This window comes from Hyla sarda, chromosome 4 (assembly GCF_029499605.1).
Source record: "Hyla sarda isolate aHylSar1 chromosome 4, aHylSar1.hap1, whole genome shotgun sequence".
Classification (NCBI taxonomy): domain Eukaryota; kingdom Metazoa; phylum Chordata; class Amphibia; order Anura; family Hylidae; genus Hyla; species Hyla sarda.
The window spans coordinates 184,489,423-184,633,601 of record NC_079192.1 but is presented as its reverse complement, the minus strand read 5'-3'; the positions used below and the strand labels follow the sequence as shown (position 1 = coordinate 184,633,601).

At 44.2% G+C, this 144,179-nt stretch overlaps 1 protein-coding gene across 7 annotated transcripts; it reads left to right on the top strand.

The window, feature by feature from the left end:
* Nucleotides 1-53,977: 53,977 nt before the first annotated feature.
* IMPDH1 (inosine monophosphate dehydrogenase 1) lies at nucleotides 53,978-140,681 on the top strand. 7 transcript variants are annotated; one of them, XM_056573081.1, is made up of 17 exons: nucleotides 54,505-54,523; nucleotides 57,882-57,980; nucleotides 74,399-74,519; nucleotides 82,510-82,558; nucleotides 86,728-86,829; nucleotides 88,716-88,790; nucleotides 92,303-92,509; nucleotides 99,676-99,763; nucleotides 101,667-101,866; nucleotides 103,713-103,803; nucleotides 103,958-104,053; nucleotides 104,240-104,383; nucleotides 116,023-116,167; nucleotides 116,425-116,568; nucleotides 117,295-117,378; nucleotides 119,609-119,625; nucleotides 133,741-140,681. In XM_056573081.1, exons 3-17 carry the CDS (start codon nucleotides 74,452-74,454, stop codon nucleotides 133,830-133,832), a joined length of 1,602 nt encoding a protein of 533 aa, XP_056429056.1. In that variant the 5' UTR covers nucleotides 54,505-54,523; nucleotides 57,882-57,980; nucleotides 74,399-74,451; the 3' UTR covers nucleotides 133,833-140,681. The 7 variants fall into 7 exon arrangements, with proteins under 7 accessions (XP_056429052.1, XP_056429054.1, XP_056429056.1 ...); XM_056573080.1 differs by lacking the exon at nucleotides 54,505-54,523 and adding an exon at nucleotides 54,665-54,703; XM_056573077.1 differs by lacking the exons at nucleotides 54,505-54,523; nucleotides 74,399-74,519 and adding an exon at nucleotides 53,978-53,996.
* The last annotated feature ends 3,498 nt before the right edge of the window (nucleotides 140,682-144,179 follow it).

Genomic DNA, 144,179 nt, shown 5'->3' with positions numbered 1-144,179 from the left:
AGAGCACTATCTTCATTGGAGGATGGAGGAGGAGAAAATACTGGCAGGGATATAACTTGATTTATATTTTGGAATGATGGAACCTTAGGTATAAAGGATGGCATGAATCTGAGTAACACTCGATCCGGCAAAAATTTAGTATATGGTTCAAGTGCCGAGAGCGCTTGAAGTTCCCCAATCCTTTTGGCTGAAGTGATTGCCAGTAAAAAAGTTATTTTAATGGTAACAAACTTCATGTCCACCTCCTCCAAGGGCTCAAAGGGGGGAGATGCTAACCCCTTGAGCACCATCGATAAGTCCCATGCTGGGACAGGTTGTATAATTGTAGGTTTTAACCTTGAGGATCCCCTCAAGAATATTTTGACTAGTGGGTCTTGAGACAATGGTTTATTGAGAAAGGCAGAGATGGCTGATACCTGAACTCTGAGTGTGGAAGGAGATAGATTCTTGTCTAATCCCTCCTGGAGAAAGTTGAGGATTGTGGCAACAGCTGGATTCTGTCCAGGTAGTTGTTTCTTGGAGCACCAAGACTGAAAAGTTGTCCAAATTCTTTTATAGGCTCTGTTAGTGGACTCCGCTCTGGAATGCGAGAGGGTATTCAAGACCGCACTAGAAAGCCCTTCTAGATGTGGAAGGGACTGGTCAACCTCCAGGCTGTCAGGTTGAACATTTGAAGATTTGAGCAGCTGTGAGTGTCCCCCGACACTAGTGCTTGCTCTGGGGGAAGCCTCCAGAATTGTCCCCGACTCATTTGCAAGAGTTGGGTAAACCAAGCTCTCTTGGGCCAAAATGGAATTATGGCTATGACAGAGGCTTGGTCCTGCCTGATTTTCATCAATACCCTTGGGATCAAGGAAATTGGAGGGAAGATGTAGGCCAGCCTGAACCTCCATGGGATTGAGAGAGCATCGATTGCTACTGGGTTGTCTTCCCTGTACAGGGAACAAAATCTCACCACTTTGGTGTTGAACCTTGTTGCCATAAGATCTATTTCTGGCATACCCCACCTGAGTATTATTTGTTTGAACATCTCTGGATGGAGAGACCATTCTCCAGTTGAAGGTCCTCTGCTCAGGCGGTCGGCGATCACATTGAGAGATCCCCGAATGTGAACTGCCGACAGGTGGGTTAGGTTCCTCTCTGCCCAATCCAAGATCAGACCCACCTCTCTGAGGAGGCTTTGTGATCGAGTGCCTCCCTGCTTGTTGATGTACAATACAGCCGTCATGCTGTCTGATTGGATCTTTACTGCTTTCCCTTGAAGAAGAGAAGCAAAGTGGAGGAGTGCTAATCTGATGGCTCGAATCTCGAGGAGATTGGAGGTTAACCCTCTCTCCTGAGGAGACCAAGATCCCCGCACTAACAGATCCAAGAGATGCGCTCCCCAACCTACAAGGGACGCGTCGGTAGTAAGTATGATCCAAGGGGGTTGGATCATTGACTTGCCGTCCTCGAGGTGAGACCACCATCTAAAGGGGACCTGACTCGATAAGACAGGGAGTGGCACTTGTTTAGGCCCGAGGGCCTGAGATTCCAAGTGGCGAGCACCTCTGATTGAAGAGGGCGTAGATGCCAAAGAGCCCAAGGAACCGCCTCCACGGTAGCGGACATAAGTCCCAACATTCGCATGAGAGTGCGAATGGAAACTCTCCGGGGTACAGAGAGAAAAAGGGCCAATTCCTGCACCCGAGATTTCCTCTCGGGAGAGAGGTAGAGTGTCATGGAGATTTAGTCGACTATGAAGCCGAGAAACCTCACTGAGGTAGTTGGGAGGAAATTGGATTCGGCCCAATTGACTATCCACCCTAACTGGTGAAGGAAGGATACTGCTAGTTGCAGATGTTGGGACAGGATCGCAGAAGAAGGAGCTCTGAGGAGCCAATCGTCTAGGTAGGGAACGATGCTGAGCCCCTGGAGCCTTAGAGCAGCGACTACCGCTACCACCACTTTGGTAAATGTGTGTGGGGCCGAAGAAATTCCAAACGGGAGGGCTACAAACTGGAGGTGTTTTAGAACTCCCCCTACCTGAACTGCGATCCTTAGATACTTTCTGGATACCGGATGAATAGGAATATGAAGGTAAGCATCCTTTAGATCCAGAGTAGCCAGGTAATCCCCTGGCGAGATGAGGTTGACCACAGATTGAATAGTTTCCATATGAAAGCGTTTGTGCTTCACATACTGATAGAGATATCTCAGATCTATAATCATCCGCCAGTCTCCTGTTACCTTGGGAACTAGGAAGACTGGAGAATAAATTCCTGACCCCCGCTCTGAAAGAGGAACTTCCTCTAAGGCATTCTTCTGGATGTATTCCAGAATGTAGGTTTCTAGCGCCCCCTGTTTGATTGGTGAAAAAACTCTTGTCTCCACATAATTGGATGGGGGAATTGATTCGAGGTCTATCGAATAACCATCCGAGATTAATCTCATTACCCAAGGATCCTGAATGTGGAGGGACCAGGCGCTTGAAAAGTGGTGAAGACGACCACCAACTGGAATCTGGGGGGCAGGATGGGAAACTGGAAAGGTCACCTCGGCAAGGAACCCAGAGCTTCGTAGAAGCCCGCAGTCAGAGCTTTCTGTTGTCTTTGGAGCCACGGGAGCGTTTTCCGCCCCGGCGTTGATTACCCCATTCTCTCTGAGGCTTAGGCTGGAGGGCTGATCCGCCCCCAGAACGCCGGCCTCGACCACGAAAGGAGGAATAAGGAAGGGACTTGCCTTTCTTGTCAGAAAGTCCCTCCATAATGCGGTCCAGCTCAGCTCCGAAAAGAATGCCGGGTTCGTAAGGCATAGCACATAAGGTGTTCTTGGAAGAGTTGTCAACCTTCCAAGGTTTTAACCATAGAGGACGTCGTCCAGCGGAAGCCAGGGCCATAGACTTGGAGGCCAATTTAAGATGCTGGGTGGAAGCATCGCACAAAAAATCAACGGCCAGATTGGACGTCTTGAAGGATGAAAGAATTTCATCTCTAGGAACCCCCTGGTCCAAATCCGACTGGATGTTAGAAAGACTGTCTTAAAAAAGTTTGCTACCTCAGAGCAAGCTATCGCCACTGATGCAGACGCAGAAGCAGTGGAGTAGGAGCGCCTCATGGCACAGTCAGCCTTCCGATCCATTGGATCCTGCAAGGAAGACCCATCCTCAGCAGGGACCACTGTCCTCTTGGACAGTTTGGCAACTGCCATGTCAACCTTAGGGACAGGGCCCCAGGAAGAAAGCTGAGATTCCTGTGTAGGAAACATGGTCTTAAATCTTTAAGTTAAGACCGGACCCTTTTCTGTTTTTTTCCATTCCGTTCTAAGCACGGACAGAAGGGTATCATCCGCTTTAAAGACCCTAGGTCCCTTAGAGGCGGAGGTAGAGGCTTCCCCGGGATCAACATCCTGGTCCCCCGACCGGATGGATCTCAGAAGACGCTGGGTCTTTTCCAGTGGAAAAAAAATAAGATGCAGTGACCTCCTCATCCGAAGAGGAGGACTTGGAATCTTCTCTCTCCTGATCCACAGACATCTCCATTCTGGGAGGTGAAGAAGGTCTGGCGCGTTTCTGAGAGACAACGTGTTTCAGCTCCTCAATAGAGGCTTGCATAGCCGACATGTTAGAGGAGACCCACACATACATATCCTGGACTGTAGGTTCAGTCTGATGGGAAGGTAGAGACTTAGCCCTACAAGGAGGGCACCTGGAAAATTCATAATTATCCTCCAGGGGAGTATTGCAGTCATGGCAAGAGAGGTGCTTGCGCTTGGCGGATCTTTTTGCCAAGCCTTCACGATCCCCTGAGCCCTCGGTCGACATATCTAGGTAAATATGAGAGGAGTGATTAGATAATGTAGCGGCAAGAAAAAATTGCGGCTAGCTAAAATATAATAAAAATACCCAAAGTTCTCAGCAAGAGACCAGGTAAGAGAGATAGGGAAACAGTAGTATCCGCAAGGATGCACTACTAAGACTCAAAAAGACAGGACTGTGGAAGTACCAACAGCTCTGCGCTCTAGGAGGCTGAATGGCAGCCTAGGGGGAGTTTAAATATCCTCCTGGCTGGTGCCAAAACAAGACTCCGCCCACAAGGCGGAGTTGCAGAAAGAGAAATCCTGTCTTACAAAAAACAGGAGGAAAAGGAACCCTATTAGTTAGAGGGTTATAGAAGAGGCTCCTCGCTCGGTTTCGCCGCATTATTGGCAAAAACGGCGCAAAAAAACGAGCCGGGAGCGAAAGAGAGAAACAGGAAGTGACGTCAGACGCCGCTGACGCACTTCCGGCCGGGGCCGCGATTGGAGTCGCGGCTCCGAGGATAGGAGCAGATGGGCGCAAACTAAGCCCAGAACTGCAAGTAAGAAACCCCCCCCCCCCCCTCCAACAGGAGTAAGGGGGTCACCATCTGTCCCACTGTCCGGGAGGACAGAAAAAAACACAATGAGGCAGAGGATGACCCTCTTACTTATACAGGGGGTTGTGGGTGTGTCTTACTGATTGTTTAATTAGGTTCAATAAAACTTCCATCTGTCCTACCAGTTCGCGGGGGGTGGAATACCCCATCTGTGCTACTGGTTAGGACGTAAGGGAAACAAAACGTAAAAATGTAATTGTCTGAGTCCTTTAGGGGTTAAAGAGTAGGAGAAAATCCCCATAGAAAACATATATGCTGCTCTGGACAGTTCCTAAAATGGACAGAGATGTCAACAGAGAGCACGAGCACAGTGCTCTCTGTTGACATCTCTGTACATTTTAGGAACTGTCCAGAGCAGCATATGTTTTCTATGGGGATTTTCTCCTACTCCTGACAGTTCTTAAAATGGACAGAGATGTCAGCAGAGAGCACTGTGTTCCAAACAGAAACGGATTTCCTCTGTAGTATTCAGCAGCTAATAAGTACTGGAATGATTATGATTTTTTAATAGAAGTAATTTACAAATCTATTTAACTTTCTGGCACCAGTTGATTAATAAAAAAAGTTTTCCACCAGAGCACCCCTTTAAAGAGAACCTATTATCAACTAAACTTTCCCTATTCCCCCTCCCCATCTGTCCCTGTCTCTAACTCTATCTATCCTAGCGTTTATTTTAATTATAAACCACATAAAAATACCTTTTTATGTTCATCTTTGCTAGCTCAGATAGGAGCGTCTGAGAAGGGAGGAAGTGGGCGGGGCCCGGCAGGTGACATCATCTGAAGCCCTGCCGGGCCACTTCTGCCCTTCTTCCTTTATGCCAGATCCAGAGTCAAATACAATGAAAATATCTTCTCTCTTGAAGAGGTGCGCTCAACTGACTCTGGGCCAGCACGAGCTGGCCCTCCTTGTCAGCGGGAGGAGCCTGAGATGCCGCTGGCCGGCAGAGTCAGGAGCATGCCTGGCAGGGATGCACGCACAGCACTCGCTCCCGCCTGTCTGATTGACAGGTGGGAGCTGTGCTGAGTATCAGATTTCGCAAAGTATTCGCAAAGTATCAGAAATCACAAAAAAAGGGACTCCTAGGGAGACCCCTAGTGGCCAAAAGTTTAAACACCAAAAACACATAGAAGAATATATTTTTTTTTTATAGAACCCTATTAGAAAAGTGTTCTATATATTATAAACTATAAAATATAAAAAAATACATTTTGATGAGAGGTACTCTTTAAACAAAAACCCTGACCCTCACAAGCGAGGGTAGGTTAGGGTTAAATTAACTATCCTATATTTTTATTGAACATATAAGTAGCATGTGACTAAGTAATATCGAACTATCTCCAGGTGTTTGGAAGTTAAGCAGTAACCTATATTTCCCATAGACTTGTATGGGACTTTAAATAAAACCCTGACTCTCGCAAATGGGATTGGTAAGGGTTAAATTACCTATTCTATGTTTGTTGTTGACATATTAGTAACATGTGTACCAAGTGTCATGTTAATATCTTTAGTGATTTGGAAGTGATGCTGGAATATACACACATACACACATTAACCCTCATTTACTAAGACTGGAGTGTTTATCTTGGAGAGATTTCAGGTTTACTCCGTGTATTTTTCACTCTGATTTACTAATCTGTCCCATGTCAATTTCATTTTGTGTTGCACGGGTTGAAAGTTGTGTCGCACTCTAAATTGTATGAAAGGGAATGGCCATGTTTGATCAGAATTCTTTTTTTTATTTTTTTTAATGGTTGGGGCTGCCTTGATAAACTTATTTTTTGTTGTAATATACCCTGAAACCTGTTGAATTGTAATTGAAAAAACTTTTAGAAAATTTTAGATTACAATAAATATAATCCTGATCGTGATGTATCATGTACAAATTTTAATTATAAACTAAAAGGTTAATAAGTAATAAAAATAGGTTATATATATATATATATATATATATATATATATATATATATGTATAAAACTCAATGGCCCTCATTTACTATTGGAAACCCGACATGTTTTGTCGGGTTGTGCGCCAGATTCTGTTGCACTGCGCCAGAAATTCTGTCTGCGCCAGATTTTGCGCCAGAATTTGTGCCAGAATTTTAAAAACCGACTAACTCTCCATTTTGCTAAGAATACCCGAAAAAGGGGCGTGGTCACCGGGAAAGGGGGCGTGTTCCCGACATTTTCACAAAATGAGGAAAACCAGACAGATCAGAGCACGTGTAAAAAAAAAAAGCAGTGTAGGGAAAGTTGAAAATGTAGGGCAACCTTAGTAAATACCGTGGAAAATAGATTGTAGGGAATTAAAACCCACAAAGAAACCTACACAACACTCTTAGTAAATGAGGGCCAATGTATGTGTGTATGTGTGTGTGTGTGTGTGTGTGTGTGTGTATGTTCCAGCATCACATCTGTCACGATGCCGGCTGGCAGGTAGTGGATCCTCTGTGCCAGAGAGGGATTGGCGTGGACCGTGCTAGTGGATCGGTTCTAAGCCACTACTGGTTTTCACCAGAGCCCGCCGCAAAGCGGGATGGTCTTGCTGCGGCGGTAGTGACCAGGTCGTATCCACTAGCAACGGCTCAACCTCTCTGGCTGCTGAAGATAGGCGCGGTACAAGGGAGTAGACAGAAGCAAGGTCGGACGTAGCAGAAGGTCGGGGCAGGCAGCAAGGATCGTAGTCAGGGGCAACGGCAGGAGGTCTGGAACACAGGCTAGGAACATACAAGGAAACGCTTTCACTGGCACGATGGCAACAAGATCCGGCAAGGAAGTGCATGGGAGGAGGTTAGATATAGTCAGGGACCAGGTGGAAGCCAATTAAGCTAATTGGGCCAGGCACCAATCATTGGTGCACTGGCCCTTTAAGTCTCAGGGAGCTGGCGCGCGCGCGCCCTAGAGAGCGGAGCCGCGCGCGCCAGCACATGACAGCAGGGGACGGGAACGGGTAAGTGACCTGGGATGCGATTCGCGAGCGGGCGCGTCCCGCTGTGCGAATCGCATCCCCAACGGCCATGACAGAGCAGCGCTCCCGGTCAGCGGGACTGACCGGGGAGCTGCAGGGAGAAAGACGCCGTGAGCGCTCCGGGGAGGAGCGGGGGCCCGGAGCGCTAGGCGTAACAGTACCCCCCCCCTTAGGTCTCCCCTTCTCTTTGTCCGGTAACTGCCTCCCCTGGGATGAGGACACCGGGAAAGGATGGAGGGATTCCTCAACGGCAGGCAGAACAGCAGGAGTAGGAATGGGGAGAGAGGGCAGAGGGCGAGACCTGGCACGGGGCAGTGTGACACCAGGACGAGGGCCATGAGGGGACACAGAGGCTTGCCTGATGGGACTGGGAGGGGGGGAGAGGCATTTCCTGTGGCAGGCAGAGTCCTTAATGACCTTAAGGGGACCGGATACAAGAGGAACCACAGGATCACGGCAGGGAGTACTGGGAACCGGTTGAAGGCAGTCCTTGGAACAAGAGGGACCCCAACTCTTGATCTCCCCAGTGGACCAATCCAGGGTTGGGGAATGGTGTTGAAGCCAGGGTAGTCCAAGGAGAACTTCAGAAGTGCAATTAGGAAGGACAAAAAATACAATTTCCTCGTGATGAGGTCCGATGCACATTAGGAGGGGTTCCGTGCGGTAACGCACGGTGCAATCCAACCTGGCTCCGTTGACCGCGGAAATGTGGAGTGGCTTGGCAAGACGGGTCACCGGAATGCGGAATTTATTCACTAAGGACTCCCGAATAAAATTCCCAGAAGCTCCAGAGTCCAGGCAGGCCACGGCTGAGAGGGGAGAGCTGGCTGAAGTAGAAATCCGAACAGGCACCGTGAGACGTGGAGAAGCCGACTTAGCATCAAGAGACGCCACACCCACGAGAGCTGGGTGCGAGCGTGCGTTTCCCAGACGTGGAGGACGGATTGGGCAATCCACCAAAAAATGTTCAGTACTGGCACAGTACAGACAAAGATTCTCTTCCTTACGGCGATTCCTCTCTTCCAGGGTCAGGCGAGACCGATCCACTTGCATGGCCTCCTCGGCGGGAGGCCTAGGCGCAGATTGCAGTGGAGACTGTGGGAGAGGTGTCCAGAGATCTAAGTCTTTTTCCTGGCGGAGTTCTTGATGTCTCTCAGAAAAACGCATGTCAATGCGAGTGGCTAGATGAATGAGTTCATGCAGGTTAGCAGGAGTCTCTCGTGCGGCCAGAACATCTTTAATGTTGCTGGATAGGCCTTTTTTAAAGGTCGCGCAGAGAGCCTCATTATTCCAGGATAGTTCAGAAGCAAGAGTACGGAATTGTATGGCGTACTCGCCAACGGAAGAATTACCCTGGACCAGGTTCAGCAGGGCAGTCTCAGCAGAAGAGGCTCGGGCAGGTTCCTCAAAGACACTTCGAATTTCCGAGAAGAAGGAGTGTACAGAGGCAGTGACGGGGTCATTGCGGTCCCAGAGCGGTGTGGCCCATGACAGAGCTTTTCCAGACAGAAGGCTGACTACGAAAGCCACCTTAGACCTTTCAGTAGGAAACTGGTCCGACATCATCTCCAAGTGCAGAGAACATTGCGAAAGGAAGCCACGGCAAAACTTAGAGTCCCCATTAAATTTGTCCGGCAAGGACAGGCGGAGGCTAGGAGTGGCCACTCGCTGCGGAAGGGGTGCAGGAGCTGGCGGAGGAGATGATTGCTGCTGAAGTTGCTGCACAATGGTGAATACTTCCGACAGCTGGTGGGTTAGATGGGCGATCTGTCGGGATTGCTGGGCGACCACCGTGGTGATATCAGAGATGTAAGGCAGAGGGACGTCAGCGGGATCCATGGCCGGATCTACTGTCACGATGCCGGCTGGCAGGTAGTGGATCCTCTGTGCCAGAGAGGGATTGGCGTGGACCGTGCTAGTGGATCGGTTCTAAGCCACTACTGGTTTTCACCAGAGCCCGCCGCAAAGCGGGATGGTCTTGCTGCGGCGGTAGTGACCAGGTCGTATCCACTAGCAACGGCTCAACCTCTCTGGCTGCTGAAGATAGGCGCGGTACAAGGGAGTAGACAGAAGCAAGGTCGGACGTAGCAGAAGGTCGGGGCAGGCAGCAAGGATCGTAGTCAGGGGCAACGGCAGGAGGTCTGGAACACAGGCTAGGAACATACAAGGAAACGCTTTCACTGGCACGATGGCAACAAGATCCGGCAAGGAAGTGCATGGGAGGAGGTTAGATATAGTCAGGGACCAGGTGGAAGCCAATTAAGCTAATTGGGCCAGGCACCAATCATTGGTGCACTGGCCCTTTAAGTCTCAGGGAGCTGGCGCGCGCGCGCCCTAGAGAGCGGAGCCGCGCGCGCCTGCACATGACAGCAGGGGACGGGAACGGGTAAGTGACCTGGGATGCGATTCGCGAGCGGGCGCGTCCCGCTGTGCGAATCGCATCCCCAACGGCCATGACAGAGCAGCGCTCCCGGTCAGCGGGACTGACCGGGGAGCTGCAGGGAGAAAGACGCCGTGAGCGCTCCTTGGAGGAGCGGGGGCCCGGAGCGCTAGGCGTAACAACATCCAAACGAATAAAAATATTGACATGAAACTTGGCACACATGTTACTTATATGTCAACAACAAACATAGGAAAGGTGATTTAACCCTTAATCACCCCCATTTGCCAGGGTTGGGGTTTTTGTTTAAAGTCCCATACAAGTCTATCGGAAATATATGTTACTGCATAACTTCCAAACGTCTGGAGATATTTCGATAATACTTGGTCACATGTTACTTATATGTCCACTTAAAATATAGGATGGTTAATTCAACCCTTAACTACCCCCATTTGTGAGGGTCAGGGTTTTTGTTTAATCCCTTAAGGACCAAGGGCGTACAGGTACGCCCTTGGTCCTGCTTTCCTGATATAACGCGGGGTAACACAGTAACCCCGCGTCATATCTCGGCGGGCCCGGTGTCATAGTGAAGCCGGGACCCGCCTCTAATAGCGCGCAGCACGCTATTAACCCTTTAGCCGCGCGCTCAGAGCTGAGCCGCGCGGCTAAAAGCGAAACCGAAAGTGGCCGGCTAACTCAGTCAGGCTGTTCTGGATAGCCGCGGCTAATCGCGGCATCCTGAACAGCTGACAGGACAGCGGGAGGGCCCCTACCTGCCTCCTTGCTGTCCGATCGCCGAATGACTGCTCAGTGCCTGAGATCCAGGCATGAGCAGTCATGCGGCAGAATCGTTGATCACTGGTTTCTTATGAGAAACCAGTGATCAATGATGAAGATCAGTGTGTGCAGTGTTATAGGTCCCTATGGGACCTATAACACTGCAAAAAAAAAGTGAAAAAAAAAAGTGAATAAAGATCATTTAACTCCTCCCCTATTAAAAGTTTGAATCACCCCCCTTTTCCAATAAAAAAAAAACACAGTGTAAATAAAAATAAAAATAAACATATATGGTATCACCGTGTGCGGAAATGTCCGAGTTATAAAAATATATCATTAATTAAACCGCTCGGTCAATGGCGTGCGCGCAAAAAAATTCCAAAGTCCAAAATAGTGCATTTTTGGTCACTTTTTATATCATTTAGAATGATCAATAAGTCCTATCAATGCAAAAATGGTACCGTTAAAAACTTCAGATCACAGCACAAAAAATGAGCCCTCATACCGCCCCATACACGGAAAAATAAAAAAGTTATAGGGGTCAGAAAATGACAATTTTAAACGTATTAATTTTCCTGCATATAGTTATGATTTTTTCCAGAAGTCCGACAAAATCAAACCTATATAAGTAGGGTATCATTTTAACCGTATGGACCTACAGAATAAAGATAAGGTGTCATTTTTACCGAAAAATATACTACGTAGAAACGGAAGCCCCAAAAAGATACAAAACTGCGTTTTTTTTTTCATTTTTGTCGCACAATGATTTTTTTTTCCGTTTCACTAGAGATTTTTGGGCAAAATGACTGATGTCATTACAAAGTAGAATTGGTGGCGCAAAAAATAAGCCATGATATGGATTTTTAGGTGCAAAATTGAAAGAGTTATGATTTTTTAAAGGCAAGGAGCAAAAAACGAAAATGCAAAAACGGAAAAAACCCCGGTCCTTAAGGGGTTAAAGTCCCATGCAAATCAATGGGAAATATATGTTCCCACATAACTTCCGTATGGCTGGAGATATTTTAATACCTGGTACACATATTATGGGTCGGGATATGAGGTCAGGATAGGTGGTCGAGATAGGTGGTCGAGATAATAGGACGGGATATGAGGACGGGATATGAGGACGGGATAGGAGGATGGGATAGGAGGACGGGATAGGAGAACGGGATAGGAGGACGGGATAGGAGGTCGGGATAGGAGGTCGGGATAGGAGGTCGGGATAGGAGGTCGGGATAGGAGGTCGGGATAGGAGGACGGGAAATGGGGTTGGGATATGACAACAATATATGAGGACGGTATATAAAGTCAAAAGCTTCCTCCTCTGTTGATTTTCCTCCACAACAAGTACTAGGAAGGAAAAACCGGACAACGCTGGGTACTCAGCTAGTTAACAGATATAATTAAATACATTTCCAATAAATGGATTTAAATAATATACAAAAGCCTATAAAAAAGGTTTTCAAAATAAAGACCCCATTTTAATGACTTCACCGACTGCTCAAAGGTGTAGGGTTTTGGTTTCAACAAAGTCACACGTTTTGATGTGTATTTTCTCACACACTCTGAGTGATTTTTTAGTTTTGTTGGGAACACGCCCGTTTTTTCATAAACCACACCCCTTTTGTCGGGTTTTAAAACCACTCGGAGAGATGCTGGTTGATGTCGGAAAAATGTGTCACATAAAGTGTCACACAAGCTGTGCGACACAATTTTAGTCGTGCAACCCACAAAAGTGACGGGATTACCTTAGTAAATGAGTGCTATTAAGTTATTAAGTTTTATATATATATATATATATATATATATATATATATATATAATATATATATATAGAGAGAGAGAGAGATATATTATACATATCAGAAAAGAACATGGTGGGGACTCTGGAGTTTTGAAGTTTTCAGGTATCGAAGTACTGAATACTCCAAAAAAATGGTGGAGAGAGAGGAAAAACACTTTTGCAGAGGGATGCAGTTTCGATCCTGAAAACTGATAGGATGGGTCTAATAGGTCTTAATGCTAAAGTAGATATGAACATTTATATATATATATATATATATATATATATATATATATAATTTTTATTGACATTTTTCATATACCCATATAGATCGGGGACAGTACCCCAGACATCATATACGTGATCATACAGACAAAGCATAAATACATCTACTGAAAATCATGAGGTATAATGAGACCAGAAGTCTCAAAAACATTTACAAATGATAACCCAAAAACCGTGGTCACTCATCTGAGAAAGACTGTCGCACTAAACAGATGCATATTCTCCCCCAGGAACAACTACCAGCATACCAGGATCCCCATAGATCACAAAAACGACAGGATGGAAAACCGTGCACAGTAAAACAACAAACAAATTAGACAACAGGCTAAGTACCTCCATAGTTTTTTTTTCTTTTTATAGTACTACAGGTTGTTGTGGAGATATGATCCCTTACCCGCCCCCCCTAACAAAGTTCCCATACCTAAGTCCACCCACCCACCATCCCCCTGACCCCCCAGCTAGAAAACTCAACCCCAGGCTAAGAAAAAAGAGGTTACACTACTAACCCCCCCCCCCCCCTCCCTTGAAACATTCCCCAAACTGTCAAACCTCCGAACACGAACTGTGCAGTAAAGTCCCATAGAGAATTCAAGTCCTGTCAATATTGCTGAAGATCATCTTCAGGGCCCGAGATACAAATGGGCCAGGCACCAACAGCGGGATCCTGGCATCCGGAGACGAGCACGAAGAACCGTACAACAGGATAGCGTCCATGAAGACCATCAGTCATCCGGTGGCAAGATCGAGCGTTGCCGCTGTTCCTTCGGATATGCCTTTATCCAGGTAGACAGGTACATATATCCAAGTCCCAGAGTAGAAGAATGAGGCTGAGTAGCGGTCCGCACAGGGGAATGAGTCCCCTCTTCAGGAACCATGCGGGGAGAACGAAGCGCAGCGGGATAGTATTGCACCAACTTCTCATTCGCCTCCTTCGGCAATGTGAACGTGGACATACAGCCATCAGGATGGTAGACCCTAAGGACAGCGGGGTACACCAGGATGAAACATATCTGCCTCCTGTGTAAGGTGGGGCAAATCGGGGAAAACAGCTTGCGGCGGCAAGACACTTCGGCCGGAAAGTCTCCAAAAATAAGTAAGCGCCCTCCCACAAACATAAGACCCATCTCTCTTCTAGTGGAAGGCCCGTAATAGGGTAACTTTGTCTGTAAAGTCCAGATATTTCACAATCACTTGCCTTGGTCTGGTGCGAGTCATCAGAGCAGGTAATGTTCCAGGTTCTGGTGCAGGGCAGAGGTCTGGAACCAGGCGATGGGCTCCGTCAATTCAGCAGCGGTGGGGGAGGCCCAGTAGTTGAGGTAGAATTAGCTTGCACAGCCTTTGGAGGTCTCGTGTCTGTATCGATTCAGGGATCCCAACGACCCGTAAGTTGTTTCTGTGGGAACTATTCTCAAGATCCTCCGCTTTATCCCAGAGGCGTTTGTCAGCCTCAAAAGCCGCCATGCAGGGGTTAACTGCACCTGAGGCCTCCTCCAGGGACTGTATTCTGCCGCCATGATCCGCCACCATCTGGCCCTGTTTCACCACCTGCAACTGTTGTAGCATGGACTACAAAGTAGCGGTGAGAGCAGCCTGTACACTTGGGGCGATCTTGCTACCCACAGCAGTCTATCATAGTCCAGAGAAAATAAGTCCCGATCATCGCTCCCATCCATTCAGTCACAGTCAGAGAAGGTAGGGGAAGGAACACGGCTTGAGGCCCATGGGGGTCTGTCCAGAGCCCTGAGAGTTCTTGCAATGGCCCTCTCTGAGCAAATATCTCTCCATGAGAAACCCCCCCTCACACTTGGGGGGGGGGAATACCTTCCAAGAAGGGAAATTGTGGGTAGCAGGGTATATTAACAGGGTAGCTGTGGCGGAGCTGGTGTTCTGTGCGTCCTCACTAGTGTTGAGCGCAAATATTCAAAATGCTAATTTTTCTGCGAATATTGGCACTTCATGATTTCGAGAATATTTAGAATATAGTGATATATATTCGTAATCACGAATATTTTGTGGTGTCTGGGTTGTTGCAACGGTGTAGCAGGGTCTGGTTGTATTAACCCTGTGGGGTACGGTGTTATTAACCCCTGATTTGTGGTGATGCCAGGATGTGGTTTTTGTTACGCCGAGCGCTCCGGGTCCCCGCTCCTCCCTGGAGCACTCGCAGCATTCTCCTGTTTGCACCGCCCCGGTCAGACCCGCTGACCGGGTGCGCTGCGATAATGTCCCTAGTCGGGATGCAATTCGCGATGCGGGACGCGCCCGCTCGCGGTGCGCACCCCGACCCGCTTACCAGACTCGCTCCCCGTCTGTGCTGTCCCGGCGCGTGCGTCCACGCTCCGTAGGGCACGCGCGCGCCGGTTCTTTGCGATTTAAAGTGCCGGTGCGCCACTGATTGGCGCATGGGTTTTAATTAGTGTGTTCACCTGTGCACTTCCCTATATTACCTCACTTCCCCTGCACTTCCTTGCCGGATCTTGTTGCCATTGTGCCAGTGAAAGCGTTCCTTGTGTATCCCTAGCCAGTGTTCCAGACCTCTTGCCGTTGCCCCTGACTACGATCCTTGCTGCCTGCCCTGACCTTCTGCTACGTCCGACCTTGCTCTTGTCTAATCCCTTGTACCGCGCCTATCTCAGCAGTCAGAGAGGTTGAGCCGTTGCCTGGTTGAACCTGGTTGCTACCGCCGCTGCAAGACCATCCCGCTTTGCGGCGGGCTCTGGTGAATACCAGTAGCAACTTAGAACCGGTCCACCGACACGGTCCACGCCAATCCCTCTCTGACACAGCGGATCTACCTCCTGCCTGACGATCTTGACAGTAGATCCGGCCATGGATCCCGCTGACGTCCCGCTGCCAGTTTTTGCTGACCTTACCACGGTGGTCGCCCAGCAGTCGCAACAGATAGCGCAACAAGGCCACCAGCTGTCTCAACTGACCGTGATGCTACAGCAGCTGCTACCACAGCTTCAGCAACCATCTCCTCCGCCAGCTCCTGCACCTCCTCCGCAGCAAGTGGCCGCATCCAGCCTCCGTTTATCTTTGCCGGACAAGTTTGATGGGGACTCTAAACTTTGCTGTGGTTTTCTCTCGCAATGTTCCCTGCATTTGGAGATGATGTCGGACCAATTTCCAACTGAAAGGTCAAAGGTGGCTTTCGTGGTCAGTCTTCTGTCTGGGAAAGCCCTGTCATGGGCTACACCGCTCTGGGACCGCAATGATCCTGTCACTGCCTCTGTACACTCTTTCTTCGCGGAGATTCGAAGTGTCTTCGTGGAACCAGCCCGAGCCTCTTCTGCCGAGACTGCCCTGCTGAACCTGGTCCAGGGTAATTCTTCTGTAGGCGAGTACGCCATCCAATTCCGTACTCTCACCTCCGAATTGTCCTGGAATAACGAGGCCCTCTGCGCGACCTTCAAAAAAGGCCTATCCAGTAACATCAAAGATGTGCTGGCTGCACGAGAAATCCCTGCTAACCTGCATGAACTTATTCATCTGGCCACCTGCATTGACATGCGTTTTTCCGAAAGACGTCAGGAGCTCCGCCAGGATATGGACTTTGTTCGCACGAGGCGGTTTCTCTCCCTGGCTCCTCTCTTCTCTGGTCCGCTGCAATCAAAAACACTTGGAGAGTTTAATTTAACCTACAAAATGAGCGTGGTTTACTCAAAAATGGGCGTTAACCCGACAAAATGGAAAAATCACTCGGAGTAATTGTGAAATCACTCTGAAAAAAGTGTGATTTCTCAACTCTGAAAAACCGGCAGCCCAGGGGTCGAGTAAAAATGGAAAAATTTAGTGTTTTTGAGGAAGGGCAGCTGACCATTGTGATTCATGATTAAATTACTTGTTTTATACTTTAAAAGCATTTTTAACCCCTCAACACTTTTATGATTAAATTATGTAATAGATTTTTTTATATATTTATATATATATATATATATATATATATATATATATATACATATATATATATAGCAACAGGATTCTTTGTCTATATATATATATATATATATATATATATATATATTATTTTTTTTTTTTTTTAAATATATATATTTTAAAAAAACTTTTGGGTTGTTAACCCATTAACAATCATGAATGTAAAGTTGCATCCTTGTGCAGAGTAACTTTACTTTATTTGGTTTAATTTTTATTTTTCCAGTGCAACACTTTTTATTCCCGTGCAACAGAATTTAATATTGTGCGACACAAAAAAAAACGACACATACGACAGATTAGTAAATTACAAGGAAAAAAAAGACGAGTACACTGAAAAAAAAAACCTAACCGACACTCCAGTCTTTGTAAATGAGGGCCATGGAGTCTCTGTGCATTTAAATAATGTCCATACATGCTTTGGAACTTATTCACGAACAGGATGAACAGGATGGGATAAGTAAATTTTTTCCTTTTTAGAACTTACTAGAGTATATTAGCAATACACAACACGATTGTCAGGTTATTGGTGTTATTGCTATTGTCATACCTTTGGTACCTCCATTTAATTTTATTTTATTAGATTATGCATCTCCAATGACTATGCATGACATATACTTAATTATACACTAGCTATAACATTCGTCTATAGCTGAAGACGTTATTGACATATGACATTTGATATTTTATTTACATGTAGATATTTGACTATGAAATCTCTGACTGACACTTGATATGAAGTATGTATAATGACTTTAATGCTTCTACATACTGAAATGAATGTCACTGTTACCTTTTTATTGATATACATTTGATAAAATACCACATATTATTTCCATTAGTTATACACTGGTTGCTGATTGGGTTGCCTGAGGCTTTCTGCCCAATGCCTTAGCTGCTAGGGTCTATCGGTACTACACACTTACCCCTAGGACTCTTGATCTAGATAACAATTAAGCATACTGTTACCTTACTGGATATGTGTATTTTTTTTTAGTTAGCTACAGGAATACCTTCTGGCCAGCAAAAGCATCCTGAACACGTAAAGACAAAAGAACATTTTAGTGCATGACATTTGTGCATAACAGTGGTATGGACTGATAAAAAATGTTACAGTCCCTAAGACTCATTTTTTTTTAGTTTTGTTTGTGAGATATATTCATATTATATGTTATAAGTTATGTGTACTGGACTTTGAATGTACACTACTGAAGTTTATGTACTGGATTATGTGTACACTGAGTTTTATGAATGTGAGAAGTCAGTCTTGGTATCTGATGGGTATTTGTCTGATTAGGTGCTAGTGAAGGGTGGCGTTTATTGTTACTCCCAGAGAAGCTGGGAGAACACCTTTAAGAAAACACTATAACACCTATAAGAAATATATTTTTTTTTTCTTTATTTCCGTATAGGAATTACGTACGTTGACACAGGGACTTTTTTTATACTTTTTATACTTCGGTACAGTAAAACCATTTACATTTTTGACATTTTATGTAACCATACATTTTATTTGCTTGGAATACAAAGGTTACATGCTAGCAGCACAACACTTGAGATATTCAGGTTACATTTACCTGCTGTTTGAGTGCAAACTTTTGTGCACAAAAATATATTACCATTAGAACATTTACATCAACAATCATGTAAGGTTCTACAGTCCACCTACATTATGGAGTCCTGAATGAAAACACGTCTATGCCGGGTACAAACTTACTAGGATCTCCTCAGGCAAGGAGTCTCTCGGCCAGGGGCCAGGCACAAACTTATGAAGGTGGTTACGTTGCAAACAGGAGAACTTCTTGGCTTAGTCCTGCCATGCACTTTATCTGGAACTTGTTGCAGAACTGTAGAAAACCTGTAACAACAAGAGGGTACTAGAATACTACACAATTAGTGATGGAAAAAACAAATTTCAGAAGTTGGATCTTCTTTCTTCCCTCATGGGGTTTACAATAGTGTCCCAAGAAACATTTGTGAGCCGGGACTGCGCCACTGATGGGTTCACATTGGTTGGTGCCCGCTGATTAGACCTCACCTCCTCTGGGGGATTAGGCCTTGGCATTTTCTCTGTTAAAGATGATGCTGAACTGGACCCTGACATGTACTTGGGATCCATGATGGGCATCTTGTAAACTTCCTCTTCACAGGCTGTCTCTGGCAACCTCATCAGCTGAATCCCGTGTGGATCTGCGTCCCAGTCATCCAATGGGAAGTATGTCAATGGTATCTGTGTTGGATTCTTGGGCCTGGTTATGGCTGCAGCCCATTCACCTTGCAGACCCTTCCAGCTTTTTAGTGTCCCTCTGTTGCTCTGCCTGGACTTCATAAGGGAGGCATTTCGTCCCATATCTCTCTCTATGCTGGGCCCTTAACTTTTCAATGATGCCAGCAATTTCAGCCTCCCTGCGGGCCCTTTCTGCCTCATCTGTGGGGACCTGTGGATGGGACTTCCCTGGCTGGGGAAGGACATGGTCCGGCATATACTGTAGGAGCGCAGGCTTGTCGCTGAACACCCACAGTGGAAGGGGGGGTGACCGCGGGTGTGCGCTAGCAGGTGCAGACTTCTGTGCTAGAGGTTTCCTGTCAGGGCTGGAGGAGAATGAAGGAGTAGAAAAAGCGGCTTCAGCAGGCGTACTTACATCCGTCTCCTCAGTTGCGATCTCCGCCCAGGATCCCTTAGGATCTGTGGTGAGGGGACAGTCTCACCGGCGATGCAGGTCCCGAAGTCTGCGGTGATTCCCCTCTCGGGGTGGCTGGCCACTCGTTGTCCTCTGGGAGTGGGGGCAGGTTGCAGGCCTCCTTGGCCCCAGGGGACAACTGCTGCAAGCGATCAGCAAGTTCTTGTAAAAGTTGCGCTGCGGCCCCGGCAACTTTCTGCTGCTCCGGCTCCATCTTGCTGCTTTCCTCACATGTTGTGGAGGACTCCGCCATCTCCGTACACCTCGCTGCCATCTCCGGACTGTAGAGGTTTGGCCACGTGGCTTCTTTTATATGAGGCTTCTACAAAATGTCCGCCAGCCAGAAGGACGTCATCGGTGCAGCTCTGACTTCTTGTCCCCCGGCAAACACAAGCAGAAGATAACAGTTGCACTTCGGCATAGGAACAGCTACACGATGTCCATACCCAGGGGCAGGACGCAGACCAGCGCTGGACATTTTTATGCGCTTCTTGGGTTCTGCCTTAACCCTTTCAGGTACATTCTGCAGCGGAGCACGTAGCATGGCTTCGTTCCTGATTTTACACATGGCTACAATACAGTATTCTTCACCTCCCCCTTACTTTTTCTTGCACCCCAGCCAAGCACAATTTCAGCAACAATGTCCTGTACATTTTTGGGCGTGATTTCAATCACTACTTGCGAAAATCCTGGACAGTATTCTATACACATTACTGCATAGGGGGAGGACTACGTCACCTGCAGTAACGGTGTACACCCATTTTTCGTTGCGGGTGGTCAGGGTAGCTGAGTTATTAAAGGCACACACCCATATCCTGTTCATAGGACTGCCAAAAGCTATGTGGTGTCTGGGGGTGTTGCAACGGTATAGCAGGGTCTGATGGTATTAACCCTGTGGGGTAAGGTGTTATTAAACCCTGATTTGTCGTAACGCCAGGATGTAGTTGTTTTCTGTAGAAGGCCCTGCCGACAACCAACCCAAAAACGGCAGGAAATAATGGAATGTCCACAGCAGGAATTATGAGATAACTGGAACTTTTACTTAAACTTCTTGTCAAACAGTCTTTACAATTATGCAGTTTCTCTAGAGGCAACCGGAATGCAGGATACTTCACAGGCGTGCTGGGACTTGTAGTATTGAGATTTATGCAGGCCACTGTGCAACTAATTATATGCTTGAGTTGAATAGTAGTAACTAGAATTGTAGATAGAGCTTGGTAACTCACGTTTTTAGTGGCTGCATATTCCTTAGGCTTTGGCCTAGTTGAGATTAATTTAGTATATGCTGAGATTGTGCTTGCATTAGTGTCCAGCAGGAAGAGAGTGAATTTAGAGACTACAGCCTGTCACGATGCCGGCTGGCAGGTAGTGGACCCTCTGTGCCAGAGAGGGATTGGCGTGGATCGTGCTAGTGGACCGGTTCTAAGCCACTACTGGTTTTCACCAGAGCCCGCCGCAAAGCGGGATGGTCTTGCTGCGGCGGTAGTGACCAGGTCGTATCCACTAGCAACGGCTCACCTCTCTGGCTGCTGAAGATAGGCGCGGTACAAGGGAGTAGGCAGAAGCAAGGTCGGACGTAGCAGAAGGTCGGGGCAGGCAGCAAGGATCGTAGTCAGGGGCAACGGCAGAAGGTCTGGAAACACAGGCAAGGAACACACAAGGAACGCTTTCACTGGCACTAAGGCAACAAGATCCGGCAAGGGAGTGCAAGGGAAGTGAGGTAATATAGGGAAGTGCACAGGTGAAAACCCTAATTGGAACCACTGCGCCAATCAGCGGCGCAGTGGCCCTTTAAATCGCAGAGACCCGGCGCGCGCGCGCCCTAGGGAGCGGGGCCGCGCGCGCCGGGACAGAACAGACGGGGAGCGAGTCAGGTAGGGGAGCCGGGGTGCGCATCGCGAGCGGGCGCTACCCGCATCGCGAATCGCATCCCGGCTGGCAGCAGGATCGCAGCGCCCCGGGTCAGAGGACGTGACCGGAGCGCTGCAGCGGAGGGAGTGAAGCGAGCGCTCCGGGGAGGAGCGGGGACCCGGAGCGCTCGGCGTAACAGTACCCCCCCCCCTTGGGTCTCCCCCTCTTCTTGGAGCCTGAGAACCTGAGGAGCAGACTTTTGTCAAGGATGTTGTCCTCAGGTTCCCAGGATCTCTCTTCAGGACCACAACCCTCCCAGTCTACTAAAAAAAAATTTTTCCCTCTGACCTTTTTGGCAGCCAAAATTTCCTTGACCGAGAAGACGTCCGAGGAGCCGGAAACAGGAGTGGGAGGAACAGATTTGGGAGAAAAACGGTTGAGGATGAGTGGTTTGAGAAGAGAGACGTGAAAGGCATTAGGGATACGAAGAGAAGGAGGAAGAAGAAGTTTATAAGAGACAGGATTAATTTGACACAAAATTTTGAAAGGACCAAGATAGCGTGGTCCCAACTTGTAGCTAGGGACACGGAAGCGGACATATTTAGCGGAGAGCCATACCTTGTCTCCAGGGGAAAAAACGGGGGGAGCTCTTCTTTTCTTATCCGCGAACCTCTTCATGCGTGAAGAAGCCTGTAAGAGAGAATTTTGGGTCTCTCTCCATATAATGGAAAGGTCACGAGAAATTTCATCCACAGCGGGCAGACCAGAGGGCAAGGGGGTAGGGAGGGGGGGAAGAGGGTGACGGCCGTACACCACGAAAAATGGGGATTTGGAGGAAGATTCAGAGACCCTGAAGTTATACGAAAATTCGGCCCATGGAAGGAGATCTGCCCAGTCATCCTGGCGGGAGGAAACAAAATGTCGCAAATAATCACCCAGGATCTGGTTAATTCTTTCTACTTGTCCATTGGACTGGGGATGATATGCAGAGGAAAAATTTAATTTAATCTTGAGTTGTTTACAGAGAGCCCTCCAGAATTTAGACACGAATTGGACCCCTCTATCCGAGACAATCTGCGTAGGCAACCCGTGAAGACGAAAAATGTGTACAAAAAATTGTTTAGCCAACTGAGGCGCAGAAGGAAGACCAGGAAGAGGGATGAAATGTGCCATTTTGGAGAATCGATCAACGACCACCCAAATAACGGTGTTGCCACGGGAAGGGGGTAAATCAGTAATAAAATCCATACCAATCAGAGACCAAGGCTGTTCGGGGACAGGCAGAGGATGAAGAAAACCAGCGGGCTTCTGGCGAGGAGTCTTATCCCGGGCACAGATAGTGCAGGCTCGCACAAAGTCCCCAACATCCGTCTCCAAAGTCGGCCACCAATAGAAGCGGGAGATGAGTTGCACAGATTTCTTGATGCCCGCATGACCTGCGAGATGGGAGGAGTGACCCCATTTGAGGATTCCGAGGCGTTGGCGTGGAGAAACAAAGGTCTTTCCTGGAGGAGTCTGCCTGATGGAGGCAGGAGAAGTGGAGATCAGGCAGTCAGGTGGAATGATGTGTTGCGGAGGGAGATCAACTTCTGAGGCATCCGAGGAACGAGAGAGAGCATCGGCCCTAATGTTCTTATCGGCAGGACGAAAGTGAATCTCAAAATTAAATCGGGCAAAGAACAGAGACCACCGGGCCTGGCGAGGATTCAGCCGTTGGGCCGACTGGAGGTAGGAGAGGTTCTTGTGGTCGGTGTAGATAATAACAGGAAATCTTGATCCCTCCAGCAGATGCCTCCATTCCTCAAGTGCTAATTTAATGGCTAGAAGCTCTCGATCCCCGATGGAGTAGTTCCTCTCCGCTGGAGAGAAGGTCCTAGAGAAAAAACCACAAGTGACAGCATGCCCGGAAGGATTTTTTTGTAGAAGAACAGCTCCAGCTCCTACTGAGGAGGCATCAACCTCCAATAGGAAGGGTTTGGAAGGGTCAGGTCTGGAGAGCACGGGAGCCGAAGAAAAGGCAGACTTGAGTCGTTTAAAGGAGTCTTCTGCTTGAGGAGGCCAGGACTTGGGATCAGCATTTTTCTTGGTTAAAGCCACGATAGGAGCCACAATGGTAGAAAAATGTGGAATAAATTGCCTGTAATAATTGGCGAACCCCAAAAAGCGTTGGATAGCACGGAGTCCGGAGGGGCGTGGCCAATTTAAGACGGCAGAGAGTTTGTCTGGATCCATCTGTAGTCCCTGGCCAGAGACCAAATATCCTAGAAAAGGAAGAGATTGGCATTCAAACAGACATTTCTCAATTTTGGCATAGAGTTGGTTGTCACGAAGTCTCTGAAGAACCATACGGACATGCTGGCGGTGTTCTTCTAGATTGGCAGAAAAAATTAGGATATCGTCCAGATATACCACAACACAAGAGTATAACAGATCACGAAAAATTTCATTGACAAAGTCTTGGAAGACGGCAGGGGCATTGCACAGTCCAAAGGGCATGACCAGATACTCAAAGTGTCCATCTCTGGTGTTAAATGCCGTTTTCCACTCGTCCCCCTCTCTGATGCGGATGAGGTTATAGGCGCCTCTTAAGTCCAATTTAGTGAAGATGTGGGCACCTTGGAGGCGATCAAAGAGTTCAGAGATGAGGGGTAAGGGGTAGCGGTTCTTAACCGTGATTTTATTAAGACCGCGGTAGTCAATGCAAGGACGTAGGGAGCCATCTTTTTTGGACACAAAGAAAAATCCGGCTCCGGCAGGAGAGGAGGATTTACGGATAAAGCCCTTTTTTAGATTCTCCTGGACGTATTCGGACATGGCAAGAGTCTCTGGGGCAGAGAGAGGATAAATTCTGCCCCGGGGTGGAGTAGTACCCGGGAGGAGGACGATAGGGCAATCATAAGGCCTGTGAGGAGGTAGAGTCTCAGCTTGTTTTTTGCAGAAAACATCCGCGAAGTCCATATAGGCCTTAGGGAGACCGGTTACTGGAGGAACCACAGAGTTACGGGAAGGGTTACTGGGAACCGGTTTTAGACAGTTCTTGGAACAAGAGGACCCCCAACTCTTGATCTCCCCAGTGGACCAATCCAGGGTTGGGGAATGAAGTTGAAGCCAGGGAAGTCCAAGGAGAATCTCCGAGGTGCAATTGGGGAGGACCAAAAGTTCAATCCTCTCATGATGAGACCCGATGCTCATAAGAAGGGGCTCCGTGCGGAAACGTATGGTACAGTCCAATCTTTCATTATTTACACAATTGATGTAGAGGGGTCTGGCGAGACTGGTCACTGGGATGTTGAACCTGTTGACGAGAGAGGCCAAAATAAAATTTCCTGCAGATCCAGAGTCCAAGAAGGCCACTGTAGAGAAGGAGAAGGCAGAGGCAGACATCCGCACAGGCACAGTAAGACGTGGAGAAGCAGAGTAGACATCAAGGACTGTCTCACCTTTGTGCGGAGTCAGCGTACGTCTTTCCAGGCGGGGAGGACGGATAGGACAATCCCTCAGGAAGTGTTCGGTACTAGCACAGTACAGGCAGAGGTTCTCCATACGGCGTCGTGTCCTCTCTTGAGGTGTCAGGCGAGACCGGTCGACCTGCATAGCCTCCACGGCGGGAGGCACAGGAACAGATTGCAGGGGACCAGAGGAGAGAGGAGCCGAGGAGACGAAACGCCTCGTGCGAACAGAGTCCATATCTTGGCGGAGTTCCTGACGCCTTTCAGAAAAACGCATGTCAATGCGAGTGGCTAGGTGAATAAGTTCATGTAGATTAGCAGGAATTTCTCGTGCGGCCAGAACATCTTTAATGTTGCTGGATAGGCCTTTTTTGAAGGTCGCGCAGAGGGCCTCATTATTCCAGGACAATTCTGAAGCAAGTGTACGGAATTGTACGGCATACTCGCCAACGGAAGAATTACCCTGGACCAGGTTCAACAGGGCAGTCTCAGCAGAAGAGGCTCGGGCAGGTTCCTCAAAGACACTTCGGATTTCCGAGAAGAAGGAGTGTACAGAGGCAGTGACGGGGTCATTGCGGTCCCAGAGCGGTGTGGCCCATGACAGGGCTTTTCCGGACAGAAGACTGACTACGAAAGCCACCTTAGACCTTTCAGTGGGAAACAGGTCCGACATCATCTCCAGATGCAGGGAACATTGGGAAAGAAAGCCACGGCAAAACTTAGAGTCCCCATCAAATTTATCCGGCAAGGATAAGCGTAACCCAGGAGCGGCCACTCGCTGCGGAGGAGGTGCAGGAGCTGGCGGAGGAGATGACTGCTGAAGCTGTGGTAGCAACTGTTGTAGCATAACGGTCAGTTGAGACAGCTGTTGGCCTTGTTGCGCTATCTGTTGTGACTGCTGGGCGACCACCGTGGTGAGGTCAGCGACAACTGGCAGAGGAACTTCAGCGGGATCCATGGCCGGATCTACTGTCACGATGCCGGCTGGCAGGTAGTGGACCCTCTGTGCCAGAGAGGGATTGGCGTGGATCGTGCTAGTGGACCGGTTCTAAGCCACTACTGGTTTTCACCAGAGCCCGCCGCAAAGCGGGATGGTCTTGCTGCGGCGGTAGTGACCAGGTCGTATCCACTAGCAACGGCTCACCTCTCTGGCTGCTGAAGATAGGCGCGGTACAAGGGAGTAGGCAGAAGCAAGGTCGGACGTAGCAGAAGGTCGGGGCAGGCAGCAAGGATCGTAGTCAGGGGCAACGGCAGAAGGTCTGGAAACACAGGCAAGGAACACACAAGGAACGCTTTCACTGGCACTAAGGCAACAAGATCCGGCAAGGGAGTGCAAGGGAAGTGAGGTAATATAGGGAAGTGCACAGGTGAAAACCCTAATTGGAACCACTGCGCCAATCAGCGGCGCAGTGGCCCTTTAAATCGCAGAGACCCGGCGCGCGCGCGCCCTAGGGAGCGGGGCCGCGCGCGCCGGGACAGAACAGACGGGGAGCGAGTCAGGTAGGGGAGCCGGGGTGCGCATCGCGAGCGGGCGCTACCCGCATCGCGAATCGCATCCCGGCTGGCAGCAGGATCGCAGCGCCCCGGGTCAGAGGACGTGACCGGAGCGCTGCAGCGGAGGGAGTGAAGCGAGCGCTCCGGGGAGGAGCGGGGACCCGGAGCGCTCGGCGTAACACAGCCCCTTATATACTATGGAGGCTGGACTACAGCCCATTGGTTGCCAATCCTGTAGGTCCTGAACCCAGGGAACTCTGGGTACATCACATGACCCAGGAAGGTCCTATACATTTGTACAACATTATAAATAATAGACAATATGTACAATACATTTACAATGCATTTATATAAGGTGTAACTGATAAGAAAGGGGGGGAAGTCCTGCAGGAGAGCCCTATGGACTGCAGGGACTCTTAGGACAGGAACAGGACAAGGTCCTGCGAATTCGAATATGGCCCCAGCCACTCATCACTAGTCCTCACAGCATGGCGCTGGAACCGGAAGTCCTGTTTTTTTTTTTTTTTTGTTTTTTTTTTTAATGTATTGTAGTGTTTTTTATTTACTTTATTACACATATAGTCGTTTTTCAAGATAGTTTGACCTGTATGTAGCTGACAGTAAGCTTATGGTTTATCATTTATATGTCTGATGCACTGCTGATTATATGAATGGTTTCCCTTTGTTTTAATTTATTAACTCAGCAACAACATCTTATCTTAAACAACTTGTTTCAAGTTTTTGCTAAAATGTTGAGGTGGTTTTGCAGTGGACTATTTAAACAAAAAACAATGCCAGGATCTTCTGTAATGCGAATGATGACACTAGGTAACAGCAGGTGGCACTGAGTAGAGCAGCTAGCACAACAGCCTGTAACACTAACTCCGTTCTACAAGTGCTGAGCTGACTGTTACCAGCATCACCAAGGGACATGGCAGTAATTAGGACTGTTGTCTTTACAGCTTGTTAAAGCCATGATGGCTCTGTAGGTTTCTCTGCATGTGAAGTTTAATTCACAATTTATAAGCATAAGCAAATAAGTGTCATAATATACTGTAGCTCCCTGCAGTTCTGGATTTTAAATACTCCAGTGCATGAAGTAGCTAAACAGATGTAAATACTATTCATTTTATCGAGTCTAATATAAAGTCATTTGTGTAACAAGTCCTGCTAAGAAACTTACAGTACACAGACATAATATATGTAATTGAGAACACTTTATTATGCATATCACAGGGGTATTCTGGGATTTTTATTTTATTTGACCATGCTGCAGGGGCTCTAATGTTTGTGTACATCATAATATAGTGTCTGTACCTCTGTTTGATGGCTGGTCTCGCAATTGTTATGTGATCTTTTCCCCAATGTAAATTTTTAGCAGCATGCAAAATGAGTGTTGCCTCAGCTTTTCCCATGTTGCCGTAAGGCCCGAGACATTAGGTGACTAGTTAGATGTTGAAAAGGATCCTGCCTTTGCTTCAGTGGATGTAACGACTACTGGGTGGGGGGGGGGGGGGGGGAGATCATTCTCCACAGGTCTGCAGGGAATTGTAGCTTAGCTATACTGCAATGGGTTGGGTGGCTGATATGTGGGAGGGAGCAAAATTACCTCACACTTATATAGTAACATAGTTCATAAGGTTTAAAAAAGACCAGAGTCCATCAAGTTCAACTTATATCCCTAATGAATCCCTGCTGTGTTGATCCAGAGGAAGGCAAAACATAAACTGTAATGTTATTACTCTCCAGAAACGCATCCAGGCCCCTTTTGAACTCTTTTACTGAGTTCACCATGACCACCTCCTACGGAAGGGATCCTGGGATTTGTAGGTGGGAAGGAACTCCAAAAGGAAATAGCAAATTCACCAAAAGAAAGCAGCAGTATTATGGTGGACTCACAACACAGCCATTTAGCCCCAACAAAGCACAGATCCTTCTATTACAATCTGGCAGGTGAGTACTAAAGTCACCATATGGTGGATAACCCCTTTAAAGCCTTATTCATATTGTCATTCCTGCAACCTTATTATACAGTGGGGCTTATTTATCCACATATTTATTTATGTCAGTGGACATACATGTAAAAATATGGCTGTTGCCCCTGTGAATATAATTCTGAAGCCCCTTGAGCCACTTCTGTCACATTTGTAAATTAGATGGCAAATGGGCGGTTATGGTCCAGTCAAGTAATAGATATACAATGCCTGCCCATAAGCCTTATTAAGGCATATGGATGTCATTAAAGGGTGACACATTAGAAATATGGTAAAATCTGTATCCCCACCATCCTCGGGGGGGGGAAATTTTTGCCCCAGGGATGGTGAAGATATAAAGTTTTCAAGTTCCCCCTCCCCCCGGCCGCCTCGGTAGTAGTCCCCTAATCGGGGACTTATACTTACCAGCACCCGTCACTCCGGCCGTGGCCCCGCCCCATTGGCTTGATTGACGGCTCGCGTCATCGCTCTGCTCCCTAAGCAGACAGAGCAGAGTGGTGATGCAAGCCGTCAATAAAGCTGAGGCGGCGTCACCACGGCCGGAGCGACGGGTGCTGGTAAATATAAGTCCCTGTCCAGGGGACTACTTTTGGGGTGGCTTGGGGGGGGGGCCTTACTTTACAGCTTCATACCTTCAGCATCCCTGGGACAAAAACATCCCCCGAGGATTGTGAGGCTACAGATTTTACCATACAAAACACGTTGCCAAGCATTATAAAATAAATGATTGGTTCTCTTGGGCCACCCATGTATTACACTCCTCAACATTAAAATTGCAACACCAAGAAGGATATGCACATAAAGGAAGTAGCAGGTGTCACTAAGACCGGTAAATGATCAAACTTTCAAGCACATAGCTCCAATCTGTGGCATGTGGGATGGGTTTCAATTGTTTTAAATCCAGTTTGAAAGTTTTCAGCTATCCTATGAGTTTTTAGATATCCTATCAAGTCAGTATGGTATGATTGTGCAATGCCTGCCGTTTGTCAACGTGCCAGTTATCGTCACTTTTCCCAAACTGAAAGGGACAGAATTCTTGAACTGAGGTTTTGGATTATAATCCCAAGCCGTTCGAATTGAGTAGGTTTTCCTAATGCAGTGATCATTCAGAGTAAAATGTCTGTGTTCTGTGCATCACGGGACCAGTAACGTCACTGACTCCTTCCTTCTGATGATGTCCCAGCTCTGGCCTCAGTTATCTTGAGTCTTACATCACTGATGTATAAGGTATATCAATGATTGGATCAGTGATATTGAGAAATGGTACAAATTTTTGTCTTCACAAAGTTATCTTTTTCAATATTTATGGCGGCAATTTGCATTAACTCCTGATTGGTATGAACAGTTATCAGATACATTTCCATAAATCATTCTTTGCCATGAACATTAACAGAAGGGAAATCTGTCAGCTTCAATTCCTATGTTCCAAAATGCTGACACTGTTAGATTATAGTTTGGGCAAGGACAAACATAGTACATTTTCTTATTTTTGTCTGTGCTTTCATAACATAGAAAGACTGCTTTTATTCTCTGGTGCCAAGTGTCATAAAGATGTTTCCAAGTCCCTGAAGTGCTGCAGACTGGAATATCTCCTTGCTCCCCCTCCAATCCCTGTTCCTGCTTGATTGAAAGTCAGGGCTCAGCCTCCAATTCTTGTTCCTGCGATGTGCATTAAGTACTCAAAGTATAATAAGTCGACAAAAGGAAATTGTACAATATTTCTTACACTCCATTCTAAGAGACTTATTAGGAGAAAATGGCCCAAAGAATTCTGTTACCAGGACAGTGAGGGCTTCGCCTTCTTGTACATTAAAGGAGTACTCTGGTGCAGAGTACTCCTGCTCCGTTCTGCCCGGGCTGCAAAAAAAAAATTAAAATAAACCAACACTCACCTCCCTGGGTTCCCGCGGAGCGCCACTACAGATGATCGGTCCTCTGGTCCATCTTCTTCATACTTCCGTGTGAACGAAGCGCCATGTGACGCTTCGTTCACACGGAAGTATGAAGAAGATTGACCGGAGGACCGATCAGCTGTAGTGGTGCTCTGCGGGAACCCAGGAAGGTGAGTGATGGTTTATTTTCCTTTTTTTTGCAGCCCGGGCAAGACGGAGCAGGAGTACTCTGCACCAGAGTACTCCTTTAACCATCCTGAGACCCCCCCCCCCCATGTCGGCGATCGCAGAATATCGCATGTCAATTCAGACATGCGATTTTCTGCTATTCTGGGCACATCGGGTCTCTGGTGACCCGATCACCCAGAAAATAGGGATGATCAGAGCTGTCAGTGACAGCCCCGATCATCCTGAGGGATAGGAGCGAAGTCGCAGTGCTGCAATCTCCTCCTATCCCCTGCCATTAGTCAGAAATGAGTTCTGACCAATGGCAGCGCAGGACAGTGGGTTGCCATGGCAACCCCCTTTCTGCCCACCCCTGGATGTCGGGCAGAACGGGGGGAGAAGATGGAGGCCTTTACCTGAGGACAAGATGCAATGGCGCCCGGCGATCATCGGAGACATCCAGTGAAATCACGGCACAGGTAGGGAAACGACGATGGGGGGAGGGGGGAAGGAAGGGGGCAGTAAGTGATATTTACTGCTGCCCTTCCTAGTGGGTGCCAAACTGCAACTCCCAGCATGTTTGGAGACCACTGCTACAGTGGTGCCCAAACGGTAGCCCTCCAGATGTTGCCAAACTACAACTCTCAGCATGCGTAGACTGTCCAGGCATGCTGGGAGTTGTAGTTCTGTAAAATCTGTCCCTTCAGATTTTGCAATTTTTATGAATTTTTTGAAAATTGCTGCTCTACTTTGAAGCCCTCTAATTTTTTCAAAAGTAAAAATTTGGCCATTTTATGATGCCAACATAATTTGTGAATAAAAATAAAATTTATTTGGAATATCCATTTTCCTTACAAGCAGATAGCTTCAAAGTTAAAAAAAAAATGCTAAATTTTCAACATTTTCATGAAATTTTGGGATTTTTCACCAAAAAAGGTTGCAAGTAATGACGGAAATTTATCACCAAAATAAAGTAGAATATGTCACGAAAAAACAATCTCAGAATCAGAATATTCGGTAAAAGCGTTTTAGAGTTATTAATGCGTAAAGTGACAGTGGTCAGAATTGTGAAAAAGGGCTGCTTTCTTAAGGGGTTAAGGAAAGACAACAGCGGGTGTCACTCCTGACACCCGCTGTGATCCTCCTGTATCATGTATAGATGCGGGTGGCCGGCTGCTCTTCTATGGTCCCCTGCACTGCTGTATACATACTGTACACCTATTCATATTTCCTGCAGAGAGCTGTGATTGGCCAGATGGTTCCAGCCAATAACAACTCTCTAGGGAAATATGAATAGGTGTATATATACGTCAGAAGTGACACCCGGGGCAATCTGTCAATTAGTACGGGTACTACTACTCCCATCATGTAACAGTGTGCTCCATGCTGGGAGTAGTAGTACTACCTAAAAATGTAAAAAAAAATCTAGAAAAAAGTGAAAAAAGTTAAAAACACACACACACTTTATACAACACATTATTAAAATACATTACTAATAAAAAGTTTTACAGAATTAATTATAACAAATATATTATTTTTACATTTAAATGGCCCCTTTCTAAATTTTTATTATTGTCGGCTACATTTTTAGTTCCCAGCACTGCCACATAAATTGATCCCTGTTTAAAAATTAATAAAAATGTAGTTATAAAAAAAGATACATTTTGTTAAATGCAATTTTTTTACTGTATCTTTTTTATTATTATACTAGCTGAGTACCCGGCGTTGCCCGGTTTTTCCTTCCTAATCCTTGTTGGGAAGGAAAATAAACAAAGGAGGAAGCTTTTGACTTCATATCCCGTCCTCATATATTGTTGTCATATCCCAACCAACTATCCCGTCCTCTTATCCCGTCCTCCTATCCCGACCTCCTATCCCGTTCCCCTATCCAGTCCTATCCCGTCCTCCTATCTCATCCTCCTATCTCGACCTCCTATCCGGATCTCCTATCCCGTCCTCCTTTCCCGTCCTCCTATTTTGACCTCCTATCTCGACCTCCTATCTTGACCTCCTATCCCGACCTCCTATCCCGACCTCCTATCCCGACCTCCTATCCCGTCCTCCTATCCCGACCTCTTATCCCGACCTCCTATCCCGACCTCCTATCCCGACCTCCTATCCCGACCTCCTATCCCATCCTCCTATCCCGTCCTCCTATCTCGACCTCCTATCTCGACCTCCTATCCCTACCTCCTATCCCGTCCTCCTATCCTCATCTCGACCTCCTATCCCGACCTCCTATCTCGACCTCCTATCCAGACCTCCTATCCAGACCTCCTCTCCCGACCTCCAATCCCTACCTTCTATCCCGTCCTCCTATCCAATTCATCTATCCCAACCTCCTATCTCGACCTCCTATCCTGACCTCCTATCCCATCCTCATATCCCCTGCTCCTATCTCGGCCTCCTATCTCGACCTCCTATCCTGACCTCCTATCCCAATCTCCTATCCCGTCCTCCTATCCAGTCCATCTATCCCAACCTCATATCTTGATCTCCTATCCCGACCTCCTATCCCGACTTCCTATCCCGTCCTCCTATCCCGTCCTCCTATTGCGACCTCCTATCCCGACCTCCTATCCCGACCTCCTATCCCAACCTATCCCGACCTCCTATCCCGTCCTCCTATCCCGTCCTCCTATCCTGTCCTCCTATCCCGACCCGTAATATGTGTACCAGGTATTGAAATATCTCCAGCTGTACGGAAGTTATGTGGGAACATACATTTCCCATTGATTTGCATGGGACTTTAAACAAAAGCCCTGACTCTCACAAATGGGGGTAGTTAAGGGTTAAATTAACTATCCTATATTTTAAGTGGACATATAAGTAGCATGTGACCAAGTATTATGGAAATATCTCCAGCCATTTGGAAGTTATGCAGTAACATATATTTCCCATTGACTTGTATGGGACTTTAAACATAAACCCCGCCCCTGGCAAATCGGGGTGGGTAAGGGTTAAATCACCTATCCTATGTTTGTTGTTGACATATAAGTAACGTGTGCCAAGTTTCATGTTAATATCTTTAGCCGTTTGGACGTGATGCTGGAACATACACACATACATACACACATATACACACACACACGTTGAGTTTTATATATATAGATTGTAATGGTACCCTACGAAATGTTAATAAAAAAGGTATTTCCATCACTTTTTGATCGCTTAAGCCCAAAAAAGAATAAAAACAGCCTGCAAAAACGCCAAAGTTAAAACCCACATGTCGTTTTTCTTGGAATTTTTTTACTCTCATAGACTTCTATGGGAGAAAAACGCAAAAAAGGATTAAAAAGACGTCAAACTGAAAAACGCTACGTGGGAAAAGAATTTTGCGATTCCCCATTGATTTACTGCTAACATCAATGAAAAACGCCATGGGAGCCGTTTTGGTGTTTTTCTTTTTTTGTGGGGGGGGGGGGGGGGGTGAAAAACGCACACAAAAAAAACAAGTGGAAACTTAGCCTTACAGTGCCATTTTTGTTCATGCCCTAAGAAATTTCTGCAGCATTTAGACAATTAGCATTTCAAAGTGAATATTAAATAACAAACCCCAACTGTGATTAATCAACATTTTATTTTCTTAGTTTGTGCTACATTTTATATTCAGGCCATCCAAGTTAGTATTGCATACGTACAACCACTATACAAGAATGTATATACACTAAAAGGAAAAACCGGAGCTACTCAAGGAAGTATAACAAATATCAATGTCCTTATTGAAATTTCAATATACCGTATGTACTCGAGTATTAGCCGTTCCGAATATAAGCCGAGGCCCCTAATTTCACCCCAAAAACCTAGGAAAAGTAATTGACTCGACTGTAAGCCTAGGGTGGGAAATACATCATCCCTCCATGTAATCATCCCCCTGTCATCATCCAGACCCCCGTCATTAACACCCCCGTCATTAACACCCCCGTCATTATCACCCCCGTCATTATCACCCCCGTCATAATCACCCCGTCATTATCACCCCGTCATCATCGCCCTGTCATTATCACCCTCGTCATCACCCCCTCATCACCATCCTCATCATTACCGCCTGTTAATCCCTTCGTCATCATCCAGACTCCCTTTTTGTTTTCTACTCACCCCCCCCCCCCCCCAGTTGCTTTCTCAGTGGGAAGGAAGGGTGAGCTGGTCCGGGCCATCCATCTTCGGCAGTCTATGCTGCAGGGAAAGTCCGGTGGGGAGGGTTAGTCATTCTGGGCTGTCCATCTTCACCGGGAGGCCCTCTTCTCCACTCCGTGCTGGCCACGGACTAGTGACATTGCATTGACGATGATGCGCAGGGACGTCCGTGCGCAGCAGACGTCCGTGACGTCCCTGCGCATGAACGTCCCTGCGCGGTGGCGTCAATGCAGCGTCACTAGTTCGGGGCCGGCCCGGAGCGGAGAAGAGGGCCTCCCAGTGAAGATGGACAGCCAGGAATGACTAACCCTCCCCACCGGACGGTCCCTGCAGCATAGATGGCCGAAGATGGACGGCCCGGACCACCCCTCCACTGGTATTATTTTATTTTTTTTGTTCACTCCAGTATAAGCCAAGGGGGCGTTTTCAGCACGAAAAATTGTGCTTAAAAACTCGGCTTATACCCGAGTATATACGGGACATATAACATTTATTAAAAAGGAGGAAATGGACATCAGAAAAAGGGCAGCATACTCGGGACTATGATGTAATGCTGGGCAACAAAATGGCAATGTGTAATAATACTATGTGGGTCTGAAAACAATATCTGAAATAATAAGTAGTATGCAGAGTCACTGGTAGATACACTGACCAGTGTAAGGTAGAATAAAGTGCATGTGCAGTAATCAAGTCCAAGCTTATGTGTGACAACAAGACATATGCAGAGTAACTGATCGTTTGACTGGCCAGTATAAGGAAAGTAAATTGCAAACGCTAAAAAACTAAATCTACAGATAATGCATAATACATAAAATTAATACATGAAAGTATAGCAGCAATACAGACCACAGCAGCAGTAATAAGAAGTTAGGAGTCCCGGGATGTTGCCGCCATCTACTTGCTTCTCAGCATAATTTAAAAAACGAACAGGTTGTTAGTATACATTTTGATCAAAAAGTACAAGCCCGCTTGCCACGTCAAGGCCACCTAGTCAGAGTGGGTCCCTAACCGAACACTGGCATGGCGCCAGGCGGCGACCACTGCCTCTGAGACACCATGCCCACAGGGCAAACAACCCAGTGGCCAGGCAGCCCCACTGCTGCCCGACCAAGCCCCTGGCTCTGGGCTGCACCACAGACAAAGCATCACAGAAAAATTGGTGGCCTTGACGTGGCGAGTGGGCTTGTACTTTTTTTTATAAAATGTATACTAACAACCTGTTAGTGTTTGAATTTATGCTGAGAAGCAAGTAGATCAAAATACAAATTGTGGATGTGCGGCTGTGTTTCTTTTTCTCTATTTTTGTTTTACAATTGTAGTCTCTCCCCCTCTTTCATAGCCAGCACTCTGCTCCACCCAATAGGCCCAGTTGTTTTTAATTAGTAGGAGACTGCATAAGGGTTTCCTCCTGGCATTCTCCTAGCCCTCTGGCAGTGAGCACGGCAGTCAGTGTACTACGGCGGTCATTGTTTCTGTGATGCTTTGTCTGTGGGGTGGTGTGACCCGGAGCCGTGGGCTTGGTTGTTCAGCAGTGGGGCTGCCTGGCCACTGGGTTGCTCCCCCACTATTAGAGTAGGGTCCCATATACACAGCATACTTCAAACTGTGCAAAATCCACTGCAGATTCTTCTAAGAATATACATACAGCCCTGTGTGTGCAGTGAGGTTTGGAGGCAGGGCCAGCGCGCCAATGTGACTTTGATGCTTCGCATCTCCAAACCTCACTTCGAACACAAGGCTGCTGCCGGGTAGCCCTTCGAACACAAGGCTGCTGCCGGGTAGTGTCTGTTCTTAGAAGAATACACTACAAAGCATATTTTCTGCTGTGCAGCAAATTTTGCACAGCTTGATATACGCTATGTGGGACCATACCCTTATGGTATATTTACACATTGGTAACTAGCAGAGGGTTTCCGGCTGCAGAGAATCTGCTGCAATATACGCAACCATTCATTTGAACAGGTCCGCAATCTGCAAATTTGAACAGTTCCACAGTCTGTAAATTTGCCACTATTGCGGACTGTCCGCGAACCCATACAAGTGAATGGTGACGTAACTCGCAGCGGGTTTCCCCACTGCTAGTTGCCAGCGTGTGAACGTACCCTTACTCATTCTCATTTTACTAATCCCTAAACTTTTGACCTTTTTTTTTTATTCCGGTCAAAATGTCTAAAAAACATTGGTGGAGCATGATGTGTAATCCACATCAAATCCACATTGTATGAACACGATCATGGGTCTGAAAGATAAATGCATTTTATCACATATTACAGATTGCCATAATTTTCTATAGAGATATAACTTGATAGCTATTTCTCGGCTGCTTTTAAAGGCCATTTAATACATTACAAACAATTTCCAGTATTTGTATTTACAATTGCTAGGTGTATATGCCCAAAATAATCAATGCAGTAAATGATAGAAATACCGTATTGATAAATGAACTGTTCAATTAAAAAAAGATCTTTATTTAATTGCAATTGATATTATTTATTACCAGGCTCCCCAGAGTGTGAGTAAAAGAATGATAAAGCGCTTACCTTGTGACCACTTGCTGAAAAATCATGTGGTCTCCTTGTGAAATCTTCTTAGCACAACTAATGTAACTCACAAGTTGGTCACTTATCTCTGACCTTATAAGCTTCATTTGAACATTATGTGGGTCATGCGGCCTATAGAATAATTGAATTATTGCCAACAGGTCAGGCTTTGTTTTACTCTTTATTTCACATCCTGAAACAAATATTGGTTATAACCGACATTTGGGTCTCTTGACTTTTTATCAAGGGTCAGGTCAGGCTTCTGTTGAACAACCTGCCAGTCCACGGTGGTGGAGAAATTCTAAAAAGTATTATTCTGTCAATTGTACAAACATTTAGTTTCCCACACTGAGCTCAATATTACAGAATCGAGACCTTGCATGAATTTCAAGGGCAGCTAAACCTTTTTAGTGTGTCTGATGTCTAAATAATTAGCCCTATATCTTGAGATATCGTACAAGGGCAGGGAGTATAGAAGATAATGGAAGACTGATCATAAACACAGTGTTATGGATATGAATGTTATGAGAGTTCCACAAGTCACTTAAACCATAGCAACAGATATGTCTTTCAGCCACAACAACTGCCCAAAATGGCTCATACAGTTCCTAACAACAACAAAAAACCTAAAAAGACAAAACAACTTCCTCCATTTGTTTCTTTTTCTCTTTTTGTTCTGTGACCAAAAGATGCTTAGATGTGATTATGTGTGCCACTAGTTTTATTGTTCATATTGCACACAATTCTTAAAGGGAACCGCCTGAACCGCGAGTCATCTGGGGGGACCCCAGCAGCTTCTCAATGCCCCACCAGCCTTGATCTCTGCTTGTTTGTGTACAGGGAAACAGCTATCCTCAAAGCTGGTGGGACAGGCAGAAGCCATCGGGGACTGCCCCAATGACTCTTGGTTCAGGCACCATGAAAGTGATGACACGTTCCCTTTAAAATGCATCTGCTTCATTTGTAATGATAAAGGTTGTTCTGTAACAGACAAAAAAAACGTTGCATCTTGCCCTGCAAAAAATATTTTTTCTGTCATACTTTGTTTTTCCTTTATGTATAGTCAGTGGGACTGTATATAAAAATACACATGCACTAGGTAAGGTCACTTTCACATGGCAGTATATTGGTCAGTATTTAACATCAGTATAAGCCAAAACCATAAGAGAAGAACTAACCTAAAGATTTTAGCTAACAAAACATAGATACAAAAAATTATCAAAAAAATGGTTGTGCGGAACCGTCTAATAACTACTATTTTTCATCAGTAATGGAATGGTGGAACAATTGCTCATGGCAACCAATCAAATTTTTAACCAACCAACCCCCAACCACGTCTTTCCACATTGACTTAATATTTTACAGACATTGAGATCGTACTCAGTTAATAAGGTACTCTGGTGGAAAACGATTTTTTAAAAGTTAAACATATTTGTGAATTACTTCTGTTTAAAAATATTAATCCTTCCAGTACTTATCAGCTGCTGTATGCTCCTCAAGAAGTTCTTTTCTTTTTTTATTTTATTTTTAGTCTGACCACAGTGCTCTCTGCTGACACCTTTGTCCATGTCAGGAACTGTCCAGAGTAGAAGCAAATCCGCACAGCAAACCTATCATGCTCTAGACAGTTCCTGACATGGACATATTAGTATACAACAGCTAATAAGTACTGGAGGGATTAAGATGTTTAAATAGAAGTAATATACAAATCTGTTTTAACTTTCTGGCACCAGCTGATTTTAAATATTTTTTTCCACCAGAGTACCCCTTTAAGGCTGTATTGACATCTACATTCTATTGATTGTTCTGCTCCATCATAAGAGCAGAACAGGAAAAAAATAATCAGGTTTCCTTATTTACCAGATACAATCAGCACCCACCAGATCCCATTGACTGCAAAGGGGTTTGTCATGTTTCTACTGGTATTTTACCAGAGTAAATAGCAAGCACTGCACTATTTTGAACTGGGTTTTTGACAGGATTTGTGTTGAGGGCTCCTAACGGAACACAGATGTGAATGAAGCCTTACTTTAAATTTTATTACATTACAACTAACCCAGTATAACCATTTTTGTGAAGTCTTAAAGGGGTACTCCCGTGGAAAACTTTATTTATTTATTTTTTTTAATCAACTGGTGCCAGAAAGTTAAACAGATTTGTAAATTACTTTATAAAAAAATCTTAATCCTTCCAGTACTATTTAGGGGCTGTATACTACAGAGGAAATGTTTTTCTTTTTGGATTTTTCTTATGTCGCGACTACAGTGCTCTCTGCTGACCTCTGTTGTCTATTTTAGGAACTGTCCAGAGCAGCATATGTTTGCTATGGGGATTTTCTCCTGCTCTGGACAGTTCCTAAAATGGACAGCAGAGGTCAGCAGAGAGCACAGTGGTCGTGACATAAGAGAAATCCAAAAATAAAAACATTTCCTCTGTATTATAGAGCCCCTAAAATGTACTGGAAGAATTAAGATTTTTTAATAGAAGTAATTTACAAATCTGTTTAACTTTCTGGCACCAGTTTATCTAAAAAAAAAAAAAAGTTTTCCACGGGAGTACCCCTTTACCCCTTAACCCTTTAAGGACTCAGCCCATTTTGGCCTTAAGGACTCAGACAATTTAATTTTTACGTTTTCATTTTTTCCTCCTCGCCTTCTAAAAATCATAACTCTTTTATATTTTCATCCACAGACTAGTATGAGGGCTTGTTTTTTGCGCGACCAGTTGTCCTTTGTAATGACATAACTCATTATATCATAAAATGTATGGCGCAACCAAAAAACACTATTTTTGTGGGGAAATTAAAACAAAAAACACAATTTTGCTAATTTTGGAAGGTTTCGTTTTCACGCCGTACAATTTATGGTAAAAATGACGTGTGTTCTTTATTCTGAGGGTCAATACGATTAAAATGATACCCATTATTATATACTTTTCTATTATTGTTGCGCTTAAAAAAAATCACAAACTTTTTAACCAAATTAGTACGTTTATAATCCCTTTATTTTGATGACCTCTAACTTTTTTATTTTTCCGTATAAGCGGCGGTATGGGGGCTCATTTTTTGCGCCATGATCTGTACTTTTTTTTGATACCACATTTGCATATAAAAAACTTTAAATACATTTTTTATAATTTTTTTTTTATAAAATGTATTAAAAAGTAGGAATTTTGGACTTTTTTTATTCGTTCACGCCGTTCACCGTACGGGATCATTAACATTTTATTTTAATAGTTCGGACATTTACGCACGCGGCGATACCAAATATGTCTATAAAAAAAAAATTTACGCTTTTTGGGGGTAAAATAGGAAAAAACTGACGTTTTACTTTTTTATTGGGGGAGGGGATTTTTCACTTTTTTTTTACTTTTACATTTTTTGAAATTTTTTTTTACACTTGAATAGTCCCCATAGGGGACTAATCATAGCAATACCATGATTGCTAATACTGATCTGTTCTATGTATAGGACATAGAACAGATCAGTATTATCGGTCATCTCCTGCTCTGGTCTGCTCGATCACAGACCAGAGCAGGAGACGCCGGGAGCCAGACGGAGGAAGGAGAGGGGACCTCCGTGCGGCGCTCTGAATGATCGGATCCCCGCAGCAGCGCTGCGGGCGATCCGATCATTCATTCAAATCGCGCACTGCCGCAGATGCCGGGATATGTATTGATCCCGGCACCTTAGGGGTTAATGGCGAACGCCCGCGAGATCGATGCTTTTACCGAATATTCTGATTCTGAGATTGTTTATTCGTGACATATTCTACTTTATTTTGGTGGTAAATTTTTGTCGCTACTTGCATCCTTTTTTGGTGAAAAATGCCCAAATTTCATGGAAATTTTTAAATGTTTGCATTTTTCTAACTTTGAAGCTCTCTGCTTGTAAGGAAAATGGATATTACAAATACATTTTATTTTTATTCACAAATACAATATGTCCACTTTATGTTGGCATCATAAAATGGACATATTTTTACTTTTTGAAAAGATTAGAGGGCTTCAAAGTAGAGCAGCAATTTTCAAAAATTTCATGAAAATTGCTAAATCTGAAGGGACAGATGTTACAAAACTACAACTCCCAGCATGCCTGTGCAGTTTAGGCATGCTGAGAGTTGTAGTTTGGCAACATCTGGAGGGCTACCGTTTGGGCACCACTGCAACAGTGGTCTGGTTTGGCTGTTTGGGCATGATGGGAGTTGCAGTTTGGCACACACTAGGAAGGGCAGCAGTAAATATCACTTACTGCCCCCTTCCTTATGCAACCCACTGTCCTGTGCTGCCATTGGTCTCAGGACCCCCCTCAGCGATGTGCCAGGATGCCTGCTGAATGATTCCAGCAGGCATCCCGGTCCGGTCCCCAACCGGCTAGCGGTGGGGACCGGAATTCCCACGGGCGTATGCATATGCTCCACGTCCTTAAGGACTCGGGATGCAGGGCGTATGCATACGCCCTACGTCCTGAAGAGGTTAAAAACTGATTTTGACTGTAGACTGTAGGAATCCACAAACAAAACATTGGTTAGTGCTGTGTCTGTGAATGCATTCAACTATCAAGCTGAAAGGATTTTACTAGCTTTTAAGAATCAGCCATTTAAAAGGCATTTGCTAATAAGTAAAGCCTTCAGCGTTTTTTTTTTATTGAATTTGTTCAGTGTAAATACCCTTTTAAACCGTGCTAGTCTCTTTCTGAGGAAAGTTCACTTATTTTTCAATTTACTGACGACTGAGATGTCTTCAGAGTCTGATCTTGCCATTTTTGTGCAGTGAGAGGGTAAAAAGAAGAAACAAATTGTGAAGCTAGAACATCAAAAGAAATACGCTGTTCTAAAAAATAAAGGGAACACTTAACACAATGTAACTCCAAGTCAATCACACTTTGTGAAACCACACTGTGCACTCAGGAAGCAACACTGATTGACAATCAATTTCACATGCTGTTGTGCAAATGGAACAGACAACAGGTGGAAATTATAGGCAATTAACAAGACACCCCAAATAAAGGAGTGGTTCTGCAGGTGGTGACCACAGACCACTTCTCAGTTCCTATGCTTCATGGCTGATGTTTTGGTCACTTTTCAATGCTGGTGGTGCTTTCACAGGGATAGCATGAGACAGAGTCTACAACCCACACAAGTGGCATAGGTAGTGCAGCTGATCCAGGATGGCACATCAATGTGAGCTGTGGCAAGAAGGATTGCTGTGTCTGGCAGCGTAGTGTCCAGAGCATGGAGGCGCTACCAGGAGACAGGCTAGTACATCAGGAGATGTGGAGGGGGCCGCAGGAGGGCAACAACCCAGCAGCAGGACCGCTACCTCTGCCTTTGTGTAAGAAGGAGCAGGAGGAGCCCTGCAAGAGCCCTGCAAAATTACCTCCAGCAGGCCACAAATGTGCATGTGTCCACTCTTACAGTCAGAAACAGACTCCCGAGAGTGGGCCCGACTTCCACAGGTGGGGGTTGTGCTTACAGCCCAACACTGTGCAGGACGTTTGGCATTTGTCAAATTCACCACTGGCGCCCTGTGCTCTTCACAGATAAAAGCAGGTTCACACTGAGCACATTTGACAGACGTGACAGAGCCTGGAGATGCCATGGAGAATGTTCTGATGCCTGCAACATCCTCCAGCATGACCAGTTATGCGGTGGGTCAGTAATGGTGTGGGGTGGCATTTCTTTGGGGGGTCGCACAGTCCTCCATGTGCTTGTCAGAGGTAGCCTGGCTGCCATTAGGTACAGAGATGAGATCCTCAGACCCATATGCTGGTGCGGTTGGCCCTGGTTCCTCCTAATGCAAGACAATGCTAGACCTTATGTAGCTGGAGTGTGTTAGCAGTTCCAGCAAGAGGAAGGCATTGAAGCTATGGACTGGCCTGCCTGTTCCCCAGACCTGAATCCGATTGAGCACATCTGGGACATCATGTCTCGCTTCATCCACCAACGCCATGTTGCACCACAGACTGTCCAGGAGTTGGCGGATGCTTTAGTCCAGGTCTGGGAGGACATCCCTCAGGAGACCATCTGCCATCTCATCAGGAGCATGCCCCGGCATTGTAGGGAGGTCATACGGGCACGTGGAGGCCACACACACTACTGAGCCTCATTTTGACTTGTTTTAAGGACATTACATCAAAGTTGGATCAGCCTGTAGTGTGATTTTCCACTTTGATTTTGAGTGTGACTCCATATCCAGACCTCCATGGGTTGATAAATTTGATTTCCATTGATAATTTTTGTGTGATTTTGTGGTCAGCACATTCTACTATGTAAAGACGAAAGTATGTCATACGATTAGTTCATTCATTCAGATCTAGGATGTGTTATCTTATTGTTCCCTTTATTTTTTTGAGCAGTGTATATGGAAATATTTAACACATGCAGTCCTAAAAAATATATTTATTAGTCTCATCAAGGTCATACAGATATGAGTTTATGTGAATGTAAACTTGACTTTTTTGCTGTCCTTGACTACAAAAAAGGTATGTTATTTCTCAGTGAATTTTATATCAAACAATTTTTATGTAGCTTGAATTTTGCAGTAGTCATAATATAAATAATAATAATAATAATCATAAAAAATGTACCTGGCCTCCGTATAATTCCAACTACAGTAACCCCCCGACATGCGATGGCCCCGACATATGATAAAATCGACATACGATGGCCTCTCAGAGGCCATCGCATGTCGATGTCAGCATCGACTTACGATGCTTTTATATGTCGGGGCCATCGCATTAACTGCTATCCGACAGCGCAAAATGCTTAAGCTGCTGTCGGATAGCAGTTTAAGCATCCCTGGCAGGTTCGCTCACCTATTCCCGCTGCTCCGGGTCCACTTCGTGATCCTCCGGTGTCTTGCGCACCTTCTCCAGGGTCCAGGCCTCGCTTTCCGGCGTCGTTATTACGTCACTACGCACGCCGCGCCGGCGCAGCAGCGTAATAACGTCACCAGAAAGAGAGGCCCGGACCCTGCAGAAGTTGCGGAAGAAGCCAGAGGATCGTGAAGAAGACACCGGAGCAGCGGGACAGCATGGGGAGCCCATGGGACAGCATCGGGAGCGGTGAGGACCTGGTCCGGAGCGACGGGGACAGGTGAGTACAGCTTCCTATACTTTACATTGCACGGATCCCTCAACATACGATGGATTCGACAAACGATGGGTCGTTTGGAACGAATTACCATCGTATGTTGAGGGACCACTGTACCGGTATACCAAATTTGTGTTATACTATATAGCTCCAACCGGCTATGCCGACCATTGCCCCCATTAATATACATAGTGCTACGGCAATGTTATTGGACTCATATTGTGTACCTAGTGAAACCACTTGATATAAACAACTATTGTATACAATCACGAAACCAAGTTGGTATTAAGTCTTAAAAAGATATATATGTTTTTAAATGGAATATGAATAAAAATATTGTGCATTTGGATGTTCACAGAATTACAGACATAAAATCTGCCAGAACCAGCATCACATTCCAAATATCTCATAATACAAATAACCAACTGCAAATAGTATAAGTTTTAAAATATACCATGGGTCACATCCATCAGTTCTGCATCAGGACTATATACAATGTTGGACACAGTAAGGCACTATAGTATTTCCTAGTGGGGGTTACCAACACTACTTGCCCACAAACTGTACTAGATCATCCCTCTGTGCAAAATGGCATGTAGGTATTGCTGCAATATTTCTTACCCATGTGCGTTGCTGATGCTGTGCCTAGACTCCAAGCACGCTTTCGCTCCTTCCTCAGGGGGCTACTGTCACTGTGTGTGTGTGTGTGTCTACTATATATAGGGGATTTGTGATTTGTTTTGTTTTGCTATAAAAAAAAAAATTTAAATTATAAAAAAAAACTGTACATTGCTGTACTATATATATATATATATATATATATATATATATATATATATATATATACATATATATTTTCACCTACAGAGCTGTGTCTTGATCTTTAGATTTCATTTCTATGTGTAAATGTCACTTTTTACTTTTAAAGATATTTAAACCTAGTGAGACACACCATTATAAGGTTAGATTTCACCGTAACGGGTCACGGCAGGTGGTGGATCCTCTGGGCCTGTGTGGATGATGACATGAGCCGTGCCAAGGAGCAGAGTCTAAGGTACCGCTGGTCTTCACCAGAGCCCGCCACAAAGCGGGATGGTCGTGCTTCGGCAGGCGGCACCCAGGTGGCTACCCCTGGCACGACTCGTCCACACAGGTAGCTGGGAGGTGGAGTAGCACAGAAGGAGACTGGGGACGTGGCAAGATGGCAGTAGGTCAGAGCAGGTGGCACAGGTGCAGGGTTAGGCAAGGTAGCAAGGAACAGGTACACAGTAACAGAGACACAGGACATCCACTATGGCAATAGACAACCAAGGATCCGACGGGGAACCAAGGGAGGAGCTGATATTTAAATGATCTTGATTAAATGAGCACTGGCCCTTTAAGAGTGAGAGCTCCGGCCCACGCACGCCCTAGGAGGCGGGGACACGTGCGCCGGGGCTGTGAGAACACGGAAACTGTATAGTATACAGAGGTGCATAGCTTTCAATAAAATGAATAAGGAAGGGTTGTGGGGAGTGTTTTTTTCATAATAAAAAATTATTTTTAATGTGTCATGTTCTTTATTTTTTTATTACATTTTTAAGGCTTAGTAGTGGAAGCTATGTCATTATCAGAGTCCATTACTAAGCCAGGGCACAGCGTTATCCCACAAACAGCTGGTGCTAACCCCGAATTATTACTCTGGTACCCACCGCCACTGAGATACTGGGAAGAGCCGATACCAACAGGCCTGAGCGTTAAAAACATGAAATATGAATATAAATTAAAATATATATTTTCATTCTCAGCCAGATACCAACCAAGCACCAACAGCCTGATGTTACCAGGGTAGGCAAAGACCATAGTTATTGGCCCTCCTCAGCAAATATAACGTCATCCTGTTAACGCTTGGGCTAGGAGCGCCATTTTTTTAAGCTCCAGGCCTGTTAGTATATGCTCTTACCGGTATCCTATGGTGGTGGGTACCGGGGTAATAATCGGGGCTTAGTGCTAGCTGTTTTGGGGCTAATGCTTATAAAAAATGCATAATGAGAACAGACCCATACTCACCACCCTGGCTCTGGCCTGTAGCTCTGCCTCTAATGACATAATCAGCGGACCAGGAGGGAGCTGAAGCCTGGGTGGTAAGTGATCGCTGTATATACTGAAAACAGTAGCAAGACAATCTATAGATGGCTGTATATACTGTATACCCCACAAAGGGTTAACCGGTGCTGCTCAGCAGCATGAGTTAACTCTTTACTTGGTGAGCTGGTGCATAGTGCTCAGCTCACTAAGGGCTTACAATAAACTAGTGATCTATATAGATCACTATTTTTACAGTAAATTCTTGCTGGACAGGAGATGTATGACATATATCTACTGCTCAGAATAATTTGGTTGGGGGCTGTAAAGCCACAGGCACAGCTCATCCCTGCTGATAGCAGACATAGTTTCCAGCGCACCGCTATACTACTTTGGATACTGTACAACAGCGGAGGGAAGTAGTAATACTATGCATAACTACTTTACTCCAAGGATGCTGAATCTATGGCATTTGTGCCTAAAAAACTCCAGTGTCTCAGCATGCTGTCATTTGCAAATAGCAGCAAAATGCCGTGGTCAGGGAAAATAATGCCAAACCCACTTAGTTGTGTTTCCCTATTGACTCCCTGCTAACATCTGGCCACTGTGTTTTTCCTTGGAGGCAATTTTGGTGTTTTTGTGGAGCGTTTTTGCATGGCAGTTTACTTTGTTTGAAAGTGGTACACTTATATCAAATTGGCACCATATACACAGAAATGCTAAATATTTCACTAGTCCTTGTCACGTAGCTGGATGCGGATGTCACGGAGCAGGTAATGGATCCTCTACTTGTGTGGCAGATGACTCGGACCTTATCGAGGAGCGGAGTCTAAGGTGCCACTGGTCTTCACCAGAGCCTGCTGCAAGGCAGGATGGATTTGCTGTGGCAGGCGGCACCCAGGTCGCTACCACCGATACGGCTTGACCACACAGGTACTGGGCAAGGCGAGGTACAGGAGGATGAGACAGAGGCGTAGTCAACATAGCAGAAGGTCAAGGCAGGCGTCAAATGTTCGTAGTCAAAAAACATAGCAAGGAAGTCTGGTAACACGGGTAGGCAAAACAGGCAATGGGAATGCTTTCTCTTTAGGCAATGAGCACTGAAGATCCGGCAGGGATGTCTGGGAGGTGCAGGGATTTATAATGTAGTGTTCAGGTGCACTTACTAATTATGGGCGCACTGGCCCTTTAAATTTCAAAGCTCTGCCGCACGCGCACCCTAAGGGACGGGGACGCGCTGAGACGCAGCAGGAGTGGACGTGGGTAAGTGACAGGCCAGGATTCGCATGCGAATGCGAATCCTGGCCCCGCCGGTGTCCGGGGACACGGGGCTACTGCGCTCACGGCTGGTGCCAATTGCCGGAGCGCAGTATGTAACAGTTCTGAATAATGGCATAACTGGCTGGCTCTAACACATTTATATTTATTATTTTAAAGCCCAATTTATTCCAGGACACTAAACATATAAATTACATAGCATGACAAAGTACAGGGTGGGCCATTTATATGGATGCACCTTAATAAAATGGGAATGGTTGATGATATTAACTTCCTGTTTGTGGCACATTAGTATATGTGAGGGGGGAAACTTTTCAAGATGGGTGGTGACCATTGTGGCCACTTTCAAGTCGGCCATTTTGAATCCAACTTTTGTTTTTTCAATAGGAAGAGGGTGATGTGACACATCAAACTTATTGGGAATTTTACAAGAAAAACAATGATGTGCTTGGTTTTAACATAACTTTATTCTTTCATGAGTTATTTACAAGTTTCTGACCACTTATAAAATGTGTTCAATGTGCTGCCCATTGTGTTGGATTGTCAATGAAACCCTCTTCACCCACTCTTCACACACTGGTAGAAACACAGCAGGAGAAATGCTAGCACAGGCTTCCAGTATCCATAGTTTCAGGTGCTGCACATCTCGTATCTTCACAGCATAGACAATTGCCTTCAGATGACCCCAAATATAAAAGTCTAAGGGGGTCAGAACCAGAGACATTGGGGGCCATTCAACTGGCCCACGAGGACCAAACCACTTTCCAGGAAACTGTTCATCTAGGAATGCTCGGACCTGACACCCATAATGTGGTGGTGCACCATCTTGCTGAAAAAAAATCAGGGAACGTGCCAGCTTCAGTGCATAAAGAGGGAAACACATCATAATGTAACAATTTCGCATATCCAGTGGCCTTGAGGTTTCCATTGATGAAGAATGGCCCCACTATCTTTGTACCCCATATACCACATCATACCATCAATTTTTGTGTTCCAACTGTCTTGGAGGGATCTATCCAATGTGGGTTAGTGTCAGACCAATATCGGTGGTTTTGTTTGTTAACTTCACCATTCACATAAAAGTTTGCCTCATCACTGAACAAAATCTGCGTAAACTGAGGGTCCTGTTCCAATTTTTGTTTTGCCCATTCTGCAGCACCTGAAACTACAGACACTGGAAGCCTGTGCTAGCATTTCTCCTGCAATGTTGCTATCAGTGTGTGAAGAGTGGGAGAAGAGGGTTGCATTGACAATCCAACACAATGGGCAGCACATTGAACACATTTTATAACTTGTAAATAACTCATGAAAGAATAAAGTTACATTAAAACCAAGCACATCATTGTTTTTCTTGTGAAATTCCCAATAAGTTGTCACATGACCCTCTTCCTATTGAAAAAACAAAAGTTGGATTCAAAATGGCCAACTTCAAAATGGCCGCCATGGTCACCACCCATCTTGAAAAGTTTTCCCCCTCACATATACTAATGTGCCACAAACAGGAAGTTAATATCACCAACCATTCCCATTTTATTAAGGTGTATCCATATAAATGGCCCACCCAGTACTTTGTCATGCTATGTAAGTTATATGTTTAGTGCCCTGGAATAAATTGGGCTTTAAAATAATAAATATAAATGTGTTAGAGCCAGCCAGTTATGCCATTATTCAGAACTGTTACATACTCCATTCCATAACCATTCCCATTTTATTAAGGTGCATCCATATAAATGGCCCACCCTGTACAATAAACATGTGGGAGAAAGGACATTACCCACAAGTGTGCGTGCACCATGTTTTCAACTCTATTTTAGCAAAATATCTGTTTTTCAGTTTTTTATAAATCTCCATTTTCCTGGCAGACCTTCTGCTGTGTGAACATACCCTTAAAGATGCAAGTCCAACCACAGGCCTGCACTGAAAGCTTCATAGGAGTCTATGATAGTTTCAGTTCAGGACATTATACCTGTAGTCGTGCTTGGTCTTAAAGAGGCACTCTGCCCCCAGACATCTTATCCCCTATCCAAAGGATGGGGACCCCAGCGATCTCGGCTGCAGCACCCCAGACATCCGGGGCATGGAGCAAATTTCGATCCATGCCGGATGAGTGGTGATGCGGAGTCTCATGACGTCACGGTCACACCCTGCTCATGACATCACGGCCGCGATCCCCTCAATGCAAATCTATGGGAGGGGGCGTGGCGGCCATCATGCCCCCTGCCATAGACTTGCATTGAGGGGGCGTTGCTGTGATGTCACGAGCCTCTTCCCCACATTGCCAGTCATCTGGAATGGAGTGAAGTTCGCTCTGTGCACCAGATGTCTGGGGTGCTGCAGCTGAGATCTCTGGGTGCAGCAGGGGGATCTTGGAGGGTCCCTAGCGGCAGGGGGTGGAGTACCCCTATAAAATGTCCATAATACGCTTGCCCTTAACTGGCCTATGTATGTGACAGGACAGGAGGTAAGTGAGTTACATTTACATTGTGCTCCTGAATATGGACTAAACTGATAAAACATGGCCTCTCTGCTTTTCTGTAATACAGTGGATGTGGAGTATGAGTTCATAAGGTTTACTATACAGGATGTGAAATGCTGTGGATAATCATTGCATCGTGGCTGGAGGCAGCAGGCAAGGCAAGCGCTTTGCTCATTGCTAATTACATTGTGACAGAAATCACCAGAGAGGCTGCCTTTGGGGAGTCATGTATATGTCCTTGCTGATCCTCACATGCCAGCAATTCTCTGCATGCTTCATTTTAGATGGGCTGTGTCTGATCAGCTCAGTCATCTGACTTCAATATGCCAACAACAGCGAGTGAAATAAGTATTGAACACATTACCATTTTTCTCACTAAATATATTTCCAAAGGTGCTACGGACATGAAGTTTTCACCAGATGTTGGTGAACAACCCAAGTAATTTATACAAAGAAACCAAAAACAAATAAGCTTAGAAATTAACTTATGTGTAATAAAGTGAAATGACACAGGGAAAAGTATTAAACACACATACATTTATTTAATACTTTGTACAAAAACCTTTGTTGGTAATGACAGCTTCAAGATGCCTCCTGTATAGAGACACTAGTCGCATGCATTGCTCCGGTGTGATTTTGGCCCATTCTCGCACACAAACAGTCTTTAAATCGTTAAACCTCTCATGTCTATGGGAGGGGGTGTGGTGGCTGTGGTCATCACGTCCCTCCAATAGATATGACTGGAGGGGGCTTGATGTCACAACAATGGCCGCTCCAGAAACCGCCGTTCTGAACATAAATGTTCAAAACACTGGGGTGCCGGGCTGGAGGGGGCCCAGCGGCCAGACATCTTATCCCCTATCCTTTGGATAGGGGATAACATGTCTAGGTGCGGGGTACCCCTTAAGGACGCAAGGCATATAGGTACGTCCTGCGCCCGCTCCCCTTCTATGACATCCAATCGGGAGCTGAGCACACATCATAGCGGGATGTTTCCAGTGGCAAACTTCAAACAAACTTCAGCATGCATTTTATTCAGGAATGGAGTCATAGGTGGCGAGCATTTATACAGGCCATGGTGGTGGAGTGAATTACTTACTGTTTTTTTTTAACTATTTTTTTTAAACGACAGTACCTGCTAATTCCAGGTCTTTTAGAAGCTCTCCACAAGAGGTCCATGGCTTTTGGACAACTCTTCTGAATAGTCTTCTCACTCTGATTGAGGCTAATTTATGGTGCAATGATTGTCTTTCCACTTCCATATTATGGCCCCAACAGTACTCACTGGAACATTCCGGAGCTTAGAAACACACCTGTAACCAGCGTCATAGTTTTGCTGTGCAACAATTAGGTTGTGAAGGTTTTGAGACAGTTCTTTGCTTTTACCCATCCTGAGAAGCGACTTTTATGACAAGTTAGCAATGAGACCATTTTGTAGGCCATTAGCTGTGGTTGAACCAGCTGATCTTGATCTGCACTGACAAGGGGCAAGGAAGAAACAAAATGATGCCCACCATTTTAGAGTGAAACGTGGAAGTGCTGTATATTTAGACATACTTCAGTGCCGGCTCTTTTTCTATTTTTGCTGTATATTTAGACATGCTGCCTCATTTGTACCCCAAGTCTAGTGGCAGAGTAGCCACACATTTTTCCCTCAACTGGGGTAAAGATGCAGTTGACAGCAATAGCCAAGAATTTACTTATCATGCCCAAGACAGACAGATTGCTTAGTATCCCTCTGCTGCCTGGCATCTTGTTTATAGCCTTACCCCGTTTTTGGGGGGTGACAAGGCCACTTTAAAGTTGACAGTGGAAAAAGGTAGCAGACTGAGCAACTCTGGTATGTAATATCCAGCAAAGAAGTTTATTAATAAAAACCTGGTACAACAACATTATTGATATACAGTCCAAATGGTCCCAGTTTTGTGGATAAAATAGGTCTGCAATTATATCAATTGCCAGCTCTTTCCTTGCTCTTAGGCTGGGTTCACACTACGTTTTCTCCCATACGGGAGCGCATACGGCAGGGGGGAGCTAAAAGCTTGCGCTCCCGTATGTCACCGTATGCGCTCCCGTATGTCATTCATTTCAATGAGCCGACCGGAGTGAAACGTTCGGTCCGGTCGGCTCATTTTTGCGCCGTATGCGCTTTTACAACCGGACCTAAAACTGTGGTCAAACACGGTTTTAGGTCCGGTTGTAAAAGCGCATACGGCGCAAAAATGAGCTGACCGGACCGAACGTTTCACTCCGGTCGGCTCATTGAAATGAATGGCATACGGGAGCGCATACGGTGACATACGGGAGCGCAAGCTTTTAGCTCCCCCCTGCCGTATGCGCTCCCGTATGGGAGAAAACGTAGTGTGAACCCAGCCGTACACAGTAATAGTACTCTTTACTGTCTCTACACAGTAATATACAAACAAGGAGAGCGCTCCTAGTGTGATACCGTAATGCAAAGAGAAGATGATCAAACAAGAAAACTTGCTCACCAAGTATAGTTGTACTGCGACCAAGTACAACTATGGTGAAGGCGTGAAGTAACCCTGCAACGGGCGAAGAACGGCAGCTGCTCCTGGACCCACAGGTGATGCACTTAGACGGATCCCTCCAAGGAACAGCCCAGGATAAAGGCAGCGCACAAGACTTCAAAGGTAAAATGGTTTATTTACCCGGCATTCAACGCGTTTCGCTGGATAACCAGCTTTATCAGGCAAGTGCCTGATGAAGCTGGTTATCCAGCGAAATGCGTTGCAGTCACGCCGGCACACGGCCCTGCCTCCAAAACTCACTGCACACATAGGGCTGCCGCCGGAAAGCCCTGTGTGTATAGTGAGCAAGGCATACGCAGCTTATTTACTGCTGCTGTCGTAAATTTTGCGCAGTGTGAAATACGCTGTGTATACGCCGTGTGGGAATGCACCCTAAGAAGCCCAGCACTACTGGTGTCTCCACCTCGGTGAAGATTTTTAGGATTCCACTACACGTGAAAGCCATGCCCCTCTCATAATCATCATTATTATTATTATTAACCACTTAACGACCACAGACGTATATTTACGTCTGTGGCCGGCTCCCGTAACGTATCTGCTGGGTCCTAGTTGCTATCAACAACCAGGACCCGCAGCTAATACCAGACATCGCCGATTGGGCTGATGTTTGGTATTAAACCTTTAGACGCTGTAATCAAAGTTGATTGCGGCAACTAAAACAGGGGAAATCAATGCCGGTTAGCTCCGCGGAGCTGTTCGGGACTGCAAGAGCACAGCGGGAGGCACCTCACCACACTGTCCATTCGTCGTTTGATTGCTCCCAGCCTGAGATTCAGGCTGGAGCACTCAAGGGGAGATTACATTGATCAATGCTATGCTATGGCATAGTATTGTTCAGTGTATGCAATCAAAGGACTGCATGTAATAGTCCCCCATTGGGACAAAAATAAATAAATAAAGGAATAAATGTGATTTAACCCCTTCCAAAATAAAAGTTTGAATCACCCCCCCCCCCATTTTCCCATAAAAAAATGTACACAAAAAGAAACGTGGTATTGCCGCATGTCCGAACTATAAAAATATAATGTTAACTAAACCACATGGTCAATGGCGTACACATAAAAAAAATTCCAAAGTCCAAAATTGTGTATTTTTTGTCACTTTGTATAGCTTAAAAAAATGTATAAAAAGTGATTAAAAGTCTGATCAAAACAATAATTGTACCGATAGAAACTTCAGATCACAGCGCAACAAATGAGCCCTCCTACCACGCCGTATATGGAAAAATAAAAAAAGTTCTAGGGGCCAGAACAGGACAATTTTAAACTTAAATTTTGGTGCATGTAGTTATCTTTTTTTAAGTAGTAAAATAAAGAAAAACCTATATAAACTGGGTATCATTGTAACCGTATGGACCTACAGAATAAATATATGGTATCAATTTTACTAAAAAGTGTACTGTGTAGAATCGGAAGCCCCCAAAATTTGCTAAATTGCGGGATTTTTTAAACCAATTTTGCCCCACAATTTTTTTCTCTGGGTTCGCTGTAAATTTAATGGTGAAATGATTGATGTCATTACAAAGTACAATTGGTGCCACAAAAAATTAGCCCTCATATGGGTCTGTAGGTGCAAAATTTTAAGCGTTGATTTTTAGAAGGTGATGAGGAAAAAAACGAAAGCGCAAAAACGGAAAAACCCTGCGCCCTTAAGGGGTTAATGATGATATTTCTAAACATTGTAATGAGGAGTAAATGTCATGCGCCATGCTTGTACGACTCGCAGTATAGAACCTTGTGTTGCCTGTGAGGAGTGGCCTGAAACAACGTGGTACCAGCAGAGGACCGCAAAGAGCTGCTACACGGGCGGGTCTGTATATCTGCTCATGTATACTTATGGAAACAATCCTGCAGTGTGTTCCGTAGCCAGAGGCTACTGGCGGCGCTGTACTGCGGGGAGCCGGTGTGTGTAGTGGCAGCTGTCAGGGAATCGGAATACACACACTTATACTGTTGTCTGTATTCTAGCTGGCACAAGGCATTGCGGCTTCTTCTGAGGCGGTTCCGCACAGTGTACAACAATAAATGGCTATGTGTGTGTATAGGCGCCCCTGTAGTATGGTTGTATACCCAGTGGCCAGCGATGCCAGTTGTGCTCCTCAGTGGGCACCAGCCTGAATCATAGCCCTCTACGTTTTCTTCTCACATGTGGCAGCTGTTTGCTTCCGCTTCCCAAAACCCCCTTGCGCTGCGCATGCGCCGTCGCCCCGGTTCGGAGAGCTCCTAAGGTGACGGAGATTTTGGGACTAATACACAGCCGCTTGCTGTTTCCCATCCCCTCTCCGGGAGGACACAGTGGAAGCAACCGTACGACGGAGCTCGTATTTGGGGAGAAAGGTAATAAAAGGGCGGGAGGGGTGGGAAACTAAAGAGGGAGGGGCCTATCGGTGTGCAGGCCCCGCCCCCTGACAGACGGCTTATGTTCGTGCACCGTCTGGCTCTGTGGCCGTTTCCCTGAGGACTGTGCAGCGGGATTGCGGGAGATTCGTCCTCCCCGGGGGACGCGTGTGTGGATACGTATGTAGGGGTATTGCCTGTGTGGGGGAGGGAAGGTGGGCGCAGGCCGGGGGCGACTCTGCTGCTCATCCCCGGTGTTATCCAGTGCTACAACAAAGGCCATGGCTGCCCAGCTCCTATGAGGTGTGCGGGCAGGAGTGGGCACATGGCCGGGTGACTGAGCCTCCCTATGGTCTACAGCAGTGTCATTCGAGGATGCTTGTGTATCCAGCTGCTGCATGACTACAATACCCATCATAATGAAATGATGAGGTGGAGGATTAGAGCCAGAGGTTGGGGAATAGAATGCTGATGTGGAGGGCTTCCTCTTTCCTTGAGCTGTTGCATAACTACAACTCCCAGCATGCGCAGACAGCCAAAGGTTCTACATGGGCTTCAGACATATGGGAGATCTTTGGATCAGCAGAATACAAGCTGTGGGTTATGGGAGGTCTGTGGAGCAGCAGAATCTGGGTTAATGTTTATTGGGGACCTGTATTCTGCCTGTGGGGGGTTATATGGAAGGGAATGGTTGTCTTTTGGCACAAGGCCTTACTTGGCTAACTGACTACTTATTCAATGTCTTCTCAATGAGCCTGGTTTAGCATCTTTATCAGGAAGCTAATTGTTTATGAAGAGAGATCGAACCACTAGAAAAGCAAGGTTTTATGTTTACCACCTCCGCAGTGTCTGTGGTGTTGGAGCAGAACGTCCCTGGCTGGGGGGGTCACACTGCATTTTGTGTTTCAATTTTAACGTAAATATTTTTTAACTCTTTAAATGGATAGTAATCTAAACATGAACATTGATTTGTATGGTGGGATGTTTTTGTTTATTGGTGTTTTCACTGGCATCCGTTTAAATGCATAATGTACATAATATGATGTTATACATAATTATACATAATATGTTCGGTATAGTTTAGATTTCTAGTCTCCGCTATGGTATCCAGCAAAAAAAAAAAAAATAATAAGATACATTGCTTTACATTAAAATTGCAATATTTTCTAAAGGGGAAACGGGGTCACCTTTTTTTGGCATATGGTAGAGAGCATATTTTTTGACATGTTTAACATGTTTGTCCCTTTTCAAGAGTGAAAAATGTGATTTCAATAGGACTCTGCTGCACTGTGCACACAGCGGAATTTCTGATTCCCGCATCCACTAAAAGAATAGTCATATCTATTCTTTCTGCAGAATCCACTTGGAAACGCATTGGTGTCTACGAGACGGCTAATTACAGAGTTGTCCTAGCGCTCACCAGATCATTTATATGTGCAGAATGTCTGCCCATGTTTTCCAGACTGACATTCTGCACATGTCTACTCATGTTTTCTGGGCTGTCCATTCTTAGTCCATGTGAACATGGCCTTAGAATGGACTCTAAATGCCATCTCCATTCTTTGGTATTAGTGAATCTATCAGCTGAATGCCTGTCATGGCGGGATGGTCTTGGCTGCTATGAGCGGCCAGGACCTGTGGCTAATGCGGAACATCACCGATCAGAGTGATGTTTGGCGTTCACTATCTGGACTCTCAAAGTTTAGACAATCAGTTTGTTTGCGGTGTCTAAAATGTAAAAAATTAAAGGGTACCTCTCATCAAATAAACTTTTCAAATATTTTAGATTAATGAATGTTGAATAACTTTCCAATAGGATGTTAATGAAAAATATGCTTCTTTCTATTGTATTTTTCCCGATCAGTCCTGTCAGCAAGCATTTCTGACTCATGCTGGAGTCCTAAACACTCAGAGCTGCCAGCCTGCTTTGTTCACAGCCAAACAGGCTGTGAACAAAGCAGGCTGGCCGCTCTGAGTGTTCTCCTTTGTGAACAAAGCAGACTGGCAGCTCGTAGTGTTTAGGACTCCAGCATGAGTCTGAAATGCTTGCTGCCAGGACTGGTAGGGAGACCCCTAGTGGTCATTTCTTCAAAGTGGAAAATTAAATAGAAAGAAGCATATTTTTAATAACATGCAATTGTAAAGTTATTCTGCATACATTAATCTATAATATAGCAAAAGTTTTTTGGATGAGAGGTACCTTTTAAATAAAGGAATCCATGCTCAGCAGAGCTGATTGGGACTCGCAGGATGATCCATGCGTTTTTTTTTTTTTATGGTGGGGAAAAAGTGTCGCTGCATGCATAACTATGAAAATATAACGTTAATTAAACTGCACCATTTAATGACGTATATATGTAAAGAAAAAAGTATATAATAGCTTCATTTTGGTCACTTCATATATCACTAAAAATTTTATAAGTCCCATCAAAACAAAAATTGATATTAACTGTACTTGGAAAAATTAATTATAGGGTTCATTAGAGTCTATATAAATCGTTATCACACGGACCTAAAGAATAAGATAATAGAGGAGCTTTATCAATACCTGTGTAGGGGAATAGTGGTGCAGTTGCCCATAGCAACCAATCAGATCACATTTTTTTATATTTCAGAGACCTTTTTAGAAATGAAAGTGATCTGGTTGCTATGGGCAACTGCACCACTCTTCCAAACAGGCTTCAATAAATTTCCACTAATGTGTCATTTTTATCACAATTTGCACTGCATAGAAACTGAAGTGCCCAAAAGCTACAAAAAAAGCAGATTTCTTTTTCAATTTTTCTCTGCAAAAATTTTGTTTTGGATTTACCTTAGATTTGTTGGTGAAATTAGTGATGTCATTACAAAGTAAAATTAGTGGCGCCCACGTATGGGTCTGAAGGTGGAGAATAGTAAGCGTTATGGCTATTAGAAGGCAAGGAGGGAAAAACAAAAGTGCAAAATGAAGAAATCCCTGTGTCTTTAAGGGGATAAGAGAACCTGACACCTAAAACATGCAGTGTAATCTGCAGGCATCATGTTAGAGAGCAGCTAAAGTTACGCAGTGATGAAGCTTTGTAGGAAAAATTCTATCGAAGGGTGTCAATTATTTATGGAAATAATATGGCAATGAAGCAGCTTAGCTCCATCTTCTTGACATTTGTCTGAGAAATAAAAAATCAGTTTTATAAGTTTGGAAACCACTTTTAGCTCCCGGAAAGGTCTAGGTTACTTTTATACCCTAACAGGCATCCAATGGTGTCTGCAGCTAATGGCGTTGACAGATTTCCTTTGGTGCATCTTGTAGAATGGTATTGTATGTGGGTGTAAGAGACTGTACAAAAAATGTTTTATCCTTTTTGTATTTTTCTTTCAGCATGGCAGACTACTTGATCAGCGGTGGTACTGGATATGTTCCAGAAGATGGTCTTACTGCTCAACAGCTTTTTGCAGTTTCAGATGGACTTACATACAAGTAAGCATATGGTTATCTCTTATTAGATATACAGAATAATGCAGTACTTTTTCTTGCTGTTACTGATCAACTCTAGTGTTCTTAAAGGGGTACTCCGGTAAACAATATTTTTTTTTTTTTTTTTTTATCAACTGATGCCGGAAAGTTAAAGGGGTACTTTGTCCCTAAGACATCTTATCCCCCTATCCAAAGGATAGGGGATAAGATGTCTGACCGCTGGGGACCCCCGCAACCTTGTATTCAGCACCCATCTCGGGGAGCTGCACGCTGCGCTATGCATGTCGATGGGAGAGGGCGTGACTGCACATGGGGGTACGATACTCCGGCCCCGAGGTCGTCACACGGCAGATTCTGAGCTGGCAGCGCGGCGTGTAGCTCCCCGAGGTGGGTGCTGAATGCAAGATTGCATGGGGTCCCCAGCGATCAGACATCTTATCCCCTATCCTTTGGATAGGGGAATAAGATGTCTTAGGGCCTGAGTACCCCTTTAAACAGATTTGTAAATTACTTCTGTTAAAAAAATCTTCCAGTACTTATCAGCTGCTGTTTACTACAGAGTAAATTCAGGTGTCAGCAGAGAGCACTGTGGTCGTGACTAGAGATGATCGAATTTACAGTAAATTCGATTGTCACAAACTTCTCAGCTCGGCAGTTGATGACTTATCCTGCATAAATGAGTTCAGCTTTCAGGTGCTCCGTGGGCTGGAAAAGGTGGATACAGTCCTAGGAGACTCTTTCCTAGGACTGTATCCACCTTTTCCAGCCCACCGGAGCACCTGAAAGCTGAATTAATTTATGCAGGATAAGTCATCATCTGCCGAGAAGTTCGTGACGAATCGAATTTACTGTAAATTCGCTCATCTCTAGTCGTGACAGAAAATAAATCCCCTAAGAGTCTCCTCTGTAGAACACAGCCGCTAATAAGTACTAGAAGGATTTAAGAATTAAAAAAAATAAGTAATTTACAAATCTGTTTTAACTTTCTGGCACAATTTTATTTAAAAGGGGGGGGGGGGGGGAATTTCCACCCTTGAAAGAGTACCCACTTTAAAGGAAACTGACAGGCTGTTAACCCACACTAAACCCAATATACTTGGTTAAAATGCGGGTGAACTGCATTAAAATGAGTGGTCACTTACATAATTGGTCAAATTCTTCTGTTTGTATTGCACAGCTGTGGGCAATGAAAGTGAGGAGCAGGCCCACCGTGCTCCCCTGCTCTGCCTGCCCCTGTAATGAATAACACTATTAATATTGGACCAGTAAATGTAAGTGACCACTCATATTAATGCTGGTTACCCCCACTATAGCCCAGTATATTTGGTTTAGTGCAGTTGAACAGCCTGTCAGTTTTCTTAATTTTTTTTTTATAACATATTCATATATTTTTTCTTTGTACTCTGTACATTTTCTCCATAGGTTTTATTGCCTAGTTTCTTTTCTATTGCCTTTTTGTTACCACATATACTGCTGGCTGTTCACACGGCAGAATGTCTGTGCGATATTTCGCAAAAAAACGCTCCACATAGACATTCCACTGCAGCAGATTCCTATAAATTTAAATTGACTTCTGCACTGTGCACGCGCGGAATGCCATGGAAATAATTTTCGAGCGGTCCTAGCGTCTGCCCAGTAACTTTCCTGGCAGACATTCCACTGTGTGAACATAACCTAAATGGGTCTGTTTCCAGCCCATAGCTATCTTCTCTAAAACGAAAGCTTTTTTATTTTATAATTTTTTTTATAGCCATGTCAAAGGTCAGCTTTTGATGTGCAAGAACAAAAAGAAAAATGCACTTGAAGGGATGCATAGCCTTTAGAGAAGTTTACCCATCTGAATAATTTTTTGTGCATCAACAGGATATGCCACTCATGCATATTGATTCCTCCTTATGGATCATGTCCTGTTGGAAGAACAGGAATCCTGTGTACTTGATCCGGACTCAGGCTCGTCTATGGTTGTTTATTGGAAGGCTTTATTCTCCATTGCATTAAACTCAGTGGAGCATGCGGTGACAGGGCAGCCACTTTTGGGATCAGTGTGGTCCCAGCAATTAGACTTGAGGGATCAGATCTTCATCTCTTAAAGGAGTAGTCCAGTGGTGACCCGTGGTGAACAACTTATCCCCTATCCTAAGGATAGGGGATAAGTTGCAGATTGAGGGGGGTCCGACCGCTGGGGCCCCCTGCGATCTCCTGTACGGAGCCCCGACAGCCCGCGGGAAGGGGGCGTGTCGACCTCCGCACGAAGCGGCGGCCGACACTCCCCTCAATACAACTCTATGGCAGAGCCGGAGCGTTGCCTTCGGCAATCTCCGGCTCTGCCATGCAGATGTATTGAGGGGGCATGTCGGCCGCTGCTTCGTGCGGGGGTCGACACCCGCTATCTGGCTGGAGAGCCTGGCCCCTGTACAGAGAGATCGCAGGGGGCCCCAGCGGTCGGACCCCCCACGATCTCAAACTTATCCCCTATCTTTAGGATAGGGGATACGTTTTTCACCACTGGACTACCCCTTTAAGGTGTCTATACACTTTTAATAGCTATTAGTCAATTTTTTGTTTGACCAACAGCTAGCACTCCAGTTTTCCCACATACACATTAAGATAAAGCTCAGCAAACATTCATGTGTTCTGAATGAAGAGAGGAGGAATAGAACAATAGTCAGGAAGTTGAAATCAAACATTCTCTAACCTGACTAAATCGGTGGGTTTGACAAACTTTTGACTAATGGGGCCCTTTATCCTGCAGGTAGGTTTGTAAATTTCTTCTGTGGAAAAACCATTTTGTCTAATTCTGCGTTTATGTTAAATATATTTGATAATTTACCAATGTAGTATTTGATGTGCGGTTTGAATTTTGTTTACAGCTAGCAGTAAAATGAAACAAAAGAGATTGATAGACATTCTGCTAGGATCTACCAGTGGGAGGAGCCTTCATGCATATATTGGGCCATATTCACAATTGGATTTTATTTCTGTCTGATTTGTTTTCAAGGATCAGGATAGCTTGCAAAATACTGAAGTCATGATGACAATGTGAACATTGTTGTATTGAATTCATTTGAGAGCTGTAGAAGTCCAGGGCTCCAGTGTTTTGTTGCCTGTGATGTGCCATAAAATTGTGTAATATGTGAGCAGTGTCTTTCGACACTGGAGTGGCGCTGTGATTTTAGAAGTAGTGTGGTGTGTTCCCAGCTAACACTTCACATACGCATTAAACGCTCATGTTAAAATGCTGTTGAGCACTGGCCTAAATCTGCTGGTTGTGGACTTTATTCTTATTTTACAGGATGCAGCAGTTTGTTTTTTTCCTTTTTAAATCCTTGACTTCAGTATTTAATTGCTTATAGAATACCCCAAAATTCTTTGTTTTTTATTGTATTGCTATTTTTGTTTATCACTCTCCTGCCACGGCATGGCCTCTGTTATGGTTCCTGTACCATTGACGGAATGACATGGGCTGTATTCTCCTGTCTGACAGCTCCAATGATTCTTGCTAGTTCTGCAAATGCTCCTCCTCCTTAATCAGCTCCAATTATGGTATGTGGGTCAAGGCTGGCAGCATCTCTACCTTGATGTCCCTTCAAAGTCTCCTTCTGCTTCAACATGATTTATTATGCATATAAGTCTGATGTGTGATTTTTTCCAAGGGGTTCCAAAAAAATTATCCTTGGTCAAATAAGGAGGTGGTCAGCTTATAATTGGGGCAGTTTTCATTTACTATAATGGGAGAAAAATTAGACACAGAAAAAAGTGGTCTAGTTGCAACCATTTTATTTATTTAAATCATTCTTGGAAAATAGATACCATATATACTCGAGTATAAGCCGACCAGAATATAAGCCGAGGCCCTTAATTTCACCCCAAAAACCCAGGAAACGTTATTGACTCGACTATAAGCCTAGGGTGGGAAATGCATCAACCCCCCCTCATCATCACCGCCTGTCAATCCCCTCAGTGGTCTTCAACCTGTGGACCTCCAGATGTTGCAAAACTACAACTCCCAGCATGCCCCGGGCATGCTGGTAGTTGCAGTTTTTAAACATCTGGAGGTCCACAGGTTGAAGACCACTGCGCGGGCCTTCGTCATCATCCAGACCGCCCCCCCTCCTTTAATTTTCTACTTACCTCCCCTCGGTGGGAAGGAAGGATGAGCTTGTCCGGGCCATCTATGCTGCAGGGACCGTCCGGTGGGGAGGGTTAGTCGTTCCGGGCTGTCCATCTTCACCGGGAGGCCCTATTCTCCGCTCGCTCGGGGCCGGCCCCGGAGTAGTGACGTTGCTTAGATGACAACGCACAGGGACGTTCATGCGCAGCAGATGTCCCTGGAGCATAGATGGCCCGGAACAGCTCACCCTTCCTTCCCACCGAGGGGAGGTGAGTAGAAAACTAAAGGGGGGGAGGGTCTGGATGATGACGAAGGCCCGCGCAGTGGTCTTCAACCTGCAGACCTCCAGATGTTTCAAAACCACAACTCCCAGCATGCCTGGACAGCCATCGGCTGTCCGGGCATGCTGGGAGTTGTAGTTTTGCAATATCTGGAGGTCTGCAGGTTGAAGACCACTGATGAAGGGATTAACAGGTGGAGAGTTCACTCGAGTATAAGCCGAGGGGGGCGTTCTCGGCAAGAAAAATCGTGCTGAAAAACTCTGCTTATACTCGAGTATATACGGTAACACAAAATAGATCATTTGTTCCCACTATTACATTTTAGTTATCAGTACAATTTCCCCAATAATCCACGTAGAAAAGAGGATGAAACGGACCCAGCCAAGTCCAACTAATCCATCTGTATATTAATCCAAACTTGTGAAGAGAGAAATGAAGACAATTAATAGACCAATTTCAACCAAATCCCTCACCCCCCCTCCCAAAGACTAATTATGAGAGTTTACATTCCTTCAGTCCCTCGACTTAGAGTCCGACTCTTTTCTTGAGACTCTTATGGTTCTTTCGCTCTTCTCCATGCATCCCTATCCATCCATAATACATATTTTAGGATTGTGGCTGATAGAGACAACCTCATGTCTTTTCATTTTGCATGGATCAGTGCAATTGCTTAGCCTGTTAATTATTTATCAGCCATTCTTTCATGGTCTATTTTCTTATACAATTAAAGTATCATGTACTCTATGGCATCCGGAAAGAAATTATCAGGCAGAAGAAAGGTTAGAGGAGAGGGAGACAAAGAAAAAAATATAACTTAACTTCCATATCCTCTCCACACAACCTCCCTCATACATTTTGCCTACAACTGAGGATTCTTAGCCCATTTTGGCCCCCTTTCCCTCACAACATCATCTAAGGCAAAAAGTGAGTACACTAGGGGAACAATAAGGAATTTTTCCAAGATTCCATGCTTTTATCTTTAATTACCCCAAAAAACAGCCCTGCCAAATAATTTTCTACTTAAATGGGTACTCCATCCCTAGACATAGAATAGGGGATAAGAGTCCGAAGTTTTTTATTTATTTATTTTTTTGAGCCGATCGGACCCTGAAATGGGTCTGATGCAAACTGCTACTACCGGGCCATGACTAACCCCATTCCCTTACATGGTGTCAGTCTGTGACACGGTAATTTTACAGGATTTTAGCAGAGAGAAAAAAATAGAGCTTGCACTATTTTTTTTTTTTCTCCGCTAAACTCCCGTCCCTCTGGCCGGATTGCCGATGGGACTCCGAATAGCTGAGCCTAACTGCAATGTGAACAAGGCCTTACTACTTCATTCTATTATCCTGCTTCCCCCATTTCTCGTTTCTTTCTTCCTTCCCTTCTAGTTCTCTCCCCTTGTTGTCCACTCCATCAAAACATACGTATTATTCTCAGCCAAGCACATAATCTATCGTTGTATATTTTCAGAGTGTTCTGTTTGTTTGCTACATATCAAAATACATTGATCCACATGTATAGACTTAAAGGGGTACTCCGGTGCTTAGACATCTTATCACCTATCCAAAGGATAGGGGATAAGATGCCTGATCGCTGGGGACCCCCGTGATCTTCCACGCCGCACCCCGTTAGAATCAGTCCCCGGAGCGTGTTCGCTCCAGGTCTGATTACTGGTGATCACGGGGACGGAGCATAGTGATATCACGGCTCCGCCCCCGTGTGAAGTCACGCTCCTCCCCTTCAATGCAAGCCTATGGGAGGTAGCGTGATGGCACACGGGGGCGGAGCCGTGACGTCACTATGCTCCGTCCTCGTGGTTGAGAAGGATTCAGCCTGAGGACCTCCGGGAGCCGCTAAAGGTGGGTGCTGCATGGTAGATCCCGGGGGTCCCCAGGGGCGGGACCACTGTGATCTGACATCTTATCCCCTATCCTTTGGATAGGGGATAAGGTGTCTAGGGGCGGAGTACCCCTTTAAAGGTCTGAGCATTATTTGAGAGCCATTTCCGTAATGTCACCAATCTTGCTCAACATAATTATATTGACATTTGATTTACTTGGAATTTTTGTATTTACATAAACACCCAATAAACATATATTAATGTTACTAACTTTTTTCTCAATTTTATTTATATCAATACAAAAACTGCTACCTTTTTAAAACCTTTCCACATAAACATATTTCCAGTATATATCCAGTAAATGTAGTTTCTTACAACACAACATACTAATTTAATATTAAAGCTCTTATCTCCAACCTTATCTGCCTAATTTTAGGCATCTGCGTTATGAATTTGGTTTCCCTAATAAATATTGCAATAAAATTCTATATGCCATGTTAAATAATCTATTAGAAGAAAAATATAAACTTATCAAAAAAGTTGAGAAAGCTACTTAATTTAGGGCTACACCCAGCCTTATTCCTTTAGATCATGCGCCACTGGATATCCTTTGTCTCCCAATTCGGACTACCAGTAACTTTAGATTTTTTTTTTAACCTTTTGTGGAGTCACTTTCCAATATACTATACTACAGAACCATATACTTTTATCACAGTTTCTTAAAGGGGTACTCTGTCCCTAGATTGGAATCGCCGAACAGTGTGTTGTCTTCCTAGTGCTCGAGTTCGGCAGATCGGGTTGACAGGTTGCTGGGTGGGGCTGGAGAGGACCCAGTCATGGTACATATTGGCACCAATGACAAAGTAAAAGGTAGGTGGAGTGTCCTTAATGATTTCAGGGACTTAGGCCGCAAGCTTAAGGCAAGGACCTCCAAGTTAATATTTTATGAAATATTACCTGTACCACAAGCCACACCAGAGAGGCAGTGGGAGATCCTGGGGCTCCCCAGCAGCGGCACCGCGGCTATCTGACATCTTATCCCCTATCCTTTTGGATAGGGGATAAGATGTCTAGGGGCGGAGTACCCCTTTAACAATATAAATTGGGATAATGTCCTCAAAAACAAGAATACTGACACTAAATGGGAGACTTTTTTAAAAATATCTTAAATTCTCACTGTAAGATGTATGTACCTTTTATGGGAATTAAAATGGTCAGAAATAAGAGAACCAATATGGATGAATAAATGTTAAGGGGGCAATAAATGACAAAAATAAAGCATTTAAAGTACTAAAACAGGACAGCAGCGAAGAAGCATTAAAAGGCTATAGAGAAAAATGTAAAATATGTAAAAAAATAAAAACAGATAAAAGCTGCAAAAATAGAAACAAGAAGACTCCTTGCCAAAGAGAGTAAAACCCCAAAATGTTCTTTAACTATATAAAGTTTAAAAATGAAAGTATAGGCCCTTTAAAAATGTATAAAGAATTCATAAAATCAGGGAATCAGGAAAAACTCCCCAGTACAGGTCACCTGTCTAACCCAGGAAGTACAGTGCCGCCTACAAAAAATCTAAATAGGCAAATCACCAGGTCCAGATGGTATACACCCCCGTGTTCTAAAGTAATTAAGTAATGTAATAGACAGACCCCTATTTTAAATATTCAGGGACTCTATAGGAACGGACTGTTTCCCAAGACTGGCGCATGGCAAATGTGGTGCCAATATTTAAAAAGGAATTATAGGCCTGTTAAACCTCCGTTGTATGTAAATTGTTTGAGGGTTTTCTAAGAGAAACTATTTTGTATTACCGTATATACTCGAGTATAAGCCGACCCGAGTATAAGCCGAGACCCCTAATTTCAACCCAAAATCCCAGGAAAAGTTATTGACTCGAGTATAAGCCTAGGGTGGGAAATACATCATCCCCCCCCCCCCTGTCATCAACCAGACCCGTCACTAACATCCTCATCATCATCACCGCCTGTCATCATCCAGACCCTCATCATCATCACCTATCATCCCCTTGTCATCATCCCACACATCCCCCCCCCTTCATCATCCCCTTGTCATCATCCCACACATCCCCCCCCCTTCATCATCCCCTTGTCATCATCCCACACATCCCCCCCTTCATCATCCCCTTGTCATCATCCCACACATCCCCCCTTCATCATCCCCTTGTCATCATCCCACACATCCCCCCCTTCATCATCCCCTTGTCGTCATCCCCACCCCCCCTTCATCATCCCCTTGTCGTCATCCCACACCCCCCCCCTTCATCATCCCCTTCTCATCATCCGCCCTCAGTGGTCTTCAACCTGCGGACCTCCAGAGGTTTCAAAACTACAACTCCCAGCAAGCCCGGGCAGCCATCGGCTGTCCGGGCTTGTTGGGAGTTGTAGTTTTGAAACCTCCGGCGGTCCGCAGGTTGAAGACCACTGCGGCCTTCAACATCATCCAGCCCCCTCTCACCCCCCTTTAGTTCTGTACAGTACTCACCTCCGCTCGGCGCTGGTCCGGTCCTGCAGGACTGTCCGGTGAGGAGGTGGTCCGGTGGGATAGTGGTTCCGGGCTGCTTCTCCGCGCTTCCGGCCCGGAATAGAGGCGTTGCCTTGACAATGACGCAGAAGTACGTTGGCAATGAACGTACCTCTGCGTCGTTGTCAAGGCAACGTGACTATTCTTGGGCCGGGCCCGAAGCGCTTAGAAGAGGCCTCCCCAGTGAAGATAGCAGCCCGGAACCACTATCCCACCGGACCACTTCCTCACCGGACAGTCCTGCAGGACCGGACCAGCGCCGAGCGGAGGTGAGTACTGTACAGAACTAAAGAGGGGTGAGAGGGGGCTGGATGATGTCGAAGGCCGCGGTGGTCTTCAAACCTGCGGACCTACGGAGGTTTCAAAACTACAACTCCCAGCAAGCCCGGACAGCCGATGGCTGCCCGGGCTTGCTGGGAGTTGTAGTTTTGAAACCTCTGGAGGTCCGCAGGTTGAAGACCACTGCGGGTGGGGGAGTTCACTCAAGTATAAGCCGAGGGGGGGTGTTTTCAGCACGAAAAATCGTGCTGAAAAACTCGGCTTATACTCGAGTATATACGGTATCTTGATAAAAATAAATGTATGACTCCATATCAGCATGGGTTTATGAGGCATCGGCCCTGTCAAACTAATTTGATCAGCTTTAATGAGGAGGTGAGCTCCAGACTGGACCAGGGGCAATTGATGGATGTCTTATATCTGGATTTTTCCAAAGCATTTGTTACGGTGCCACATAAAAGGTTGGTGCATAAAATGACATGGATTGGGCTGGGGGAGAATGTGTAAGTGTGTAACTGGCTTAGTGATAGGAAACAGAGGGTGGCTATTAATGTTAGTTATTCTGATTGGGTGACTGTTACTAGTGGGGTACCACAGGGGTCAGTCTTGGGTCCTGTTCAATTTAATTTCATTAACCCCTTCACGCAGAATGCTGTCTTTATACGGCGGATGACTCAATACCTTTTTTTTGCAACAGCTGAAGGCCCACTGGTGGGTAAACACGGAGTTAGTCTGTTACCTAATTCAGTGTTTTCCCACCAGTATGCCTCCAGCTGTAGCAAAACTACAACTCCCAGCATGCACAGTCTCAGTTCATGTTTAGAGTTGTAGTTTTGCAACAGCTGTAGGTTTGCGCCTGTACTGGATACATTCACACGGGCAGGGGTTCTACCGCAACTCAAACTCCCAGCGGGAATCGTACTGTAAACCCCCGCCCGTGTGAATGTACCCTAAAACTAAACTACACACAGAATTTAAGAGGCCTGGATGCATTTTTTGGAGAATAATAACATCACAAGTTATGGATTCTAGATCTATAGAGATAGAAGATTGATCCAGGGATTTATTCTGACTGCCATATTGGAGTCGGGAAGGAATTTTTACCTCTAGTATGAGTTTTTTTGCCTTCCTCTTGATCAGCTCAGTAGGGACTCATTAGGGTTATGGGTTGAACTTGATGGACTCTGGTCTTTTTTCAACCTTCGGAACTGTTACTATGTTATCACCTATCCAAAGGATATGGGATAAGATATTTGATCGCCGGGGGGTCACTGGGACCCATGCAATCTCTGGCCCAGCATCCAATCCAAGTAATCCACTTCACGGAGCGACCACAGCCATCTTGCCCCCTCCCATAAATATTAGTGGAGGGGGAGTGACGAGCACAGACAGTGTTTTTAACATTAACGTTCTGAAGTCAGAACCCTGGGGTACCGAGCCGGAGATCACAGGGGTCCTAGTGGCCAGAACCCCGCGATCAGGCATCTTATCCCCTATCCTTTTGGAGTACCCCTTTAAATGATCTAGAAAATAAGAATGAGTATCCCATTTGTATATTTCTTTGTTTAATGTAGAAAAAATAGCATGTTTAATCTGCATACATCTAAATAAAAAAATCCTTATTTCCCAAACCAAATTCCCTCTTTAAGGGTATGTTCTCACATACAGGATCTGCTGCATATTTTTGCTGCATATTTCCTGCAGAAGATTTTGCTACCAATAATTTTGCACAAAATATTCAGCAGATTCTGTATATGTGAGCATACCATAAAGCATTATATGATATGATTTTAGTAAGCCATTTACATTTTTGTGATACCCTTAAATTCACAATTTCTGTACTATGTGTTTCAGTACTTTGGTTTTAGGTTTTTAAAAATCTCAGCACAGAATGAATGGTAACCTAATTTACATCAGGAGGCTAGAAACTTGTTTGGCTTTTAAGCTTCTGAATGTAAACAAGATGTAAGCATTCACTGACAGAAACTAAACCTTGTACCATGGCTATGTTTTGGCTGCAGAAGACATGACATCCTTTAGTCTGGAGCTAAGTATACAATGACATTTGGTCAGCTGTGAGTTGCAGCAGAGACACAGCATGACTACATCTTAGCCTCATTCACACAGCCGAATTTCCTAGAGGAATCCAGCAGAAAAATTCTGCTCGGAAATTCTGTTGCTGTCCCGTTGTCTTCAGTGGGATTCTGCTGCACTGTGCACACAATTAAATTTGGTGTGGAAATTCAAATTCCATCATCTGCAGAAAGAATTAACTTGTCAATTTTTTATGTGGAATCCGCTTGAAAATGAATTGCCATCTATGGAGATGACCCAAGCAGTCCCAGCTGCCCACAGAGCAAAATTCCATCCCGAAATTCCTCAAAAACTCAGCTGTGTGAATGGGGCTTTAGGATCTAATCGCACGAGCGGGTTTATGGCGACTTTCCAGCTACGGTTTTTAGCTCCAGAGCATTTCTGCAGTGGAAAATCTGCAGAAGATTACAATTAAGTCTTTTGTGGTAAACCTAATGCAATAGAAATGATCCCGGCACTTGTCTGTCAATGAGAAAGGCTATCAAGCCGTAACGCATGCGGTTTTCAATTTTTTTGTAATATTGCATACTGAAATAAAATACAGAAGAAGCATTAACCAGACGAGTGCTGGGATCATTTCTATTGCATTTAGTTTATATATCCACCAGCACTGGAATCTTTACCGTACTGCTGACCAACTTCTATTTGTGGACTTTTGTGGTAAACATGCTGCAGCTCAAACTCGTGCTGTAAATGTACCCTAAAAGTGAACATATCTCTAGACTAATTTTTTTTGTTGGTGTCTTTATATTTTTTGCAGATTGGTGCCAAATAAGCAAAAAAATTCTTCTTTGATACTAAATGTAAAATTCAATTTTTTTAATTTTTTTTAAATAAAGTACATCATTATGGGGGAAACCACATATATGCTGCACAACAAGCCACATTGACATATCCACAATCAGGGATGTGGAATTCCTATCGCCCGATGCCCGGGATGCGCCGGGCAGGTGAATTTTTCAGGTCCTGAGCCCTGCTTCGGGCAAGCAGGGCCGGACCTGAAAGCCCTCTACAAGCACGGTGGCGCTCAAAGGGGTGTATGGAGTGGGCTCCATACTCTGCATCCCCCAGCTGATTTCAGTAGCTGGGGGCCGCCTATAGAGGTAGCCGAAGGGCTTACCTCTGCTTCCCTGTGTCTGTGAATCTGTCATTGATATCGCCTGGCTGGACTAGGCTCTATCAATGGATCGCAGAGCACACAGGTCAGTGGAGTTCTATGGACCTCCCTTGATCTAATGATTCCTTCTAATAGTCCCCTAAGGGACTAATAAAGTGTGTTTAATATGGAAGGGGTTAATATGTGTTTTTTTTTTTTATTAACGTTTAAATGACCCCCTTTTCCTTTATAAAAACATATAAACATATTTGGGATCGCTGTGTGCGTAATTGTACAAACTATAAAAATATAACATTATGTATACCGTACCAAACCACAGAATTGCAATTTTTATAATATACCTGAAAAAAGTTAGAGGTTGTGCGCTGCCCTGCCTTTCGGAGCTCCGCACGCAGCGTCCGGAAGTTCATGACTCCGAACGCCGTGTGCGGGCTTCCGTGTTCGCGGCCGCGGGGCGTGGCGTCACGCCTGGCCACTCTACCAAAGTCTATGGGAAGGGGGCGTGACAGCGGTCGCGCCCCCTTCCCATAGACTTTCGTTGAGGGGGCGGTCGTGAAGTCACACCCGGCGGCCGCGAATATGGAAGCCCGCACACAGCGTTCGGAGTAATGAACTTCCGGACGCTGCTTACAGAGCTCCGAAAGGCAGGGCAGCGCACAACCCCTTTAAAAGCGATTTAAAAAAGTCAGATCAATACCAAAATGGTACCCATACAAAATATCAGATAATGGCGCAAAAAATTAGCCCTCATGCAGCCTGATATGCGCGCAGGGGGGGGGGGGGGGGGGGGGGGGGAAAGCAACAGGGGTCAGAAAATGGCAATTAGATTTTTTCAAAAGATAAGAATTTTTTTAAAAAAATTTGTAAAACATGATGGAAACTAATCTGGTATTGCTGTAATCAGGCCGACCTAAAGTATCAAAATAATATAATAATAATATAATACAAAATAATATAATAATATAATACTTGCTTCTTGCTAAAGTCACTCAGATCCTTTTGCTTGCCTATTTTCCTGTTTTAACACATCTTAAAGGGATATTTATTTATTTATGTATTTTAAATCAGCTGGTGCCAGAAAGTTAGATTTGTAAATTACTACTTAAAAAACAAAAAACAAAAAAAAATACGTATTCCTTCCTGTACTACCTAGCCGCTAAATACTACTGAGGAAATTATTTTGTTTTTGGAAAACAGTACTCTCTGCTGACATCTCGGTCCATTTTAAGAATTGTCCAGAGTAGGAGAAAATCCTCATAGCAAACATATGCTGCTCTGGACAGTTCCTAAAATGGATAGATGTCAGCAGAGAGCACTGTGTTTCAAAATGAAAAGAAATTCCTTAGTATTCAGCAGCTAATAAGTATTGAAGGATTAAGATTTTTAACCCCTTAAGGACTCAGGGTTTTTCCGTTTTTGCACTTTCGTTTTTTCCTCCTTACCTTTTAAAAATCATAACCCTTTCAATTTTCCACCTAAAAATCCATATTATGGCTTATTTTTTGCGTCGCCAATTCTACTTTGCAGTGACATTAGTCATTTTACCCAAAAATGCACGGCGAAACGGGAAAAAAAAAATCATTGTGCGACAAAATCGAAGAAAAAACGCCATTTTGTAACTTTTGGGGGCTTCCGTTTATACACAGTGCATATTTCGGTAAAAAATTACACCTTATCTTTATTCTGTAGGTCCATATGGTTAAAATGATACCCTACTTATATAGGTTTGATTTTGTCGCACTTCTGGAAAAAATCATAACTACATGCAGGAAAATTTATACGCTTACAAATGTCATCTTCTGACCCCTATAACTTTTATTTTTCCACGTACAGGGCGGTATGAGGACTCATTTTTTGCGACGTGATCTGAAGTTTTTATCGGTATGATTTTTGTTTTGATCTGACTTTTTGATCACTTTTTATTCATTTTTTAATGGTATAAAAAGTGACCAAAAATGCGCTTTTTTTGACTGGAATTTTTTTGCGCGTACGCCATTGACCGTGCGGATTAATTAACGATATATTTTTATAGTTCCGACATTTACGCACGCGGCGATACCACATGTTTTTTTTTTTTTTTTACACTGTTTTATTTTTTTAATGGGAAAAGGGGGGTGATTCAAACTTTTATTAGGGAAGGGGTTAAATGACCTTTTATTAACACTATTTTTTTACTTTTTCTTTGCAGCGTTATAGCTCCCATAGGGACCTATAACACTGCACACACTGATCTTTTACACAGATCACAGGCGTGTATTAACACGCCTGTGATCAGTGTTATCGGCGCTTCACTGCTCCTGCCTGGATCTCAGGCACGGAGCAGTCATTCGCCGATCGGACACCGAGGAGGCAGGTAAGGGCCCTCCCGGTGTCCTGTCAGCTGTTCGGGACGCCGCGATTTCACCGCGGCGGTCCCGAACAGCCCGACTGAGCAGCCGGGTCACTTTCACTTTAGAAGCGGCGATCCCGTTTCATATCGCGGGAGCCGGCGCAGGACGTAAATATACGTCCTGCGTCGTTAAGGGGTTAAATAGAAGTAATTTACAAATTTGTTTAACTTTCTGGCACCAGTTGATTTAAATGGGCACTGTCACCAACTTTATTTTTTGATATGTTGTAGTACTTATGTACTACAACATATCTCTAATATATTGTCATAATTTTTTTTTTTTTTTTTATCAGGGTGAAATTTTCGTTTAAAAACCGGACACTAGGGGTCACCCTCCTAGTGGCCGGCTGCAGCCTGGCGTGACATCATGCCTGAAAAAGGACTGATTTTGGCCTGGCAATCAGTCCTTTTTCATTTAGGCTGTTCTCGCTCCCTGCCTGTCTATCACAGGCGGGAGCGAGCGCATTGGCTTCCCGGCCACTGACTGGGAGGCCACTCCTCCCGCCCATGTCGTCGCCGCCGCTGTCCCTGCACGCCCGCTGCCGGACTCTGCAGGTATCAGAACGGAGGGAACAGGGTATGCGGGGCAGGGGGTTTGTGATGGAGGGAACGTGGGAAGTGGGTTTGACGGGGGGAACGGGCTAGCGCCGTAGCGCCGCATGGCACTAACTTATAGTTAATCTACACAGGGTACCTCCAGCTGTTTCACTACTACAACTCCCAGCATGCCCTGATGGCCAATAGGTGGCAGGGTAAGCTGGGAGTTGTAGTGGTGAAACAGCTGTAGGCACCCTGTGTAGATAAACTAAGGGCAGAAGTGTTGTCCCCAGCAGGCATCAGTGACGTGGTGCCTGCTGGGGAAGTCTGCCTGGTAGCGAGCACACTACCAGGCAGACAAAAAGTTATTTTTGGGGCTAGGGATAGATTGGCAATAGGCAGGGACAAGAAAAAAAAATTATAGGATGGTGGGAGTTAGCCTTTAACAAAAATTCCACCGGAGGACCCCTTTAAAAAACTTTCTGCTGGCAAATATATCCCAGCCCTGTCAGGTGCCATTATCATGAGATTATCAATGCTATACGCTCCACCTCGCAGTGGTTTTCATGTTATGGCTGATTAGTGTGTATCTCTGCAGGTAAAACTTTAGCAAATTCCTATTCAGGATTCTATGAAAGCTAGGTGATGATGTTCATATGCACTATATTGCTTCTTGTTACCCAGCTTTCCTGCAAATATATGTAACTAAAGGCATAGAAAATATTTTAATTTTTTTAAACTTGAAAAATTATAATTGCTTTTTTCTCACTTTAGGAAGAAGTGCTGTTTAGACATTTTGGTTTACTGCTTAGGAAGGAATAGTCTACTTCAGAATTGTTTATTAGTGTTACAGCCTACTGAACTTGAATATTAGAGATGAGCGAACTTACAGTAAATTCGATTCGTCACGAACTTCTCGGCTCGGCAGTTGATGACTTTTCCTGCATAAATTAGTTTAGCCTTCAGGCGCTTCCGTGGGCTGGAAAAGGTGGATACAGTCATAGGAGACTCTTTCCTAGGAATGTATCCACCTTTTCCAGCCCACCAGAGCACCGGAAAGCTGAACTAATTTATGCAGGATAAGTCATCAACTGCCGAGCCGAGAAGTTCGTGACGAATCGAATTTACTGTAAGTTCGCTCATCTCTATTAAATATACGTATATACAGTATACTCGGTCAAAGAGGAAGGAAAGTCTGTAACAGTGACCCTTCTCCTCCCATATTCCAGATCAAAATAAATAAGTGTAATTCTGTCACGGTTGCCTGCATGTTTTGACGATAATGGAGCAAGACAGTAGAGCCAGCAGTGAGGTTACACCACCAGCTTTGTTACTAAAGAATCCAGAATGGCAAGTGTTTCCTTTCTATTCTTATAATCACTGTGATGTGTTGGTGCCACTGTATGACAACACTGTTTATTGGCACAGCTACGTTCTTCCATGTTCATGTGCTTGCGCCCTTGTTTTGTCTGTCTTAAAAACATGAGCCTGAAGAAGGCTTCAGATCAGTTTTCAATTAAGGAAAAATAAATAAATCCGTGAAAATGTTAAGAATTAAAAGTGGACATTTTTAATTTTCAGTTTGCCTTTCTTAACCTAACTGTTCAGCATCTTCACATCCAAAGTCGCCTTATTGATGGGCACAAGCTTTTTAGAAGGGCGTGCATGGAGACTGCTTAAATGACATTGAAGGCATTTGATGTCAGTTTGGAATATTGGCAATCAGTCTGCAGCATAAACGTACGTGCTGAGCTTTTACAATCTGCAAGACTGATCAACTTCTGTGTGTTTTCTGTAGCCTGTGAAAGAGGTTTCTTTAATGTTCTAAATGCTGATACTCAAATATCAGCATGTCTGACCCATGTGAAAGTACCCTTAAAAATGTTGTAGCATCGGGTGTACATGTGTAGCGCTGACTGATCTGCAGACAAATATAGAAGAATGGATGGACATAACCTGATTCAATTTGATGCATATGTGTTCCAATTTGTTTTACTTTTATGTAATCACATCCCTCATAACTGCATTAAAGACATAACCATTACTCTAGCAGTGGTCTCCAACCTGCGCACCTCCAGATGTTTCAAAACTACAACTCCCAGCATGCCTGGACAGCCGTTGGCTGTCCGGGCATGCTGGGAGTTGTAGTTTTGAAACATCTGGAGGTCCACAGGTTGGAGACCACTGCCCTATAGATTGACTTGCTAAATAAGATTCAGTCTAAGGCCCTGTTCACACTATGGAATCTCTGCTCGCTAGGGCTTCGGGGCACTGAGCCGTCACCATTGACGGCTATGCAGTGCTCACGGAATCCGCGCAAAGAATGAACATGTTCTTTGCGCGGAACAATTTCAGTGGCGGAATTGTCCACCGTGGAAATTCCGCAGTGTGAACGGGTCTCGCGGAGACCCATTCACACTAATGTTAAGTTCACACCGCGGAATTCCGCTCGTGGAATTCCATGAGAATTCCGTAGTGTGAATATAGCCTTAGCCTCAGTTACAGGGGAAATGAGACCCTGACAATACACTAGAGATGCTCTAGGTATAATTTGGACAGCCAGCAAACGATCATGCGGTCTGTCACTTCATACCCGGAACCCATAGAAGTGTAAAACTGTTCCTGCCTTCACTAGAATAGAGGAAGTGGTTTAAGGGTACATTCTTCTTTCTATGGAGGGGGCTGTCTGAGAGCCCAGCACAGTGATTGGGAAGTGAGGCCAGAAGACATCACAGGTTAAAACTCCTGTCAGCACAGTGGCAAAACATGGTTAAATGGGTTAAAACCTGCAGATGTGTAGCGGTAAGATCAAGCCTTCAATAGGTTAACAAGAATGTGCCATATGGCAAGTCCAGCACTGCATCCTGTCATGGGGTGCACAGTATGATTGCCTGCTGACATATTTCCTAGTTCCTCGCTGAACTAAATAATGCATGGACAAAGTCTAATTTCTGTGTAGTAATGTCGAGAAAAAAATAATCTCTACGCTCCCCCTCCTCCCCCCCCTTTTTTTTTTTTTTTTTTTTTTTTTTCTTCTTTTAAGTTACTTCTGGAAAAATACCCTGGCCTAGTGCATTTAAAAGGGTTTGTTCGGCTGTGTATGGCTATATTTTGAAATTGATTCTGCAAATAGCTTATTCACACACTGATACGAAGCCCTGGTAGATTAAAATGTCTAAATATTATAGTACACTGATTATTGTTTATGCTGGATATCTGTGTGAATGGCTCGTATAGCTTATTTGTAGCTTGTAAATTTTAAGAATTCTGTGTGAATCCAAGCAAACCCTGTAAATGAAGCTTACTTGGAGATAAGCCAAGATCTCCTTTACTGCTTTCTCTGGGATCTGACAACTATTGTCATTTGTCACTGATTATTAGATGCTCCCTCTGCTGGATGCTGCTAAAATTACGGAAAGCTGCATCAATTACATCAGATATGTTTGGTAAACAGAAACCAGCAAATCAGATGCCTGGTACAGTATATTACACAATCAAAATTTGTGACTATATCCAGCACATCATAGGAAGGGGGGGGGGGGGGGGGGGAGAAGGTAATCTGTATATCAATTATAGCTCGCAACAAAATAAAAAAAAGCAGAGGCAAAATATCATAGCAGATAATTTTGAGGTTAGGCCAGCTTCATATAGAATTGTTCAAAATGCTTGTTAAAATTCATAACTACTAAAATGCCATCTTGTTGATAGAATCCTCTTGCAGTTGTTGATTGCATTTGCATTAGGTAAGTCAGAGATTAGTCAGCAGCTAGGGCTTGGCAGTCTGCTGTTGAAGCCCATCTGCTTTCTTCCAGCTTGATGCTGATGACATATATTTTTTTTCTAATAATTGTAATCCTTAGTGTTGTACATTATGTTCAGTCACATGATGATCTGCCATCTATCAGCCTCCCTTTAAAGCGTTTTTATTAGAATACCCAAACTATTTTACCTCTGCTTTTCAGGGTGTCAGGCCTTTGTTGTATTGTGATGGTGTCTGAACTCTAGACATGTAATTACTTAAAGGGGTACTCCGGTGGAAAACTTTATTTATTAATTTTTTTAAATCAACTGGTGCCAGAAAGTTTACAGATTTGTAAATTACTTCTATTAAAAAATCTTAATCCTTCCAGTACTTGTTAGCTGCTGAATACTACAGAGGAAATTAGTTTCTTTTTGGAACACAGTGCTCTCTGCTGACATGACCACAGTGCTCTCTGCTGACATCTCTATCCATTTTAAGAAGAGTAGGAGAAAATCCCCATAGAAAACATATGCTTCTCTGGACAGTTCCTAAAATGGACAGAGGTGTCAGCAGAGAGCACTGTGGTCATGATATCAGCAGAGAGCACTGTGTTCCAAAAAGAAAATAATTTCCTCTGTAGTATTCAGCAGCTAATAAGTACTGGAAAGATTAAGATTTTTTTTAATAGAAGCAATTTACCAATCTGTTTAACTTTCTGGCACCAGTTGTTAAATTCACATGGGTTTACCAGTTCAAAGGCATGTTTAACCTACGGTTTGCAAGCATATGGCCATCACACCCCTTCCCATAGACTTGCATTGAGGGGGTGTGACAGTGATGTCACGAGGGGCATGGCTTAACCACACAGCGCAAACAAAAACAGTGTTCGGAACATTTACTTCCAAATGCTGGACAGTGGAGTACCCATTTTAAAATCAAAAGAAAGCGTATGTAATGGCCAGAATAAAAGTTATAACGTTACTAGTTTTGTGATACAGTATAGCTGTTTAGTTTAGGTAGAGTCCTCATCAGAAAAGATATAGGGTCCTTCAGGTAAGGATGGGTTTACATTTGGTTTACACTCTTGAAAAGGATAAAAACATACATTTAGCGGATGCTTAACCCCTTAAGGACGCAGGACGTACTCAAACGGCCCCTTTTCCGAGTCCTTAAGGACTCAGGACGTTTGAGTACGTCCTGTCAAATCCCGGCCCCCCGCCGCTAGCTGGAGGGGAGCCGGTGCCCGATGCCTGCTGAAATCGTTCAGCAGGCATCGGGGCATATCGCCCAGGGGGGTCATTATGCCCCCCCATGTCGGCGATGGCCGCAGATCGCTGGACAATTCAGTCCAGCGATCTGCGGCAGATTCCGGGTCAATCGGGTCTCCAGTGACCCGGAATTACAGGCTGTTCGGGGCCGTCTCCGACGGCCCCGAACAGCCGGAGCATGCAGGGGTGAGGTGGCACTGGTGCCACCTCACGATCGCCCTGATTCGTCGGCCGGATTACCGGCCGACCAATCAGGGCGCCTGCTGCGGGTGTCACTCCTGCAACCCGCTCCGCCCCTCTTCCGGAGGACGTGAGCGGGTGTGGGACGTGCACCCCAGGTGCTGGGGACCCCGATCCCCGGCGTCAATGTTGGGATCAGGGCCCCAGGAGAAGCGGCGGCGATGGCGAGGGACTGACCTCATGCGGCTGGATCGTTGGAGGTGAGTGACAGCCTCCTGCTGTTGCTTAGCAACAGCTCCCAGCATGCAAAAAGGCATGCTGGGAGCTGTAGTTATGCAACAGCAGGAGGCAGACCACCACAACTCCCAGCATGCCCTTATGGGCATGCTGGGACTTGTAGTTTTGCAACAGCTGGAGGCACATTTTTCTGTGGAAAAGTGTACCTTCAGCTGTTGTGTAACTACAACTCCCAGCTTGCACAAACAGCTAAAGTGCATTCTGGGAGTTGTAGTAGTGCATCTGCTGGTTGCATAACTATAACTCCCAGCATGCCCGTTGGCTGTCGGTGACTGCTGGGAGTTGTAGTTTTGCAACAGCTGAAGGCACACTGAGTTATGTAGCAAACCAGTGTGTCTCCAGCTGTTGCATAACTACAGTCCCCAGCATCCCCAGCCAATGTAGTATGCCTCCAGCTGTTGCATAACTACAAGACCCAGCATGCCCTTCCGCTGTCCGTACATGCTGGGGGTTGTAGCTTTTGCAACAGCTGAAGGCACACTGGTTGCAAAACACTGAGTTTGTTACCAAACTCTGTGTTTCACAACCAGTGTGCCTCCAGCTGTTGCAAAACTATAACTCCCAGCATGCACTGATAGACCGTACATGCTGGGAGTTGTAGTTTTGCAACAGCTGGATGTCCCCCCCCCCCAATGTGAACATACAGGGTACACTCACATGGGCGGAGGATTACAGCAAGTATCCGGCTGCAAGTTTGAGCTGCAGCAAATTTTCTGCCGCAGCTCAAACTGCCAGCGAGAAACTACTGTGAACCCCCCGCCCATGCGACTGTATCCTAAAAACACTACACTAACACACAATAAAAAGTAAAAAACACTACGTATACACATACCCCAATACAACCCCCCTCCCCTCCCCAATAAAAATGAAAAACGTCTGGTACGCCACTGTTTCCAAAACGGAGCCTCCAGCGGTTGCAAAACTACAACTCCCAGCATGCACTGATAGACCGTACATGCTGGGAGTTGTAGTTTTGCAACAGCTGGATGTTCCCCCCCCCCCCCCCCCCCCCCCCCCCCAATGTGAACATACAGGGTACACTCACATGGGCGTATGATTACAGTAAGTATCCGGCTGCAAGTTTGAGCTGCGGCTCAAACTGCCAGCGTGAAATTACTGTGAACCCCCGCCCGTGTGACTGTACCCTAAAAACACTACACTAACACACAATAAAATAAAAAGTAAAAAACACTACATATACACATACCCCTACACAGCCCCCCTCCCCAATAAAAATGGGCAACAGTTTAGGGCCACATATGGGGTATCGCCGTACTCGGGAGAAAATGTGTTACAAATTTTGGGGGGTATTTTCTGCTTTTACCCTTTGTAAAAATGTAAAATTTTTGGGAAAAGAGGCATTTTAGGTAAAACATTTTTTTATTTTTTTCACATATGCAAAAGTCGTGAAACACCTGTGGGGTATTAAGGTTCACTTAACCCCAAAAGTTACAACGTTTCAGCAACAACTATTGTTGCCGAAACGTTGTAACTTTTGGGGTGAATAAAGAAACCAGCTTATGAAGATCCTTGACCTATTGGTGCTGTGATTCCTGGACTTTGCATACACGAACACCAGGCTGGCTGCCTGGATGTTTCACATGCACTGAGGTTGTTCCCCTCTGCTGTCTCACGCCAACTCTTTTCTACGCCATTTACTTTGTGGTTGAGATAACATGTTGTTTTGATACTTTAGGCCAGCCCAATTACAGCAATACCAGATTTGTAGTTTCCGTCATGTTTTAAGAATAAAAAAAAAAAAATCTGAACTTTAATTTTTTTTAATTGCCATTTTCTGACCCCTGTAGCTATTTTATTTTTATTTAATTTTTTTTTCCCCCGCATACCAGGCTGTATGAGGGCTAATTTTTTGCGCCATAATCTGTTTTTTGTATTGGTACCATTTTGGTATTGATCTGACTTTTTAATCACTTTTTAACTGGGATAATATAAAAATTGCAATTCTGTGGTTTATTATTTATTTTAAATTTTTTGACATTTACGTCATTTACCGTACGGGAAACAAAGTTTTATATTTCAATTAGGGATCGACCGATTATCGGTTTGGCCGATATTATCGGCCGATAATCACGGTTTTTTGCATTATCGGTAATTACCTTGCCGATAAGCCGATAATGCCCCGATCGAAGCACCGCCCTGGCCCCATTGCCTCCCCATCCCCGGTTTTATAGTTACCTGTTCCCGGGGCCCGAGGTCCATGCTACTTCTGGCTCCTTCTGCGTCCTGCGTTACGCTGTGCGCAATGACGAGCGATGTGACGTCACAGTCATTGCGCACAGTGACTGCTCAGGAGGACGCCACCGGAGCCAGATGTAGAGTGGACCCCGGGAACAGGTAATTATAAAACCTGGGATGGGGGGGGGGGCATGGTGGGGGGGGGCCACGCGGTGCGGTAGGGGGCGCGTAGCGGTGCGGCAGTGGGGGGTGGCGGTGATAGGACTCGGGACCCCCGGACAGGCAGGGGGAGAGAAGCGGGTGGCGGCGGCGGTCTATGGCGCCGCAAAAGCCACTACAGTTCATTGATTTAAAGCGCCCACTTTAAATCAGTGATCTGCAGCGTTGTCGCGGGGGGATAAATAGCCGATAACTTATACCGGAAATATCGGTATAAGTTATCGGCTATCGGCCCTAACCTCCACCGATTATCGGTATCGGCCCTAAAAAAAACGATATCGTTCGATCCCTAATGTTTGTTTTTTATTATGTTTACATGTTTTTATATAGAAAAAAGGGGTTATTTGAACATTTAATATGGAAGGGGTTAATTTACTTAGCCCCTTAGGGGATTTTTAGGGGAATCATTAGATTCCTCATACAGATCAATAGAGTTCTATTGACCTCCATTGATCTGTGCGCTCTGCGATCCATTAATAGAGCCTAGTTCAGCCAGGCTCTATCAATGACAGAGCTACAGACACCAGGGAAGCAGAGGTAAGCCCTCCGGATACCTCTATAGTGGATCGCCCAATGCCGCCTTCCTCCTCCCCACTAGCTCACCAGGGAGCAGTCACATGTCCCTTTAGACGCTGCTGTCAGCTTTGACAGCTGCCAACTAAAGGTTTAATAGCCAGCCGTGGTAATTGCAGCATGCTGGCTATTAGCGGCGGCCCCAGATACTAAAAACAGCTGGGAGCCGCCAAGTATGGAGTGGGCACGAGTCCTCTGAGCACCGCCATGCTTGTCAGGGGCTTTCAGGTATCTGCCTGAAGCAGGGCTCAGGACTTGAAAAATTCACCTGCCCGGCGCCCGTAACTGCATGTCCCGGGCGTCGGGCAAAAGCAATTCCATATCCCGGCCCATAGCAAACCTCTCCTGCTCTGGGCAGTTCCTGACATGAACAGAGGTGTCAGCAGATAGCACTGTGGTCAGACAGAAAGAAAATAAAAACTTTCTCTGTAACATCCAGTAGCAGATATGTACTGGAAGGATTAAGATTTTTAAATTGAAGTAATTTACAAATCTGTTTAACTTTCTGGCACTTGTTGATTTAAAAAATAGTTTTCCAGCAGAGTACCCCTTTTTAAAATATGGATTTTCTGCATGCTATGCAGCAGAATCAATTTACAGTTTGACTTGCATTTTAAAAAAATGCATTTCATTATACGTTTTTGCTTGACACACTAGTATGCAATTCTAGACCAGCAAAAAACACAAACCCTTAAACTAACACCAATGACACTTGAATTGCAGAGTAAACCCAGCTAAATTTGTAATGGTGACTGGATGGTGTAGGATTTTTATCTGCTGGTATATTGTGTTGCAATTCTTGCGCACACACAACATGAAATGCAGTTTTATAATGTTTTGTTTACATGTCACATTTCTTTTTCAGTGACTTTTTGATTCTTCCTGGATTTATTGATTTCACCGCAGATGAAGTGGTGAGTGATCTTCTATGAATGACCTATATGCTTATAGTATACCTTGTGCATTCTTTTCTTCTTTTCCATTTATCCGCAGGCAATAAAAGAAATAAGGCCACTGCTGGTTTCCAGAAGTAACTAGGTCACTTTGAGATGCCTGGGTGACAGAGCCCTGCTCGTCACCCACACTTCCTGTATTTGGTCTTCTCACAGAGACACAAAATCAATAGCTGCAGGGACAAACATACACGTGTATATGTATATTACAAATATACACTTGTTTCTTCATACATTATATAAAAATGTTTTGCTAATGACAGATACACTTCAAAATCAATGGGACTGAGATGGTGCGGCAGCGGAATGTCTATGCAGAATTTTTTTGCATACATTCTGCTGTGTGAACAATGCCATAGGGTAGGAGAAGCTAAATTGGCTTTATTTGTGGTCTCCTTATCCCTTTCACAATATTATCTTCACATTAAAGGCTGTGTGACTGACATCCCAGTCATGTATCCATTTGAGCTATCCAAAAATGTTGGAGACTATCTATGTACATACTGTTCAATAATGTGCATTGATATGCACACGTGCCATTTATCTTTGTTTACTGCGCAAATCATACATTCTGCTACTACTATTAATGTAAATTTCATCAGCATTCTGAAAATGATATCTATGTAATTGCTGTGCTTGTATCATTAACAAGTAACCCAATAAAGTCAGTATTGTGCAACAAATTTTTTTTATATTTTTGATGGCTTCTACTACCATCTTGTGGTGATATAAAAAACAGCAACCGAACTCCTTCTTGAAAGAAGTTCTTATATCGCCTTATACAGGGAAGACTTAAAAGGGGTACTCCTGCCCTAGACATCTTATCCCCTATCCAAAGGATAGGGAATGATGTCTGATTGCAGGGGTCCCACCGCTGGAGACCCCCGCAGTCTCTGATGTAGCGCCCCTATCGGCCTCACAGAGCGGAGATTGCCCAGTGTCTGATGTCTCACGATCACATGGTCGGAGTATTGTGATGTCACGGCTCCACCCCCTTGTGACATCACCCAGCCCCCTCAATGCAAGCCTATGGAAGGGGGTATGACGGCTGCCATGTTCCCTCCCATAGACTTGCATTGAGGAGGCGTGATGTCACAAGGGGGTGGGGCCGTGACATCACGATACTCTGGCCACGTGATCGTGAGTCATCAGACACTGAGCGATCTTCGCTCCGTGAGGCTGATTATAGGGGGTGCTGCATGAGATATTGCTGGGGTCCCCGATGTTAGCTGTAAATCAATGAGGAATTGCAAAATTCTTTTTCCACTTGGCGTTTTTCAGTCTGGCATTTTTTTTTTTAATTCTTCTTGGTGTTTTTTCACTCTTTTCAGGCATTTTTCAGCTCCTGAAAGTTTTGCAAAATCGCAGCATGTTGAGCCACTTGTGTTTTTTTTTTTTTTTCCCCCTGAAATCGTGGCATTTTTCTCCCATTGAAGTCTATGGGAGTAAAAGAAAAAAAAAACACGCCATGTGGGTTTTAACATTGGTGTTTTTTCAGGCGGTTTTTATTATCTTTTGGACTTTAGCGATCCAAAAAAGTGGTGTTTTTTTTTTGTTAAACATTTTGATTCATTTTTAAACAGGGATCAATTTATGTGGGCAGGCAGGGCACTAAAAATGTAGCAGACAATAATAAAATAGCACACACTGTTCCATGATGGGAGTAGTAGTTAGAGATGAGCGAACTTACAGTAAATTTGATTTGTCAGGAACTTCTCGGCTCGGCAGTTGATGACTTATCCTGCATAAATTAGTTCAGCTTTCAGGTGCTCCGGTGGGCTGGAAAAGGTGGATACATTCCTAGGAAAGAGTCTCCTAGGACTGTATCTACCTTTTCCAGCCCACGGGAGCACCTGAAAGCTGAACTAATTTATGCAGAATAAGTCATCAACTGCCGAGCCGAGAAGTTCGTGACGAATCGAGTTTACTGTAAGTTCGCTCATCTCTAACTACTACTCCCATCACTCATACTATTCCAAGTTCGCTCATCTCTAGTAGTAGTACCTGTTCCGTTGCGATCCTCCTGTATAATGTATAGATGTGGCCGGCCGCTCTTGCATGGTGCCCTGCACTGCCATATATATATACACACCTATTCATATTTCCTGCAGAGAGCTGTGGTTGGCCAGATGGTTCCAGCCAATCACAACTCTCTGTGGGAAATATTAACAGGTGTATATACGTCAGTGCAGGGGACCATAGAAGAGCGGCCGGCCGCATCTATACATTATACAGGAGTGACATCCGCTGTGATCTTTCCTTAACTGCAGGTACTACAGCTCCCAACATGGATCAGAGTGTGATCAATGATGGGAATAGTAGTACCTGCAGTAAGGAAAGATCACAGCGGGTGTCACTCCTGACATCTGATGCGATCTTCCTTTCTATAGCAGAGATATGGAGCAGCTCTATATAGCGCTCGCATCTCTGCACTATACTCCGTCCAGTGATGTGAGTAGAGCATCACTCATTCATATTTCCCTCTGAGATCAGTGATTGGCTGCAACCATCCAGCCAATCACATCACTGGTCAGAGTACAGAGCAGAGATGCGAGCGCTGTATAGAGCCGCTCCGCATCTCTGCTATATTATGGACGATTGCATCGGGAGATATATCTATTAGTGCAGGTACTACTACTCCCATCATGGAACAGTGTGTTCCATGCTGGGAGTAGTACTACCTAAAAATATCAAAAAAGAGAAAATAAGTGAAATGCACACTTTATTATTTTCAGGCTTTTTTCTTGTGTTTTTTCAAATCAAAGAACACAGGACAAAAAAACAAGTAGAAACTTAGCCTAAAGCTAGTCTCAAGAAGAGGACAGCTCACAGTTAAAAAAAAAAAAAAAAAAAAAAAAAAAAAGTTAACCTAAAAACACTTAACAGAAAAATAAATCTGGTGCATAATGGTATCTTAAAGAGGAATGCAAAATCCTATCCCTAATAGATATTGCTTAGAAACTAATTGTAGTAAAACATATATAATGGCTAGATTTATTTAATAAGTTATAAAATAGTACCCAAACAGGGTCCTTCTAGTAGGACATGGATAAAACTACACTACATAATATCTACAGTCGTGTAGTAACATTATTTGTTTGCTAAAAATAAGTGATATGTCTGTGTGTGTGTATATGTGTGTATGTATGTGTATATATATATATATATATATATATACATACATACATACATACATACATACATACATACATACATAGTCCTTACTGTTCTATAGTATAACGTTTAATAAGAACAGAAACACACAACCTTGTGAAAGGAATGGATACACAGTTTTGCAATGTCCTAAAGGTTGCAATCACAAAGGTCTGGAGAGAGATGGCAATCCTCAGCTGTAATCCTGAATAGGGTTTGCTGATATAACCACACTAGTCATGCACTTCCAATAAGATTCACAAAATAGTTCTTATCCAGGAAAAAAAAAGGCAATTTGCTATGAACATGCAGCTGAGGTTCTCTCTCCATAAGTTTGTGGTTGCAACCTAAAGACATCGTGAAACTGTATCAATTACTTTCATAGGTTGTGCGTTCCTATTAGAAGTTGCAACTTTTGAATTGTAACAGAAAGTACTCACTACATTGTTTATATATGAACATCACTTTTCTCTGTAGCACATATTATGTAGTGTAGTTGTAATGGTTTTATGCATATCCTATCACAAGGGCCCTTTTGTCTGGGTATTTTTATCGTATAACTTTTTAAAAATTATTATTAAATAATCTAGCGAATATATGTTATTTTACTACAAGTAGAGCTTCTAGGTAAGATCTACTAGGGATAGGATTTTTCATCCTCTTCGGGATTTTTTTTTTTTTTTTTTATGCACCTGATTTATCTTGTGATTTTCCTAATTCTGATCCTGATTTTATCTTTTTTTTTTTTTTTCTTAATTCTAGTCTAACTAGTACTAGACAGCAGTTATGTATACTGGCCTGCTCGTTTAAAAGTTAGTGCTATTGCAGTAGACTTCTCTGTTAAAATGCTACCTCTGGGTGTTTGTGAGATGCTATAACCTGTATGATAATAGAACAAATGTTACATTAAATCTTTTCAAGACATTTTATATGTGTGGCTATCTAAATTAATTGTTGAAAATGCACTCTTTTTGCAGGACCTGACTTCTGCATTAACACGTAAGATAACTTTGAAGACCCCTTTGATCTCCTCTCCTATGGACACAGTGACTGAATCTGATATGGCTATTGCAATGGCGGTGAGTAAAAAAAAAACGCAGATTCACCAGCTGTGTAACGTATGGTTAATCAGAATTTTGAAGACCCTTTTCTCTTTAAGTTTTGTTGAAAAAGGGTTACTTACCTAGCTTCAGTCACCCACAGCTCTTTCGGCTTTGTCTGGTCTCCTAACCTCTTGTGTTCTTTCTGCTTCCGAGATGAGCGCTTGGTGCAGGGCCTGCCAGCTCATATATCTGAATGCTGTTAAATCATATTTCTGAATGCTGTTAAATACAGCTGCCCCCATAAAAATGGCAAAAGTTATCAAATAACAGATTAGAAAAAAACATAAGATTTCAGGAATCTGTAACAAAAGAAAATGTAGGTCATACATTCCCTATAAGGATAGGGTGACCCATAGCGCATCCGCAGCTTATTTTGCACTGTGGATGCACCACCTAGAGCGAGCTTCCTTCTGTGGCCCAGTAGCTCTGTATGTCTGTCCATAGCAGCGGATTTCCCACTCCAGATCTGCTATGAGCAGACACACAGGGCTACCGGGCCACAGCAGGGAGCTTACTCTAGAGACTGGCATTAAAAGCATGAAATATACTTCAGATGCCCTACTTGCCCTAGGTTTATTTCTATGTTTGCATATTACTGTATGAGAAATGGAAGCTAAGCTGCAGCTCACTGTGGGTGACCAGGAGTGCCACTGTGTATCTCTGGCTTATTCCTTTTCAGGATCATTGGGGGGGTCCCTTTTGGTCAAATATTCTAGCATTATGCCATTACCTTCTGTAATAGGAATATCCATTAAAGGAAAATGGTCACCAAGTTAACCCACACTAAACCCAATACACTGGGTTATAGTGTGGGTGAACAGGAGTCCGTGCATGGGTCCCTTTTTTATGTTTTCTTGTCGCCGAGTTGTTGTCTGCTAAAGTTCTGCTGTTTGCCCTTCACTTGCGCACTGAAGGCGGGGCTTCTGCCTGCAGCCTTGCTTTGGGTCCTGGAGGAAGGGGCCTTAGCCCGCCCCCCTTATTCGCATATTCATTTTCCCCCTGAGCACAGCGCATCGGGAGAGCGTTCTGTGCAGTGTAACTGCGCATGTGCCGTTCCCTCGCTACACCTGGAAATACCTTCTAGCTTAATCGAGAGACTTGGTGACTGTTTTCCTTTAAGTTTGAGGCTTAGTGCATCTAAATTTAACAGATGAAGGAAAACACCACAAAACTCTCCATACACTTGTACCCTAATTAATGTGACACTAGCATCCATATGCCCTGTTAGGACATGCTGAGACAACCCACTTTTTAAAGGGAATGCTTCATCAAAAAATGGCCTATTGTTTAAATAAAGTTTTTATATTAAACCTATTTATTTTTAAAATTTTTCATTTTACCACCTATTCAGTTTTCATCCTGATTACTAGGACTAATATTTAACCCCTTGCCGCAAATGGACGTTCATTAACGTCCATCTGCGGCTCCCAAGGTATGACTCGTGCTCAGCAGGTGAGCGTGCATCATATTCGGTGGGTCCTGGTTGCTATAGGCAACCAGGACCCACGTCTAATGCCGGAGTTCGCAGATTGGGCTGATGTACGGCATTAACCCTTTAGACGCGGCGATCAAACTTGATCAGTTAAACATAACATGCCAATAATCCCTGGGGTCTTGGGAACCCGTCGGCCCTATCCATTACAAACCACACTCCTACCACCACTACCTTAAATTCACCAAAGTTTACTGGGATATGAAGGGATTAAATCTGTGTACAGTGAATACATGGTGCACAAGGGCAAGTTTAAGTTTCCTGTGTTTTGTACATGCATATAAAAACAGAATTTAGCTATATTTAGTTTTTTGTTGCTGTCTTGTTCAAACATTGTTTAAACATTTTTACATAATTTGCTGTTTTCCAGCTGATGGGAGGTATAGGGATTATTCACCACAACTGCACACCAGAGTTTCAAGCCAATGAAGTCCGTAAGGTCAAGGTAAGATGTTAAACTCCTTTTTTATTTTATTTTTTATGCCAATATACAGTTAGTCTAGGTTCGCACTATTTTTTCTGTTTCACTAGTTTCCATTTTATTACATTTAATTTTGCTGTAGTACACTTAGTTATTGTATACAGCAAAAAATATGTTGCAATCCATTTCTATTTTGATATTTTAAAATAATTTAGATTTTTTTAATAGGTCAAAGAAAATTGTTCTGTTATGTGTGCTGATTTGGGCATACTGCAGCATCCTTTAACATTTTTATCCCATTCTAGTGTATAAAATGTATATATTAAACAGAAACAGTGTGAACCTAGTCAACTCTGGCTTCTGTAGGACTAAATTTTGTATTATCATATTTTAATTAAAGGGGGTATTCTGAAAAACTTGTGCCGGCTAGACCTTTAAAATAATATAGCACACTTACGCCATACTCTCAGACTGCTGTAGTGCCAGCCATCTTTCCTTTGTTTACTTCTGCACTTTGTTTGGTGGAACATCGGCAGTAAAGCCAGGCATCCAGTCATGAGGGGAAGTAAACCGAGGCACGAGGGTGTACCGGAGCTCTGGCACTGGAGCAGCCAAGGGGAGTATACTTTAGTGTAGTTTATTAGTGGTAGGTTGCCAGTATGCATAAAATACGTTAAAACCAAAAATGTCACAAAGTCTGGTCTGGACAAGGGGTTGGTCTTCTCAAATAGGTTGTGTTTTCAAGAGTTTTCACTGTACAGTGGTCCCTCAACATACAATGGTAATTCGTTCCAAAGGACCCATCGTATGTTGAGGGATTCGTGCAATGTAAAAAGTGCTGCTCCGGACCGCGTCCTCACCGCTCCCGATGCTGTCCTGCTGCTCCGGCGTCGTCTTCGGCATCCTCCGGCTTCTTCCGCATCTTCTCCGGTGTTTGGGCCTCGCTTTCTGGTGAAGTTATTACGTTTTTGCGCCGGGACGGCGTGCGCAGTGACGTAATAACGACGCCGGAAAGCGAGGCCCGGACCCCGGAGAAGATGCAGAAGACGCAGGAAGATCGCGAAGTGGACCCGTAGCAGCGGGGATAGGTAAGTGAACCTGTCCGGGATGCTTAAACTGCTATCCGACAGCAGCTTAAGCATTTTGCACTGTCGGATAGCAGTTAATGCGATGGCCCCGACCATATAAAAGCATTGTATTTCTATGCTGATATCGACATGCAATGGCCTCTGAGAGGCCATCGTATGTTGATTTGATCATACCATATATACTCTAGTATAAGCCGACCCGAATATAAGCCGAGGCCCCTAATTTCAGCCCAAAAACCCAGGAAAAGTTATTGACTCGACTATAAACCTAGGGTGGGAAATACATCATACCCCCCCCCCCCCCCATCATCATCCAGACCCCCGTCATTAACAACCTCATCATCATCACCGCCTGTCATCATCCCACCCCCCCTTCATCATCACTGCCTGTCATCATCCCCTTATCATCCCACACCCCCCCTTCATCATCCCCTTATCATCCCACACCCCCCCCTTTCATCATCCCCTTATCATCCCACACCCCCCCCTTCATCATCCCCTTATCATCCCACACACCCCCTTCATCATCCCTTTATCCTCCCACACCCCCTTCATCATCCCTTTATCCTCCCACACCCCCCTTCATCATCCCTTTATCCTCCCACACCCCCCCTTAATCATCACAGCATGTCATTATCCCACCCCCCTTCATCATCCCCTTATCATCCCACACCTCCCCTTCATCATCCCCTTATCATCCCACACCTCCCCTTCATCATCCCCTTATCATCCCACACCTCCCCTTCATCATCCCCTTATCATCCCACACCTCCCCTTCATCATCCCCTTATCATCCCACACCTCCTCTTCATCATCCCCTTATCATCCCACACCTCCTCTTCATCATCCCCTTATCATCCCACACCTCCCCTTCATCATCCCTTTATCATCCCACACCTCCCCTTCATCAACCCCTTATCATCCCACACCTCCCCTTCATCATCCCCTCGCATTCCAAACCTCCCCTTCATCATCCCTTCGCATTCCAAACCTCCCCTTCATCATCCCCTCGTCGTCATCCCACACCTCCCCTTCATCATACCCTCGTCGTCATCCCACACCCCCCCCTTCATCATCCCCTTGTCGTCATCCCACACTCCACCCTTCATCATCCCCTTGTCGTCATCGCACCCCCCTTCATCATCCCCTTGTCGTCATCGCACCCCCCTTCATCATCACCTTGTCGTCATCACACCCCCCCCTTCATCATCACCATATGTCATCAGCCCCCCCCCCCCCCATCACCGCTTGTCAATGTCTGATACAGTGGTCTTCAACCTGCGGACCTTCAGATGTTTCAAAACTACAACTCCCAGCAAGCCCGGGCAGCCATCGGCTGTCCGGGCTTGCTGGGAGTTGTAGTTTTGAAACATCTGGAGGTCCGCAGGTTGAAAACCACTGCGGCCTTCGACATCATCCAGCCCCCCATTCCCCATTTAGTTCTGTACTCGCCTCTGCTCGGCAGGACGTTGGGGTGCGCTGGTCCGGGCCATCTGTGCTGCAGGGACCATCCGGTGGGGAGGGATAGTCGTTCCGGGCTGGGCCTCTTCTCCGCACTTCGGGCCTGAAAGAGACTTTGCCTTGACTACAACGCACAGGGACATTACTCATGAACGTCCCTGTGCATCGTCGTCAAGGCAACGTGACTATTCCAGGGCCGGGACCGAAGCGTGGAGAAGAGGCCCCCCTGGTGAAGATGGACAGCCCGGAACGACTATCCCTCCCCACCGGACTGTCCCTGCAGCACAGATGGCCCGGACCAGCGCACCCGAACAGCCCGCCGAGCAGAGGGGAGTACAGAACTAAAGGGGGCTGGATGATGTCGAAGGCTGCAGTGGTCTTCAACCTGCGGACCTCCAGGTGTTTCAAAACTACAACTCCCAGCAAGCCCGGACAGCTGATGGCTGCCCGGGCTTACTGGGAGTTGTAGTTTTGAAACATCTGGAGGTCCGCAGGTTGAAGACCACTGAGGGCGGAGAGTTCACTCGAGTAGAAGCCGAGGGGGGTGTTTTCAGCACGAAAAATCGTGCTGAAAAACTCTGCTTATACTCGAGTATATACGGTATGTCTGGGCCATCACATGTCGGGGGTTACTGTATTTGTCGTCTTGAATATTGCTTAACCTGGATATATTGTACAAACCCTCCACTGTAGATAATGTGCAAGCAGGTATTCAGCCTCTTTAAATAGCATGTTCTTTGAGGCAAGGAGAGATCTTAACATTTGGATAAATGTAAAGGTATTATATATTGAGCAATCCCATCAATGTATGTTCCCACTGATGTTAGTGAGGTCAGTAATGGCTTTCTAGAATATGAATGTTGCACATTTACCGCTGTCATCTGCTTGTCCATACTCCTATGAGGTACTGTCATGTTAACTTACACTTCTCTGAACAAGTTTTATGTAACTATTTTCCTAATCTCTGCTTCCTTCTCTATCCTCCAGAAATTTGAACAAGGATTTATTACTGATCCAGTTGTTATGAGTCCCAGCCACACTGTGGGGGACGTGTTTGAAGCTAAAAACAGACATGGATTTTCAGGCATCCCAGTGACAGAAACTGGAAAAATGGGCAGCAAATTAGTGGGAATTGTGACTTCAAGAGACATTGATTTCTTGACAGAAAAGGACTACACCACATACTTGAGTGAGGTAATCGATCATCTGCTCCACATGTTAACTGTTTAGCTGTGCTTATTTAATAGCAGCAAAAAAGATTTGATGTACTTCTGGACTGTTCATGCATTGTTTTGATCTCTATTTTCTTAAAAATGGAAAAATCCCTTTAACAAAGTTATCCTCTATAGCAGTAAATGGTCCTCATTTTTGAGATCGCATGTGATTAGGTCATGACCACTGAAAAGGTATCGTATTATGAGACGGAGTGGATAGTGATGAAAACTGCATGTTTTTTTAAAGGGAATGTTTTTAAAAAATTGATCTAGAGATTGAATACTTTTTTTAAATATTTTTGTTTCTTCTTCACTTGTCAGTAAATATTCATTGTTTTCTTATTTCCCACTGTTAACCAGCAGAGACAGCTGCTTACTGATTTGAGCAGTGGTTGTGGAAAGCTGCAGCCACTTGCGTCCTCCCCTCACCCCTCCTCATAAAACTACTATATTTCAGCTACAGCATGGAGCACTTGTACCTTATTAACCCCACCCACACACATCACCAAAAATATGTCATAACGTTCCAGATTAAATCTGGTATACAAAGACCTATATTACAAATTATATCAGTATACAAGGACAAGTATTATCTCTACACACATTAACATCATACTTTATACCAATTCCAATATCATCACAACACAGAGGACAAAAAATGCCATTGCACCATAACCACAGATTACCACCACAGTCAGTATATAAAGAGCAATAATAATGGGTGTTTGTTGCTGGGGGTCTGACTCTCTTCATTATAGTCAGGGCTGGCGTTAGATTAAATAGCGCTTTGTGCAGGACTCTCTATTGTTACCCTCCCAAAATGAGAAATCAGCACTTCTTTTTATTTATTATTTTTTTTTTTCCCTTTGTGTATTTACATAACATATATATTATGTTAAAGAATTGTGTTTTTGCATATTCACAAATCTGAAATATGTTTTTTCGCTGGGTAGGGGTTAAACCACTTTCACCTTGATACTTTGGTGTAAAGTCTATAATCAGAGAGGGAGGGTGCCTTTTTTATTTATTTATTTATATATACATGCTAATGAGCGGCAAGTGCCTGCATCTTCCCTGCCCTATCCTATCCCTGCACCTCTTCCATTTGATTAACTACCTCTTTGCTGTCAATCATTACTCTACCTAGTACTGAAATCTCTTGCATACATAACTTCAGGTGCATAGATCAGGGGTGTGGGGAGAAAAAAAAAATTACCGTACTTGTCCAAGGGACTAGAACGGAACACAATCTACTTGTCCCTCATGAAAATCCACTTGTCCTGGTAGACAAAATTTTTGACAAAAATAGTACGCAAATAAGGTCTTTTAGTTTCTGCACGTTCGGTTTTTTTTTTCCTCCCTTCTCGCACGATTATAGCCATAACTCTTATTTTTCAACCTACAGACTCATGACTCTTGTTTTTTTTGCGGGACCAATTATACTTTGTAATGACACCTTTTCATTTTTCCATAACTTGTGCTCTGAAACAAAAAATATATATAAACTTATGAGGTGAAATGGAAAAAAATTAATGCAAACTTGGGGTTTTTCTCTTTTTCGCCATTCACCTTGTGGTCAAACTTACATGTTATTTTGATACTTTGGGTCAGTCTGATTGCACAATACCAAATTTGTTTAGTTTCCGTTATGTTTTACTGATTCAAATTCTTTTACCTTTTTAATTTGAGAAATTCTTGACCCCCTATAACATTTTTATTTTTCTGTATACTGGGCTGTGTGATGGCAACATTTTTTGGTCCGTAATCTGCTGTTTGCATCGGTACCATTTTGGTATTGATTGGACTTTTTGAACACTTTTTACTTTTTCTGGGATATGATGTTCAAAAAACACAATTCTGTGAGGCGGTATTTTTTTTTTTACGTTAACGCTATTGACCGTACAGGATAAAAAAATTTTGTTTTTCAATAGTTCGGACAATTACGCATGTGCCAATACCAAATATGTTTATTTTTACAATGTTTACATATTTTTTTTATATGGGAAAGGGGGGGGGTTGATATGAACTTTTTAATATGGAAGGTTTTTAAACTTTTTTTTTTTTTTTTTTTTTAAATACACTTTATTAGTAGGAATCATTAGATTCCTTATACAGATCAATCAATGCAGTTCTAATGAACGTCATTGATCTGTGCTCATTGGGTTGAGCCTGCTCAAGGCAGGCTTAAGCAAATGCAGATCTAAGGGGCAGCCATGGATGAAGAGGTAAGCCCTCCCGCTACCTCAACAGTTTTTGGGTTTTGCTGTGGAATGTGTTACATGACTCAGCACTTTCCAGTGCTCAACTAAGACAGCTCCACCGGCATTATAAAAATTTAAATAAAGGGGGAAGTCGGTCCAGCCCTGCTGGCCCGATGCTTGGCTAAGTGTATGAAAAACTCACCCGCCCGGAACTACATGTCCCGGGCATTGGACAATAGGATTTCCACATCCCTGCATATGTAGACATTCACAGAAATATACAATGCATTGTGCTGAAAAAAATATATTTTTTTTTAATTCCCTCATCATTCTGCATTCAATACTCCATAATGACAAAGCGCAGAGTAAAAAAAAATTATATACACTGCTCAAAAAAAATAAAGGTAACACTTAAAGAACACAATGTAACTCAAAGTCAATCACACTTCTGTGAAATCACACTGTCCACTCAGAAAGCAACACTGATTGACAATCAATTTCACATGCTGTTGTGCAAATTGAACAGACAACAGGTGGAAATTAAAGGCAATTAGCAAGACACCCCAATAAACGAGTGGTTCTGCAGGTGGTGACCACAGACCACTTCTCAGTTCCTATGCTCCCTGGCTGATGTTTTGATCACTATCGAATGCTGGCGGTGCTTTCACTCTAGTGGTAGCATGAGACGGAGTCTACAATCCACACAAGTGGCTCAGGTAGTGCAGCTCATCCAAGATGGCACATCAATGCGAGCTGTGGCAAGAAGGTTTGCAGTGTCTGTCAGCGTAGTGTCCAGAGCATGGAGGTGCTACCAGGAGACAGGCCAGTACATCAGGAGGAGGCCATAGGAGGGCAACAACCCAGCAGCAGGATGGCTACCTCCGTCTTTGTGCAAGGAGGAGCACTGCCAGAGTCCTGCAAAATTACCTCTAGCAGGCCACCAATGTGCATGTGTCCACTCAAACGGTCAGAAACTGACTCCATGAGGGTGGTTTATGGGCCCGACGTCCACAGGTAGTGGTTTTACTTACAGCCCAGCACCGTGCAGGTCGTTTGGCATTTGCCAAAGAACACAAAGATTTGCAAATTTTGCCACTGGCGCCCTGTGCTCTTGACAGATTAAAGCATGTTCACACTGAGCACATGTGACAGACGTGACAGTCTGGAGACTCAGTGAAGAATGTTCTGCTGCCTGCAACATCCTCCAGCATGACCTGTTTGGCAGTGGGTCAGTAATGGTGTTGGGAGGCCGCACAGCCCTCCATGTTCTTGCCAGAGGTAGCCTGACTGCCATTGGGTACCAAGATGAGATCCTCGGACCCCTTGTGAGACCATATGCTGGTGCGGTTGGCCCTGGGTTCCTCCTAATGCAAGACAATGCTAGACCTCATGTGGCTGGAGTGTGTCAGCAGTTCTTGCAAGAGAAAGGCATTCATGCTATGGACTGGCCTGCCTGTTCGTTCTCCAGACCTGAATCCGATTAAGCACATCTGGGACATCATGTCTCGCTCCATTCACCACCGCTACTTTGCACCACAGACTGTCCAGGAGACTGTCCTTATAAGAAGCATGCCCAGGCATTGTAGGAAGGTCATACGGGCACATGGAGGCCACACACACTACTGAGCCTCATTTTGACTTGTTTTAAGGACATTATATCAAAGTTGGATCAGCCTGTAGTGTGGTTTTCCACTTCGATTTTGAGTGTGACTCCATATCCAGACCTCCATGGGTTGATAAATTTGATTTCCATTGATCATTTTTGCGTGATTTTATCAGCACATTCAATTATGTAAAGATAAAAGTATTTTGTATGATTAGTTCATTCATTCATTCAGATGTAGGATGTGTTATCTTAGTGTTCCCTTTATTTTTTTGAGCAGTGTATTTTCAAATGATTTAAAAAAAAAAAAAAAAAAAAACGAAAATTTTGCATCGACATAATTATTTAGACCTTTGCTATGACACTTGAAAGCTAGCTTTGGGCTTCCCATACCCCTTGATCATCTTTGAGATGTTTCTATACCCTGATAGTAGTAACATGCTGATTCAGTAGATAGAACATGATGTGGAAAGACACAGGCCTTTCTATATAAGGTCTCACAGCTGACAATGAGCATCAGAGCAAAAAAAAACAGGGCTTGTGATAAATATTATGCTGATTTTACGTTTCTTACTTTTAGTATTCCACTTTGTATGTTGCCCCATCCCACTTTTTGACTCTAGCGACTTGAGAATAATGCTGTCTACAGTCAGTTTTGTAAGCAAAGTCAGGACTGGTGCAGATTTGTGCCTCGGCGCAGTTTAAACAAAAGATGCAACACACTGAAGTGTTGCACATCATAAATTCCTGACCACTGCATGATATTAAATGAAATCACGACACGGTATGTTCTCTTTGAAAAACCTTCTAAATGAGAAGTCGCAATGAAAAGTCTCTAACTGTGCAAAAATTTACCCCACAAAATCAGGGTAAAACAATTATAACTCCCCCATAGTATTGTATACACACATGCAGATATACCGTATTTTTTTTTGCCATATAAGACACTCCGGCATATAAAACGCACCCAATTTTAAAGGGTGAAAATCTAGAAAAAAATTATTCTGAACCTTCAACCTGCAGACCTCCAGATGTTTCAAAACTACAACTTCCAGCTTGCCAGGAGTTGTAGTCTTGCAACATCTGGAGGTCCGCAGGTTGAAGACCACTGGTATAGGAGGTAATACTCACGTGTCCCTGCCGCTCTGGACCCGTCACCGCTGCCCTGGATGTTGCCCTCCTTTGCTGTCGCCGCGTCCCTGTCGCTCTGGAGCATCTCTGCTGCCGGGTATCCTCGCTCTCAGTCGCCGCCATCACGTCGCTTCGCACGCTGCTCCTATTGGATAACGGGACGGCGTGCGCGACGACGTGATGACGATGGAGAGCGTCGGCCATGCAGGGGATCCCGGCACGGAGCAGACACCGAGGAGGCAGGTAAGGTCCTTCCCGGTGTCCTGTAAGCTGTTCGGGACGCCGCGATTTCACCGCGATGGTTCCAAACAGCCCGACTGAGCAGCCGGGTTAGTGTCACTTTTGCTTCAGACGCGGCCGTCAGCTTTGATCGCCGCGTCTGAACAGTTAATACAGGGAATCACCGCGATCAGTGATGTCCTGTATTAGCCGGGGGTCACGGCCGTTGATGGCCGCAAGGCCCGCCACGATAGGACAGGTTTTAATGTGTATTTGCCGTAGAAGATGCACAAACTCCAATGTGTGTGTGTGTGTGTGTGTATATGTACCAAAATCACGTCCAAAGGGCTAAAGATATTAACCTGAAACTTGGCACACATTACATATGTCAACAACAAACATAGGATAGGTAATTTTAACCCTTACTCTCCCCCATTTCCCAGGGTCGGGGTTTTTATTTAAAGTCCCATACAAGTTTATGGGAAATATGTTACTGCATAACTTCCAAACGGCTGGAGATATTTCTATAATACTTGGTCACATGTTACTTATATGTCCACTTAAAATATAGGATAGTTAATTTAACCCTTAACTGCCCCCATTTGTGAGGGTCAGGGTTTTTGTTTAAAGTCCCATGCAAATCAATGGGAAATGTATGTACCCACATAACGTCCGTATGGCTCGAGATATTTCAATACCTGGTACACATATCACAGGTCGGGATAGCAGATCTGGATATGACAACAATATATGAGGACTGGATATGAAGTCAAAAGCTTCCTGTTTTTCCTCCACGATAAGGATTAGGAAGGAAAAAAATAAAATTACTTCTCACGAAGCAACACAAAAATGTCTACTAATACATTCATTTTGTTATAACAGATATTAAAAAAACATCTCCTTTTAAAATATAGATAGCAGAATTGAAAATATTTAACATGTTCAGAACAAATGGGCATATAGGTGCGCCCTTGTTTCCTGTACCTGTATGTCCTGATGCCTTTATCGGGTTTGAAGCAAGCACAGGAGCTGCACTTATTTCAGAGCAGTGAGTGTCAGCTACTATCAGCAGTCTGAAAGCCACTGCTTATGAAAGGCTACTGCCTGGCATTTAAACCTTTTAGACGCCATGATCAATGCTGATCACTGCGTCTAAAGTGAAAATGAAAGTTCCTAGTAGCTCAGTGGAGCTCACTGAGCCCCCACTTTGTGATCGCGGGTCTTCTGTGACCTAATATGGTGGAGGAGGGTCTCCTTACCTGCCTCCTGACGCTGATCGCTAATACAATGATTTAGCCTTGGCTTAGCAAGGCTATATTAGTTAAAAATTGTTCAAACTATTTAAATATAATGCTTATGGTCCCGAATGGTAGACGGTGTAAATAAATAAAAAAACAAGCACCAAAAAATTAAGTTATCAAAGTCCCAAAATGGTACCGATTAAAAACTTAAAATCACTGCGCAAAAAATGAGCCCTCATACATCCCTGTATACGGAAAAATAGGGGACCATTTTATGCAAATGTGTTAGTTTTTTTTATTGTACTACTAAAAAAAAAAAAATTGGATCTTTAATCACATTGACCTACAGATTAAAAATAGTGTATAATTTTTACCATAAAAACTACATAATACAATTGGTCGTGCAGAAAACAGCCCCTCAAATAGGTCTGTAGATGGGAAAATAAGAGTTATGGATTTTAAAAGGGGAGGAGGAAAAAACAAAGGGGCTATGTCCTTCATGGGTTAAAAAATTGTAAATATGCTTAACTTAGCTGGGTTATCTTGAAAGCAGGAAAGGTATTGCCTTTTCTCTCTTCCCGGCAGTTCACATCTGTCTTGCTCTTTCATCAGCCTTCTTACCTGGCTTGAAGGGTTAGGGAGGTACTATATTGCAAGCACTGAATTTTGTCTGCAACGTTAAAAATTGCGAAATGGTTGACAGCTTAGAGAAACTTAATAAACTAATCAAGAACATGCCTATTTGTTATAGGTAATGACCAAACGTGATGAACTGGTTGTCGCTCCATCAGGAGTCACTCTGAAAGAAGCAAATGAAATCTTACAACGTAGTAAGAAAGGTATGTCCGTTGGAATGAGACAAATTATTCAATGTATAATGGCAAAAGTGTCTAGAAGAACTACATATGAAAACAATGGGGGAGATGAAAAACCATCTAATTGTTTATACTGTGTAACCGTGGACTAGACAGATGCACCACATTTTTAACAGTGCCGTAGTCTAGCTAAATTTGTGCCCTCTATTAGTTGGCTTAGTTTTACGCCAAAAAATGTGTTGGCATGTTGAGGACTTTTCTCTGAAACAGTCTGCTTTCCTGTAAAACATGCGCCCCTTGTCAATTGAGGCACAGAAGTGTCAAACACAGGTTAGGCTACTTTCACACTGCCATTAAGCCTTGCCAAACTGCCATTAAGCTTTTTTTTCCCCACCTGGACAGGGCACAGCGGGTAACAGGTCTCGCTGGATCCCATTATAGTCAATGGGGTTTGCCGTGAGCCGTTGTTTTTCAGGGGGAGAAAAAGGGGTTTGCAGTCATTTTTCTCCCGCTATTCTCCCATGATCTTCTGATGTGCACTGCAGTGTGACAGCTCAGATTTTGAGAGCAAATTGCACTAGATTCTTGGTGTCAGCAGTATTGATGATCTCTCCTATGATACTAGAGAATTAAGGACTATTTATGATATGGTTAACTAACATTGTATTTTTCATTTTATTTTTTTGTTACAAAACCAGCATGTATGACAAATTATAAAATGTTTTATTTATTTATATATATATATATATATATATATATATATATATATATATATATATTTATATTATATTATATTATATTATATATAAATTTTTATATAGTGGCCCTAGTGTCAACAATGACTAGGATTGAAGCCTTTCCATTAGATCTCACCTGTATTTGTATATATTGCAAGCTGTTGGCCTTTGCACATGCAAGTTTGGTTGTGGGCAATAAAGCCCTAACTTTTGCCTGTGGTGTTATTGCACTAGTTGGAAATACAGAAGGTGGTATTGTATAATCTTCTTTATCTTATTTTGGAACATTTCCCACCAAAAATATGCAGATCAAGTTAAGTTTTACGGTCTAAAAAATACATATATTGGCTTTATTTAGTAAAGTGCAGCTTCAGCAATGCTGCAGGGCTGGGTGTAGTGTAGCTAGTGCTGTTTTAGGATTGGAACTTTGGTAGATGAAACATTACCGAAGTTTAACTGAGGCATTCTGCTGTTCGTAAGTTTTGGCTTCAATTTTACGAGGTGAGGGTATAATTGGCTTTTTAAACTTAAGTATTGTGGTATTGTCTTACACAAATCTTTTGGAATTGCTCATTAACCAAAGGTAAAAAGAGTCCTGGAGCAGATAACTTCATCCTCGACATCAGTGCCCCCTGGCTCCTCCCTGAGAATAAAGGGGAGGGGCATATGCCAGCAAAGACTGCAGAAATTGATCATGGTGGTAAGGAATTGCTAAGCAAAAGCCAAAAGAAGTTGGTTTTAGGGAATGATTTCCCTTTTACAGGCTTCTGGCATTCTGTAAGCATTCTGATAAGCAAGGTTTGGAGAAATCTTCACTATATCCAAAAGGGGTTTATACGTGTGACTTGTTTATCTTTTGGCTTTAAGAACGATAGGTAAGTATTTGTGTGCAATTTCCTGTATGTAATCTGCTATTACTCACAGACTATTAAATAACCAGATGGTTTGGGGCAGATTGATTAGTAAACATCAAGTAACCTGCAACTGTTATCTTCAGCTGTAAAAGCAGCTATAACAGTTTTCAGATTTTTATCTTGTAATGCCTCTTATCGTGTCCTCTATGTTGACATTCCCTTGGAGTCTTTTTGCTATGCTTTACTAAGTATGCTAACCTGCTTTGCAATATACAGCCTGGTGTGATTTTTCCTGTTTATTTGCTTTGAGAAGTAACTTTTTACCTTGAACAACAGGAAAACTGCCAATAGTGAATGACAGCGATGAGCTTGTGGCAATTATTGCCAGGACTGACTTAAAGAAGAACAGAGACTACCCTCTTGCATCAAAGGACTGCAGAAAGCAGCTACTGTGTGGTGCTGCAATTGGAACCAGAGAAGATGACAAATATCGACTTGATCTTCTCATGCAAGCTGGAGTTGATGTTGTTGTCCTGGTATGTATAGAAGTTATTTTGTTCTTGTGAATAATATTTACAATTCTAGCAGCAAAAAGTGTTCTTGCATAAATTAAAGTGTGGTGAAGGAGGACACCTTAGTGGCATTCATCTGTGAATCACTGGCGTTCAGAATATCTCATAATGCATTTACATTTGGCGATAGATGGTACCGGCAAGACTCTGGGACAGCAATGGGCATGCTGGTTGCATGGCCATTTGTAAATTTATATCTGGCAGGTTTCGAAAAGAAATACATTTTTGTATGGGGGGGAAAAAACGTTCTTGAGTCTTGTTGCTTCCATCTATCGCTATATGGATGACATGTTCATCATATGGACAGGGACCGAGACCCAATTCTATCAGTTTGTTAAATATTTGAATAATAATGGGGACCTGAACATGAGATTCACTTCAGTTGTTGTGGGTGATGGCCTTGAATTCCTTGATGTTAAGGTGGAGATGGCTAACCAACAATGGGTAACTAGCGGTTTTAGGAAACCTACTTATTAACCCCTCATGTTAAGAAATCTGTCCCGTTTAGCCAATTTAATTAAAACTTGTAAATAGTACAGATGAATCCTTTGAAACTCAAGTTAAAGTACTGAGTGCATGTCTAATAGACAGTGAAGATGGCGTACATACGAGTGAAGAGCTGGAATCAGGGTTATTCCCATAATAAAAAATAAATTAAATTTGAGAAACAAAGATTTGTTTTTTCTTTCAAGCATTCTCCTATAGAGTATACAATCTCCGGTTAACGCCACTGCCATTTAATTGAAAATGATGTTGATCTAGGTGAAATAGCAAAAAACTGCCCCTTTTCTCTGACCATAAAAACAAAACATTAAGTAGCCTCCTTGGAACCAACCAGTTTTTAAATCCCTATAAAAATTTGTTAGAACATCTTAAACCGCAGTGTAATTTCAAGTATAAACAGTGCACTTATTGTTGCTTAAATCAGGAAGCAAAATGTATTAACGTGGGTGGAATCTACTGGGAAGTTAGGCACTTGTATTACATGTAAAGCCAAATTTGTTGTGTACCCCCTGACATGTCCTTGTGGTAACTTCTACATAGGGAAAACGATTCGGAATCTATGTAGGAGTTAGAGAACATATGAAATCTATTGCTACAGGGTAAGGATGTCCACAACAAGAAAAAACACTTTAGAAGAGAACTTAGGGGCGGGGGCGGGGACTCTGGAGTTTTGAAGTTTTCAGGTATTGAAGTAGTGAGTACCCCCAAAAAAATGGTGGGGACAGAGGAAAACTACTCTTGCTGAAGGGGCAGTTTGGATCCTGAAAACTGATGTGATGAGTCCATTAGGCCTTCATGATAAAGTAGATAGATATTTAAGGTTGTGTTTTTATATTACTTTTTTGCACATGTAATTGTTTCTCTGGACAGTTTGTACCTGATATTATCTGACCGGAAGATTATGGTTGGTTTCTCTTCCTGTTTTATATGTCTGATGTTTTGCTGATATACCAAATACTCCCCCAGCCATATGCGGTCCCGTATTGCCTAAAAAGTGATGTGAACCCAGCCTTAGATTGTTTTTGCTGAGCACCACCAGTAGCAGGCATTGATGAGAGCGGCTGTGTGAGACCTTTTTGGGAGAGGGGGGGGGGGGGGGGGCTGGGGGAGGAGGCTTTTATCTCCAAGTAGCAGTAGTGCCAGGTGGCTCTTCTGTGTGTATAAATTAAAGTGTGTGTGTGCATAGCATGGTTGTTTGATTACATCAAGTGCTTGCTTTATGCATCAGTTATGTTTATGCATTTGTGTACTTTTCTGAGTTCATATGGAATTACTTTTAATGGCTTTCTTTTCCCTCCACTAAAAGGATTCCTCACAGGGTAATTCTGTGTATCAGATAAATATGATCCATTACATCAAACAAAAATATCCTGATCTACAAGTGGCTGGTGGAAATGGTAGGTTGTGCATGTGTGCCCCCATGTTGCAGTGTTTTTTATTTGTTTTTGGTTTTTTTTCTCCCATACCCGGGGGTATTTTCTCCCCCCCAAAAAAAATCTTTAGTGTGTTCTGCCAACATTTTGTGTTCATTTAGATCTCTCTTTCTCATAGTGGTGACTGCAGCACAAGCAAAGAATCTCATTGATGCTGGTGTTGATGCCCTGCGTGTAGGGATGGGTTGTGGATCAATTTGTATTACCCAGGAAGGTAAGTAGAAGGCTATTCTGCGTTTCATTCTGCTAATTTGCTTTTCTCTTTAATCATTTTAGAAAGAAAATATAGCTATACCTTTATTACCACAAATTGGCCTGTTAGTACAAACAACTTGGCAGCAAGATTTTTTTTAAGGGGCCTTCTTTGGCATGTCATATGTTCTGATATTTTCACTTGCAGTTATGGCCTGTGGAAGACCCCAGGGAACCGCAGTATACAAAGTTGCGGAGTATGCACGCAGATTTGGCGTTCCAGTTATAGCAGACGGTGGAATTCAGACAGTAGGACATGTTGTAAAAGCCTTGGCTCTTGGAGCTTCTACAGGTAAATGTGACAAAATAACTTTCCATCCTACTAACATCCTGCAGAATTTTATGATTTACTTTTAGGCACACTTGAAACCCAGCAGACATTACAAACACAGTAGTACATTATTTTTGAAAGATTGTTTTTAATCCAGCTGGGGTCTTAACCCCTTAACCTGAACCTGTTGGGGACCACGGGCACATGGGTATGCCCTTGCGCCCTGGTACTTAAGTACCAAGGGCGTACCTGTACGCCCGTGGGGATTTCGATCCCCGCTGCTAGCCGGACGGAGATCGGACCGGGATGCCTGCTGAAATATTTTTCATGAATTTTTCACCAAGAAATGATGCAAGTATTGACGGAAATGTACCACTAGAATGTCATGAATTTGATTCAGAGAGTTTTTTTTTTCTTAAGTACAAGCATCCCAGAGTTATTAATGCTTAAAGTAATCACGTGCAAAAAATGCTCTGGTCCTTAGGGTCAAAATGGGCTCGGTCCCCAAGGGGTTAAGTACCACAGGTTTTTTCGTTTTTGCACTTTTGTATGTTTCACCTCACCTTCTAAAATTCAGAATGCTTTCAAGTTTGCACCTACAGACCCACCAATTGTACTTTGTAATGACAGCAATTATTTCACCACCAAAGTTGTGGCAAAACAAGAAAAAAAATATTTGTGGAGCATAATTGGGGGAGCTATTTTGTAACTTTTTGGGCTACCAATTCCACGCAGTGCACTTTTTGGTAAAAATGGCACAATATCTTTATTATGTAGGTTTATTTTATTGTACTAAGGAAAAATTATAACTACATGCACCAAAATTAGTATGTTTAAAATCATCATCTTCTGACCCCTACAACATTTCTTATTTTTCCGTATTAGGGCGCTATGAGGGCTCATATTTTGCACGGTGATCTGAAGTTTTTATCAGTACCATTTTTATTTTGATGAGCCTTTTTTTTTTTTCTTACATTTATTTATTTTTTATTTTTTTTAGGGTATACAAAGTGACCAAAATATGCTATTTTGGACTTTGGAATTGTTCTGCGTGTACCCCTTGACCGTGCGGTTTAATTAACATTTTTATAGTTTGGATACTTACGCATGTGGCGATACCACGTTTCATTTTTGTTGTGTACATATTTTTATTTATTTATGGGAAAAGGGTGGGGGGGGGGGGGGGTGATTCAAACTTTTATTAATGAAGGGGTTAAATTAACTTCCCTCCCCCATCATAGGGGACTATTATATGCAATTCTCAGATTGCATACACTGAACAATGCTATGCCATAGCATTGATCAGTGTTATCTGTGTTCGATTGCTCCAGCCTGGATCTCAGACTTGGAGCAATGGAGTGACGATCGGACGGTGGGAAGGAAGGTAAGCACCCTCCCGCTGTCCTCTCAACTGTTCAGGATGCTGCGATTTCACAGCGGCAGTTCCAAACAGCTCCGCTGAGCTAACCGGCAGTGTTTTCTCCTTTTTTAGATGTTGCTATCAACTTCTGAGCGCGCTTCACAGATCGGGAGCCGGCCACAGAACATAAATATACGTATGTGGTTGTTAAGGGGTTAAATAGATCATGTTTAGATGATTTTTTTTTTTCATTACAAGAGTTTGAATAACACACACGTGTGTGTGTGTGTGTGTGTGTGTGTGTGTGTGTGTGTGTGGTGGGGGTGGATGGATGGATGGATCGATCGATCGATCGGGGATGTGGAAATCCCCCGGGGACAAGTAGTTCCGGGCACCAGGCAAGTGAATGTTTTCATAGAAAGCACTTAATGGGAGCCGGCCACGGATGTAAATATGCCCATGGTCTTTAAGGGGTTAAATAAGTGATCCAGAGAGAACTATTCAAATCAACTGGTGGCAGAAAGTAATATACAGATTTGTAATGTACTTCCATTTAAAATAAAGTACTCCTTTTCTTATGAGCTACTGTATACCCTGGAGGAAGTAAGAACTGTCGTGCAGGAACAGATCACCATAGCAAACTTCTCATGCTCTGTACAGTACCTGACAGGGACAGAGGTAGCAACAGAGGGCACTAGGTTCGACTGAAAATTATAATGACTTATTCCAGGACGTTTGTCCGGTGGTTCTTTTTTATAGTGTTATGGTAAAAATCATTATACTTCACTCACCAGTTCTGTGCCTGGTTTCTTTTCCTTGTCTGGTGTTCTTTTGTAGTTATTTTAAAATCTTCCCGGAAGATACTGTTTGTTACTGACTTCCTGTGACGGTCGCTCACACTTTACATTCAGTGTGGTCAGCCATGTTGTGAGTGCCACGTCACTTACTCAGCTGAGACATTTTCTGCTGTCCCTCCTCCCAGCTGCGGCTCTGCCCTGCCCCTTATGAATATGGTAATCCCATTTATTTTTATTTTTTTTACTGATTTATCGGTTGTGGCAGTCATTGGCTAATGATCAGCACCTATCTTCTTACTTGTTGTCCACATGTCTGTTCCTTGCTGTGCAGCGTCCTTAGCAACTGACTTGCTTCTGAGCAGACTCCTGCAGTGCTGAGGGACTACTACTATTCCCATCATGGAACAGGCTGGTTTCCATGATGGGAGTAATAGTTCCCCGGCTTCTGGAGTCTGCCGTCGTCTGGGGAGGCTACATTAGTATTTGTACTACTACCCCCATCATGGAACAGAGTTTGTTCCATGTTGGGGGTAGTAGTACAGGGGCTGAATGATCGCACCGGATCTCACTTCTGACACCCGATGCGATCAGCAGTTATAAAGCAGGGGAGCGAGAGGCATACTGCGCTACTCTGCGATGTATATACTGTTTAAACATCATTTTTATATCGCCCGGCACCAAGGAGCCATGCAGGGCTCCCGGCAGGGTTTTTAAATTACTATTGTGTTAACCCTAAATGTATGCCCCGTGCATATTTATAATAACTTATTGGCCCCAGTGTGCATAAGTTAATTCCCCCCCCCCCCCCCCCTGTGTCCATATCCACCCCAGTGGTCTTATTCCCCAGCTGCCTGCTGCTCATCTTCTAGGAGCAGAGCAGCAGCGGGGACATGTCGGGCAGCGGCGGAGAATGAATGAATGGAGCCGACATGACGGATATATTGGCTTCATTCATTTTCCGCCGCAGCCCGACATGTCTCCGCTGCTGCTCTGCTCCTAGAAGATGAGCAGCAGGCAGCTGGGAAATAAGACCACTGGGGTGGAAATTGACATGGGGGGTATATGGACCTATTGGGGGGGCGGAAATAAACTTATGCACACTGGGGCCAATAAAATATAAAAAAATATGCACGGGGGCATAGAGCTGGGCAGTATGACCAAAAATGCATATCACGGTGTTTAGAAGTTATGGTGGTTCCACGGTATTCAACAGCATAAACACCCTCCCCCCCCCCCCCCCCCCGGCCTGCTGCGCTATAAATGGTTAGGTTGCTGGCCTCCTGCGCTTTAAATGAATGAGATGCGGAGTGCCACGGTTGCAAAGCTCACTCACACTTCACCCCTGCAAAGTGCGAAGAAGCCTGGCTGTTTAGGCACTTGGCGAGCCGGAAGCAGTCAGCTCCTCCTGCAAGTGCTAAAAGCCAGGCTTTTAGCACTTGCAGGGGAAAGTGAGAGCTTGCCGTGGCTCGCATCTCATTCATTTAAAGCACAGGCGGCCAGCAACTCAACCATTTATAGCGCAGCGGCCCGCATCTAATTTAATGCGCCAACAGCTCACAGGAGGACAGGGAGAACATATGATTATTTCCCTGATGTGGGGACAGCCGCTGCGGCTGATCATTCATTAATTTGAGGGGGAGGGGCCCGATCGGTATTGCGGTACAGGAAAAATTCACATAGTGCAGGAAAAACATACCGGTATTCGGTATGAACTGGTATACTGCCCAGCACTACGGGGGGCATACATTTAGGGTTAACACAGTAATAATTTAAAATTCCTGCTGGGAGCCCTGAATGGCTCCTTGGTGCCGGCCATTCAGTGCTCCCTGCGGGGGATTTTAAAAATGTTTAAACAGTATATACATCGCAGAGTAGCGCAGCGTAGCGCTCGCTCCCCTGCTTTAGAACTGCTAATCGCATCGGAAGTGAGACCCGGTGCGATCAATCATTCAGCCCTTGTACTACTACCCCCAATATGGAGCAGACTGTTCCATGATAGGGGTAGTAGTACAAACACTAATGTAGCCTCCCCAGCCAATGGCAGATTCCCGCAGCTCGGGAACTACTACTCCCATCATGGAAACCAGCCTGTTCCATGATGGGAATAGTAGTAGTTCCTCAGCACTACAGGAGTCTGCTCAGAAGTGAGTCAGTTGCTAAGGATGCTGCACAGCAAGGAACAGACATGCGTGCAACAAGTAAGAAGATAGGTGCTGCAGAGTCCGTTCTGAACAGCTATTGGCTGATCATTAGCCAATGACTGCCACAATCGATGAATGAGTAAAAAAAAAAGTGAATGTGATTACCATATTCATGAGGTGCAGGGCAGAGCGGCATCTGGGAGGAGGGGCAGCAGAAAACGTCACAGCTGAGTAAGTGACGTGGCACTCACAACATGGCCGAAAGCAGTGAATGAAAAATGTGAGCGACAGTCACAGGAAGCCAGTAACAAACAGTATCTTCCGGGAAGATTTTAAAATGACTACAAAAGAACACCAGACAAGGAAAAGAAACCAGGCACAGAACTGGTGAGCTAAATATAATGATTTGCACCATATAACTATTAAAAAAAAAAAAAAAAAGCCTTACAGTACTTAAAGGGGTACTCCGGTGAAAACCTTTTTTCTTTTTAAATCAACTGGTGGCAGAAAGTTAAACATATTTGTAAATTAAGGTAGAAAACAGACATGGCGCACATCTACAATCTTGTATAATGATCTGATTGCTTCTCAGCATAATATCAAAAACTAACAGGTTGTTAGTATACATTTTTGATCAAAAAGTACAAGCCCACTCGCCACGTCAAGGCCACCTATTCAGAGTGGGTCCCTAACGTCCCTAGCATAAAATGGCGTAGCACTGGGCGGCGACCACCAGTGTCCACGGGGGGGGGGGGGGGGGGGGGGGGGACGACGACCCACTGGCAGAGCGGCCCCAGTGCCACTCAAACCAGTCTATGGACCGAACCCGCCCGCAGACACAGCGCCACGGCAGCAACAGACGCCGCCCAGCACCACACCAGTGTGAACAAGGTGTAATGGCTCACTTACCATGCTCTCCCAGTCAGACTGGGAGGCTACTAGGAATGAAATGGCCCTTATGTAGCTAATTACTACCTATATAGGGTTGGGCTGAGGGGGTGGGGAAGAGTGCAGCACATGTTAAAACCAAAAAAAAAAGAATCAGTGTGAATTCAGGTAGAAAACAGACATGCGCCATGCACATCTACAATCTTGGCGAGTGGGTTTGTACTTTTTGATCAAAAATGTATACTAACAACCTGTTAGTTTTTGATATTATGCTGAGAAGCAATCAGATCATTATACAAGATTGTAGATGTGCGCCATGTCTGTTTTCTACCCGAATTCATATTTGTAAATTACTTCTATTAAAAAATCTTAATCCTTCCAGTACTTATTAGCTGCTGAATGCTACAGAGGAAATTCCTTTCTTTTTGGAACACTGATGACATCACGAACACAGTGCTCTCTGCTGACATCTCTGTCCATTTTAGCAACCATGCATAGCAGATGTATGCTAAGGGCAGCATGGTGGATCAGTGGTTAGCACTGCTGCCTTGCAGTGCTGTGGACTTGGGTTCAAATCCCACTAAGGACAACAATAAATAAAGCATTATTATTATAATAACGTCAGCAGAGAGAACTGTGCTCATGATGTCATCAGAGCATTCCAAAAAGAAAAGAATTTCCTCTGTAGTATTCAGCAGCTAATAAGTACAGGAAGGATTAAGATTTTTTAATAGAAGTAATTTCCATGTCATAACTTCCATGTCATGACTACCACTTTACGGGCACAGAACAGCAGAAAACGTATCAGCAAACGTCTATGTGTACTAGAGAGTAGGTAGTTAAGAACCCCAACAGACAAACCATGGAGTCAAGTAGAAAAGGGAATACCAAATGGTCAGCCAAAAACCCCATCACCTTCCTCCGGAAGGCAGCAATGACCGGACACTCCCACACTGCAAGTAAGAAGGTACCAACCTCCAAGGAGCACTGAAAGCATAAATCAGAGGGGGAGATTCCAATATGCTTGAGCCTTGAAGGGGTGTAATACAACCATAGGACATATCTAGATTGGATCCGCATATCCCTACTACTAACCACAGTTGCATAATAATAAGAGCCCTCAACCTCCTTCCATTGACCCTTGGAGAGACCTGGAATATCCGCTACCCATTTAGGAAAGGCCAGTGAGAAAAGCATAGGACTGAGTAAGAGGTCTGGATAGATCCGTGGTGCCCAGGAGAAGCTCCACCTCCGAGAACACTGGGGTAAATGTCCGGGAGCCAAACTGCGTCCGAACCGCATGCCGGAGCTGAAAATACCTAAACGGAGCACTTCCAGGGATGTCATAACTTTCTCTCATGTCCAAGAAGGATAGGAAAACCTGATCCTCCTGGAACAAGTGGATCACAAATTTGACACCATGCGATCCACAAAAACTGGCCTCCTGTAACCCATGCAGGTGAGGTAGGTGTACGTTCCCCCACAAGGGTGCCCTAGGAGAGATCAAGGGCTGTGGAACTTTACTCGACACCACGGACCATACCTTAGCGATGGTTAATAGAGTAGGAAAGGTAGAACCAGAGTGATACCTGTAAAGTGTATTCGTCAGAGCTTCAGAAGACCTCATAATCGCACCAGCCAGGGCCATTGCCGAGTTTGAGAGATCCAGGTCGATCCACCATGCTGCATAGCCCAGCTGGGAGGCAAGAAAATAGTTAGACATCAGGGACAGCCAAGCCGCCGTGCCGCTTAGGAGCCTGAAGAAGGGCTCGACAGTCTGGGAGGCTTCCCCTGCCAATAGAAGGATCCCAGAGCACCACAAAGCGCACCAAAATATTTCTTGAGGGGAATGACTGGGGCCAGGTTTAAAAGATACTAAAAATTAGGAAGGTAAATCATTTAAAAAATATTAATTCTGCCATCCAGGGAGAGAGGGAGTGTAGACCATGCCTTCAGTCTCTCCACAGTGGAGTGCAGTAATGGCTCCAAGTTCAGAGGAATATAATCAGACAGGGACGGAGTTAACTCCACTCCCAAGTAGCGAAATCTAGGAACCACCTGCACCCCTGCCAGAAGAGAGGACTGGAGAGGGACCCCAGAGGAGAGTGCCATAAGGGAGGATTTAGCCTAATTGACCTGCAGACCCGAAATAGCCCAAAACCTATCAAGAAGGTCCATAAGGGACATACTAGAGTGTTGTCAGCATAAAGGGGAAACCTTCTCAACTATGGACCCCCTAGGAATACCACACATACCCAGGTCACTACGAATGGCTGCAGCTAAGGGCTCTATCACTAGCGCAAATAAAATGGGAGAGAATTGGCACCCCTGCCTAGTTCCATGCCCCAAGGGAAAAGGAGTAGACACATCTAGGTTAGTACGGATACGGGCCCTTGGATTTTCATATAGCAGGCGAACCCACACGCAGAATTGGGGACCAAACCCAAACGTACCCAGCACCTCCCAAAGATAGGGCCTTTATAAATATCTAAAGTAACAACCATACCTGTAGGGAGTCCCTCCCCTACCGCTGCTATATTGAGTTGCAACCGCTTGACATTCACATCAGTGGGTCTACCTGGCATAAACCCTGTTTGGTCTGGATTTATGATGGTGCCAATAGCCCCATTCAGTTGTGTGGCCAAGACTCTAGCCAAAATCGGAATATCGACATTTAAAAGGGGGAGAGGTCTATATGAGCCAGGCAACACTGGGTCCTTTCCGGGTTTAGGAAGCACAATAATAAGTGCTTCCCGCATAGTCCGGGAGCGCATCAGCATCCGCTATAGAATGAAACAAGTTACGAAGAATAGGGGCCAATCTCTCCTCATTAATGACATAGAAGGGGCAGCATAAAGGGAAGAGTAAAAATCCCGGAAGACAGAGTTAATCATCGGATCCGCCGCCACAACCCCATCACTACCCAAAATACAGGAATAGAGGCCGGAGGACGAGTATCCCTAGCCAGATAGGCCAGCAATTTACCATTTTTGTCCCCAAGTTCAAACAGGGTTGCCTCCCTATCAGCCAGCAGCTGAACCCTGTCTTTCTGGACAAACTGAGATCTCTGAGCCTTAGCCCATGCCCTTTTGCTGTCAGGAAAGGGATTCCTAACATACTCAACCTCCTCCTGCAACAGTTTACGTTCCATAGCCGACCTAATCTTCCGCTGGCTAGCAACCCCCGCTATGATGGCACCTCTAATCGTAGCTATAAAGCATCCCACTGAACTAATGGGTCAGGATAAGAGGTATTATTTTCCCAGTAATCAGTATGAGAGTATGAGCAGCCCCCAGCGCCTCCCCCACTGCCCCAGCTTGTAGCCACCCAGGATGCATGCACCAAATGCGGGAAGGGGGACTAGGGCCATGGTGCAAAACTACTAAAACAGCAGATTGGTCTGAGATCCCCTTAGTGGTGTAGGAGATGTCTCTTACCGCCTGGAGAAGATCCTAGATGCCAGCGCCAAGTCAATACAGGAAAACTACCTGTGGGCCACAGAGTAAAAGGAGGAGGTTGCTGTAGGATACTTCCACCTCCAGAGGTCAGTCAAGTCAAATGCCAAGTGTTAAATGAAGCAGAATCGGGATCAGCAGCGGTGGTGCGATCAAGGACTGGATGAGGAACCACATTGAAGTCTCCTATGAAAAGAACAGGGTCAGAAGGAAAAAAAGCAGTTTGTTTAGTAAAGAGTTCTAGCAGCTCAACCTGAAATGGGGGGTACATAACAGAAACAAGAACAAAGGAAAAGGACCCTTTGTTTAGAATAACAAACCTCCCGAAATGATCACAGGCAGCCTGAGAGACAGCCAATGGCAGAGTTTTGGTGATCAACACTGAGACCACCCCCCCCCCCCCCCCCCCCCCAAACATATGTGGAATACAATGCATGGTAAACTCTCGCTATCTCGCAAGTTCTTCCTGACCCATAACAGGAGTCTCCTGAAGACAGATAATATGGGGAGACTGACGCTTCACAAAGTCCAGACATATGGCCTTCTTAAACTTAGAATTGAGCCCCCTAATGTTCCAACTAACCACCTTTAAACGTCCCCATCTTGACAAGTTATAGCGCATATAAGCAGGCGAGACCAACCTAGGACCAGGGGGGGCCGAGTACCGGGAACACACACCACAAAAAGACGAATACACCACAAACACACAGGACCAGACAAATAGACAAACATGGAAACAAACACAAAAACAGATAAGCCTGCATTGCAAAACAAATGCATCCCCAACAAAACCCTGTCCAACACTGAGTTTATAGTTATAGGTCTACACCAGTACAGAGGTAGCAAGTACTAGGAACCCGGTGTGCTCTCTCCACTGTAAAATAGGGTGAGAAGGTATCAGGGGGAAATATTTCTTTCAGCCATTTCTCGAGGAAGGCCACAGGATCCGCACCTTCCACTCTTTCAGGGAGGCCCACCAGGCGGATATTATTGGCCTGAGCCTATTTTCAAGATGATCAGCTCTGTCCAGCACCGTTTTAATTTGTCTCTGCATGGAGGACAGCTGCGCAGGGATCGGTTGTAGAGTATCTTCAAGAGTGGAGAACCGGCGCCCCACCTCCCCCGTACACTCCTGGAGCGCTTGCGTCTCATGCCGGAGTATCACAAAGTCTTGTAGAGCTTATCAACTTAGGAAACCATCAGGGTTTGCCAAGAGGTGAACGCTGCCAGCAATTGTGTGAACTTCTGGTCCACAGAATCCACGGGGCAGGGGGAATGATGAGGAGAATCGCAACCTGCAGAGCCAGGAGAGCCGGAGAACATAGGTGGAGAAGAAACAGGAGACATTCCAAGCTCTGCCTCTGCAGGCCGGGCAAACTGGCTGAGGGCCCTAGCAGCCTGAGCAGAGACCTTAACGGCCATCGGGGTAGGCGCTCCATTTTCACAGCTAGAGTGTACCGGATCAGGCAGAGGCCCTTCATCCAAGGAGGCCTCATCCTCAGTGGACGGTCTCACAGCTTCAGCCGCAGGCTTACTCTTCTTGTTACGCCCTTACGGACCCCCCATAGTATGACACCCCGTAAGCACCACAAAGTCCAGCAATCCAACCACGCAGCACCACCAACAGGGAGCAGACCCAGGTAGCGTCCAGGGGGAGGAAGAGGTAAAGATATAGCTGCAGTTCAGGGATAGCACAGCCGCCTCTCCCAAGGTTGCCAGCCATAGCACATCAGAACTGTTAGAAGAGCAGAGGGGAGGATATGGAAGGGGGGAGGCAGGAGCAGAGTCTCACAAAGTAAGGCAAGAGAGCAGGGGAAAAAGTCCACCAGCAGCAAGGCAGGATAGCACAACAGTCCACACTCAAGTCTCCTTTCAGCCTGCTCCGGTCCCACCTTCAAGTACCCAGAGAGCCCAGGGTTATGTCAGGCACCAGCAGCTCCGTTCCCAGCCACTGCAGCATTTTCAGCACTACCCGGGTGCGGGAGTCCCCCAGGCAACCAGAGGCCCTGCCCATGAGCTGCCGGCCTTCTCCTCAGCTTTTCCTCCCAGGGAGGTCCTGCAGCGGCTCCCACGGGCGCCGCAGCTCCCAGCCCTCCGCACCTTCACCTCCGGTATCCGCAGCCCGACAGCTTCTCCCCTATGTCTCCCAGCCCTCTACTCCAGCCGGCCTCCGTCCATCTACTGCACTGCACTGTGCGGTCCCGGCAGCACCGTAGGGCTCAGCAGGGACTCCACAGCAGCACCAGGGCCCCCAGGTGAGTCGGGCTCGGGTCAGGGTAATTTAAACAGGATAATAGGAGCTGGGTCAGCGGGAGCACAGAAGTGTGTGACCGCTCAGCTCTGCATGCAGGCCACGCAGTTTTTCTTTTTTAAAGGAAATCGGTTATCAGTTTCACCTGCACTAACCTGTCGGTATAGACAGGTAGTGCAGGGGACACTGATGACGATACTTACCTGGTCCTGTTTCGTGCTTTGGTTCTACCGCATTATTTGGCCGTATCTTCCCTTCTGGGGGGTGACTTGGAGTATGGGTAGAGCTTTGTGACATCACCACTTCTGTTCTCTGCTGGGTCCTGCTGCCAGCAAACAGCAACATGATTTAGGTCATCCTATTATCCTAATACAGGTAAAGGCCAAACAACCACCATTCAATAGTTAACACCTTAAGGACGCATGGAGTCATAGCTGGGTGGTCCCGGCTGTTTTGTTTGTTTGTTTGTCCCACAAATAATTCTTTGGGGATTCACCATAGATTTTGTGCTGAAATGACGACATATGTCATTACAAAGTAAAATTGGTAGCACATAAAACATGCCCTCCTGGGTCTGTAGGTAGAAAACTGAAAATGTTATGATTTCCGTTGAGGTGAGGAGGAAAAAACGAAAGTGCAAAAAACAGAATAACACTGAGCCTGAAAGGGTTAAAAGGGACTTTGGTTTTACTTGTAAATAAAGTGCTTGACATTTTTAGAATTTTTCTATTTTATTATATATTTTTTTATTCACTATTCTATATTCAGTGATGATGGGTTCCTTGTTGGCTGCAACCACAGAAGCACCTGGTGAATATTTCTTTTCTGATGGTGTGAGGCTGAAGAAATACAGAGGAATGGGCTCACTGGATGCCATGGAGAAAAATACCAGTAGCCAAAAAAGATATTTCAGGTCTGCTTTTTCCATTTAGAATTGTGTGATTATTTTTACCTAAGAAAATTGGCTTTTGAATAATTTGTGCCTGAGACCTTAGTTGTATTTGATGTGATCATGTACAAATCGGAGACTAATAAGTAAAGTCTTGGGTTGGCAAAGTTCATTAGTGTAACTTTATAGCTTATAGCTATTACAAAGGCCAGTTTGGGCATAATTCTATCATCTTGGTAATCCAGATTCTTCAATTGTGTGCATTTTATATTTCATAACAGTGAAGGGGACAAGGTGAAAGTGGCTCAAGGTGTATCTGGTTCCATTCAGGACAAAGGGTCCATCCATAAATTTGCACCATACCTAATTGCAGGAATTCAACATGGCTGTCAAGATATAGGAGCCAAAAGTCTTTCTATCTTACGGTAAGTAGTGCTATAATGTTGAATGCCTGTATGTTTTTACTTGAAGAGCATGTGTATGGGAATAAAGTATCTGTGATAAATATTGTTAATTCTGCAGAACTCTTAAGTTCCTAGGTGCTTAAATGGGCACTGTCAGGTTCAAAAACTTATGTTGTACATCATGGGGAAAAGAAATTTGTAAGATACTTCATGAGAAAAATGTATTTCCTTTTTTATAGAAATGATGGCTTATAAAATCATGGCTTTGTCCAAGCTGTGGCATGAACAAAGTCCAGTAAGTGAGAGTGGGCTAGCCCTCCTCTGTGCTCTCTTCTGTTTGATAGCCCTCCTCTGTGCTCTCTTCTGTTTGATTGCACTCCTCTGGGCTCTCTGCTGTCCGATGGCACTCCTCTGGGCTCTCTGCTGTCCGATGGCACTCCTCTGGGCTCTCTGCTGTCCGATCAGACAGCACAGAGGAGTGCTAGCCCACCCTCACATTGTCCATGCCTGTCCTTCAGCTTGGACAAAGCCACGATTTTATAAGCCATTATTTCTATAAAAAGGAAATAACCCTTTATATTATACTTCATAAGAAAATGTTTGTCTTGCCAAGATGTACAACATATAAAAAGTTTTTGTATCGAACAATGCCAATTTTAAAGTGGACCTGTCGTTAGAAAAAAACTTTTTGACGTATCTTAGCTGCCAATGTTTAGAAAAGCAATATATCTTTTAATACTTTTGCAGGTCCATGATGTATTCTGGAGAACTCAAACTGGAAAAGAGAACAATGTCAGCCCAAGTGGAAGGTGGTGTCCATGGTCTCCATTCGTAAGTAACTTTTTTTTTTTTTTTTTTTTTTTTTTTTTTTTTTTCTGGATTAAGTGTGCACAAAACATACATGGATGGTAAACAATTAAGTAAAGAGGGGTGAAGTTCTTATTGCAAGCAAAATACTAAGACAATGTTACGGAGACTGTAAGAAAAATGTTTGTGGACGTTCTAAGGTCCTTATAACTTAAAAATAGTCATGGTTTTGCTTCATTTATGCCCATAATGGAAGTATGAGATTTAAATGTTCTGTAGGTAGAGAGAAGTTTCATTCATGTATGTTTTCAGTAATCAAGTTCTTGGTGGTGGTTGCATGTGGGACTTTAATAGTAGGGTGTTTTGTTTAGAATTATGTTGTAAGAGATAGGTATAGTTGTTTATGGACCTAAGGGGAGATTTATCAAAACCATCCCAGAGGAAAAGTTGCTGAGTTACCCATAGCAACCAATCAGATCGCTTCTTTCTTTTTTCAAAGGCCTTTTCAAAAATGAAAGAAACAATCTGGTTGCTAAAGGCAACTCGGCAACTTTGTCTCTGGACAGTTTTTGATAAATCTCCCCCATAGTGCATATCAAACCTTAAATAACAATTTATTTATTTTTTATTTTTCTTTGTACGACCAGCAGGAGACCTGGTTGCATGACATAGTTCTAAACTACACTTATTATGAGCCTCAATTTTCACATTAATAAGCAAAGCTGACTGTCACTATAGAATTGAAAGAAAAGCATCCTGTGCATCCCTTGTTTTCCTTGCAGAAGACATTGCAACTGTCACTATCACCACTACTGTCTTTAGATAAGCTAATGGTTTCTCCTCCAGAAGAAGGAAAACTGACTTAAAAGGGTAGTTACCTACAAGTGACGTCAATCTGACCCAGTAAAGTGCCTTAAAACATAGATGGGGATTTAAGCCAATCCAGAGTCTCCTCCAAAGTGGAGAGAAGCCCATCTGTAAACGGCAGGTTTAGCATTTTTGCTTTTCACCTGTGAAAAGCTTTATTTAAAGGGGTACTCCACTGAAAAACATATGTTTTTTTTTTATTTATTTTTTTTTCAACCGGTGCCAGAAAGTTAAACAGATTTGTAAATTACTTCTATCTTAATCCTTCCAGTACTTATCATCTACTATATTCTCCACAGGAAGTTCCTTTCTTTAATTTACTTTGTCTGACCACAGTGTTCTCTGCTGACACCTCTGTCCATTTTAGGAACTGTCCGGAACAGGATAGGTTTGCTACTACTCTGGACAGTTCCTAAAATGGACTGAGGCATCAGCAGAGAGCACTGTGGTCAGACAAAGGAAATTCAAAAATAAAATATGTTCCTCTGGAACATACAGCAGCTGTTAAGTACTGGAAAAGTTAATATTTATAAATATCAGTAATTTACAAATCTGTTTAACTTTCAAGCACCAGCTGATTAAAAAAAGTGTTCCAGTGGAGTACCCCTTGAAGTCATGTTTTTTACTGCTTTTTAATGATTCAGGCTTTGACTAGATATAAGTGTCTTTAGACAAGAGTTTCTTCCATCTACAAGAGAGCTAATTTGCCTCTCTTCCCATGGATCATTGCCTGGAAGACTCCCTATTCCAGCAGGTGTTCTCCTCAAGAAGAAACAAGTATTCAGAGAGCTATAACTTTAACAAACAAAATTAAATGCATTCATTATCCAACTGCTTGCCTGTTTACCAATGGAGCAAGGCTACAGGCCATTAGAAGTGACTGGGGTCTGTAGCAGGACTCGGTAATGAGTAGGCACATTTACAAATATGCCTCTAGAATTCTTTCAACATAAAATTATGGAAAAACTATTATTTCCAAATGTGTGTAGCTGTACCAAATTGTATTACTCGGAGAAGCTATTTTTAACAGTGCATATAGGTTTTCTCTCCCCATATATCAGTAGGTAACTGCATTAATATATGGGCAAGGAGTCTAAATGTTTCACTTATTTACTATGCACTACTACTACTATACATAGAGATGTTCTAATAGGATCTGTTTTCTCTCCCCATGGATTGTATAGAATGTCATGGATTTTAAGTTTTACTAGACATAAGTCACAAAAATGTATTCATCACATATATAAAAAAAAAATAGCCAGAACTAGAAGAACCTATGACATTTTTGCTTGTTTAGTTATTGGTGATGGGCTAGATTATAATCACCTCAGTGACCAGACAGCCTTTAATCTTCTTTCTCTTTTTTTTGCACATGCAACCATTATAGATATACATTTCTGCCATGTAAGTAGTGGAGCATTTATCTGTCTTCTGCACCATCATATATAACTTTAAACAAACACATAAGATACTGCAGTAATTATTTAATATTATTCCTTGATAAAATTAACTATAGAGCTAGTTGTTTGGTTCTCTTTTATCATTGGAAAACAATAATCTGGTGTCAAACATTTTTATTCCTAAGAAGAGCTTCAGTGTCCCATAGTAGGCCAATTGCAATCCTTTTGCTCTATCTACAGGGATCACCTTTCAAAAGGCTAATTTGCCTAATACTAGGTTTTTGTTTTTTTCACCCTTTGGATATTTAGACAGCATAACTGTAGATGATGGTGTGTGGATCTGTGTACTCGTGTAGAAGAGGTCCTTATTAATGAGTACATGTCATATGCCACAAATGTTACATGTTACTTAGCACCTAATCCTGATAATGTACATACAATTTGTATCTGTCAAGCACCTATATTTCTCTCAAATACATTATTTTTGTTGCTCACTTGGTTTATCATCCTATGCTTTAGTAGGGCATATCTGTCTCTTCACCCTCTCTGCATAACTCCTCTTCCTTCCTGAGTCTGCTGTGCTGTTCTGGGTCTCTTCTTCCAATCACTGCAAGCTCCTCTGTATCCCCCTCCTCTCTGTTTTCATGCTACAGTCTGATAGGACAGGAGTGAGCAAAGGAGTACCAGCCCCACCCTCACTTACTGGACTTTGTACACTGCTCAAAAAAATAAAGGGAACACTTAACACAATGTAACTCCAAGTCAATCACACTTCTGTGAAATCTCACTGCCCACTCAGGAAGCAACACGGACAATCAATTTCACATGCTGTTGTGCCAATGGGACAGACAACAGGTGGAAATGATAGGAAATTGGCAAGACCCCCCCCCCCCCCCCCAATAAAGAATAAAGGAGTGGTTCTGCAGGTGGGGACCACAGACCACTTCTCAGTTCTTATGCTTCCTGGCTGATGTTTTGGTCACTTTTCAAAGCTGGCGGTGCTTTCACTTTAGTGGTAGCATGATATGGAGTCTAAATCCCACACAAGTGGCTCAGGTAGTACAGCTCATCCAGGATGGCACATCAATGTGAGCTGTGGCAAGAAGGTTTGCTGTATCTGTCAGCATAGTGTCCAGGGCATGGAGGCGCTACCAGGAGACAGGCCAGTACATCAGGAGACATGAGGAGGCCGTAGGAGGGAGGGCAACAATCCAGCAGTAGGACAGCTACCTCAGTCTTTGTGCAAGGAGGAGCAGGCGGAACACTACCAGAGCCTTGCAAAATGACCTCCAGCAGGCCAAAAATGTACATGTCAGAAACAGACTCCGTGAGGGTGGTTTGAGGGCCTGAAGTCCACAGTTGGGGGGGGTTGTGCTTTCAACCCAACACCGTGCAGGATGTTTGGCAAATTTGCCACTGGCACCCTGTGCTCTTCACAGATTGTCACATGTGCTCAGTGTGAACCTGCTTCAGTCTGGAGACACTGGAGAACGTTCTGCTGCCTGCAACATCCTCCAGCATGACCGGTTTGGCTGTGGGTCAGTAATGGTGTGGGGTGGCATTTATTTGGGGGCCGCACAGCCCTCCATGTGCTTGCCAGAGGTAGCCTGACTGCCATTAGGTACCGAGATGAGATCCTCAGACCCCTTGTGAGATCATATGCAGGTGCGGTTGGCCATGGGTTCCTCCTAATGCAAGACAATGCTAGACCTCATGTGGCTGGAATGTGTCAGCAGTTCTTGCAAATGGAAGGCATTGATGCTATAGACTGGCCCGTCCATATCCCAGACCTGAATCCGATTGAGCACATCTGGGACATCATGTCTCGCTCCTTCCACTAATGCCACATTGCACCACAGACTGTCCAGGAGTTGGTGGATGCTTTAGTCCAGGTCTGGGAGGACCGCCACCTCATCAGGAGCATGCCCAGGTGTTGTACAGAGGTCATACGGGCATGTGGAGGCTACACACACTACTGAGCCAAAGTTGGATCAGCCTGTAGTGTGGTTTTCCACTTTGATTTTGAGTGTGACTCCATATCCAGACCTCCATGGTTCATAAATTTGAGTTCCATTGATAATTTGCTGGTTTAGTCCCAAGGTCTCATTGTCAGGGTGTCCCATCTCATGAGGGGTAAATGCAGAGAGCTGTCTCAAGACCATCACAACCTGATAGTTGCAGAACATAATGATGGCATTAGTTACTGGCACTTTTCTAAGCTTCTGTATGTTCTAGTGAGCACTGTTTGCGCTTTGGGCCATAATATAGATGTGTACATGAAGTATTTGAGTAGATTATCTAGGATAAAAAAAAAAATCATCACCTTGTACTCACCATTGTAGTTAGTTTTGCCCTTTATTATGAACACTATTTTTATGTCAATCATTTTAAAGAGAACCAATCATCAGATTTTACCCTATATAACGCCTGGTAAAGCGTTATATAGGGTAAAATCTTTATTTTCACCATTCCCGGGGGATGCTCCTGCCCCCAGGGATGGTGAAGATATGAAGTTATAAACTAGTCGCCACCGCTGCCGCCGTAAGTAGTCAACTGGGCAGGGAGCTCTTCTCCCCTACTCCCGTTCTTCTGCCGGCAGTGACGCCCCCCTCCGCTTGATTGACGGGCCGCGTCATCACTCTGCTCCGTCTGTTCAGTGAGCGGAACGATGACGCGGCCCATCAATCAAGCGGAGGGGGCGTAGCTGCCGGCCGAAGAACGGGAGTAGATGAGAAGAGCTCCCCGCCCAGGTGACTACTTGCGGCGGCGGGTGACTAGTTTATAACTTCATATCTTCACCATCCCTGGGGGCAGCAGCATCCCCGGGAATGGCGAAAACAAAGATTTTACCCTATATAATGCTTTGCCAAGCATTATATAGGGGTAAAATCTGATGATTGGTTCCCTTTAAGCACTTAAAGTAGATTTTCATAAGGGGTTTTTCCGTTAACCATTTTGGAAAGGAGGTAAATGCCATATAATGGCAAATGAACTATTACTTCCCTTGATAAAACTTCTCCCTGGTCTTTGTGACTGGTGCAATAATGACATTCTGGCCCCTGTTTAAAGCACAATAGCTGTGGCTCATGAATGGCTACAGTATTTATTGTGCCTCAGATGATATGGCGGCTCATATACCCAAAGACCAGTGGGGACTACTAGAATGTTGGATATTTCAGGCTTCTATGCCATCTTTTCCCCTCAAGTCCCCATTCATTCTGCTCTAGCAGTGACTTGTCGACACAAAACATAACTATTGCATACAATTACTGGCTGTAGTGTTGATATGTGAACACCCCTGAGGAGATCAAGACCAAGACTGGCTTGACATGGGATTCTGGTAACATTGACATGGAAGCAACGAGGATTGTTATACCTTTTTTGTTGGCTTACACTATTGTATGTTGTGTTGTATTGCATTCTTGGTGTTCTTGTTTCATATCAGATTCGACAGGGTGATAAAAGGGTCTCTACTTTTGAGCATAAACTTCAAAGATTCTCTCAATTGCAACTTATGGTGAACTTTTTGAACTTTCCTTATCACACGCTTCTTGGCAACAGACTATAAACCATTCTAAGTAGGAATGCACCGATATATCGGCGGCCGATACATATCGGCCGAAAATAGCTGTTTCGGGGAAATGCCGAAACAACTAAAAATGTGCCGATAATGACCCACCTCCCCTGCCCGCCCACAGCACAAGTTGCAAACACTGCCAGTGGCAGAGGCACTCGTGGGCGGTGCAGGGGGGGCCGGCCGCAACCTCTGAGGGGGGGGGGGTCGCGCTCTCCGGGATAGGAATACTTCTTTTTATGTGCCCGGGCCGGCTCCCGTGTATGGCTGCAGGCGGAGGCCGGCCAGAGCATATAAAACCTAATACTGTATACTAAAAACCAGGGGGCCTCCAGCTGTTGTGAAACTACAACTCCCAGCATGCCCGGCAAAGTCTGTCCGGACATGCTGGGAGTTGTAGTTTCAAAACAGCTGGAGGCCCCCTGGTTTTTTAGTATACAGTATTAGGTTTTATATGCTCTGGCCGGCCCCCGCCTGCAGCCACACACGGGAGCCGGCCCGGGCACATAAAAAGAAGTATTCCTAATCCTATCCCGGACATCCCTGTGTCCCGAAAAATCTTTTCGGGACATAAGGATGTCCGCCGGTCACTCACCATTCCCCGGCGTCCTCCCGCGATCCTCCTTCGGTCCTTCGCTTCTCCGCCTCTATGGTCGTACGCACGGGACGTCACTGACGTCCCGTGCGTACAACCATAGAGACGCAGGAGGACCACAGGATCGTCGCAGGAGAACGCACGCCGGCCGGGGCCTGGTAAGTGACCGCGTCATCTTGTTTAGTGTTCCGGTCACCGCTCCCCCGGTCCCGGCACCTACTGCTATGGTCCATAGGCCATAGCAGTAGATGTGACCCCGGGCCGGAGGAGCGGTGACCGGATCACTGTGGGGGCAGCAGTACAGACATACAGCCTCCAGCCATACACTGTATATGGCTGGAGGCTGTATGTCTGTGGGGTGGGGGGGAAGCTGCCTACTATTGTGGGGGAGCTGCCTAATATTGTTGGGGGGGGAGCTGCCTAATATTGTTCGGGGGGGAGCTGCCTAATATTGTTCGGGGGGGAGCTGCCTAATATTGTTGGGGGGGGGGAGCTGCCTAATATTGTTGGGGGGGGGAGCTGCCTAATATTGTTGGGGGGGGAGCTGCCTAATATTGTTGGGGGGGGGAGCTGCCTAATATTGTTGGGGGGGGGGAGCTGCCTAATATTGTTGGGGGGGGGGGGAGCTGCCTAATATTGTTGGGGGGGAGCTGCCTAATATTGTTGGGGGGCAGCTGCCTACAAATGGGGGGGGGGAGCTGCCTAATATTGTTGGGGGGGAGCTGCCTAATATTGTTGGGGGGCAGCTGCCTACAAATGGGGGGGGGGGGGAGCTGCCTAATATTGTGGGGGGGAGCTGCCTACAAATGGGGGGGAGCTGCCTAATATTGTTGGGGGGGAGCTGCCTAATATTGTTGGGGGGGAGCTGCCTAATATTGTTGGGGGGCAGCTGCCTAATATTGTTGGGGGGCAGCTGCCTACAAATGGGGGGGGGAGCTGCCTAATATTGTTGGGGGGCAGCTGCCTACAAATGGGGGGGGGGAGCTGCCTAATATTGTGGGGGGGAGCTGCCTACAAATGGGGGGGAGCTGCCTACAAATGGGGGGGAGCTGCCTAATATTGTGGGGGGAGCTGCCTAATATTGTTGGGGGGGAGCTGCCTAATATTGTGGGGGGAAGCTGCCTAATATTGTTGGGGGGAGCTGCCTAATATTGTGGGGGGGGGAGCTGCCTAATATTGTTGGGGGAGCTGCCTAATATTGTGGGGAAACTGCTGACCTTATGTGGGGGGAGCTGCCTAATATTGTGGGGGAAATGCTGACCTAATGTGGGGGAACTCCCGACCTAATGTGGGGGAGCTGGCAATCTAATGTGGGGGAATCTAATGAGCGGAGCACTGCATTTTACCAGAAGACGGGGAGAAGTCATTTTCGGTATCGGTTTTGGTGCACCTCTAATTCTAAGTATAATGTGGGAGACCTCACTGGTGTATGTACCTGAAGGTAGTAACAGCCTTGTCCTATGACAAAAAAAATGTCCACAGTAGGGGTGGTGAAAAAGCAAACATGCCTTTGGCTGTCCAGGCATGCTGGGAGTTGTAGTTTTGCAACATCTGGCGGCATCCTGGTTGGGAAACACTGATGTAGCTTTTATGATCCTGAAATCTTGCCAATTACTATGCTGAGCCTTCCTGTTTTGTGTGGATTATTTCCCAGTAATGCCTTTCTTCTAAGAACAGGCAGAAGTACAGTGAAAGGTAAAAACATTAGGGAGATAACACTGGAATAACCACTATTCAAAGCAAAAATTAGCATCCTCTTCCCTGTAGAATGACCTCTGAATGGGAACAGGTCCAGTCTATTCTGTATAGTCCATGGTTCTTGCTGTTAAAAATCAGCTCAAGGAAGATGGCAGCCCCCATAATGTACTTAGAAAAATTACAGCCAAGACACTGTTTTCCAATTTAATTTTTTTGTCAATTAGGAAGGCAGCACAGATGGGGGTATTTTGTTCCTTATCCCCTAGCCTGGGACTGCCCACCTAGCAAACCAATTAATAGTCAGCCTATCAGCATGGAACATTAGTACTTAGTAGGGATCGGCCGATACCGATAATTGGTGTAGGTTAGGGCCGATAGCCGATAACTTATACCGATATTCCGGTATAAGTTATCGGCTATTTATCCCCCCACAACACTGCTGCAGATCATTGATTTAAAGCGGTCGCTTAAAATCAATGCACTGCAGTGGCTTTTGCGGTGCCATAGACCGCCGCCACCACCCACTTCTCTCCCCCTGCCTGTCCGGGGCTCCTGAGACCTATCACCGCCGCCGCACCGCGACCGATAATCGGTCGATCCCTAGTACTTAGAACACACACTGCACCATGTGTAATAAAAAGGACAGAATGAATGCAGAATAAATGTATTGGGTGGGTTACTTGTGCTGCCTTTATACTCTTAAGAGGGTACTCTGGTGGAAAACAAATGTTTTCTAATCTACTGTTGCCAGAAAGTTAAACAGATTTGTAATTTATTTCTATATAAAAATCTTAACCCTCCCAGTACTTATCAGCTGCTGTATGCTCCAGAGGAATTTGTAAATTGTTTCCAGTGTGACCACAGTACTCTCTGCTGACACCTCTGTCCATGTCAGGAATTGTCCAGAGAAGGATAGGTTTGCTATGGGAATTTGCATCTACACTGGACAGTTTGCTGCTTCTCTGAAAGTACTGGAAGGATTAAAATATTTTAAATAGAAGTAATTTTCAAATCTGTAACTTTTTGGCACCAGTTGACTTGAAAAAATGTACCCCCCCCCCCACACACACACACACACACACACACACACACACACACACACGCATACCCCTTTAAGAAAGAAAAATTACAAGTAAGACAAACTTTCAGCTGGGGACCCCCGGGATCATGCACGGGGCACCCCGTTTGTAATCCGGGTCTGATTACGGTCGACCGCAGGGCCGGCGGCGTGTGACGTAACGCTCCGCCCCTCAATGCAAGCTTATGGGAGGGGGCGTGATAGCTATCACGCCCCCTCCCGTAGGCTTGCATTGAGGGGCGGAGGCGTGACGTCACACGCCGCCGGCCCTGCGGTCGACCATAATCAGACCCGAAGCGAACACGCTCCGGAGACTGATTACAATCGGGGTGCCGCGTGCATGATCACGGGTGTCCCCAGCTGCGGGACTCCCGCAATCAGGCATCTATCCCCTATCCTTTGGATAGGGGATAAGATGTGTAAGCATCGGAATACCCCTTTGATTACACCACACACATACACCAACCCAGCCCTGGCTTACAAATCTGGCTGTAGACAGCAGTTTCAAAAAGTCACACAAAAGTTAAACAGGTGAAAAAAGTTTCAGAAAAGTCGCAGAGCTGGAATCTTACAAAAGCGTTGTTCTGAAGTGAAATTTCACAAAAATGTTTTCTAGCCCCATATCTATCACATGCCCTGCACCATGTACACTCCAGCTACACCTGTGTATAACATCAGTGCACCCCATTGTACTCTGTAACCTTAGAGAGGTAGTCCGGTAGGAAACAAATATTTTCAAATCAACTAGTGCCAGAAAGTTATACAGATTTGTGAATTCTATTTAAAAATCTTAATCTTTCTAGTACTTATAAGCTGCTGGCATGGAAATTTGAAATAAATCTACTTGTCCAAGGGACTAAAACGGAGCACAATCTACTTGTCCCTCATGATGATCCACGTGTCCTGGTACACAAAATATTATAACCTCAATAGTACATAAATAAGAGTCTTTTATTAGTTATTTTAGTTTTTGAGCTTACATTTTTCTCCTCCTCGCCATAGAATAGCCAAAAACTCTTATTTTTCCATCTACAGAGCCATGTGGTGTGTTTTTTGTGGCACAGATTGTACTCTGCAATGACACCTTTAATTTTTCCATAACATATGCTCCATATGATTTTTTATTTTTTTATTTTTTTTTGCATTCGTCTTGTGGTCAAACTTTCATAATTATTTGATACTTTAGGCCAGCCTGATTACAGTAATACCAGATTTTGTTTCCATGTTTTACTGATTCCAAAAAATCTTAACTTTTTAGAATTTTTTTTTTTAATTGCCATATTCTGATGCCTATAACAGTTAAATTTTTCTGTGTACTGGGCTGTAGAGAGGCTAATTTTTTGCACCATAATCTGCTGCTTGTATCGGTACCATTTTGGTATTGATGGGACTTTGATGTTAGTATTTTGGTATTGATGTGATTTTTTTTTTTAATATGGAAGGGGTTAATGTATGTGTGTTTAACATTTTAATTTATTTTATTTATTTATTTATTCTTACACTTAAGGGACTTTGAGAAGGAATCATTAGATTCCTCATACAGAGTCAATAGTTACATAGAACTCATTGATCTGTGCATAATTGGTTGAGCTTGCTCAAGGCAGGCTCAATCACAGAGCCATAAGATGAGAGATAAGCCATCCGGCTACCTCCGTAGTGGATCGCCCCCCTGCGATTACATTGGGGGGGGGGTGATCCATCCCACTAGACCACCAGGGATTGTGATAAGATACCTTTAGAACACCACTGTCAAAGCTGACAGTGGTGATATAAAGATATAAAATGTTAATAGTCGTCCGCGGTGATCGCCACGGCCGGGCTATTAGTGGCGCACCCAGCTTCAGCAATCAGCTGGGTGCTCTGGGTATGGAGCGGCTCCATACACCCTGAGCGCCGTGGTGTTAAAATTAGAGGTCCGGTGTGAGGTGCGAACCGCATCCGTTCTGCACCTAATTGGCACTGCTTGCCCGATGGAGGGCTAAACGCATAAAAAAATGTAACTGCCCGGAACTGCATGTCCCGGGCGTCGGGGCGATAGGATTTTCACATGCCTGATTTAACCTCTTCAGGACATAGGGCGTATGGATACGCCCTGAATCCCGAGTCCTTAAGGACCGAGGGCGTATCCATACGCCCGTGGGAATTCCGGCCCCCACCGCTAGCCGGTTGGGGACCGGAGCCGGATGCCTGCTGAAATCGTTCAGCAGGCATCCCGGCATATCGCCCAGGGGGGTCATTATGCCCCCCCATGTCGGCGATCGCCGCAGATCGCTGGACAATTCAGTCCAGCGATCTGCGGCGATTCCGGGTCAATCGGGTCTCCGGTGACCCGGTGACCCGGAATTACTGGCTGTTCGGGGCCGTCTCTGACGGCCCCGAACAGCCAGAGCCTGCAGGGGTGAGGTGGCACTGGTGCCACCTCACGATCGCCCTGATTCGTCGGCCGGATTACCGGCCGACCAATCAGGGCGCCTGCTGCGGGTGTCACTCCCGCACCCGCTCCGCCCCTCTTCCGGAGGACGTGAGCGGGTGCGGGAAGACGACCCCCGGTGCTGGGGACCCCGATCCCCGGCGCCCCTGTTGGGATCGGGGCCCCAGGAGCAGCTGCGGCGGCGGAGACGACGAGGGACTGACCTGCAGCGTCTGGATCGTTGGAGGTGAGTGACAGCCTCCTTCTGTTGCTTAGCAACAGCTCCCAGCATGCAAAAAGGGCATGCTGGGAGCTGTAGTTATGCAACAGCAGGAGGCAGACCACCACAACTCCCAGCATGCCCTTATGGGCATGCTGGGACTTATGGTTTTGCAACAGCTGGAGGCACATTCTTTCTATGGAAAAGTGTACCTTCAGCTGTTGTATAACTACAACTCCCAGCTTGCACAAACAGCTAAAGTGCATGCTGGGAGTTGTAGTGGTGCATCTGCTGGTTGCATAACTACAACTCCCAGCATGCCCGTTGGCTGTCGGTGACTGCTGAGAGTTGTAGTTTTGCAACAGCTGAAGGCACACTGGTTGTGAAACACTGAGTTAGGTCACAAACTCAGTGATACATAACCAGTGTGCCTACAGTTGTTGCAAAACTGCAACTCTCAGCAGTCACCGACAGCCAACGGGCATGCTGGGAGTTGTAGTTATTCAACAGCTGGATGTCCCCCCCCCCCCCCCCCCCAATGTGAACGTACAGGGTACACTCACATGGGCGGAGGCTTACAGTAAGTATCGGGCTGCAAATTTGAGCTGCCGCAAACTTTCTGCTGCAGCTCAAATTGCCAGCGAGAAACTACTGTGAACCCCCGCCCGTGCGACTGTACCCTAAAAACACTACACTACACTAACACAAAAAATAAAATAAAAAGTAAAAAACACTACATATACATATACCCCTACACAGCCCCCCTCCCCTCCCCAATAAAAATGAAAAACGTCTGGTACGCCACTGTTTCCAGAACGGAGCCTCCAGCTGTTGCAAAACAACTCCCAGTATTGTCGGACAGCCGTTGACTGTCCAGGCATGCTGGGAGTTTTGCAACAGCTGGAGGCACCCTGTTTGGGAATCACTGGCGTAGAATATCTCTATGTCCACCCCTATGCAATCCCTAATTTAGGCCTCAAATGCGCATGGCGCTCTCACTTTGGAGCCCTGTCGTATTTCAAGGCAACAGTTTAGGGTCACATATGGGGTATCGCCGTACTCGGGAGAAATTGTGTTACAAATTTTGGGGGGTATTTTCTGCTTTTACCCTTTTTAAAAATTTAAAATTTTGGGGAAAACAAGCATTTTAGGTAAAAAAAAAAAATTTTTTTTACATATGCAAAAGTCGTGAAACACCTGTGGGGTATAAAGGTTCACTTAACCCCTTGTTACGTTCCCCGAGGGGTCTAGTTTCCAAAATGGTATGCCATGTGGTTTTTTTTTGCTATCCTGGCACCATAGGGGCTTCCTAAATGCGGCATGCCCCCAGAGCAAAATTTGCGTTCAAAAAGCCAAATGTGACTCCTTCTCTTCTGAGACCTGTAGTGCGCCAGCAGAGCACTTTTCACCCCCATATGGGGTGTTTTCTGAATCGGGAGAAATTGGGCTTCAAATTTTTAGGGGTATTTTCTGCTATTACCCTTTTTAAAAATAAAATTTTTTGGGGAAAACAAGCATTTTAGGTAAAAATTTTTATTTATTTTTTACATTTGCAAAAGTCGTGAAACACCTGTGGGGTATTAAGGTTCACTTTATCCCATGTTACATTCCCCGAGGGGTCTAGTTTCCAAAATGGTATGCCATGTGTTTTTTTTTTTGCTGTTCTGGCACCATAGGGGCTTCCTAAAGGTAACATGCCCCCCAAAAACCATTTCAGAAAAACGTACTCTCCAAAATCCCCTTGTCGCTCCTTCCCTTCTGAGCCCTCTACTGCGCCCGCCGAACACTTTACATAGACATATGACGTATGTGCTTACTCGAGAGAAATTGGGCTACAAATACAAGTAAAAATTTTGTCCTTTTACCCCTTGTAAAAATTCAAAAATTGGGTCTACAAGAACATGTGAGTGTAAAAAATGAAGATTGTGAATTTTCTCCTTCACTTTGCTGCTATTCGTGTGAAACACCTAAAGGGTTAAAACGCTGACTGAATGTCATTTTGAATACTTTGGGGGGTGTAGTTTTTATAATGGGGTCATTTATGGGGTATTTCTAATATGAAGACCCTTCAAATCCACTTCAAACCTGAACTGGTCCCTGAAAAATACTGAGTTTGAAAATTTTGTGAAAAATCGGAAAATTGCAGCGGACCGTTGAAGCCCTCTAGTGTCTTCCAAAAGTAAAAACTCATCAATTTTATGATGCAAATATAAAGTAGACATATTGTATATGTGAACCAAAAAAAATGTATTCGTAATATCCATTTTCCTTACAAGCAGAAAGCTTCAAAGTTAGAAAAATGCTAAATTTTCAAATTTTTCATCAAATTTACGGATTTTTCACCAAAAAAGGATGCAAGTATCGACAAAAATTTACCACTATGTTAAAGTAGAATATGTCACGAAAAAACAATCTCGGAATCAGAATGATAACTAAAAGCATTCCAGAGTTATTAATGTTTAAAGTGACAGTGGTCAGATGTGCAAAAAACGCTCCGGTCCTTAAGGCCAAAATGGGCTCCGTCCTGAAGGGGTTAAGGCAGACAGGGTGGTTTACAGGGTGGCGGGGATGAATCAGGGGAGGGTGGGACCACTTATTGACAGGTACCCTTTAAATATTCCAGTCAAGAATGCCTTTTTTATTTTTTTTCTCTCCTCCTTGAGAGATACTCATGGCCGTAAATGTTGGCACCCCTGAAATTTTTCAAGAAAATGAATTATTTCTCTCAAAAAAGGATTGCAGTAACCCAGGTTTTGCTATACACGTTTATTCCCTTTGTGTGTATTGGAACTAAACCAAAAAAGTGAGGGGGGGAAAAAAGCTAATTGGACATAATGTCACACCAAACTCCAAAAATGGGCTGGACAAAATTATTGGCACCCTTTCAAAATTGTGGACAAATAAGATTCTTTCAAGTGTGCGATGCTCCTTTAAAGTCAAGTAAAAGGTGTTGCCAATATAGAAATCACACCTGAAATCAGATAAAAAGGAGAGTTCTTCTCTTGGTCTTTGCATTGTGTGTCTGTGTGTGCGCCACACTAAGCATGGACAACAGAAAGAGAACTGTCTGAGGACTTGAGAACCAAAATTGTGGAAAAATATAAACCATTTCAAGGTTACAAGTCCATCTCCAGAGATCTAGATTTGCCTTTGTCCACAGTGCGCAACATTATCAAGAAGTTTGCAACCCATGGCACTGTGGCTAATCTCCCTGGGCGTGGACGGAAGAGAAAAATTGATGAAAGTTGTCAACGCAGGATAGTCCGGATGGTGGATAAGCAGCCCCAAACAAGTTCCAAAGATATTCAAGCTGTCCTGCAGGCTCAAGGAGCAGTAGTGTCAACGCCGACATTTAAATGAAATTAAATGTTTGGCAGGAGACCCAGGAGGACCCCACTGCTGACAGAGACATAAAAAAGCAAGACTACATTTTGCCAAAATCCTTCTGGGAAAACGTCTTGTGGACAGATGAGACCAAGATAGAGTTTTTGGTAAAGCATATCATTCTTCTGTTTACCGAAAATGGAATGAGGCCTACACAGAAAAGAACACAGTACCTACAGTGAAATATGGTGGCGGTTCAATTATGTTTTGGGGTTGTTTTGCTCCCTCTGGCACTGGGTGTCTTGAATTTTGTGCAAGGCATCAGGAAATCTGAGGATTACCAATGGATGTTGGGTCACACTGTGTCAGAAAGCTGGGTTTGCGTCCAAGATCTTGGGTCTTCCAGCAGGACAATAACCCCAAACTTAAGTCAAAAAGCACCCAGAAATGGATGGCAACAAAGCGCTGGAAAATTCTGAAGAGTCCAGATGTAAATCCCATTGAGGGAGTTCTTAAAATTACTGTTGGGAAGAGTCGCCCTTCCAATAAGAGACCTGGAGCAGTTTGCAAAGGAAGCGTGGTGCAACATTCCAGAGGTGTAAGAAGCTTATTAATGGTTATAGGAAGCGACTGATTCTCGTTATTTTTTTCTAAAGGGGTTGCAACCAAATATTAAGTTAAGGGTGCCAATAATTTTGTCCAGCCCATTTTTTGTTTGGTGTGACATTATGTCCAATTTGCTTCTTTTTTTTTTTCCCTCCCTTTTTTGGTTTAGTTCCAATACACACACAGGGAATAAACCTTTGTATAGCAAAACATGTGTTACTACAATCCTTTTCTGTCAGACATAATGAATTTTCTAGAAAAATTTCAGCGGTGCCAACATTTATGGCCATGACTGTATTTAATGTATATGCACCAGTAAGGATAAGTGAAATGGCACCATACCTGTGAGTAGGTTGTGTGCGGTATTGCAGCTCAGTTCTATTGAAGTAAATATAGCAAAGTTGTAATACCACACACAACCTAATGACAGATATGGTGCTGTTTTTGGAAGTTTTTTTTTTGTTCCCTTACAGCCTTGTTTTAATGGTGAAGTCTTCAGAAATAAATAAATAAAAAAACAAATGGTAACAAATAATAAATAATGCTTGTTATATTTTATGTAGTTTTTAAGAAATCTGCTTATCTATTGTGCTCGGTCTTTCCTTTCTCTGCAGTTACGAGAAGCGGCTATACTGAAACAGGGAGACGTAGCCATCGCCAGTCTACTCCCAACATCCCGACTCTGGTCCCGACCAAACCCACGTGATGCTTTGAAGAGTTCCTTCTCCGTTCCCCAAAGTTCTTCGCCTTTTCCCTTGTTCCTATGATGCAGGAAATCCAAATCGGCAATGTTTACCTACTTACTGCGTGGCATGGTATTTGCACTAAGGACACCATTTCTGTGTGTGAACAAGAGACTTTTAATGAATGGAACACCTAACTACTGCCATGCTGACATTCTTGTTGTTTGTTTTCATAGATTAGCAACTCTAATAATTGTTACATTTGCAGCACCTGCTTGCATTCCATTGTGTGTATTTGTATATATACATTGACCATTGACATTAAGCCCTTTCGTAAAGACTTAAAAGAAAAAACAGGGCTATTGGTTGGTTGCAATAGACAGACACAATGTGAAACTTCTCACACTCCTAATGTGAAGTATTGGAAGTGATACAGTACAATAATGCTGACAATCTGCTGCCGTTATTTCCCTAGATTTTTGTGTTCTGGCTTCAGAATGTCAAAAAGAATAATCTCTTGCAATATAGTATAACAGAGATAGGCAAGAGTGTCCTATAGTATGCACCAGTGGTGGTAATCTATCCCTTAAAGGGAATCAGTCAGCATTTTTAGTTCAATGTAGAGGATAGGGAGAGGAGGAAAAACCATACCTAAGGTTTTGATCATGCAGATTGTAGGACTGTGAATATAAGGTCTGCCTCAGTGCACAAAACTTTGAGCAATGAAATCTGTCTCTTTGCCTCTTCTCGGCTCTGAGCGGCAGCTCCTGATGGGATGCTAAAGCTGTCACTCAGACCTGAAAAAGGCCTGGAAAGCACCCTGTACACATGGCTATGGTCGGCGCACATGCCTATGGCCACTGCATGTTGAAGAGTCTGCCTCCTGAGCACTCACAGTAGTGGTGTTCAGGACACTAAGGCTATGTTTACACTGTGGATTGCCCACATGGAAAATCTCTGTGCGGACATTCCACTGACACCTGAGTGCTGTCAGAACATGTCGGAGCTAGGACCACTTGAAAATGCACTGTATAATAGATGCAATGCATTTCTGTGCAGACTCCACAGAAACATTGAACATGTTAAATTTTTCTGCGGAATCAGGATGTCCATGCCAGAAACATCTGCCGTGGTAATTCTGCCGTCTGCACAGTGCAGCAGAATCCCGTTAAAATCAATGGGAATCTTCTGCTGAGGGATCTCCATATGGAATTCCGCACAAAAATTCTGCCGTGTGAATATACCTGAAGTAGTTTTATCTCCTTTCCCCAGTTTCTATATAGGGATTCCACGACTAATTGTATGTGTTTCTTGTTTAACCAGTCATTATTTTGGAGTTGTGCAGCAGGGACTGTACACAGATCAGCTGTAAATTTTCACACCCTTGGTATCTTTACTCATACCTGGAATATGTTTTAAATGAATGTTACACATTAGAGATGAACTCTTTTAAGAAAGACCTATAAGAAACCGTTTCACTGCATATTTTGTTTTTCTTAACGTTTCAATTCCTTACATCTAGTGAATTGTGAGCAATATATATATTTATTACCATGTCATTAAGCTGATAAACATCAAGCAATAAATCTGAGCTTCGCCTGCCAGTGTCTTCTGATATATACTGTGTTTCTTGAATTAACTGTCTTTATAGTATGAGTCAAAAAAAATAATAATCTCATTTGACCCTGAAGTGGTCAAACTTGTTGATTTGTACATTTTCTCTGGAGTGAAGAAAAAATATGTAAATTCCTTTTTTTTTTTTTTTTTTTTTTTTTTTTTTTGGTTAGGAGCAGTATCCTAGGAACCTTTTTTTAAGGATTTTATTACATACTACACTTTTTGCTGCAGCTTTGAAGTCAAAACCAGGTGTGGATCAAAATGAATCCGACAACATAAAGAACAGATTCTACTTTCAACTTTTTTTTAATCCACTCCTGGTGTGAAATTGATTCAAAAAGAAAAAAGCAGCAACTGTTTTTATAGATTATCCAATTCATTGTGCTCTATATCTAGTTTTGACTTGAAAGCTGCAGCAAAAAAGAGCAGAATGTAAGAGTACCCTAAATGTAGGTTCTTGTGTGTTTACATATGCTGAAGGACATGTCATGCATGCTTTCATTTGTTATTCCAAAAAAGTGTATGTAAAGTAGACTACAGAACTATAAAAAAGTGTAAATGACAGTTGGATAAAGAAGAAATTATGAATATATAAATATATATATAAATATAATATTATATTGAACAATTCCGCTGGCAAAATGCTCATTGTCACATAATCAGTATCTGTATAGGGTAAAAAAAAGTGTCCTAGATAGCAATGCAGTAGGTCTGGTAGCAGTTACAATTCTTGTACTATACCTGCCTACCGACATTTACAGTATGCACATTACGAGAGCGAGCTCAGTACAGGGCTCATTATCACTTACAATTTCAGTTTATGGAGCTCATGTATTTTGTAAACCCAAGGCTTTTACAAGATTTCTATGTATCTTCTAAGCTGGTTATACTATAAGATGGGCGTCTATTTTGGTTAAATCAGCTGACAATCTAATGTATATAGAGGCAGCCCCACATTTCTCCGATGCCTGGGGAGAATGATTGTTGCTTGTTAAATTCCATAAAATGTACAGTCATGGCTGTAAATGTTGGCACCCCTGAAATTTTTCCAGAAAATTAAGTATTTCTCACAGAAATGGATTGCAGTAACACTATTTGCTATACACATGTTTATTCCTTTTGTGTGTATTGGAACTAAACCAAAAAGGAGCAAAAAAGCTAATTGGACATAATGTCATACCAAACTCCAAAAATGGGCTGGACAAAATTATTAGCACCCTTAACTTAATATGTTTGCACACCCTTTGGAAAAAAAAATTACTGAAATCAGTCGCTTCCTATAACCATCAATAAGCTTCTTACACCTCTCAGCCGGAATGTTGGACCACTCTTCCTTTGTAAATTGCTCCAGGTCTCTCTTATTGGAAGACCTTTTCCCAACAGCAATTTTAACATCTCTCCACAAGTGTTCAATGGGATTTAGATCTGGACTCATTGCTGGCCACTTCAGAACTCTCCAGCGCTTTGTTGCCATCCATTTCTGGGTGCTTTTTGACGCATGTTTGGGGTCATTACCTGCTGGAAGACCAAGGCCTCGTACGCAAACGCCAGCTTTCTGACACTGGGCTGTACAGTGTGACCCAAAATCCATTGGCAAGCCTCAGATTTCATAATGCCTTGCACACATTCAAGGCACCTAGTGCCAGAGGCAGCAAAACAACCCCAAAACATCATTGAACCTCCACCATAGTTCACTGTAGGTACTGTGTTCTTTTCTTTGTAGGCCTCATTCCGTTTTCGGTAAACAGTAGAATGATGTGCTTTACCAAAAAGCTCTATCTTGGTCTAATCTGTCCACAAGACGTTTTCCCAGAAGGATTTTGACTTAAGTTAATTTTGGCAAAATGTAGTCTGTCTTTTTGTTGTTTGTGTCAGCAGTGGGGTCCTCCTGGGTCTCCTGCCATAGCGTTTCATTTCATTTAAATGTTGATGGATAGTTTGCACTGACACTGATGCTCCCTGAACCTGCAGGACGGCTTGAATATCCTTGGAACTTGTTTGGGGCTGCTCATCCACCATCCGGACTATCATGTGTTGATGGCTTTTTATAAATTTTTCTCTTCAGTCCATGCCCACGGAGATTAGCTTCAGTGCCATGGGTTGCAATCTTCTTGATAATGTTGCGCACTGTGGACAAAGGCAAATCTAGATCTCTGGAGATGGACTTGTAACCTTGAAATTGTTTATATTTGTCCACAATTTTGGTTCTCAAGTCCCCAGACAGTCCTCTTCTCCTCTTTCTGTTGTCCATGCTTAGGGTGCGTTCACACAGAGTAAATGGAGAGTAATTTGCAGGAAATTCGCGCGGAATTGTGCGCGGACATGGGGGAGAAAGAAGTGAAGGGTTTTTCAGCCATTTCCGCGCAAATTGCTCACGAATTGCGTGCAAATTCCACGCAAAAACTATGTCGGGCGGAATTTTTTTTTACCATTGACTTCAATTGATTTCTGCTAGCGGATTACGCTTGAAGAATGAACATGTTCTTCAAGCGGAACGGAATTCAGCGTCGGAATTCTGCTAGCAGAATTTCCGCAGTGTGAACAGGCCAGCAGAAATAACATTAAAGTCAATGGGCAGAGGAGATGAGCATTAATTTGGAGAGGAGAATTGAAGAGGAATTACTCGAGTAAATTCCTCTTGAATTACTCTGTGTGAATGCACCCTTAGTATGGCACACACAGACACAATGCAAAGACTAAGTGAACTTCTCTCCTTTTTATCTGCTTTCAGGTATGATTTTTATATTGTCCACACCTGTTACTTGCCCCAGGTGAGTTTAAAGGAGCATCACATGCTTGAAACAATCTTATTTTTCCACAATTTTGAAAGGGTGCCAATAACTTTGTCCAGCCCATTTTTGGAGTTTGGTGTGACATTATGTCCTATTTTGCTTTTTTTCCCTCCTTTTTTGATTTAGTTCCAATACACACAAAGGGAGTAAACACGTGTATAGCAAAACATGTGTTACTGCAATACTTTTCTGGAGGAAATAGTTCATTTTCTAGAAAAGTTTCAGGGGTGCCAACATTTACAGCCATGACTGTAGGTTTGCAAATGATGGCATACTATGTAAATGAGCTCTATATCTCTTGGGTCATCTTTTCAATGACTTTTTATGAAGCCTTTTCAAAGGTGCCCAAATACATGGGATAACTGTTAGCTGAACAAACAACTTTTATCTCCTGATCCCTTCATACACCGGAAGTGTTCATGTGTGCTGAATGGAGGGAGGAGAGTTAAGCTGATGGCTGATTCCACTGGCAGCAGATTGTCTGTCTCTGAAACAAAAGCATTGGGCAGTTGAAATCAAACATGTCTAATGTCTCTTCCCTGACATCTGTCTGGGAAGAATCAGGAGGTCATCATACCCAATAGACAGTCAGCTAAAAGAGGTACTCTGGCCCTAAGACATCTTATCCCCTATCCAAAGGATAGGGGGGACAAGATGTCTGTTCGCGGTGGGAAACCCTGCTATCTCTCATGCAGCACCTTTCTCAGGCGCACGAAGTGATGATGGTTTGGTGTCAGAAGCCTCACAACCGTGAGGCCGGAGTGTCATGAAGTCACAACTCTCCCCCCTTGCGATGTCACGCCCCCTCAATGCAAGCCTATGGGAGGGGCGTGATGCCCGTCACTCCTCCTCCCATAGACTTAAATTGAGGGGGAGGGGCGTGATGGCACAAGGGGACGGTGTTGTGACTTCACGATACTCTGGCCCCGTGGTCGTGAGGCTTCAAACACCAAACCATCATCACTTCGTGCAGCTGAGACAGGTGCTGCATGAGAGATTGCGGGGTTCCCCAACAGCAGGACCCCTACAAACAGACATCTTATCCCCTATCCTTTTGGGAAAGGGGATAAGATGTCTCAGTTTTGGCAGGTTAAAGGGGTACTCCAGCACCAACAGGTTGGGACAAATTATTTTCTAACTTCTTTGAGGGGCCTTTAGGCAGGCATCATTGAAGTATCTGGAAAATGTGAGTTTGCCATGTAGTTGGCTTTTACTCATATATGTAGTACTAATAGAGTACGTGCTTAAGTTATCAGGTGTATTTTGTGTACTGGAAGTGTAAAATATGACAATGTTAATGTATTTTGTGGTTATGTTGCATATAAAGTTCATGTGAATGGATAATTAAGACTATGATAAATGCTCTTCTACATAGGCTTTTGTTTACTAACAAACATGGAAAAGAATAAAAGAACCCATGTTGTCTTTTGTGCAGGTTTTTCTGCAGCTATTATGTTTTTCAATATTCTCTACTATATCTGTAACAGTTGTCCACCTGTCTTGCATGTGCATGTAAAAGCCTTCCTATATGACGGGAATATGTAGCCACCAGTATGCCCTCAGGTTTCTCACTGCTAGTTCGGGAACAGTTACCATTCCACTAGTTGTTGCCTGCAGAAAAACACAGGGTGAAAGCAGTTCATGTTTAATTTTTGTACAGTGTTATAGATTCCAGATGTTAATATATAAAAACGAACATACATTAACCATGCAAGAGAACTACATTCTAATAGATTACATGGCCATGCTTCTAAACCAAGCATTTAAGTCAGTTTATATGCTGCAATTAGTGTAGGGTCAGGCATGTCTTATTTTGCTGCATATTTTCTGCAGCTGATTTTGCTACCCATTGACTTTAATGTGTAGGAAAATACACAGCAGCACATATGCAACAAAATACAGCATGTGTGACCCTACCCTTGCAATATTTTGATGGGAAAACAAAATGTTTCAACAAGGTGCAACGCAATCTGTCATACGTGTCCAATTATGCATCTTATTTCACTCTTTTACAATGATTCTGCTTTAAAAATCCACAAAGTCTAAACCTAATTTATGCTGTGGAAATAAAAAGGCAGTGGTATAAAAAAAAATCTGTGACCTGTGAATAGAGTTCAGAAACTGCTAATTTAGCAACAGGTCTTCTACATTTGAATGTGAAATTAGACTTTTTTTTATTTATTTTTTATCTTAAAGATAAAACCAAGAGTTGAACCTACAAAGAAATACAATAATGAAAAGATTTTGCACCTCTTTTTATTATTTTGAACCCACTTCTAGTATTTGCTTACAAATACCATATTACGTCTGTGACCGTTAGAAAGATTCTTGATCTGGTTTCTGTTACTCTTGTGTTCAAACCTCTGCGTTGTGCATTTTATATACAAATCATGTATTCCAAAGCTTCCACTGGGTCAAATTTTTGTGTTTTCTAAAGTAAGAAATAAAGTAAATTTAACAAGCCATTTGTGACTTAGTATCATTGTTTCTCATGATAAGCAACCAGATGAGTTTTTTTTTTTTTTTTTTTTAAGTAAAGGGTCCCTTTACACAAGCAGATTAGCAGCCAAATGAGCATTCATAGGAATGTTCCTTTTTAAGGGTGCGTTCACACGCTAGTAGCTATCAGCGAGTTTCCCGCTGCGGGAAGCCTGCTGCGAGTTACGCTACCATTGATTTGAATGGATCCACAGACAGTCCGCAATAGTGTCAGATTTGCGGACTGTCTGCGGACCCATTTAAATCAATGGTAGCATAACTCGCAGCGGGTTTCCCACAGCTGGAAACTCGCTACTAGCGTTTGAACACACAAAGATTGTCCAGCATGTAAAAAGGACGGCGATCAGGATGGGCCCATCAGTATGTGATTGGTGGGGCTCCCTGCCAGTAACCTGTTCCCCAGAGTCACAGCTGCTTCATGTACAGTAGAGAGACTGAAAGTCTTCTCTGTACATTGTAGCACCTTCGGGATTACTGCAGCACAGCTTACATTCATTTCAATAGATTCTGTGCTGCAGTAACCCAGCATGGAAACTACACAATGTATGGAGCTATATAGAACTACAATTGTCAAAACAAAAGTGTATATATACACAAATTATCAATCCAAAATACCTTTTATTAATCACAAGAATATATACAAATTACAACAAAAGATCAAAAATGGCAACACAAAAATGAATCCCCCTATCCCATAAAAAAAAAAAAAAAATCCCCCCAAATATTCACTGGAATTCCACAGGCCAATGATCAGATTTAAATTAACAGTAATCTAATTTAAATGTTATTATTGGCCTGGGGAATTTCTGTGTGTTTGGGGTACATGTTTTATATGGGGTAGGGGGATTCATTTTTGTGTTGTCATTTTGATTTTCTGTGGTACATTGTATACAGTCATGGCTGTAAATGTTGGCACCCCTGTCATTTTTTCTAGAAAATGAAGTATTTCTCACAGAAAAGGATTGCAGTAACACATGTTTTGCTATACACATGTCTATTCCCTTTGTGTGTATTGAAACTAAACCAAAAAAGGAGGAAAAAAGCAAATTGGACATAATGTCACCCCAAACTCAAAGAAAAATTGTGGAAAAATAAGATTGTTTCAAGCATGTGATGCTCCTTTAAACTCACCCGGTGGCAAGTAACAGGTGTGGACAATATAAAAATCATACCTGAAAGCAGATTAAGAGAAGTTAACTTAGTCTTTGCATTGTGTGTGCCACACTAATCATGGACTACAGAAAGAGAACTGTCTCAGGACTTGAGAACCAAAATTGTGGAAAAATATCAACAACCTCATGGTTACAAGTCCATCTCCAGAGAGAAATTTGCCTTTGTCCACCGTGCGCAATATTATCAAGAAGTTTGCAACCTATGGCACTGTATCTAATCACCCTGGGCGTGGATGGAAGAGAAACATTGATGAAAGGTGTCAACGCAGGATCGTCCAGATGTGGATAAGCAGCCCCAAACAAGTTCCAAAGACATTCAAGCTGTCCTGCAGGCTCAGGGAGCATCAGTGTCAGCCCGAACTAGCAGTCAACATTTAAATGAAATCAAACACTATGGCAGGAGACCCAGGAGGACCCCACTGCTGACAGACTTAAGTTCATTTTGACAAAATGTAGTCTTGCATTTGAGTAAGCCAAAATCCTTCTGGGAAAACATCTTGTGGACAGATGAGACCAAAATAGAGCTTTTTGGTAAAGCACATCATTCTAATGTTTACCGAAAACGGAATGAGGCCTACAAAGAAAAGAACACAGTACCTACAGTGAAATATGGTGGAGGTTCAATTATGTTTTGGGGTTATTTTGCTGCCTCTGGGACTGGTTGCCTTGAATGTGTGCAAAGCATCATGAAATCTGAGGATTGCCAATGGATTTTGGGTCGCTCTGTACAACCCAATGTCAGAAAGCTGGGTTTGCGTTCGAGATCTTAGGTCTTCCAGCAGGACAATGAGCCTAAACATAGGTCAAAAAGCAGCCAGAAATGGATGGCAACAAAGCGCTGGAGAGTTCTGAAGTGGCCAGCATTGAGTCCAATTGTAAATCCCATTGAACACCTGTGGAGAGATCTTAAAATTGCTGTTGGGAAAAGGCGCCCTTCCAATAAGAGAGACCTGGAGCAGTTAGCAAAGGAAGAGTGGTCCAACATTCCAGCTGAGAGGTGTAAGAAGCTTATTGGTGGTTATAGGAAGCATTTTTGGAGTTTGGTGTGACATTATGTCCAATTTCCTTTTTTTCTTTTCTTCTTTTTTGGCTTGGTTCCAATACACACAAAGGAAATAAACATGTGTATAGCAAAACGGGTTACTGAAATCCTTTTCTGTGAGAAATACTTCATTTTCTAAAAAAATTTCAGGGGTGCCAACATTTATGGCCATGACTGTATATTCTTGTGATTTAATAAAGGTATTTTGGATTGATGATTTGTGTGTGTGTGTGTGTGTATATATAATATGTACGTGTGTGTGTGTGTGTGTGTGTGTATATATATATATATATATATATATATATATATATATATATATATATATATATATATATATATATATATATATATATAATATTATTATTATTAAATATTTTAGGGCTGCACGATATAACGCAAAAGCAATCGAATCGTGATTTTTGCTTTTTGCAATATATTATCTGCTAGGGGTGGCTCCAGTGTGCTGCTGCAGGCTGGGGCCAGCCAGAGCAGGTAAAAACAAATTTAAATACTAAAAGTGAGTGTTTCCCAACCAGGGTGCCTCCAGTACAACTCCCAGCATGCTTGGAAAGCCAAAGGCCAACAGCTGGAGGCACCCTGGTATAAAAACACTGGGCTAAGTAAAAGGGCACAGGAAGAAAATAAACCTTCTGCTCACCTACTCCCGGTCCCTGCAGATGCCGTTCGTCCTTTCAGCCAATCACTGGCCGCAGCGCTGTCACGTGTGAAGCCAGTGATTGGTTGATGGGGAAAGGTCTTTTTCGGCTGCAAACCCACTAGGTTTCCCAGATGCCGCGGAAGAATTGAAAACTGTCCGGGAAACCCAGTGTATTGCTGTAGTACAAAAAGCTACCTGGGGGGGGGGGATGTGACCTGGAGGGAAGATTGTGATTGGGGGGGGGGGGGGGGGGAGGATGTGACCTGGAGGGAAGATTGTGATTGGGGGGGGGGGGGGGGGGGGGGATGTGACCTGTGACCTGGAGGGAAGATTGTGATGGGGGGGGATGTGATATGGGGAAGAGAATATGACATGGAGAAGATTGTGACGGGGGAGGGGGAAATGTGACATAGGGGGGGAATGTGATTGGGAAAGATGTGACCATGGGGGGAGAATGTGAAATGGGTGGTGGGCATAGAATAGGTGGATAGATATGAAATGGAGGAGATTGGACATGAAATGGTGGGATTTCACCATTTATTTATTATATTGCAGCACATATAATAATCGCAGTATTGAGGCCCATAATC

Coding starts and splice junctions, on each gene's coding strand:
- IMPDH1 (XM_056573077.1), top strand. CDS start 57,883: ATGGCAGACTACTTGATCAGCGGTGGTACTGGATATGTTCCAGAAGAT. Junction 86,830..88,715: donor ATATGGCTATTGCAATGGCG/GTGAGTAAAAAA, acceptor GCTGTTTTCCAG/CTGATGGGAGGTATAGGGAT. Junction 92,510..99,675: donor ACACCACATACTTGAGTGAG/GTAATCGATCAT, acceptor TATTTGTTATAG/GTAATGACCAAACGTGATGA.